This window comes from Manis pentadactyla, chromosome 1 (assembly GCF_030020395.1).
Source record: "Manis pentadactyla isolate mManPen7 chromosome 1, mManPen7.hap1, whole genome shotgun sequence".
Taxonomy (NCBI): domain Eukaryota; kingdom Metazoa; phylum Chordata; class Mammalia; order Pholidota; family Manidae; genus Manis; species Manis pentadactyla.
In genome coordinates this window covers 202,472,039-202,587,121 of record NC_080019.1, presented here as the reverse complement: position 1 = coordinate 202,587,121, position 115,083 = coordinate 202,472,039, and the positions used below count along the sequence as shown (strand labels likewise).

General features: G+C 41.7%; 1 protein-coding gene across 1 annotated transcript; it reads right to left on the bottom strand.

The window, feature by feature from the left end:
* Positions 1-16,627: 16,627 nt before the first annotated feature.
* Positions 16,628-114,338, bottom strand: C1H3orf20 (chromosome 1 C3orf20 homolog). The gene is given in 17 exon segments (XM_057488773.1): positions 16,628-16,684; positions 16,687-16,723; positions 17,259-17,390; positions 23,266-23,408; positions 23,657-23,764; positions 25,871-26,174; positions 50,647-50,896; positions 51,610-51,733; positions 56,515-56,646; positions 61,639-61,759; positions 62,526-62,678; positions 85,660-85,944; positions 86,898-87,033; positions 107,805-107,924; positions 109,163-109,282; positions 109,695-109,697; positions 109,985-114,338. Coding segments are annotated over 17 exon segments (2,691 nt in total). The 5' UTR covers positions 110,451-114,338.
* Between the last annotated feature and the right edge of the window lie 745 nt (positions 114,339-115,083).

Sequence of the window (115,083 nt, the reverse complement as noted above, 5' to 3'; positions counted from 1 at the left end):
GATTGCTTTGGGTAGTACTGACATATTAGCAATATCGCGACTTCCAATCCATGAATGTGAGATGTGTTTTCATGTGTTTATGTCTTCAATTTCTTTCTGCAATGTTTTGTACTTTTCATTGTAGAAGTCTTTCACTTCTTTGGTTATTTTAGTCTCTTTGATGCTCCTGTAATGAACTGCTTTTGTAATTTCCTTTTTAGGTTGTTCATTGGTAGTGTATAGACATACAACTGATTTTTGTATGTTGGCTATTGTCCTACTACTTTTTTTATTTTTTATTTTGGTACCATTAATGTACAATTACTTGAACATTATGGTTACTAGACTCCCCCTATTATCAAGTCCCCTCCACATACCCCATTACAGTCACTGTCCATCAGCGTAGTAAGATGCTACAGAATCACTACTTGTCTTCTCTGTGCTATACTGCCTTTCCCATGTACCCCCCCACTACATTATGTGTGCTAATCGTAATGCCCCTTTTTCTCCCTTATCCCTCCCTTCCCACCCATCCTCCCCAGTCCCTTTCCCTTTGGTAACTGTTAGTCCATTCTTGGGTTCTGTGAGTTGGCTGCTGTTTTGTTCCTTCAGTTTTTCCTTTGTTCTTATACTCCACAGATGACTGAAATCATCTGATACTTGTCTGTCTCTGCCTGGCTTATTTCACTGAGCATAATACCCTCTAGCTCCATCCATGTTGTTGCAAATGGTAGGATTTGTTTTCTTCTTGCGGCTGAATAATACTCCATTGTGTACATGTACCACATCTTCTTTATCCATTCATCACCTGATGCACATTTAGGTTGCTTCCATTTCTTGGCTATTGTAAATAGTGCTGCGATAAACATAGGGGTGCATATATCTTTTTCAAACTGGGCTCTTGCATTCTTTGGGTAAATTCCTAGGAGTGGAATTCCTGGGTCAAATGGTATTTCTATTTTGAGCTTTTTGAGGAACCTCCATACTGCTTTCCACAATGGTTGAACTAATTTACATTCCCACTAGCAGTGTAGGAGGGTTCCCCTTTCTCCACATCCTTGCCAACATTTGTTGTTGTTTGTCTTTTGGATGTTGGCCATCCTAACTGGTGTGAGGTGATGTCTCGTTGTGGTTTTAATTTACATTTCTCTGATGATTAGCGATGTGGAGCATCTTTTCATGTGCCTGTTGGCCATCTGAATTTCTTCTTTGGAGGAGTGTCTGTTTAGCTCTTTTGCCCATTTTTTAAATGGCAATTTGATGCAAATTGGCTTATTTGCTTTTTGTTTGTTGAGGCACATGCACTCTTTATATAATTTGGATGTCAACCCCTTATCAGATATGTCATTTATGAATATATTCTCTCATACTGTAGGATGTCTTTTTGTTCTGATGGTGTCCTTTGCTGTACAAAAGCTTTTTAATTTGATATAGTCCTGTTCGTTTTTGCTTTTGTTTCCCTTGCCAGGGAAGATATGTTCATGGAGAAGTTGCTCATGTTTATGTCCAAGAGATTTTTGCCTATATTTTTGTCTAAGAGTTTTATGGTTTCATGACTAGCATTCAGGCCTTCGATCCATTTTGAGGTTACTTTTGTGTATGGGGTTAGACAATGATCCAGTTTCCTTCTCTTGCATGTAGCTGTCCAGTTTTGCCAATACCAGCTGTTGAAGAGGCTTTCATTTCCCCATTGTATATCCATGGCTCCATTATCATATATTAATTGACCATATATGCTTGGGTTTATATCTGGGCTCTCTAGTCTGTTCCACTGATCTATAGATCTGTTCTTGTGCCAGTACCAAATTGTCTTGATAATGTGGCTTTGTAGTAGTGCTTGAAGTCAGGGAGCATAATCCCCCCTGCTTTATTCTTCCTTCTTAGGATTATGTTGGCTATTCAGGGTCTTTTGTGGTTCCATATGAATTTTAGAACTCTTTGCTCTAGTTCACTGAAGAATGCTATGGGTATTTTGATAGGGATTGCATTGAATCTGTAGACTGCTTTAGGCAGGATGGCCATTTTGACAATATTAATTCTTCCTACCCAAGAGCATGGAATGAATTTCCATTTGTTAGTGTCTTCTTTAATTTCTCTTAAGAGTATCCTGTAGTTTTCAGGGTATAGGTCTTTCACTTCCTTGGTTAGGTTTATTCCCAGGTATTTTGTTCTTTTTGATGCAATTGTGAATGGAATTGTTTTCCTAATTTCTCTTTCTGCCAGTTCATCATTAGCGTATAGGAATGCAACAGATTTCTGTGTATTTATTTTGTGTTCTGCAACTTTGCTGAATTCAGATATTAGATCTGGTAGTTTTGGAGTGGAGTCTTTATGGGTTTTTATGTACAATATAATGTCATCTGCAAACAGGGACAGTTTGACTTCTTCCTTGCCAGTCTGGATGCCTTGTATTTCTTTGTGTTGTCTGATTGCCATAGCTAGGACCTCCAGAACTATGTTGAATAAAAGTGGGGAGAGTGGGCATCCTTGTCTTGTTCCCGATCTTAAATGAAAAACTTTCAGCTTCTCACTGTTAAGTATAATGTTGGCTGTGGGTTTGTCATATACAGCCTTTATTATGTTGAAGTACTTGCCCTCTGTACCCATTTTGTTGAGAGTTTTTATCATGAATGGATGTTGAATTTTGTTGAATGCTTTTTCAGCATCTATGGAGATGATCATGTGGTTTTTGTGCTTCTTTTTGTTGATGTAGTGGATGATGTTGATGGATTTTCGAATGTTGTACCATCCTTGCATCCCTGGGATGAATCCCACTTGATCATGATGGATGATCTTTTTGATGTATGGCTGAATCAGTTTGCTAATATTTTGTTGAGTATTTTTGCATCTGTGTTCATCAGGGATATTGGTCTTTAATTTTCGTTTTTTGTGGTGTCTTTGCCTGGTTTTGGTATTAGGGTGATGTTGGCCTCATAGAACGAGTTTGGGAGTATTCCCTCCTCTTCTACTTTTTGGAAAACTTTAAAGAGGATGGGTATTAGGTCTTCACTAAATGTTTGATAAAATTCAGCAGTGAAACCATCTGGTCTAGGGGTTTTGTTCTTAGGTAGTTTTTTGATTACCAATTCAATTTCATTGCTGGTAATTGGTCTTTTCAGATTTTCTATTTCTTCTTGGGTCAGCCTTGGAAGGTTGCATTTTTCTAGAAAGTTGTCCATTTCTTCTAGGTTATCCAGTTTGTTACCATATAATTTTTCATAGTATTTCTGATTCTATTTATGCATGCAGACTCTTTTTTCTTGACAAGTCTGGCTCGGTGTTTATCTATTTTGCTTATTTTCTTGAAGAACCAGCTCTTGCTTTCATTGATTCTATTGTTTTATTCTTCTCAATTTTATTTATTTCTGCTCTAATCTTTATTATGTCCCTCCTTCTACTGACTTTGGGTCTCATTTGTTCTTCCTTTTCTAGTTTCATTAATTGTGAGTTTAGACTGTTCATATGGGATTGTTCTTCTTTCCTGATGTAGGCCTGTATTGCAATATATTTTCCTCTTAGCACAGCCTTTGCTGCATCCCACAGATTTTGTGTTGTTGAATTATTGTTGTCATTTGTCTCCATATATTGCTTGATCTCTGTTTTTATTTGGTCATTGATCCATTGATTATTTAGGAGCATGTTATTAAGCCTCCATGTGTTGTGGGCTTTTTCATTCTCCTTTGTATAATTTATTTGTAGTTTCATACCTTTGTGATCTGAGAAGCTGGTTGGTACAATTTCAATCTTTTTTAATTTACTGAGGTTCTTTTTGTAGTCTAGTATATGATCTATTCTTGAAAATGTTCCACGTGCACTTGAAAAGAATGTGCATCCTGTTGCTTTTGGATGGAGTGTTCTGTAGATGTCCATTAGGTCCATCTGTTCTAATACATTGTTCAGTGCCTCTGTGCCTTATTTATTTTCTGTCTGGTCGATCTGTCCTTTGGAGTGAGTGATGTGTTGAAGTCTCCTAAAATGAATGCATTGCATTCTATTTCCCCTTTAATTATGTTAGTATTTGTTTCACATATGTAGGTCATCCTGTGTTGGGTGCATAAATATTTATAATAGTTATATCCTCTTGTTGGACTGACCCTTTTATCATTATGTAATGTCCTTGTCTCTTGTTACTTTCTGTGTTTTGAAGTCTGTTTTGTCTGATACAAGTACTGCAACTCCTGCTTTTTTCTCCCTGTTATTTGTATGAAATATTTTTTCCATCCATTTACTTTCAGTCTGTGTATGTCCTTCAGTCTGAAGTGAGTCTCTTATAGGCAGCATGTAGATGGGTCATGTTTTTCTATCGATTCAGTAACTCTATGTATTTTGATTGGTATATTCAGACCGTTTACATTTAGGGTGATTATTGATAGGTATGTACTTATTGTCATTGCAGGCTTTAGATTTGTGGTTACCAAACGTTCAAGGGTAATTCCCTTACTATCTAACAGTCTAATTTAACTTACTTCATATGCTATTACAAACACAACCTAAAGGTTCTTTTTTTTTCCTCCTCCATTCTTTGTATGTTATGAATCATATTCTATACTCTTTGTCTATCCCTTGGATGACATCTATTTAGCCTTGGGAATACTTCCATCTATAGCAGTCTCTCCAAAATGGACTGTAGAGGTGGATTGTGGGCGGTAAATTCTCTCAGCTTTTGCTTATCTGAAAATTGTTTAATCCCTCCTTCAAATTTAAATGATAACCTTGCTGGGTAGGGCATTCTTGGTTCAAGGCCCTTCTGCTTCATTGCATTAAATACATCATTGCATTAAATACCTTCTGGCCTGTTTCTGTTGAGAAGTCTGATGACAGCCTGATGGATTTTCCTTTATATGTGATCTTTTTTCTCTCTCTAGCTGCTTTTAAAAGTCTGTCTTTATCCTTAATCTTTGCCATTTTAATTATTATATGTCTTGATGTTGTCTTCCTTGGGTCCCTTGTGTTGGGAGATCTGTGCACCTCCATGGCTTGAGAGACTATCTCCTTCCCCAGATTGGGGAAGTTTTTAGCAATTACCTCCTCAATAACACTTTCTATCCATTTTCTCTCTTCTTCTTCTTCTGGTACCCCTATAATGCAAATATTGTTCCATTTGGATTGGTCACACCGTTCTCTCAATATTCTTTCATTCTTATTCTTTTTTCTTTCTGTGTCTCAGCTTCTTTGTATTCCTCTTGTCTAATTTCTATTCTGTTTACTATCTCTTCTACTACATCTAAACTGCTTTTAAATCCCTCATTTATGTTTCATTTCAAATATGGAATTTCTTAATGATTGAATCTCTGACTTAAATTTGTTCCTGAGTTCTTGAATATTTTTCTGTACCTCCATAAGCCTGTTTATACTTTTTATTTTGAACTCTCTTTCAGGAAGATGGGTGAGTTCAGTTTCATTTTCTCCTTTTTCTGGGGTTTGTGAGATTTTGGTCTGAACCATGTTCTTTTGACATTTCATATTTCTGTGTGGTGCCCACTAGCACCCAGAAGCTCCAGTCTCTGGAGCTGCTCAGCCCCTAGAGTGAGGTTGGGGGTCATAGGGGAGTGGAGCTGGTGCCTGGGGGGAGGAAAGATCTGTTTCCTGATTCCCATCTGCGGTGCCTGTCTCCAGTGTCAGAGCCTGTGAGCCAAGCACACAGGTGTAGCTCTTGTAGGTGGGGCCACCCTGTGGCTGGTCTGATGCCCGCACAGTGACTGCCGGTTTGCGAACCTGTGCTGGCAGGCTAGGAGGAAGGCACAGCACACTGCGTGTCATAGTGGGGGTCCTTGGCACTGAGTAGGCTCCCATGGGGATGGAGCATCTGAAGCTCCTCAAAGTTCCCAACCAGCTGGGCCAAGTGGGCCCAGACTTGTTCAGCTCTCCCCTCCCCTGTGCAGCAAGCTCCGTGAAAACCCCGCCCCTTCAGCAGCCCTCTCGCTGCTAGGAAGCCTCTCAGACCACCTGCCTTTCCTCTGACACAGAGCAGTCGGATGTGGATCCCCTCCACCACAAATGGCGGGAATCTCAGTCTCTCAAGCACTCCGCCTGTTCGAGCTTCCCAACGTCCAGAGCACCACACAATATAGGTTTCTGCTCACAAAGGAGAGCTCCAGGGCTAGGTGTTCAGCAGTCCCAGGCTTCCACCCCCTCCCCCGCTCCATTTCTCTTTCTCCCGCTGGTGAGCTGGGGTGGTGGAAGGGCTTGGGTCCCACCAGATTAAGGTTTTCGTACGTTACCCTGTTTCATGAGGTCTGCTGTGTTTGTGAGGTCTGTATGCAGTCTGGTTCAGCCTTCTTTCTTGTTGGTGATTTATGATTAATTGTAGTAATTAATTATATTTCTGTACTATTTGTGGTTTTGGGAGGAGTTCTCCATCTCACCTTTCATGCTACCATCTTGAATCTCTGTCCTTCTTTTATGAATTCATTTACTCTAAAAGGTGTTTGGGTAGAATCTTTAGGGTTTTTGACATATAAAATCAGCTAATCTTCAGAGATAATTTTACTTCTTCCTTTCCAATTTAGATACTTTCTAGTTATTTTTCTTGCCTAATTGCTCTGGCTACACCTTCCAGTACAATGTTGAATAAAAGTGGTGAGAACAGACATCCTTGCCTTGTTCCTGATCTTAGAGGAAAAGCTTTCAGTCTTTCACTATTGAATATTATGCTAGCTGTGTGTTTCTCATATATGACTTTTATTATGTTGATGTGGTTTCCTTTTATTCCTAGTTTGTTGAGTGTTTTTATCATGAAAGGGTGTTGAGTTAATTACAGCATTATTTACAATAGCCAAGATATGGAAGCCAACCTAAATGTTTGTTAATAGATGAATGGATAAGGAAGATGTGGTCTATATATACTGGACTACTACTCAGCCAAAAAGGTAACAAATGCTTTTTTCTGCATCTAGATGATCATGTTTTTTTAAATTGAAGTATAATTGAGATATAACATTGTGTTAGTTTCAGGTGTACATCACAGTGATTCAATATTTTTATACATTATGAAATGATCCCCCTGATATTACTATTTGTCACACACAAGGTTATTACAATATTATTGTCTATATTCCCTATGCTGTATACATTACATCCCCATGACTTGTTTTATAACTGGAAATTTGTATCTCTTAATCCCCTTCACCTATTTTGCCTGCTTCCCAAACCCTCCCCTTCTAGTAACCAACTGTTTGTTTCCTATATCTGCATCTGTTTCTGTTTTGTATTTTAGATTCCACATGTAAGTGAAATTACGTGGATTTGTCCTTGACTTATTTCACTTAGCAAAATATGCCTTAGGTTCATCTGTGTTGTCACAAAAGGCAAGATTTCATTCCTTTTTTATGGCTGAGTAGTAGTCCAGTATATATAGACCACATCTTCTTTATCCATCCATCTATTAACAAACAGGTTGCTTCCATATCTTGGCTATTGTAAATAATGCTGCAATTAACATAGGGGTGCATATACCTCTTAAGATTAGTGTTTTGGTTTTCTTTGAATAAAATACCCAGAAGTTGAACTGTATGTTAGTTCTATTTTTAATTTTTTGAGAAACCTCTATACTGCTTTCCATAGTGGCTGCACCAATTTATATTCCCACCAACAGTGTATGAGAGTTCCCTTTACTCTATATCCTTACCAACACTTATTTTCTGTCTTTTTAATAATAGCCAATCTGACAGGTATGAGGTGGTACCTCATTGTGATTTTGATTTGCATTTCCTTGATGATTAGTGACGTTGAGCATCTTTTCATGTCTGTTGGCCACCTGTACGTCTTCTTTAGAAAAATGTCTGTTGAATTCTGCCCATTTTTTGTTTTTCTTTGATACTATGTAAGTTCCTTATAGTTTGGATATTATACCCTTATCTGATGTATGATTTCCAAGTATCTTCTCCTATATGGTAGTTTGCCTTTTTGTTTTGTTGATGATTTCATTTGCTGTGCAAAAGCTTTTTAGTTTGATGTAGTCCCATTTGGTTATTTTGGCTTTTATTGTCCTTGCTGATCATGTTTTCCTCCCCTTCACTCTGTGGTGTATCACACTGATTACATTTTGTATGTTGAACCATCCTTGCATTACAGGAGTTAAGTCTCACTTGGTGTCATGATAAATAATCCTTTTAATATGCTGCTGAATTCTTTTTGCTAGTATTTTCATGAGGATTTGCATGAATGCTCATAAGGAATATTGGTCTGCAGTCTTCTTTTCTTCTAGTGTCTTTGCCTGGCTTTGGTATTAGGGTTATGTTGGCCTCATAGCATAAATGGAAGTTCCCACTCCTCAATTTAGGGGGAAAAGTTTAAGAACAATTGGTATTAGTTCTTTAACTGTTTGAAATAATTAACCACTGAAGCCATCTAGACCGGAGCAATTATCATGTAGGTGGGGAGACAGATTCATGGTGCTTCCTACTCTGCATTTTTCCTCCTGTCTCTCCTATGGATTCTTACACTTACCAATATCTACCTTACCTTGTAACAAGCTGAGTACTTTATCATGTTGTCATGTCCCTTTAGTTTCTCTATCCTTACCCTTATGGTACTTCACTTCCAATCTTTTAAAAAATATTACTTCCTCCTTCTTGCATCTAGTGTTATTGTGAAAAATCTGATGTCAGTCTGATTCTTGTTTCTTTGTCTGCTCTGCTATCTTTCAGAATTTTGATTTTCTCTAGATTTCACTGTGTGTGTGAGTTCTTCCTTCTCTCTTCTGTTTGGCACTCTGATTCCTTTCATTCTAAAGTCTTTTCTTTAATTATGGTGTATTCATCTCCATTATTTCTTCAAATAGTACCTCCTCAGCATTTTTATTTTTTGTCCTTTCTGGGAATATTATAGTCTGATTTTGGCATTTTTATTTCTGTCCTCCGCATCCTTAGGGTTTCTTTTCTATTTATGCATTGTTAGCCTCTCTAGATGCTTTCTCGAAGAGTTTTGCAGTCTAGTCTTCCAATCCATTAACTGGTTCTCCAGCTTTTATCTTACATATGATGTTCTTTAACTATTATATTTTTTAAACTTAAAACTTCCACTGTTTTGTGGTTTCTTTTGAATCATATTGCTAATATATCCTTTGATATATTGACTGTGCTTAGTCAATTTTTTTCTTACCAACAGTTCAGCTTCAAATGGAATTTCTTGTCCAGAGTCTCATCTTTCTTTTACAGTAGTGATTCCTCTTTTATTTAGTTATTTTGGCCTTTGAGCTCATATTTCCTTGATCATGTCAGCTACCCCAGTTACATGCTTTGGGGAAGAATGAAAGGCCAAGTCCTACTTTATATCAGAGTTGTGAAAGGATAAGCCCCAAATACCACTTCTGTTCATCAGTCCCACCCCCCATCCCCAGCAATTCCTATAGACAGGGTATGACCTTAAACCTCTAGGTAAAGGAGAGCCACCATCTACAGGGGCCTCTCCTTGCCTTGTAATCAGTAGCCCCTGAAGTCTGGAGTGGAACAGATGAAGGTGTGACTGGTCAAAGGCACCTGGTTGGTCAGCATCTGGCACCTGGTCAGTTAGCATCTGCTTGTGTCAACACCCTAATGGACAAGGCCTTTACACTCCTTCAGTATTACCACCTGTATTCTGTATCAGCAGCCTAGTCTGTTGCTGTAGTTGCTAAAGTAAAGAGGTAGGTGAAAATTCCAAAAGCTATGCCGAGAGGAGGCGGGACAGAGGAGAAAGGGATTTCACGCAGCTGTCTTCCAGTGTCACCTCCCTCTTCTGTCCTCCTCAGGCTGCAGCCACCCACATTTTTCACATGAACTGCTTCAAAACAAGTTTAGCCTTTCAGGGTTTTCCCAAAGGATTTAGTTCTTGGGAGCCATGCTTTTCTCTTGCTTCACAGTTTCTCCAGGGCTGACTGGTAGACAAGGAACCAGCAGTCTATGCCAATTTGCCATATTGGCGGAAATCAGAATCTTTCAGCAGATGTTTGTCACTTGCGGAGTGAACATCTTGTCAGCTCTAGTTCTGGCACAATCGGTCTTTAGACAAAGGGGTCCTTGGGGAGATTTTTCACTATGGCCTTTGGGTTTCAGCCTAAGACACTCCATCTTATTTCACTGGAAAGGTGCTGAAACCTACAATGGCTTCTGTTTTACAATTCCAGGCCCTGGGATAGCCCTGCAGACATGGAGAACAGTGACTGAAACTCCTGAAGCTTTGGGTTCAGGGTAAACTATCCCAGTCCCTCCTGCCACTCCTCACAGAATGGGATCTGCAGTCCGCTCCTCAACTTGGGTCCTTCCTCTAGTCATACGATTTTACGAGAAATTTCAGTAAGAAATCACTAATCTGTATTCCAAAGTACTTCCATTTTACATCCCCACCATCAATGAATGAGAGTTCTAGTTGCTTCTTATATTTGCCAAAGCCTTCTATAGTCAGTGAAAAAAAACTTTTCGTCATTCTAATTGGTGTCTAATAGTATCCCATTTGTGCTTTTAATTTGAACTTCTTTAAAGACTAATGGTATTAGGCATCTTGTCATGTGCTTTTTTGCTAACTATGTATCTTCTTTTGCAAAACATCTGTTCAAATACTTGGCCATTTAAAAAGGTTGTTTGTCTTCTGAGTTGTAGGAGTTCTTTAGCAATTCTAAAAATTTGTATTTTTCCCCCAGTTTGTGGTACACAGCTTTTTTCTTGAAGTTTTTTTGTTTGTTTTTAACTTAGGTGAAGTGTAGTCCATTATTTTTTATTTTAGCAAAATTTTGTTGACCTTAAAATCACAAATATCTTGTTTTTCCTTCTAGAAGTTTTATAATTTTAGTTCTTAAGATCTATGATCCATTTTGAGCTATTATGAATGATGCGAGGTAAGGATCAATTCTAACTTTTTTCCATATGGATATTCAGTTGGTCTGGTATCATTTGTTGAAAAGACTACTTTTCCCAATTGAATTATCTTGTCCTTTGTTGAACATCAATTGACCACATGCACATGATTCTGATCATGGACTCTTCTGTTCCATTTTTCTATATGTCTGTCCTTCTACCAATACCACACTATCTTAATTACTGTAACTTTATAGTAAATCTTGAAATCGAGTAGTATAATTCTACAATTTTGTTCTTTTTCAAAAAAATTTTAGCCACACTATGTCTTCTGCATTTCCATATACATTTTATAATCAGCCAATTTCTAATAAAAGAGCCTACTGAAATTTGGATTAGGATTGCATCAAAACCATACATCAATCTGAAAATAATTGACATTTAATAATATTGAGTCTTGCAGCACATGAAATGGAGTATCTATTTATTTAAATCTTTAATTTTTCTCAGTAATGATTTGTTTTTAAAAACAAATAAAGTTCCCAATTTTAACCATTTTAAAGTGTACAATTCAGTGGCTTTCAGTATATTCACAATGTTATTATGCAACTGTTATCATTATCTAATTCCAGAGCATTTCTTCAACCCCCAAAAATAAGCCCCATGCCCATAAGTAATTATTTCCACTGTAAGTCCCCTCTTCCTCATTCCCTAGCAACCACTCTTTTTATCTCTAGAGATCTGTGTATTGTGGACACTTAATATATGTCAAATCATACCTTATGTAGCTATTGTATCTGGCTCCTCTCACCAAGCATATTCAAGGTTCATTCTACATTGTAGCATGTGTTCGTATTTTATTTTTCATGGCAAAATAATATTCCACTTATTTGTATGTGAGTCTCTGTTTTTTATTGCTAAATTAACCATTTGCATTTATTGTATTATGATGATTAATTAGTGTTTTCATTCTTGAAGGATTTTTTGCAGGATTTAAAAATTGTAGATGGCCTCGTTTTAGTACTTGCATTGTTCTAGATGAGCAATCAGCATTCATTTTTTTCTTCAGTGTATAATGAGTCTTTGTGATTCTTTTTAAGACTTTTCTCTTTATCATCAATTTTCATAATCTATATCCATGGTGTACCTTAGCAGTATTTTCTTTGTGTTTACCCTGCTTGGGATTAAGGTTCTCATTGTTAAAAAAAATAAGGAAAATATTTGGTCTTGGTTACAACAAATAGTTTTTTCTAACCATCATTTCACTTCTTCCTTTTGGTAGCCCAATTATACATAAAGTACTCAATGTTGTCTCACTGGTTACTATGGTTCTGTTCATTTATTCAGACTTTTTCCCCATCAGCCTTATCTTGCTTATTATCTATCACCCTATCTTCAAGTTCAGTGATCTTTTCTTCTATAGTGTCTCAGCTGGTGTTACTGTTACCCAGCACATTTTTCAGATTTTTCATCCAGTTGTTTGTACAGTTTCCATTTCTCTCATTCTGTTCCATTAAGACATTTGAAACATTTATAATGGCTGCTGTAAAGATCTTGCCTGCAATTGTCATCACTTCTATATTTTCTACATCTGTTTCTATTGCCTCTTTTTGTTTTGTTTTGTTTTTTGGTCACAGCTTACTTTTTTTCTTTTTCTTCATATCCAGAGATCTTTTTAAATGCTTGCCAGGCACTGTGAATGACATGTTGTTATATTGTATCCATACTGCATTGTTTCCTCTAAAGAGGGTTGGCTTTTTTCAGGCAGTTCAATTTACTTGAAGATCAGCTTGATCCCTTCAGGGCTTGTTTTCTTATAATTTCTAAATTAAGGTGTAGTTTCCATATAGTAAAAATTCATTCTTTTAGGTGTACTGTTCTATGAGTTTTGATAAATGCATACAATCAGGTAACCACTGTCATAATCAAGATAGAAGGTACCATCATCTCCTCCCCCACAAATTCTCTTATGCCCTTTGTAGTTATTCTCTCTCCCACCCCCAGGCAACCAACTTGTCTATTTTTTCTGTCCCTGTATTTTTGTCAAGGATTGTTCTTAAATTTTACTAGAGAGAGTCTAGATTAGCCTTTACTCCAACACTAGTTTATCCCTACTTCTATGCCTTGGTTTTCCTGGGGTCTCCACTGAAAGGCCCAGGCCTCTACTTCTAATTGGTTGGAACTGTCTCCCAACCACCTGTGAGCTGTGAGTTCACAGCTCCCCTGTAGTTCTTTACCTGATCTCATGAAACCATCCTTTAAACATGTAAAGTTTAGCATTCAGCGGAAGACTCAAGGACACCCCTATGCAGATTAGAGTTCTCTCTGCATACCTCCCTCTTCTCTGATGCCGGGGCCCATAAATTCTATTCACCATTGTCTCCCCTAACTGTTGATTTCTCTACTCAGTTCAACAATACTGTTACATGCTGCTTGATTTCTCCTTCCCTACACCAAGATCCAGAAAACACCTTTCGCAGAAAATTGGGGGGATTGCTGAACTTAACGTAGTTTTCCTTGTCCTGGCTGGTTGTGTCAGGAGGACTCCAGTACCAGTTACTCCAACATGTCTGGTGGCAAAATTCAGTCCATCTCTTTTTTGTTTGATCATATCTTGTTCCTTGCTTATGTTCTTAGTTCCTTCATTTAATAGTTGAAAACACATTCATCTGACAATTCCAATATCCAAAGTCTTGAATGTCTAATGTCTGGTATTTCTGTTTTCATTTGCTTTGGCTTGTATCTTTAAACTTTATATTGTGAGCTCATGTTCAACTGTACCTCTCCATGGGAATCCTATGAAATCAAGATTGAGAGTGAACATCTTCAGAGAGGATTTGTGTTTACTTCTGCCAGACATCCTGAAGCTTTCCAGACCTGACAGCACACACACAATGCAAACCTAAAACCTCTATGAATGCAGACCTGGGTTATAATTCTCAGGATCCTCAACCAAAACATTTTTTTCTCTGAGACTGAGACATTCAACTTCTCTTATCATTTTGTTTTTATCAAGGGTCCCAGATATGTATTTGGGAATCTCATTCAAGGCTTGGCATCTTGTTCAGGACCAAAGCTTTGTCTCATGTCTCCCTACAACCACTGAAGCCCAGGTTCTGGGTCATTGGGATCAAAAAAACAGCCTCAGGGCAGCTGTGATCTTAGTGCTTGCTTACCACTTGGTTTCCTGAGTCTTATTTTCAGACCCTGATGATTTTCCTTACTACCTTGAGGGCTCCAATATGCAATTAAAGGCGTATTTGACCTATGTTATTCAGTATTTCTATTTATTTTGTAGTGGTATTTTTTTTTCAGGCCATTTTAACCCATAATATTACTAGAAATGGAAGTCTAAACATTGTCTTGCTGCCCTCGTGGTTCCCCTTCTTTGGCCCTGGGTCCATTCCCACACAGGGGAATAGAGTGGAGAAAAGAAAGTGGACTTGCTATCAGAGACCTTGCTAAATTCTGCCGTGCACTGACTGTGTGGTCTCTGGAAATCCCTTCCTTCCTCAGGGCTTCAGTCTCCCTCTTTATGAAGCTAAGAGATTAGATACCTTGATGGCTGGGTTTCCTTCTGGCTTCAATTTTCTTTGACTCAGAGCATATTCATGGTCTTCCCCTCTCCTGGGCCTTCTACTGGGGGAACCTGAAGAACCGGGGTGATGAGAACTGAGTGCTCAGTGGTAAGGGGAGATTCTGCTCCCGTTTCCCAGAGGCCCTGGGACCATTATACATTTCCCTGACCAGCTGGGTACCTGGGAGTAATCAGATCATCCCTTCCCTGCTGGCATAGACAACACACAGCAAGGCCATCTAAGAAAACCTCCCCTCTAGACTCTAGCTTTAAGTCCACCATCACTTCCTCTTGAGAAGTCTTCCTTTAAACTTACCAGGCAGAGGAGAGGGCTAACTCCATGGATGGCCAAGACTGGCCAAGTTAACTACCATTGGTAGTGGCTGCCTGGTCCATTGTGCTGAAGATGGATTCTGAGGCATCACCTGGGTGCAGAGCACTGTGATTGATTAATGATGCCTGCAAGCAGCCTATGTGTAATATGTTTGCCATCTTAGGAGCATCCACTTGAGTCATGCCACCCCTTTGTACTTTAGAAAGCCTTGGACTTCCCTATATCCAAGGACTCTGACAGGAGAGAGCTTGAAGGAAAAATCCAGCTACTCTAGTCAGACAAGAGTTTATGACTTTGTCAGATAATCTCACACTTTCCCCTCGTGCCTGGTTCATTGGGCATTGTTGGGGGGTAAAGCTTCATCCCCTTTTCCTGTTGTTTCCCTCTTCTCCCTTCTCTGCAGGGGACAATTTGATTACATAGCATTGGATATCTGCTGGGCCTGGTTCCACCAGCAGGAGGCATCCCTGCCTGTGTTAAGCTCACTGTGGGCCCCATTTCAGCGTGGTGAGCACCCTCGGTTGGGCACAGGCCTACCCTGCGCTCCCTGTGGATGTGGCTGCTGAAGTGCAGAGTTGAGCAGACAGATCCAAAGGTCGGATTCGGGGTGGAAGGTCCAAGAGTGAGTGGCTGTCTCCACTCCGACCTCTACCAGAGTCCTGCCCGAGGAGCCAGAGCATGCCTGCACACCAGGACAGAGGCGGAACTTGCTTCTCCTTGCCTTCCGATTCTTTGCGTCCTCATGCTCAGGAGGGGTAGAGGGAAAAGTGGCTACGCTTCCAGGTCCCTAATAAATACCAGGCCCTTAGGTATCAAAGGATGCAGCTTTAAGAATACAGCATATCATTTCAAGTACATTTCTAGGGGGACAAATGTCTAACTTTTAAAAAAGCCTTTCAATAAGACAAAGGATGAAAATTAAATCTAAAAAACTCAGATTTAAAAAGTTAAATGTAGAGCACATCACTGAACACCACACATAGATCAGGGCCTGAAGTCTTCTAGATTTGGAGAACAAGGCAGACCCTCTGGGATCCTCACCACACTCCCGGGAAGTGTCTCTTGGGAACCTCACACAAACGGGCCCGAGCTGGTGTCCTGTCTGGCCCTCAGGTGCCGCCGAGGAGGAGACAACATACCAGAGGGGGCTGACATCTCTGGGCTATGAAAATGGGGAGGACTCTTTGGGTCTGCCAGCTCAGAGAAGGGGTGCCCAGTCCACCAAAGGGCACTGAGGCTGGGCTAGGTGGGGATGTTAGCACATGGGGGCTACAAGGACCCTGCCTTTCCAGGAGCCACCAAAGGTCCTTGCCTGTGGCCTGTCATTGCCTTTTCCACCTTACTCCATGCCCCCTCCCTCTCCCTCCACCTGCCCTGTATTCTCCCTCCTCTTTTGTTCTTCCTCCCTACCCTCTTCGCACCTCCCTTCCTCCCCTGCTCTCTTCCTCCTCACCCTCTCCTTTGACTCCTCCCCCATCTGTGCTCTCTCTCTCTCTCTCTCTCTCTCTCTCTCTCTCTCTCTGTCTCCTCCTCTCTGTCACCCTGTGTTCCACCTGGACCAGAATCTAAGCCCTTCCCCACCCAAAGAAAGGTAGGAGGACACAGTTTAGTCCCATCCTAGACCTCCCAGGATCAATGTGTCATTTAGAGTGGCCCCTGGGGCGAGACATTAGTTTGCGTGGCAGTGGGAGATTCTCCAGCTGACTTAAACGGCCACAGAGGAAGCTCTGTACTGGGGGAACCGCGTTCCTGAGGCTCAGCCTGGAACTGCCCTGTTGAAGGCCTCTGGCCTTTGGGCACCAGCCTATCCCATGGCCTCACCCAGACACCGGAGGCATGTCTGTTTATTACACAGAGGCTCAGAAAAAGAGGGTGGGAGACTGGGAAGCCAGGGCCTGGGGGGCCAGGGTGGGTGCGGGAGGAGAGTGTCCAGGCCTGGTGTTCCGGGTGGCTGCAGGGGTGGCATCACTCCTTGGAGGCCTGTTTCTTCCAAGTGGCTATCTTTTTACTGTCCCTCGGGCTTTGCTGAGATGATGCAAATCCACTGCAAGCTGTTTCACTCTAAAATTCAAAATAGAGAGAAGCAAATGCTGGGAAAGGGGTGGAGATGGCTGGTCTGGACGGCGCCCAGAGCCCTGCCCTGGCCCTGGCCAAGGTGGGCATGGCCCTCGCCTCTATACAGTTGAGGCCCTATGGGCAGTGCTCCAACCTGGGGGTCCCCGCAGCACCTGTGACCTTTCCAGGTGCTCAAAATCTTGGTTTTCTATCTTCATGAGAAGTGTGATTTTCACACTCTTGCGGAACACACGAGCTGCACAAAGATGGGTCTGGGTTGTGGGGTTTCGCTGAGAAGTCTACAACAGGCTTCAGGCTCCACCACCTAGACTGCTGCCAACAGCTCCAGCAAGCAGCCTTGATGCCCAACTGGACATTGTGTTGGAAAACAGGCCAGGCATCAGGGATTGTTGGAGATGACCCACTCCCAGAGGGGAAGTGATGCCTAAGGCCACTTAGCCCTGCATGTGGCCTGAGGGGGGCCAGAGGCCCTGCTGTGAGCCAGAACAGCCCCTCAGCCCCAGGCTGGGTGGCCACTTACTTCTCAGCCTCAGGGGAGGACTTCTCCATCTTCTCCCCCATGGCCAGCGAGGAGAAGCTTCCTTGGATGTCTTCTGATACTGCTCTCTTGGCTGAGTCAGGGTCTTCCAGGCCCGGACTGGAGGCTGAAATGCTGCAGGGGGAAGCAGGGAAGGGAGGGCAGTGCTCAGCAGAGGCGCAGTTAGAGGGGGCCCAGAGCTGGGGGCGCCCAGGCAAGCAGCACTCTCTTGGCGCTGCCCCTTCAGTGTTCTGGCTCCTGGAGGAGAAGGGAGCAGGTGCTTCTCCATGGTCAAGTGAGGAAAGAACATACCCCCCAGGGGCCCAGGGGCTCACAGAAGGTCAGCACCCCTGGCTTCTGTTTAAAGCTAGAGCTGCCCTAACTCTGTGCCAGTGATGCCTCCAGACTCAGCACTGACCCCTGGAACAGCCTGCGGTGGGGGGTGGAAGGGTGCCATAAACCACACAAAGGACAGGAGGCCAAGAAAATAAGCTGTCAGGTGCAGTGTTAAGGGTTGACTGTGTGACCCCCCAAAATTCACATGCCAGAGTCCCAACCCCCAGTAACCCAGAAATGTGGTCATATTTGGAAACTGGGTCATTGTAGATAATGAGTTAGAATGAAGCCATCCATTGTTTGGGTGGACCTCTGATCTAATATAGCTGGTGTCCTATGAAAAGGGGGAAATGTGGACACACACATACGGGGATGCCATGTGGAGTCTTGAGAAATGCTGCCACAGGCCAAGCTGCTGCCATAAGCAAGGAGAGAGGCCTGGAATGAGCCTTCCCATGCACCCTCAGCAGGAGCACGATCTCCCCATACCTTGATCTCAGACTTCTAGACTCTAAAACCATGAGACAATAAATTTGTTTAAGACAATCAGTTCGCAGAATTGCTGTTAAGGCCACCCTGGGAAACTAATGAATATGCAATGACCACACTCCACCTTTGCAACACACCCCATGCAGCCACTCAGTGTACGCGCACTTCCTGGGCCATAAGGTGGTTTTGAGCATCCCAGCAGCCCCAGGAAACAGAAAGCACAGGGCTGTTGTCAAGGGCAGAGAGGAGAATGAGCTCACTGAAGGGCACACAGTGGGGTCATGGCAGACAGGCCCGGTCCTTTCATTTGCTGTCTCTTCCTATTTATTGCAACGTGCTTCAGGGCAGGACATTTCAGAGACAAGAGACAAGCAGGGAGCAGAGAGGAGAGCCTCTTCCATTATTGGGACCCTAGTAAAAGTAAAAATGGGAGAAATACCAAAGCAGGCTCACAGAATCCAGGTACACCTGCAAAGTCTGCATTTAGCAAACTAAAGCCTCCCTCCACCCCTTACTCTGCGGTCCCCCACCCTGCCCCATGGGGAGCAGGCACACAGAGTCCAAGTGACCCTCTGCAGCACCACCTTTGGAGACAAGAACAAAGGCCTATCTGAGGCCCTCTGAGAAGCCAGGTCCTCGGCAGCCTGCAGAGGAGTCTGGGCAAAGCCCAGGGGTGGAGGTCTCCATCCCTGCCAGTGCCAAAGGGCATGAGTGGGGTGCAGGGGGAGGGCTGGGCTGACGGGGAGAAGATCCCCAGGCTCTCTGGGTGGCATAGGATACTTGGGGAATGTAGAGGAAAAGGCCCAGAAAGAAGCACAGTCCCTGAAATGTCTTCTTTCTTCCCTCCCTCAGTCACTCACAAAGTATTTACTGGGCACCTACCCCAAGCCAGGTTCTAGGAATAAACACACATATTTATTCCTGAGCTCACAGCCAGCTTCCCAGTCCCACCAGGCCTGAAGCAGCCCGTCGAGGGCGCTGGCCTTGCCTCTGGCCTCCCTGCTTCCAGCCTCAACCTCTCCCATCCAGCATCCACTGCTGACGAGGGCTCATCCTCCAGGACCTGGCTTTGTCTTTCCTGCTTAAGAGCAGTCTGCGGCTCCCCAACTTCTGCTGTGGCGAGCCCCAACTCCTTGGAGCAATGCCCTGCTCAAGGCCAATCAGAATCCGACCCCAAACCACCGTCACATTTTTCTAAGAGCTCCTGGCAGCCAGTACTGAATCCACAGCTACACTGCTCCCTGGCCCTCAAAGCGCACTGTGGCTTTGCTGGCCCGGGTCCCTGCCGGGAGTGCCTTTTCCTTCCCCTTGTCTGCTGGGCCTTCCACCCCTCCTTCAAGGCCAGGTTCCCATGTCACCAACTCTGGAAAGCCCTCCCTGAACTCACAGGAGTGATTTCCTCTACTGCTTATGATGGAGCAGGGTTCACAGTTCTACGGATCAGCCTCCGATCACCTGAGGGGAGGATCTGATCTTAGCAACTTGGCGTGGCTCTCAGTACGCATGAGAGCGGAGAAGAGATGAACTAAATGATGGGGACATCAGAAAAATGTGAGTGACCACACCTGTAGGCCACAAGGCCACCCTGCTGGGGCGACAGCCGGCCAGGTGCCTCCAGGGAGGATGATACAGAGATGGATGGTAAGACCACTTCTGGTCAGGGACAACTAGAAAAGGCCATCTGGGGGGTTGTAACAGGCCAGGCCCCCAGCAATTAAAACAAAAACTTCGTACTTGCTTCAGTGAGAAGGAAAGCGTAAGAACTGAATCTATCAGACATGAAATCCACCTCTTCACGGCTCGGAGGCCAGCCCCCTCTTTCTGAGCCCCTGGTCTGCTTCAAGAAGGTAACCTTTCCCCACTCAGCCCTTTCAGGTCCCCAGTCCATGTCCCTGACATGCCCTTCCCCTGCCTATCCAGTGCCTGGGGTTCCTGTGCCAACCGGTCTTCCGAGGACTCCTCCAGGAATGGATCCGCAGTGACCCATCACACAGAGAGCCCAGGCATGGCTTCTACTTTCTCCTCTCTGAGTTCGTTAGTCTTACCTCACCAAGGAGACCTGGCCCACGCCTCACCCATCTCTGGGTTCCCTAACTGAGTGGCCTGACCCAGAGCAGGTCAGCAACTGGCCCATAGTGCCACCAACCCTGGAGGCTGAACCAGAGCCTTGCTGGGAACTGCCACGCTGTAAGGAAAGCTGCCTGCCTGCGGAGGTCGGGAGGCAACCAGGAAAGTCATGGAGGTTCAGGGCTAGCTCTGGCATGCCCCGTCCCTGCCCTGCAGGGCTTGCACCCTCCTCCCTGGGCTTGGCTTGACTGCCTTTCCCCAAGAGCTGTTGCAGAGCCTCCAGACAGAGTGAGCGAGGCCTTGGAGGCAGGCCCCAGGGCAGCTGCGCTGGGCGGAGGGAGGAAGCCAGCACTGCGTGAGCAGCTGCAGAAGGCGGGTCACCCTCCCTCAGAGCAGCGCTGCGGAGCAGGGCCTGGCAGTGGCTGGCTCTCCCGAGTGCTGGGCCCACTCTCCACAGTGCCATCCTCACAGGGGTCCTGGTGAGCACAGCCGGCCCAGGAGACCCGCATCTCCTGACACTGCCCTGGTCACCCCTGCCTCTCTTCCTCCTGCCACAGCATGGCTGCCTGCCTATCCTAAGGTGGGCGAGAGGCGTGAGTGTCACGAAGTGGCACCACTGTGGAGAGCCTTCCCCACGAAGATGGATGGCTCCAGTGTACAAAACCTTTGCTTTGTAGTTTGTAAGGAACATTACAGTGTACAAAGTCTAGCAAGGATTACATGGGCATTTACACAGCCTTCCCAGTTTGTAATGTACTCTGCACTTCCAGAGCACTTGACAGTTTATAGACTGCTTTGTCATTTATAGAGTGTTTTGCAGTTTACAAAGTGCTTTGTATGATACAGGGTGCATTCCAGTTTAAGAAGCACTTTACAGGGCTCGCAGCTCACAAAGTGCTTTGGAGCAGGTCCATCTTCCAGTCTGGGTAGAGGACATGCAGCAGTTTACAGGACACTTCACAGTAGTTTACAGGGCATGTCACTGCTTCCAAAGCCCTTTGGAATTTATTGGGCTTGTGGCACTTTACAAAGAACTTCATCTTTTACAGACATCACAGCAGTTTGGCAAATGCTCAGTGGTTTGCCAGGCATGCTCCAGCTCACACCGGGCTCTGCAGGTCACAGGGCCCACAACAGTCTACAAACCACTTGGTCACTACAAAGTGCATTGTCCCTTGTAGCTTTTGACTCTCTTAACTCACTCCTGCAAGAATGATGGGTCCTCCCAGCCACAAAGAGGTAACTGAGGCCCAGGGAGGGCAAGTGACCCAGCCCTGCCCTCGCAGGCAACCTGCTCCAAAGCGGGAGGGTTGCAGTAGGGCTTCCTGGCCTAGGTCAGCCTCTCTGTAGACAGCTCATTTTGTAGCCCACGGCTTCACTCTCCTCAACACCACCCCATGCTGGCCCCAGGCTGGGCCCTTGGCAGTAGGGCAAGGGCAGGCGAGTCTGCACAGATGCAGGGTGAATCCATGCTCTGTGGCCCCCAGGTGCAGACTGGGCTGTCTCCCATGTCCCCGGGGAGGCATGAAGGCTCTATGGTTCCCCTCACTCCCCATTCAACCTGCTCCTGCTCCTAGCATGGATCACGACTCAGCACTTCTTAGGAACTCAAAGCTTAGCTACATGAGAAATGGAGTCAAGCCAAACGGGGCGCAGGTGGAGGATCCCAGGAGAAAACTGCTGAAAACAGATTACACAACGTGAGTCGGATGACCAGGATGGGGCAGGCATCCTCAGGGGCCCCCACGTGGGGCCCTCCGCCAGGTCCCACCCGGGCTGTGATGGCACACGAGGCATTTCGCACGTGGGAGGTTGACAGACTGACGGGGAAGATGGCCTCACCTGCCCTCAGATGAACTCTGGCCCTGGGCTGATGGAGACTGTCTCTCTGGAGGTTCCAGCCCTGGGGCTGTGTCAAAGAATCCAGTGCCCTCCAGTCTCATCCCCTCTCCTCCTGGGGCATCTTCCAGCATCAGCCAGGGCACCTTCCCCACAAAGCAACCCCAGCCACCATCCTAGTCAAAGGCCCTCTCAGCAACAAGTCATACCCTAGTGAGAATCAGGCAGCCCTATCTCGCCTCTTGCCAACGTTGGCACCCACCTCCATCATTACCCTTGGGGGCTCCTGGCACCCTGAGCTGCATGGTGTTCCCAGGAGGGTCTCATGGCTCTGCCTGGCCACCCTTCCTGCCCTGTCTTTGACCCTACTGCAGTGCAGCACAGATCGCAGGGCCTGAAAAGAACCTGTGACTTCTCTTGGCCACTATTAAGGACAACATGAGCAGATGAGGGAGGCGGGGAAGAGCAGCGACAGAGCATCCAGGCGGACACAGCCCACCCTCCCTAGGCAGCCGCCTCTTCCAGGTGCTGCCCTGTGTGTGCTGGGCCTGCGCTTCCCGCACGGTTGATGCCCACTGCACAGGGAGCTTTCCTAACTGCTCCAGGCTGCTGAGCCCTCCCTCGCTCGGGGCTCTCTCTGTCCCTCCATCGGAGGGCCCAGAGGCTTGGCTGGGTAAGGATGAGCATTCCCATCCTTAGGTGCCACCGCCTGAACCCCACCAGAGCTGCAGAACGTTGGAGAACCTGAGAGGGCAAGGAGGGGCTGAGCTGGCGCGGACCCAGTGCCCAGCACAGGGCTGCCCCTGGGGTGAGGCAGAGGGTCACCACCTGCTGAATAAATGAAGAGGGGAAAGAAGGCATGGGGCCGCCGGTGGGGGCCAGTGGTCTCCAAGACAGCTCTGTCCCCAGGGTGGTCCTGCCTCGACCGTGGCTCTGTTTTCTGGGCCAGGAGCCTTTGTTGAGCTTTACCTGGGTGCAGCCCCTCTCAGCCCAGTCCTGGGAGACAAAGGCGAGGGCCACAGCAGCTCCCCCAAAGCCATGCCACCCCACAGGCTCCCTCTTCTCGCCCATGCTCAGCTCAGCCTGGCTGGCTGCTCATTGAGGCTCTTTCCTTTGCAAAGGAGCTGCACCACAGGGCACCCCAAGAGCCCGCCTCACAGAGCAGGCGCTGTGCTCACACTGGACTTTCAGGCTGTGGGACAAACTGTGAGGGACAGATGTGGACTGGTGGCCAAAGCAGGAATGGGACCTCGTGCTACCAGAGTTTTTCCTGTTTTACCTAAATTTGTAGTTCTCTGGCAGGAAGTAGCCCATCTTGTAGTTATGTCGAGCCTGGAAGATCTGTTTCAGCAGATTCTCCCTGCTGAAGCCATATCCATTCAAAACGCAGCCTCCGAAGAGGAGCCTCCCTCCAGCAAACATCTGCTGACACAGAGGAAGGGAGGAGCAGGAGAGGATCTCAGCGTACCAGCTCCGGATCTCAGGACAGGGCCACTGGCTCACAGAGCTTGTGCCGGCATCCAGGCCTTTCTCTGGTAGTTCCAGCGGAGGGGTGTTGCCCTCCCCAAGTTGCCCAGGGGTGTGTGGCTAAGCCTGGCTCCCTTTAAGGCCGCCCCCCAAGGCAGAGGGCGGCCCCACATCCCAGCCTTTGCTTCTAGGCCCCAGCTCACCAGAACCATCCCCTGCACCACAGCATACTTCTGCACCAGCAGGGGCGGCGTCTTCTGCAGGGGGCTGTGCAGGTCGTAGTGCAGCAGGCGGTAGGGGTCGTGCAGGCACTGCCAAGAGGAAAATGCCTGTCAGCCCTATGCCAGGCCAGTGCGCTTGGCTGCCTGCATCCTCAGCTAGGTCAGGTTCCCACGGAGTCCTGGAAGCCCCCATACAGCCGGCTCCCAACTCCTGCTCGACAGGGCATTCAGCCTGTGTGTGCACACCTCCCACGACCATCCCCAGAGGATGGACCCATTTAGGGCCCTCTGTTGGTGAAGGCCACCACGGAGATGGGCGCCCCCCACCACATGACATCCCCTACCCAGCCCTCTGGGGTCTGCAGAACTTGACTGCTCCCTCTGCCTGCGGAAGCCCTGCGGAGACGTAAAGTGTACTGTGTATGCAGGTGTACCAGTTTCCAGGATTCCCTCACCTCCTATGCCCCTGCTGGCTGCCCCCTGGACATGTCCCAGTCATTAAATCCAGTGCCAGTACCTGAATCGAACCTACACCTCAAGTTATGGCCTGGGCAATCCAGAGGAAAGCCAGTCTCTTTCCCTTCTCTCCTTCTGGATTCTAGACATCTATTAATATGACTAATGACATCTGTTAAAACAACGTGATGTTATCCGGTTTGATCTGCCTTTTAGTTGTCCCAGCCGTCCTGCCTGACCCTCCAGTTTAAAATGTGGAACCCAGAGCCGCACTGGGTGTTCTGGCTGTCAGAACAAGGGAACGCCAGGGGCCTTTCTGCTGTGACCAAGGACACAGGAATGGTGGGACCAGTCACCGTGAAATCCAACACCATCCTCCAGGTCTGTCCTTTGCCACCCTCGAGTCCTGCTGCCCATTCCTCCATCAGCTTCAACCACCTCAGGCCAGGCCTGTCCCCATTCATGCTGCTCACGGCAGGGATGGACCACCGTGCACTCCTATGCTTATGGACAATTACTGGTAAACAATTAATAGCCCCAAAATACACTAAAGTCAACTCTGAATTCCCACATGGGCAGGGATTATATCTGTCTAGTGTGCAGAGCAGTACTCAGTAAGTGTTCACTGTCTCTAAATAAATTGAAGTTGACCAGAAAACGTGTGATTTTAATGTGTGAGACTAATGAAAAGGCTTCTGGTGTCTGATCAGAAGGGTTCCAGCGTCATGCTGCAGTGCAGGCTGAGGGCTGGCGTGCGGGCGGGGTTCAGGGAGGTGGCATCACTGTAAGGGGAGCTGGAGATGGTCAGCCTGAGGCACACATGGACCCTTAGAACTTGGGGAGGAGCAAAGGGTGACAGGGCAAGCACAAGGGACTGGAGAGGGCACAAGGAAGACAGGATCTGAAGGGAGCTGCTATGAAGCTCCCAGGCTCACGCAGTGTCCTCTGTTCCAGCTGGTCTGGGCATGGGGCCTCCCCTTCAACTGTGTGAACCCTGCCAGGAATGGCCGCTGACATGGGATGATCATGACACTCAGGAATGACTCTGCAGCAAGGAGGTGGGGCGGGTTCCATGCCCCCTGACTGATCCACCCTTGGGACTTCAGCCACAATGAACTGGGCGTCCAGTGGCCCTCTGCCCCTGTCCACCTCTGCACAGGCCACTGTCAGGGTTGGGAACACTCCCCCACCTCCCAAAGCCCCTTCATCCCGGAGACTCTCCCTGAACCTCGAGGGGCAGCAGGCCCTGTGCTGTCCTTTCATGGCCCTCACTGGGGACTGCTCTAGTTGCTGCCCTACCACACCAGGAGACCCTCTGGGGCTGGGCCCAGGACCAGTGCACAGCAGGCACTCAGCCGCTGCCTACAAATATTCCTGAGAACTGAGGATGCAGCCATGAGCCTCTCTCTGCTCTACTCACACCAACAGACAATCACAAACTTATCTGGAAGAAAATGGCAGTGCCCTGACCTTGCCTCAAGGTCGGAAAAGGCAACCACCTCAATGTGGTAACATTCATCCTGGGACAGGAGGATGAGTGGGAGAGAGAAGAGAGGGTGGAACATGGTAGGTAGTAGGAAAAGTAGCAAAGTCCCTGAAGAGAAGAGACAGTGAGAGAAGGCCCACGTGCTGAGGCTGAGGGCAGCCTCTCAGACAGATGCTCAGCCAATCCTTGCCCTCTGTGGGGGTCTTTCCCAGTTCCCAGACCCTGGGGTCTCCTTGGCTGGGCCTGGGACCAACCTGGATGCAGGGTGAGGCACGGCCCTGTTGGCGGTGACTGTAGAGTGTGTCAAGCAGCCACTCAAGCTCTGCTGTGCTGGCAGGGTGCTGGCCTGAGACAATCCCGACCACTAGCACCTGGCTGGGATCTCGGGGCACCGACAGGAAGTGCTCGAGCTCCACATCGGATACCAGTGGTGCCTTCATCATGCACTTGCAGCCAGCCTGGATGTCTTCCTTGCAAATGAGCTTCCGCAGCAATAGCGGGCAGTCAGAGGGTGAGGCTGTCCACCTGGTGGGGCTGCGCACCTGCCGGGCCTTCCCTCTGCGAGGAGGATCAAGTGGGTGGATGCTCAGTGGGCAGAGCTCCGGCCCATGCCTTCTTAGCCCCTGCATCTGCACCTTGATGCAGCAGAGTCCCTGGGCTGCGGGCAGCTCTCGCCTGGCCTTTGCCACCAACATGCAGCACCACCCTGGATGGGTGCCCTAACCTCTCTGTGCCGGTTACTCAGGTGTGTAAAACAGGATTAACACGTGACTGCCTCATCCATTCAACAAAACCTCTGGAGTCATCCTAAACGCCTCTCTCTCTCCCCACATCCATCCAATCTATCAGCAAGCCTGTCCACCCTACATTAAGGAAAGGTCTAGAATCCCACTTTTCCTGTCCCCCCACTCCTACTAACATGGTCCAAGCCTCCATCACTTCTTGCCTGGATGCTAGCAAGTGCCTCCTAGCAGGGCTTTTGCTTTCTCTCCTGGGCCCCATTCAGTCTATTCCCCACCAGCCTTTAGTCTTTATGCAAATACCCACTTCTCAGTGAGACTTTCTCAGACCATCCTGTTCAGAACTGTGTCCCTCTGCTCCAATGCCCTTTGCCCTCCCTGCCTATTTTCTTTCTTACCACTGCTCACTATCTAACATACTATACATTTTACTTATTTATTGGGGCTATTGTACTTCTCCATCTCAATGGAATATAAGTTCCATGAGTTCATGAGTTTGGAGTATTTTGCTCAGTGGACTAAACAGTAGCCTTTGGCAAATAGTAAAGATTTAATAGAGATTCGATAAATATGCAAATAAATACCTATCAAACACATTCTGTATGCCAGACACTGCACTGGGCTGCTATATTTAGATGGGACAAAGCACCACCCAAATATAAGTGCTGCTATGATTTTGTTCTTATCGGTACCACTGCCTTACACTGAGCTTTTAGCATTCAAGAGCTTCCACAGCCCTTGGAATAGACAGCGTCTTGGTTAATTGTATAGTAACCAAGTGAGATAGGTTGGGCAGAAACTGTTATCACTGTTTACAGATCAAGGTTCTCACCAGATGAATGAACTGCCTACATTCATATGGTAATTAAGTGGCAAGAGCTACTAGGACTAGAAACCAGGTCATCCTAAAACAGGGGCATTTTTTTTTCAGAGGCTATTTGACATTAATAAATGCTTGCTAAAAGAAAACTTAAGAATATCTCTTCTTCAAGAATGTGAACATTTGGGCAAGGGGAAAAGGTTGGATCTATTAATCACAACTTATACTAAAATAAATCCAAAATGGATCAAGGATTTAAATGTGAGAATATTAAGCCATAGAAGTTCTAGTAGAATATACTGGAGAATCATTTTGTTATTTTGGAGCAGGGAAGGCCTTTTATAATTATGACTCCAAAGTCCAGAGGTCCTGACAGAAAAAGATTGATAAATTCAACTACACAAAAGAAAAAAATCAAAATCCCTGGGTGGTGAAACCATCACAAGAAAATGACAAATAAATAGGAAGCATAGGAAACTCCAATCACAAGTAGCCGGCTGCTTTCTTGCTATGTAAAGAACTATGAATGAATTGGAGAAACTTAATTACCCAATAAAATATGGTCAAGGAGGTGAACATATAATTCATAAAAATATATAGAAATAATTTTTTATTATAAAAAGATACGAGTGATATCACTAAAAATGGCAGAGTATAGAGAACTCCAAAACTAGGTGCCTCCATTAAAACAACAATTAAGCTGGCAAAGACTATCAGAGCTCTGAAAACTAACTTAAAAACTTACAACAACCAGGGGAATAATTAATAAAGAAACAAACTATTAAATTTTGGTAAGAGACTGCTGCGGTGTTTTAACTTACCCACCTACATCCCTGACTCCCAGCTTAGTGGCATCTATGGGGATGGCAGCTCACGTTCCTGAAGTGGCTTGCTGATACCAGAGAGGGAAATATGGACTGCTTTCAAGGAATTGTGGTAGGGTGGTTTGACATGGCTGGAGGTTCTCTGAAGGGACTGGCTAAGGGACCTGCCTTTGCTTTGCTCATCTTGAAACTTTCGTAGGGATGGAGCAGCTTCCTGGGCAGCATTTGTAAAGAGCATTTAAAAGGAAATATACCAGCTACAACCTCCTGATAACAGACCAAAAAGCCTGGGAAGAAAAATGCTGGGGGCAATAAAGCCTTGAAAGGTTCCATGTGTACCAGGAAATCTAAAGGGGCACATGTGTGTCCAGAGTCAGAACCATGTTTAGAAAAAGCCTGCGAAAACCCTAGGCTTTCACCCCCAGCTGACCTCTGGGCCTGCCTACATGGGAAGTGAAGGCTAAAGCAGAGCCCGAAGGCGCTCTCCAAACCCATCAATCTGCAAAGGCTAAGAGAGCCTTTTTTTCATTTTTGGCTCCAGGTATTTAAGGAAGCCTCTGTCAAATTTCACTAGCTGACCACAAAGCTAACCGGAAACTTCAGTTACCACACATGACAAAGAATATTCCCTTTGTAAAAGCAGTTTAGAAAAGTCACTAAATCACTACAAACTAAAAGTAGCAAAAACAAACCCTAGAGAGGGAGAATTTGATTTCTAGTTACCATGTTAAAATATTCAAAATGCCCAGTTTTCAACAAAAAGTTATGAGGCATGCAAAGAAGTAAGACAGTATGGCTCCCTTCACAGGAAAAAGTAAATGAAGAAAAACTTCTGAAGAAATCCAGAGATGAACCTTATTAGACAAAGATTTTAAATCAAATGTCTTAATTATACTCAAAGTGCTAAAGAAAACTACAGATAAAAAACTAAAGGAAACCAGGAGAACAAACAATGTCTCACCAAATAGAGAATATCGATTAAGAGACAGAGATTATAAAAAGTAGCCAACCAGAAATCCTAGAGTTGAAAAGTATGATAAGTGAAATGAAAAATTCAACCACAGATCTGGAGAGATGGAACAAAGAATCAGCAGACTTGGAGAGAGGCCAATAAGATTATTCAAGGAACAGAACGAAAAACCAATGAAGAAAAATTAGTACAGCCTAACATACTTTGGAACACCATCAGGAATGCCAGCATACACATATTGGGAGTTCCAGAAGGACAAGAAAGAAAGGAGCAGAAAGACTATTTGAAGAAATAATTGCCAAAAATACTCCAAATCTGAGATTTCTTCAAGAAGCTCAATAAGCTCCAAGTAGGATAAATTCAAAGACATCCATACTGAGACACAATAAAATTGTTCAAAGTCAAAGACAAAGAGAGAATCCTGAAAGCCAAAAGAGAAGAGTGCCTCATCACATATAAGGACTCTTCAGTAAGATTAACAATCAATTTCTCCTAAAAAATCATGGTGGGCAGAAGGCAGGGTGATGACATATTTAAAGTGCTCAAAGATAAAATAAACCCATCAACCAAGAATTCTATATTAAGCAAGTTTATCCTTCAAAAATGAAAGAGAAATAGAAACATTTCCAGCTAAAAGCTGAGGAAGTATGTCACTAGTAGGGCTATCTCACAAGAAATGCTAAGGAAAGTCCTTTATATTGAAAGGTAAGAATATTACAGAGTAACTTGAAACTACATGAAGAAATAAAGAACACTGATAAAGTTAACTACATAAGTAAACATAAAACCAGTGTTATTGTATTTCCAGTTTTTAACTACTCTGTTTTTTCCTATATGATTTAAAAGACAAATACACAAAACAATAATTATACAGCCATGCTAATTGGGCATACAATGCATACAGATGTAATTTGTCACATCAACAACATAGCAGGGGATAGAGGGGATGGAGTTATACAGGAGCAGAGATTTTATATAGTACTCAAGTTAAATTGGTATTAATTCAAACTGGATTGTTATTATAATCCCCAGAGTAACCACTATGAAAATAACTAATATACAGGAAATAAAGAAATACACAGAAAAGGAAATGAGAAAGGAATCCAAACCATGTGTATTAGGGTTCTTAGAAAAAACTGAACCAGTGTGTAGATATAGATAGAGGAGATAACTAGGAGATACAAATACAGATGTACATATTTTTTATAGGAATTGGTATGTGTATATGTGTGTGTGGGTGTGTATACATATACATATATGAACTTAGAGGAAGGTTCATGTGGTTATGGAGGCACAAAGTCCCGTATCTGCTGTCCTCAACCTGGAGAACTAGGAACCAGTGGTGTAATTCAAACTGAGTCCAAAGACCAAAGAACCAGGGAACCTGACGGTGTAATTCCCTGCCCAAGGCCAAAGGCCTTAGAAATGGGAGGCTGCTGGACTCCAAAGGCCCAAGAATCAGAAGCTCCAATTTCTGAAGGCAGGAAAATATGGAGTTTCCAGCTCAAGAGACAGAAGAAATTTACCCTTTCTTTGCTTTTTAAAAAAAATTCATGCCCTCAGTGGACTTGATGATACCTATCCACATTGGTGAGGACAGATCTCTTTACTCAGTCTCCTGAATAAAGTGCTAATATCCCAGAAAGACCTTCACAGACACACCCAGAAATGTTTTATCCTTAGCCCAATTATCCCTTAGCCTACTCAGAAAGTTGACACATAAAATTAACCACCACATCATACACTAAAAAAGAAACAAAAACAGAAGTCAACAATGGAGGAACTGAGGAATAAAAAAACATAAGATTTATAGAAAACCAATAGCAAAATGGCAGAAGTCCTTCCTTAAAAGTAATTACTTTTAAATGTAAATGGATTAAAACATTGAACAAAAGTCAGAGATTGGCAGAACAGGAGAAAAAAAAAGCAACCCACGATCCAACTATATGCTTTGTATAGGAGGCTTATTTTAGATCCAAAGACACAACTAAGCTGCAGGTGAAAGCATGGTAACAAATTCCAAGTAAACAGAAACCAAAAATGAGCAGGGATGGCTAAACTAGTATCAGACAAAAATATACTCAAGTCAAAAATTATTTCAGAGACAAATAAGGCATTATATATTGAGAAAAGGGTCATTTTCTCTAGAAATATAGCAATTATAAACATATATGCATGTAACAACAGAGCCTGTAATTACATGAAGCAAAAACTAACAGAAATGAAAGGAGAAACAGACAATTCTATAGTAATAGTTGGGAGATTTCAACACCCTGCTTTAAATAAGGGACAAAACAGCTATGTGAAAAATAAACAAGGAAACAGACAATATGAAGAAAACTATAAACCAACTAATCTAACAGACATAATACAGATCATTTAACCCAACTACAGAAGAATAAACATTCTTCTCAAGTATACTGGGATAGACAATAAATATATTCATGAAAAAGTCTCAGTACATTAAAAAAAGAATGAAACCATACAAAATATCTTCTCTAACAACAATGGAATGAAATTAGAAGTCAATAACAGAAGGAAATTTGGAAAATTCATAAACATGTGAAAATTAAGTAGCATACTTTTAAATAGTAAATGGATCAAAAAAATCACAGGGGAAATTGAAAAACACTTCATGAAAATAAAAACACAACACACCAAAACTTATAGGCTACACTGAAAGAGGTACCCAGAAGGAGATGCACAGCATTAAGAAAGAAGAAAGATCTCAAATCAATAACTAACCTAAACTTACTAGAAAAAACAGGAGCAAACCAAAGGTAGCAGAGGGAAGGAAATAATAATAATTAGAGCCAAATAAAAAAAAATAGAGTAGGAAAGCAATATAGAGAAACAACTAAACAAATGTTGGTTCTCTGAAAAGATCAACAAAATTGACTAATCTTTGGCCAAACTGATTAAGAAAAAAGAGAGAAGACTCAAATTAATAAAATAATGAAAGTGGGACATGACTACTGACTTTACAGGAATAAGGACTTTAACAGGATATTGTGAACTGTACACCAACAATTTAGATTACCTAAATGAAATGGACAAATTCCTAGAAACACACAAACTACCAAGATTGACTCAAGAAGAAATATAAAATCTGAATAAGACTGTAAGAAGTAAAAAGAATCAGTAATAAAAAACCTCCCAACAAAGAAAATCCCAGGACCAGATGGTTTTACTTGTTAATTCCTCCAAACATTTGAAGAACTAAGACTAACTGTCCTCAAACTCGTCTAAAAAATAGAACAGGAGGGAATACCTCCTAACTCATTCTATGAAGCCAACATTACCCTGATAGCAAAGCCAGACAAAGACACTGTAACAAAAGAAAAATACACATGAATATCCACAATGGATATAAATACAAAATTTCTCAATGAAATAAATACTAGCAAGCCAAATCCAGCAGCATATTAAAAGGATTATACATCATGACTAAGAGGGTTTTGTCCACAGAGTGTTAAGGTGGGTCAACATATGAAAGTCAATCAGTGTAATATAGCACATTAATAAAATGAAGAGAAAACATGATCCTCTCAAGTAATGTAGAAAAAAAACATCTGACAATTCCAACATTTGCATGATAAAAACACTCAACAAACTAGGATCAGAAGGGAACTTCCTCAACATGATAAAGGGAGCTTATGAAATAACAGTTAAAATCATTCTCAATGGTGAAAGATGGAAAGTTTTACCCTTTAGAGATTAGGAACAAGACAAGAATGCCCACTTTCACCATTTCTATTCAGCAGTGTACTGGAAATTCTAGCTAGAGCAATTAGGCAAGGAAAAGAAATAAAAAACATCTAAATTGGAAAGGTGGGAGTAAAACTACTTCTATTAACAGATTATATGATTTAAATATAGAAAATCCTAAAGCACACACACACACACACACACACACACACACACACACACACACAATTAGACTAATAAATTCAGCAAAATTCCAGGATAAAAGATCAATAGGCAAAAATCAGTTATACTTTTATTCATTAGCAATGAACAATCTGAAAAGGAATTTAATAAAATAATACCATTTATAATAGCATCAAAAAGAACAAAATAGTAAGGAATAAATGTAACCAAGAAAGTAAAATCTCACACATGACTACTACAAAACTTTGTTGAAAAAATTCTAAAGAACCTGAATAAATGGAAGACATTCTAGGTTCTTGTACTGAAAGACTTAATGTTGTTAAGATGGCAATACTACCCAAAGCAATCTACAGATTTGATGTACTTTGTATCAAAATTTTACCAGCCTTTTTTGAAAAACTGGAAAAGCCAACCCTCAAATTCATACAGAATTGTTACAGGCCATGAATAGCCAAAACAACCTTGGAAAATAACAAAGTTGGAGGACTCAAACGTCCTGAATTCAAAACTTACTGCAAAGCTACAGTATTGAAAACAGTGTGGCAATGACATAATGACAGATATACAGACCAATGGAAACAGACCCCAGAAATAAATTCTCATACATAAAGATGATTTTTGACAACAGTGCCAAAACCACTCAGTGGAGAAAGGACAGGTTTCTCAACAAATGCTGCTGGGAAAACTGGACATCAACATGCAGAAGAAGGAAGAGGAACATTACCTAAAACCTCACATATAAATAAACTCAAATATCAATCAAGGACTTAAATGTGAGACCTGAAATAATAAAACTGTTATAAGAAAACACTGGAGAAAAGCTTCTTGACATTGGATTTGGCAATGATTTCATGGATATGACACTAAAGGCAAAGGTAACAAAAGAAAAAAAGACAAATTGGACTTAATGAAAATAAAAATTTGTGCATCAAAAGACACCATCCATAGAGTAAAAAGAAACTATTTACAAATCATATATTTGATAAAGGATGACTATCTAGAATATATAGAGAAATCCTAAAACTCAGCAAAACAACTAACAACCTGTTTAAAAATGCGAAAAGGATTGGTATTTCTCAAAGGAAGATTTACAAAATGGCCAAAAAGCATATGAAAAGATGATCAACATCACTAATCACCAGGGAAATGGAAATCCAAACTACAATGAGACACCACTTCACATTCATTAGGATCAATACCAAAACAAAAAACAAAAAAACAAGTATTGGCAGGATATGGAGAAATTGGAACCCTTGCACACTGTTGGTGGGAATGTAAAATGGTGCAGCCACTGTGGAAACCATACAGCATTTGTCTTTTTGTGACTAGCTTATTCAAGGTGGTCAAATTAGAGAAGTCAAATTCATAAAGACAAAGTAAAAGGGAGTTGACAGCGGCTGGGGGAGGGGCAAGTGGGGAGTTATTGTTTAATGGGTTTATGGGTACTGAGTTTTAGTTTTACATGATGAAAAGAATTACGGAGATGATGGTAGTAATGGTTGTACATTATGAATGTATTTCATACCACTGAAATGTGTATTTAAATATGATTAGGATGATACATTTTATCTATGTTATGTATACTTTAGCACAATAAAAAATTGAAAAGGAAACTATGAAAAGATGCTTAACTTCACTTCTAATAAGATAAATATGAATAAAAACTATACTAAAGTAACATTCTGCTGAGAATGTAAATTAGTATAACCCTTTTGGAGATTAATTTGGCACTCTCCTTTAAAATTATAAATACACATGACCCTTGTCCACCAATTCCATTTTTAGGAATTTATTTTTACAAATGTGAAATGATGTGTGAAATAACTGTATATATATATATATATATATATATATATATATATAGTTATTGCCTTCAGCAGGGCTTAGATAGGAATAAAAGATTAGGCAAAGCAATAATGGAACATCTTTACAGTAGATATTCTGTAGCAAAGAGATAAAAGGTCTAATGATTCGAAGAGCAATCTTTAAGATATATTGTTAAAAGGAAAAAAGCAAAGTTCAAAACAATATTTCTAATGTGATACTTTTTAAGCAAAAACCAAAAGAAGAAAAAGAAGTAATCTGCACTGGCTTGCACAGGCACCGAGAAGCTCAGTTGGGTTTTGCCAGTGGAGGGAACAACAGATCAGAAGGAAGTAAGAATATAAAGTTGGATATTTACTTCTCTAATTCCCTCCCTGTGGGGTATGTACAGGTGTCCTGAGTCATTGCTCCTGTCAAGGTCCTCTCTCCATTGCTTTGTCCAGGTCTTGGTCATTTCTCCTACATATCAAATCCAACCTCTTTAGCCTGCTTTCATCATCTGATCCCCTTCCCACTCTAACCTAACTTTTTTTTTTTTTTTTTTTTATTGAAGGGTAGTTGACAACAGCATTGCATTACATTAGTTTCAGGTGTACAACACAGCGACTCAACATTTATATACATGATATTTCTAGGTACCAGGTATCACCATACCAAGTTGTTACAATATTTTGACTATATTCCTTATGCTATACATTACATCCCGGTTACTTATTTATTTTACAATTGGAAGTGTGTTTATATATATATATATATATACATATATATATATATATATTGTGAGGGCATCTCTCATATTTATTGATCAAATAGTTGTTAACCTAACTTTTCTTTACTCTTCAGACAGGCCCATGCATTTGGAAGAGCCCCTACCCTCCACCTCTGCAATGCTGAAAGCCTGGTGTCTCGGTTCCTATGCCTAGCGGCAGCCCCCACAACTCCCACACAGACTTGGGTTGTCTGTCTTTCCTGATAGGACAGCTGTCAGAGCAGCTGGAAACTGTCTCTGCCTCTCCTACTCAGTGCTCTGCTGTTCAGCATCCTCTCCAAGGCTCCTAGAACTAGAATAATGGTCAGGAAAGGGGGCTTTTACAGGTTCTGCTCACCCTTGCTCACTGTTACCTCTGGAGAGGAAGTTCTGTCTTTTAGCTTCCCACAGACAACCTTCCCTGTTCCTCCTGCTGTCCTGTTGCCTGCTGCCCAAGGAAAACCTAATCCAAGTATATGGTAAGGCAGCTCTGGTATGATAGACAAACAGATTTGTCATTTCCTTCCCCACCAATGTTTCTGAAGATATCTAGAAATACATAAGCTCACTACTCTAGGTTTTAGCAGCATTACATCTTAAATAGCACTTATGCAAATCTAATAGTCTTTGCTCTTCACAGGAGCCTGGAAATGCTTGTGGGGAGAGGGGAGACAGGGCAGGAATTATTATGCCCATTTAATAGACAAGGAAATTTAGGTTTTGAGAATTCGAGTTACTTAGACAAGAAGGTCTGATCCTCAAGAGCTATGTAAATTTGATGAATTTCTGTAACCACAGGGCTTAAGGGATGTGTTCTATGATGTGAGGAGAATGAGCTTTAGGATCAAAGGAGAAAAGAGCTCAGGAGCCCATTGAACAGCCCTATGAAAATTTCTAACAATGGCTCTGAGGGAGTCTTGAGTTCTCTCCACCTAGGCCAGGATCCCTGCTCCAAAGGTACAGATACTGAAGGGAGTATATTTGTAATATGGACAGTTATTCTTACCTAAACCCTCCCAAATCTACTCTGCCCTCACTGTTCCCCATTCAAGTTATGACACCATCATCATTAAGTTATTTAAGCAAAAAGCATAAAAGTCATCCATGATACCTGTTTTTTCTTTACCCGACATCTATCAGTCACTTCTGTTAATTGCACTTCCAAAATTTGTTACAAATATGTCTAATTTTTTCATTTCTGCTACTCCCCTTGACAGCACAATATTGATGCCACTTGGATTATTAAAATCATTTCCTAACTACTTTGATTCTACTCTTTCCACCCTAAAGTCATTTTCCAACAGAGCAATCTAAAATATTCCCACTTTCAACACTGGCCTGACTAGGGTGTTTTACACCAACCCCTCCTCTGAGAAAAATGAGAAAAGATAAAAGATAACTTGTATGGGGAACAATGAGGGCAAAGTAGATTTGGGTGGGGTGGGGTAAAAATAAATTTGCAAATTAAAGATATACTCCCTTCAGAATACATTTGTACCTATGTGATTAGGGACCCTGGCCCAGGTGGAAAGAACTCAGGACTCACTCAGAGCCACTGTTAGGAATTTTCATAGGGCTGTTTAACAGGCCCGAGCTCTTTTCTCCTTTGATCCTAAAGCTCAGTCTCCTCACATCATAAAACACATTTTTTTATTAAACTGCTTAAATGCATTAGAGATTTCATAAGTCAGAATTTGCAGGGTCAGGATCTGGAAGAAAATAAATCAGGAAAGATTAGGGGTGACATATATGATAGCTCTACCCCTCAAAGCCAATACTGATTCTTAAAGTAAAACCTGGGGATGACAGACTAAGAAGCTTAGAAGACCTCTTGACATATTCATAGGTTGGAGGGGAGGAAATGGGAGTTCAGGGTCCACCAAGGAAGATGGCCCTGATCAGCAACGCTGGCTTCTGACTGAGAAACCAAAGAGCTATACCTGAAGAGTAAAAGTGAAACATAAATAGACAAGCCCTCACAAAGAATGAAGTACAGCTTCAGTCCCCTCTGGATGAGGGTGATCTAGCCCTAGCTAAGCTGACAGTTGAAAGCAAAAGTAAATCCTCTCTAATGAAACAGTACATTAACCAGAAATGTTAAGAAAAAAATCTTGACAGCAGCCAGGAAAAAAACTAACAAATAAAGGAGAAATGATTCTAATGACCAGATTTCTCATCAGAAACCATGGAGATCATGAAACAGGGAAACAACATCTTTAAGGTGCCAAAAGAAGGAAAAAAACTGTCAAACCGGAATTCTATAGCCAGTGAAAATATTCTTCAGGAATTATGGCAAAATAAGGACACTGTCAGAAGAGAAATAGAGAGGATTGATCACCATCAGATCTGCCGTAAAAGAAATGCTAAAAGAAATTATTCAGATTGAAGAGGAGTGGTCCTAGGGGGAAATATAGAACTTCAGAAATTAAGGAGCAGCAAGTATCTACTATCAAGTATCAAGAGAAACATTACATAATGATAAAAGAGTCAAATGTGCTATACCTAAGAACATAGCTCCAAGAGGTATGAAGCAAAAATATGATAGAATTTTAAGATATTGGACATATATATTGAAACTCCTCAAAAATGCTATAATTTTTGCTTTCAACAGTCATATATATTTTTAAACATTTAAGTAAAATAGAAAAATCCACAATCATACTTGGAGACATCAACACTCCATTCTCAGTAGCCAAGAGAATAAGACAGAAAATCAGCAAAAATACAGAAGACCTTAACAACACTACCACCAAAACTTGAGCTCACTGACATTTATTGGAGACTCCACCCATCGTGGGCAGATACACTTTTTTCAAGTGCACATGTAACATTCATCAGGATACATCTTTTTCTGGGGTAATAAAACAAACCTTAACAAATTTAAAAGAATGGAAATTATACAAAACATGCTCTCATACTATACCAGAAATAAACTAAAAATCATAACAGAAGGGTACCTGGAAAATCCTCAAATATTTGGAAATTAAACACCAGACTTCTAAATAACCCATGATCAAAGGTGAAATCAGAGGGAAATTAGAAAATATTTTAAACTGAATAAAAATGAAAACCTAGTCTATCAAAAATTGTGTGATTTAAGTGAAGCAGTGCTTAGAGGGAAATTTACAGAATTAAATACTTACATATGAGAAAATAAGGCTTCAGCCCAAAATCCAAGATTAAAACGTAAGAAACCAGTAAAAGAGCAAAATCAACATAAAACAAGCAAAAGGGAGGTAAAAATAAAAAGCAGAAATCAATGCAATTGAAAACAGAAAAATAATAGAAAAATCAATGAAACCAAAAGCTGATTCCCTGAAAAGATTAATGAAATTGATAAAATTACAGCTAGACTGACCAAGATAAAAAACAAGAACACACAAATCACCAATATCAGAAATAAAAGAGGGGATATTAATAAAGACCCTCAGACATTAAAAAGATGTTAAGGGAGAAGGCTTAAAGATGGCAGCACGAGAAGTGAGATAGAAACCTCCACCCAAAACCACATATCAAATGAAAATACAGTGAATACAACTAATCCTGAAACAATGACAGGAAAGAAGACTGTGACAGACTACATCTGGACAGAAGAGAAGACCTCATGGAAAAGGGTAAAGTATCAAAGCCCCAATCTGGAGGGACCCAAGCTCTCTCCCAACACCAGCTCACCAGAGGGAGGAAGAAAAATGGAGTGGGGAGGAAGTAGAAGCCCAGGACTGCTGAACACCCACCCCTGGAGATCTGCTCCAGGTGCATGAACCCACATTACATGGTGTTCTGGAGATTAGTGGGGTTGGAAAGCAAAGACAGGCAGAATATTTGCAGAGACTGAGATTATAGCCACTTGTGGAGAGCTGGTACCCACAACCGGCTTCTCTGGGCCAAAAGAAAGACTTCTCAACAGTGAGAGGGCTGCTAAATGGGCAAGGATTACACAGAGTTTGCTGCTCGGGAGAAAGGACAGGAGGGAAAAATTGCCCTAGTACACAGAGCCCAGCAGGTTGGGAACTTTCAGAAGCTTCACACGATCCATCCCTCTAGCTGGCAATGCAGCCGAGGCCCCCCCACTGTGATACACAGCTGGCTGCTCTTTCCTCCTGGCAGGCACTGGTCTGCATGCCTGCTGCCCCAACCATTGTGCCAGGCCAGACAGACGGCGGCTGTGCCTAAGGCAGCTACAACGGCATAGCATAGAGGCTCCTCCCTGCATGCTTGGCCCACTGACCCTGGCAGTGGAGGCCAGCACTGTACCCAGAGCACAAAAAAGAGCTCTTTCCTCCCAGCAGGCACCAGCACCACATGTCTGTGATCCCTGTTGTCACTCCAGGTTCTGGGCAGCTCTGGAGAGTACAGCTTCTGGGCACAAGAAGGCACTGCCTACACAAAGTTATTATTCTATAGCAATCATAAGAAATAGGAAATGGAAAAAGAATCTGGTACAAACCAAAATCCCTCAAACACCAGAAAGAGGGCTAAGTGAAACTGAGATCACCAATCTTCCTGATAAAAGATTTCAAAATAAAAATCATAAACATGTTCAAGAAGTTACAGAAAAATATTCAAGATCTTAGGGAGGATGTCAAGAAAGAGACAGACACTTTGAAAAATACAATATCTGAAATGAAACATACAATGGAGTGATTTAAAAACAGATTAGATGAGGCAGAGGAGACAGTAAAGAAATAGGAATTAGAGAACAGGAATACAAAGAAGCTAAGGCAGAAAGAGAGAAAAGGATCTGTAGGAATGAAAAAATAAGAGATCTATGCAATCAATCCAAACGAAACAATAATCGCATTATGGGGTACCAGAAGAAGAAGAAAAAGAGAAAAGGGGATAGAAAGTCTCTTTGATGAGGTAATTGCTGAAAACTGCCCCAATCTGGGGAAGAAAATAGTCTTTCAGACTATGGAGGTGCACAAACCTCCCAACACAAGGGACCCAAGGAAGACAACACCAAGACATATAACAATTAAAGTGGCAAAGATCAAGGACAAGGACAGAGTATTAAAAGCAGCCAGAGAGAGAAAAAAGATCACCTACAAAGGAAAACCCATTAGGCTATGATCAGACTTCTCAGCAGAAACCTTCCAGGCCAGAACAGAGTGGCATGATATATTTCATGCAATGAAACAGAATGGCCTCAAACCAAGAATACTCTACCTGGCAAGATTATTACTTAAATTTGAAGCATGGATTAAACAATTTCCAGATAAGCAAAAGTGAGAGAATTTACCTCCCACACACCATCTCTACAGTATATTTTGGAGGGATTGCTATAGATGGAAGTATTCCTAAGGCTAATTAGCTGCCACCAGAGAAAATAAAACCACAGTAAAGGAAGTAGACCAATTATTAAGCAAACACAAAATAAAATCGACTACCCACAAAGTCAGTTAAGGGATAAATAAAGAGTACAGAATGTGACAATATATAAAGAGTTGAGAAGAAAGAAAAAGAGGGGGGAAAAAAAGAACCTTCAGAGTGTTTGAAATAGAGTACTAAACAAGTTAGGTTAGACTCTTAGTCAAGAAGCTGCCCTTGAACCTTTGGTAACCACAAATCTAAAGCCTGCAATCACAGTAAGTACATATCTATCGATAATCACCATAAATGTAAATGGATTGAATGAACTAATCAAAAGCCATACAGTTACAGAATGGATTAAAAAATAAGACCCATCTATATGCTGTCTACAAGAGACTCACTTCAAAGCCAAAGACATATACAGACTAAAAGTGAAGGGATGGAAAAAGATATTTCATGCAACTAACAGGGAGAAAAAGCAGGGGTTGCAGTACTTGTATCAGACTTCAAAACAAAGAAAGTCACAAGAGACAAAAAAGGACATTACATAATGAAAAAGGGGTTAGTTCAACAAGAGGATATAACCATTATAAATATCTATGCACCCAACACATGAGCAACTACATATGTGAAACAAATACTAACAGAATTAAAGGGGGAAATAGAAGACAATGCATTCATTTTAGGAGACTTCTACACACCACTCACTCTGAAGGACAGATCAACCAGACAGAAAATAAGTAAGGAGACAGAGACACTGAACAATACATCAGAACAGATGGATCTAACAGACATCTACAGAACACTCCATCCAAAAGCAGCAGGATACACATTCTTCTCAAGTGCACATGGAACATTTTCCAGTCTCGATTGCATACTAGGCCACAAAAGGAGCCTCAGTAAATTCAAAAAGACTGAAACTTTACCAACCAGCTTCTCAGATCACAAACGTATCAAACTAGACATAAACTATGCAAAGAAAATTAAAAAGCCCACAAACACATGGAGGCTTAACAACATGCTCCTAAATATTCAATGGATCAATTACCAAATAAAAACAGAGATCAAGCAATATATGGAGACAAATGACAACAACAACTTAATAGTGCAAAACCTGTTGGATGCAGCGAAGGCTGTTCTAAGAGGGAAGAATATTGCAATACAGTCCTACCTCAAGAAAGAACAACAATCCCAAAAGAACAGTCTAAACTCACAATTAATGAAACTTGAAAAGAACAAATGAGGCTCAAAGTCAGTAGAAGGGGGGACACAATAAAGATCAGAGAAGAAATAAAACTCAGAAGAATAAAACACTAGAAAGAATCAATGAAACTAGGGGTTGGTTCTTTGAGAAAATAAACAAAATAGATAAACCCATAGCCAGACTTATCAAGAAAAAAAGAGTCTACACACATATACAGAATCAGAAATGAGAAAGGAAAAATCACTACAGACACCACAGAAATACAAAGAATTATGAGAGAATACTATGAAAAATTATATGCTAACAAACTGGATAACCTAGAAGAAATAGACAACTTTCTAGAAAAACACAACCTTCCAAGGCTGACCCAGGAAGAAACAGAAAATCTGAACAGACCAATTACCAGCAATGAAATTGAACTAGTAATCAAAAAACTACCTAAGAACAAAACCCCTAGGCCAGATGGCTTCACTGCTGAATTTTATCAAACATTTAGAGAAGACCTAATACCCATTCTCCTTAACATTTTCCAAAAAGTAGAAGAGGAGGGAATACTTCCCAACCCATTCTATGAGGCCAACATCAATCTAGTACAAAACCAGGCAAAGACACCAAAAAAAAGAAAATTACAGACCAGTATCCCTGATGCAAAAATACTCAACAAAATATTAGCAAACCGAATTCAAAAATACATTAAAAAATCATCCATCATGATCAAGTAGGACTTATTCCAGGGATTCATGGATGGTACAATATTCAAAAATTCACTAACATCATACACCACATCAACAAAAAGAAGGACAAAAACCATATGATCATCTCCATATATGCTGAAAAAGCATTCAACAAAATTCAACATCCATTTATGATAAAAACTCTCAACAAAATGGGCATAGAGGACAAGTACCTCAACATAATAAAGGCCATATATGACAAACCCAAAGCCAACATCATACTTAATGGCAAAAAGCTGAAAGCTTTTTCTCTAAGATCAGGAACCAGACAAGAATGCCCACTCTCCCAACTTTTATACAACATAGTACTGGAGATCCTAGCCATGGCTATCAGACAACACAAAGAAATAAAAGGCATCCAGATTGGTAAGGAAGAAGTTGAAATTGTCACTGTTTGCAGATGACATGATATTGTACATAAAAAACCTAAAGAATCCACCCCAAAACTACTAGAACTAAACCTGAATTCAGCAAAGTTGCAGGATACAAAATTAATACACAGAAATCTGTTGCATTCCTAAATACTAATGATTAACTAACAGAAAGAGAAATCAGGAAAACAATTCCATTTACAACTGCATAAAAAAAGAATAAAATACCTAGGACTAAGTAGGTGAAATCCCTATACCCTGAAAACTACAAGACATTCATGAGAGAAATTAAAGAAGATACCAATAAATGGAAATACATCCCATGCTCATGGATAGGAAGACTTAATATTGTCAAAATGGCCATCCTGCCTAAAGCAATATACAGATTCAATGCAACCCCTACCAGAATACCAACAACATTCTTCAACAAACTGGAACAAAGAGTTCTAAAGTTCATATGGAACCACTAAAGACCCCGAGTAGGCAACGCAACCCTGAGAAGGAAGAATAAAGCTGGGTGGAATATGCCCCCCAACTTCAAGCTCTACTACAAAGCCACAGTAATCAAGACAATTTGGTACTGGCACAAGAACAGACCCATAGATCAATGGAAAGAATAGAGAGCCCAGATATAAACCCAAGCATATATGGTCAATTAACATATGATAAAGGAGCCATGGATATACAATGGGGAAATGACAGCCTCTTCAACAACTGGTGTTGGCAAAACTGGACAGCTACATGCAATAGAATGAAACTGGATCATTGTTTAACTCCATACACAAAAGTAAACTCAAAATGGATCAAAGACCTGAACGTTAAGTCATGAAACCATAAAACTCTTAGAAAAAAATACAGGCAAAAATCTCTTGGACATAAACATGAGCAACTTCTTCATGAACATGTCTCTCCAGGCAAGGGAAACAAAAGTAAAAATGAACAAGTGGGACTATATCAAACTAAAAACTCCTGTACAGCAAAGGATACCATTAGGAGAACAAAAAGACATCCTGCAGTATGGGAGAATATATTCATAAATGACATAACCAATAAGGGGTTGACATCCAAATTACATAAAGAGCTCAGACACATCAACAAACAAAAAGCAAATAAGCCAATTAAAAAATGGGCAGAGGAGCTGAACAGAAACTTCTCCAAAGAAGAAATTCAGATGTCCAACAGGCACATGAAAAGATGCTCCACATCACTAATCATCAGAGAAATGCAAATTAAAACCACAATGAGATATCACCTCACACCAGTTAGGATGGCCAACATACAAAAGACAAACAACAACAAATGTTGGCGAGGATGTGGAGAAAGGGGAACCCTCCTACACCGCTGGTGGGAATGTAAATTAGTTCAACCATTGTGGAAAGCAGTATGGAGGTTCCTCAAAAAAACTCAGAATAGAAATACCACTTGACCCAGGAATTCCACTTCTAGAAATTTACCCAAAAAATGCAGGAGCCAGTTTGAAAAGACATATGCACCCCTATGCTTATCGCAGCACTATTTACAATAGCCAAGAACGTAAGCAACCCAAGTGTCCATCAGTTGATGAATGGATAAAGAAGATGTGGTACATATACATAATGGAATATTATTCAGCTATAAGAAGAAAACAAACCCTACCATTTGCAACAACATGGATGGAGCTAGAGGATAGTATGCTCAGTGAAATAAGCCAGGTGGAGAAAGACAAGTACCAAATGATTTCACTCATCTGTGGAGTATAAGAGCAAAGAAAAAACTGAAGGAAGAAAACAGCAGCAGACTCGCAGAACCCAAGAATGGATTAACAGTAACCAAAGGGAAAGGGACTGGGGAGGATGGATGGGAAGGGAGGGATAAGGGGAAAAAGGGATATTATGATTAGCACACATAATGTGAGTGGGGGCACGGGGAAAGCAGTATTGCACAGAGGTCAAGTAGTGATTCTATAGCATCTTATTATGCTGATGGATAGTGACTGTAATGGGGTATGTGGTGGGGACTTGATAATGGGGGGAGTCTAGTAACCACAATGCTGCTCATGTAAGTGTATATTAATGATACCAAAATGAAAAAAAAGAAAAGAAGATGTGGTACATATACACAGTGGAATATTATTCAGTCATAAGAAAGGCTATTATGCTTAGTGAAATAAGCCAGGTGGAGAAAAACATTTACCAAGTGATTTTACTCATTTGTGGAGTGTAATATCAAAGCAAAACTGAAGGGACAAAACAGCAGCAGACTCATAGACTCCAAGAAGGGACTAGCCATTACCAAAGGGGAGGGGTGCGGAGGGTGGGTGGGGAGAGAGGGAGAAGGGGATTAAGGGGCATTATGATTGGCACACTTAATGTAGGGGGGTCACAGGGAAGACAGTGTAGCACAGAGAAGACAAGTAGGGACTCTGTGGCAACTTACTACACTGATGGACAGTGACTGCAGTGGGTGCAGCAGGGGACTCGATAACATGGGTGAATGTAGTAACCACATTGTTGCTCATGTGAAACCTTCATAAGATTGTATATCAATGATACCTTAATAAAAAAAAAAGATGGTAAAGGAATACTACGAACAATTCTATGCATATAAATTCAATAACTAAAATAAAATGGGTCAATTCCTTTAAACACACAAGCTACCAAAATTCACTCAAAAAAAAAAAAAAAAGAAAACCAGATTATCTGAATAGGTATTTCAGTTTGTTTTTAAAAGCTTTCCAAGAAAATAAACTCCAGGCAAAATGGTTTTACTGGCAAATTCTATATATACATTAAAAAATAAATCAACCCAAAATAGAAAAGGAAGGAATACATCCCAACTTATCTAATTAGGCCAACAATTACCCTGATAAAACTAGGCAAAAAATTACAATAAAGAAAACTATAAACCAATAACCCTCATGACACAGGTTTGAAAATTCTCAACAAACTGAATCCAGCAACAGAGAAGAACAATACCATGTGACCAAATGGAGTTTATCCTACAAATACGAGGCTGGTTCAACATTTGAAGTCAATGTAACTCACCACACTAAAAAAAATGGAGAGTCCAGAAAAAAACATACATATAGGGCCAATGGATTTTTTACAAACGTGTAAAGGCAACTTAATAGAGAAAAGGGTATCTTTCTAAAAACTGCTGCTAGAACAAATGGATATCCATATGCAAAACAAATAAACTTCAACCCATACTTTGTACCTTATATAAAAAGTAACTCAAAATGGATCATTGGCCTCAACATAACACATAAAACTAAAACTTTTAGAAGAAAATATTTGTGATATTGGGTTAGACCAGGGTTTCTCAATTAGCACTACTGATATTTTAGACTGTATAATTCTTTCTTGTGGGAGCATGTGGCGGGGGTGGGGGTTGTTTTGTGTATGTTTAGCAGTATCTCTGACCTCCACCCACTAGACAGCAGTAGCGCCCTCACCCCAGTCAAAACAATTAAAAAAAAGTCTCCAAACACTGCCATTGTCCCCTGGAGATCAAAAATCCTCTCTGATTAAGAACCACTGGGTTAAGCAAAGAGTTTTTAGACATGACACCAAAAGCACTACCCAGAAAAGAAAATATATATATAAATTGGACTGCATCAAAGTAAACTTTGCTCTAGGCAAAAAAAAAAAAAAAACACAAAACACTGTCAAGAGAATGAAAAATCAAGCCACAGACTACAAGAAAATATTTCAAATTACATTTCTGATAAAGGCCTTATATCTAAATAAAGAATTATTTCAATTCAAAATAAATACAAATAAACTAATTTCAATATGTGCAAAAGATTTGAGGAGACCCTCCACCAAAGAAAATCTTTGAATGGTAAATAAGCCTATGAAAGATGCTCATTAGTTATTAGACATCATTAATTATTAATGAAAAATTAAATTGATAATGAAAAATCACTACACATACATTACAATGAAATTTTTTTAAATCTGCTTTTAAAATACCAATTACTGACAAAGATTTGGAGCAACTGGAACCCTCATACATTGTTGACAGGAATGTATAATGGTACAGCCACTAGGGAAGATAGTCTGGCAATTTCTTATAAAGTTAATAAGCATATATTTACATACAACCCAGCAATCCAACTCTAAAGTATTTACCCAAGTGAAATAAAAGCCTATGTGCACATACAAACCTGTTCTTGAGTATTTATAGCAGATTATTCATAATCACTGTAACTGAAAAACAATCCAAATGTCTTTTGCTTAGATGAATGGAAAAATACATATTGGCCCATCCAAGCCATGTAATTTATTGCAGAGAAGAGTTAACTAGAAGTCCTGAGGCTGCTATCTTTTACAGGGGCCGGCCTCCAAGGTTGGCTCTTGGCTGGCATCTAGGAACTGGGCACTTGAACCATTTCTTACAAACAACCAGACTGTGTAAACAATTGATTTATGCTGAACGTCTGCTTTCTCCCAGTCTGGAACTTTGATATTTGCTAGGCAGAGAATGCCTACATGATCAGCACACAAAAAGAACTTAGGGCTCTGAGTCTCTAATGGGCATCCCTGGGCAGAAACACTGCACATGTTATAGCAGCTTTCCCTGCTAGAGAAAGGAGCATGTTTGGTGTGTCCCCTCACAGGAGGAAGGGAGCATAAAGAAGTCTGTGTATGGATTTCTCCAGATTCTACCCGCGTCTTGCCCTTGCTGATCCTATCACATATTCCTTTCACTGATGCATGAGTTCAACTATATGCTGCACCCATGAGCTCTAGTAAATCTTAGACTGTGGGAGTAGCATTAGGGATCCTGAAACAGAATATCACTCGGCAATAAAAAGAAATGAATTACTGTACTGATATACGCAACAACATGGATGAATCTTGTGTGCATTATGCTAAGTGAAAGAAGCAAGCCTCAAAAGGCTATATACAGTATAATTTCATTTATATGACATTCTAGAAAATATAAAACTGTACCTACAAAGGACAGACTAGTGGTTGCCAGGCATTAAGGAAGAGGGAAGAGTCTGACTACAAGGGGGTAGCATGAGGGAATTTTTTTTTTGTTGTTGTTGGGGGCAGTGATCAAACTGTTCTGCACTGTGGGTATGGTGGTGGTTAGACAACTCCATGCATATGTCAAAACTTAGAGACTTTTATACCAAAAAGAATAAAGTTTAGTACAAGTAAATTAAAAATAAATTTGAGATATAATCAACTGTCTTTCTATAACCAGCAACAGGAAGATTAAATTAAAAACAGTGTTTAACAACAAAAACTTTTAAATACCCTAGAACAAATCTAATGAAAGACATAAAACACCTCTATGCTGAAAACTACAAAATACTATTGGGAGATTACAGAAGACATAAATAAATAGATACACCATGTTCATGGATTGAAATATTCCAATATCACAAAGATGTTAACAATGTAGTTGAAATTCCAGGATTGTTTTTTAACTGACAGGTTGATTCTAAAATTATATAGAAATGTAAAGGGCAAAGAACAGCAAAACAACTTAAAAGAAAGAAGTTTGAGTACTTACTCTGCTGTATATCAATACTTACTATAAAGCTATAATAATTAAGACAGTTTGGTATTTTTAAGACTGAACAAATAGGGAGAAAAATAGGGAGTCCAGAAAATGTACCTTGATTTATAGTTATAAAGCCCCTTGATTTGTGATAGAGTTTGCACCAAAGAGCTGTGGGAAAATTATAATCTTTTCAACAGATGATGCTTGGTCAGTTAGGTATTTATCTGGAAACATTAAAATTTGGCTCCTCCTTCGCATTACCATACACAGAAATCATTTCCATGTAGAGGATAGATAGAAATGTAAAAGTTAAAGCAAAAAAGTTACTAGAGGCAACTCTGGAGACTATCATGTTGCTTGAGTCTGGAAAGTTCTTAAAAAGGATATAAAAAGCTAATTATAATGAAAAAGATTGAAAAATGGACATTAAATTGATCAACTTCTGTTCATCTATAGATACTGTTACCAGAGTAAAAGTGGGATCATTTGCAACATGTATAACTGACAAAAGTCTTGTATCCACAACACATAAAAATCTCCAAAACATAAATGAAGAAAAGACAACCAACCAGTAGAAAGTGGCCAAGAGAAAAGAGCAAAAGAGAATACCCAAAATGGTCAATGAACAATTGAAAAGGTACTCAACCTCTGAAGTCACCAGGGAAATGCAAGTGGAAAACCATTTCACTATTACAGAATGGCTGTAATTAAAATGACTAACAGCATCAAGTATTGGTGAGGATGTGGAGCAACTGGAACTCTCACAAGCTTGCTGGTGGGAGTGGGACTTGACATCACTACTTTGGAAAATGGACAGTCTCTACCAGAAGCAGAACATAGACATACTCTATAAAGGCAATTCCACATTCAGGCATATAGCAACCAGAAACGAGGACATATGCTAACACCAGCATAGTCTGCCTTTAATAAAACTATATAAACAACCCAAATATCCATCAACATTAGAATATATAATTTTTACTGTGTTCATAAAATAGACCATTATATAGCAATGAAAACGAGCAAACTACTGCTACATACAACATGGATAAATTTCACATTATAATGTGCAAAAGAGGCCAGACACCAAAGAATGTATACTGAATAGTTCCATTTAAATAAAGTTTAAGAAGAAACTAACCTATTACCCTAGAAACCCTCCCTTTGGAGAGGAGGGATTAGAAGGGACAAGAGGTAACACTTTTAAGGAGCTAGTAATGTTCTCTCTCTTGATTTGGTTATAGGGTATGTTCACTTTGTGACATGCAAGGGGCTGTACACTTATGATTTCATTTTTCTATATTTTATATATATATGTTAAAATATAAAAAACATATATTTTGTCTGTTAAGTTTAAAACAAAAATCAGATGCTGTCACTTCCTGCCTTAAAGTCATGGAACGCTGCCTACAATACTAATGAGGTTACTTGAGCTGGCTCCTGCCTGCCACTCTATTCTCAGTTTACATCACCCTCCTTCTTTACCCCAGCCCTACGCTGGTCATCTTACCTTCCCTCACATGTAACTAAACCTGTTCTTGTCTCGGGGTCTTTGTACTTGCTACCTCTGTCTGATGTTCCCTCCACATCCTTCTCTGTGGCTGCATACTTCCCATTCTTGGGAAGGGCCTTCCCTGCCTCACCTAACTAACATGGCACATTCACTCCATTTCCCAATCACTCTCCACCCTCAGGGTCAGTCACCGTTTTCTGTAAAGGGCCAGATAGTAAACATTCTAGTCCTTGCAGGCCAGAGGGTCTTGGTTACAATTATTCAACACTTGCATTCTATGGAGAAAGTAGCTATAGACAATATGTAAATGAGCAGGTGTGGCCATGTTCCAAGAAAAACTTACTTATGGATCAAAAAAACATTTGAATTTTATATCATTTCACAATCTCTGTTCTGTCCCATTACCCCAATTTTTTCCCTAATGAGCCCATTCATTCATGTTTATCCTCTATCTTTTCCCACCTGTAAAATTTTAGCTCCAAAGGGGGAGGGACCTCATCTGTTTTGTTCACCACTGTGTATCCACCATCCATCACAATGCCTGACACATGGAAGCCGGAAGAAATGAACGCTCATGCTCACCTGGATGTGACTGAGGCTTTGGCTTGGATCTTGGTCTTCTTCCGAGTGGGGCTCACAGGAGCAGACCCCGGCTCTTCTTTCGAAGAGTCTCCCACTGAGGATTCCGGTCGGGCTGACTGAGATCGTAATAAAGGGGCTTCTCCAGGGTGTAAACTTGGCTTAGTGCTCCGCTCAATATGGAGACCAGATTTTACCCTGGTTCGATTGACTTCTCGCTGTTCCTTAAGCGGATACTTTAATGTGAACAGGCCTGTTAACAGAAGACACTGCTGTGACTCCCTCATGGCTTGGCCTTCCCTGCCCTTCAACTCACTCCCTGGTGGACGGGCACAGTTGAACTGAGTCCTTAAGTATGAGGATAAACCCCCTGGGAGAACACAGCCCCTGTGCCCAGATGGGGGGTAACACGGAATGGGGGTCAATGTGCCTTTGTCCCTAAGCCCATCAGCAGTGAGGAGGAGAGCACAGGCGTAGGAGGGGTCCCAAGGTCACACAGGAAGGCCCTGGGGGAGTTCCGTGACCTAACAGGGACGGCCGGGTGTGGTAGCAGCTTCCTTCTCTTCTAGTGAAATCTTCCATGACAAGGAGAGAGGAATGTAGGCTGCAAACGGAGAATGGATGATACGGGAGATGGAGCTGAAAGGTGATGAGATGTGGTGGGGGGGACAGAGATACAGAAACATAATGAGAGGCCCAGAAAAATAAAGACAACCGCATGGGGACATGGGCCACACGGGAGAGCACTCAGGACTGAAGGTGGGGACATCACCATTATTAGTTGTGTGGCCACAGGCAAGTCCTTTCAGCAGCCTGAGCCTAGTCATCCATCTACAAATAGGGAAACCACCCTGCCATGCCTACCTCCCTGGGGTGGGGAGGAGCTGTCCTTGGAGGCAAACTTGCAGGTGACCCAGGATTTGGGGAGCCATCAGATAGGCTGTCACTTACCCTTATGGCCCTTACCTGCTGCCAGCAAGACAGAATTCACGAACAGGGACACTGTCTTTCGAAACCGCTTCTTGATCTCTGCGAGGGCTCGGCTCATCTTAGACATCTTGTCGTCCAAGTTGCCGATCCTGTGGGCCAGCTGGGGAGAGGCCAGGCAGAGAGCACTGCTGCCTGCCCCACTGGGAGCCGTCTGCCTGGCCCAGTGACAACTAGGCTTTGCTCAGGCTTGTAGGGTGTGCTGTCCCCTCTGCCTGGGACACGCCTCTCTCCCCCTCAGCCCAGTGAATTCCTGCACACTGGCCCAACCTGACTCAAACATCACTGGACGTTTTTGGAGGGTTTTCCCTGATGCCCTTGGGTAAAATTCTTCCTTCCTCAGACCCCCATCATGCTCTCTATGCAGTCTGAAGCCGAAAGTCAGCCTTTTATGAAGTAACTGGATCCTGTGTCCAAGACTGGACCGTAAGCTCCTAGAGGACATGCCTGAGTCTTGGTCTCCTTTGTGTCTGAGCGCCTGTCATGCAGAAGGTGCTCAATTACTGCCTGTTGCATTGTGAACAACTAGATGGACAAAGGCCTCCCTGGAGCCTTTGCTCCCTGTCCCCCACTGAATGCATGCCCAGGACCCCCTTCTTGCCTCCAGCATCCAGAGCATCTCAGCTGAGAAACTGCCCTTGGCCAAGGTTACATAGATTGACTGGTCCCTGGAGGGCACAAAGACTAGTCTCCTCCTCAGCTTGGGGTTACCCTGATGGGCCAGTCCGGCTCTGGGGCCCCCTGTGGGATGGCAAGGTCTTTGCTGGGGCTGCCCTGCAGTTCAGCCTCTCCCTCTGCCAGAGCACCTCAATGGCACCACAGAACAAGGCTCAGACCTCAGAGTTAATGGAGGTCAGGGTCTGATTTTTTCTCCAGGAAGCCTTGCCAGTTCACCCAGCAGCAGTTCCCTCCATACTAAACCTGCACGTCGGCCCTGTCCTTCCTGCCCTGGGTCCTGGCCATTTTTTACTTTCTTTATCCCTGAGCTTGGTCAGCCCCTTGAAGGCAGGACCCATGCTTTCTACCACTCCCACTTAAAACAGAGAAGGTGTGAAACAAGGTTTTCTTCTGTGGAACTGAAGCCTTGGGTAGAGAGTGTGGGGCAGACTGTGGACAGATTTCCTGAAGAATGACAATGTCAGCCCACATGTCCTTCTTTATTTTGCAGACAGGGCTTCTGGAAAGGATGCCCCATTTCATAGCAAAGCTTCAACCATCCTTCTGATTGTGAGGTACAGCTACCGCTTCTGGGCTAATTTTATTTATTTATTTGTAATTTATACCCAGACTGCCTCCAAAAAGGATTTGAGGCAGCACTCTGGCTTATAAAGCATTTAAATTGAGGTACTGCCTCACTTCCAAAGTGCTGTCTTGATAGAAATATTTAGTGAGGAGCCTGGCCACAGGGCTGTAAAAGCTGGGATTGCCATTCTGCCTGTCGCTCTGATGGGTGGCTCCTCCCAGGGTGATGGGTGTCTGGGGAAGCCATTTAACAAGCTTCCCAGTGACAGGGACTTTGAGGCAGAAGGCAACTGTACCCCTTAGCTTTTCTAGACTGCTGTGAATTTTGTTGATGAATGATAACCAGCCCCAAACACATACACAGAGGACAGAGTTAAACGGATTGTAGAAGTCCCAGAATGGGAGGGTGTAAAAGCTGGGCTGGTCCTTACATCACTATGCAGATTGGAAACTGAGGCCCAGGAGGAGAAGAGACTGGCCCAAGGCCCTATGGCGTCTTCCTAGCCTAGACCTGCCCCACACTCAAGTGTTCTTGGGGACTCTGAAGCTCTCATGGTCCAAGTTCTAAGATGAGCCAATTTCTGCAACTTGCGATTTCATGTAAAAAGATTCTGAGATGCTTAACCTGGCAGATAAAGTCAATACTTAGAAATCCTGTTACCTACAACAAATCTGATATTTCTTCCTTTGCTGTTGTTTGTCTAGTTAAGAGAGCTATAATATATAATAACACCTCCCTGAATTTGAAACAGAAGGGGTTACAACCTTGATGCTTTCTAGGCAAGTCAGACTTCTCATCAACATCAGCAACTATTGACTAGAATGCAGCACTGTTCACAGAAGCTATTTTAATGTACTGGTCTGCTTACCTATACACTAGATTCCCCAATACAGCTATGCTTTTTGAGTTATGATGTCCTTTTAAATAACTTTCCAGCTTTCTACTACACTGTCGATCTGCCTCTGTGAGCTTCCCTTATAGAGACACCACCTTCTAGACTGAAACGGTGCGGTAGGAATATAATACAAGCCAAATGTGTAATTTTAAATGTTCCTGTAGCCATATTAAAAACATTCTTAGATGGTGAAATGACTTCTAGTAACATATTTATCTAGCCCAATATATAAAAAATATGATTATTTCAACATAGAATCAAAATAAATCATTAATGAGAAATTTCACATTCTCTTTCATACTAAGTCTTTGCAATGCAGTGTGCATTTCCCTCATATCCCAACCCCATTTGGACTTGTCACTGCAAGGACTCTATAGCCATTTGTGACTGGCGGCTGTCACACTGGACAACAGAGCTCTGGACTTCTAGTTTTAGCTTGCTAAGGCTGAATTCAGGGGAAAAAAAGTCAGACCTCAATTACCGAGTGGCTTTCCTAGACCTAGAAGGCATGTTTGGACATAGATTGATGTCTTTTGGCCACTCATGGGGTCTTTAACTACTTATGTTTTCAGCTGTGATCCAAACTTCAAGAGTTACCAGAAAAGAGGTTATCATCAAAATGAAGCATTCTGTGTTTTAAGGGAAAGAAGGGTTCTCTAATATCTGTTGCCTTTGATAAGAAAAGTAAACTAAAAGTTTTTACACAATCTAAAAAAATTTTCAAGAAATATGGACATGAGACCTCGGACATCATGTACTTAATCACTAACAATGAGTTTGAGAGTAATAGCACAGTACCAAACTGACAGGACAGGCACATGCATAAACACAATCGCCACCTCAGATAGACTCAAAATCCTGGGGTTATTTCCCTCCTTGAAGGAACAAGTAAGTGCAAGTCACGGGCACCTGCATCTCCTGGGAATCCTGTGAAACACCTTTAACAAGCATTCTCTCTCCTGGGACCCCACAGCTCCCCCTGTGCCCTGCTCTCTGACACACCATACTGATCTGGCTGGATCACAACTGCTACTGATGTTTCTGCCCCTCCCATTAGGCAGGAAATATTCCAGAGACTAGAGAGAGACTTCTTCCATTTCTACATCCTCAGTAGCCAACTTGACACACTGCAGGTGCTAATAGATGTTTATTTAATTAGTTAATGAATTAATTAAGTTGAAATGCTGCTGAAATGAAAATGCAAGGGAGAAAACAGGTGCAACACTTTCTTCCAGGAGAAACACAGGTGTTCTCCATGTCTTATTAAAAAAACATGGGTGCCTAACATCCCCTGCCTACTGTGTCCCCATGCAAAGTGGGGACATTAGGCTGGCTGCTCCTTTATGGACTCTGTCAGCTCTGTGAGTCCACGAGCCTCTGGCAGGCAGCAGCTAATGCCCCCGCAGCCCAAGAGCCTTGCTCAGTCCCAGACAGGAACACAGAGGTGCACTGCCCTTTGGATGACCGTGTAATTGATCATCCAAACCGGGACACCTTTGGGAGTGAAAGGGGTGCTATTAATAAACCCTCCAGGCTGACAGGTATAAACTGGGACTGGCCCCAGGAAAACTGGGAGGTGTGGTCCTCCTACTCCAAGGAGCCTTTCCAGTGAGCCAATCCCAGCGAAGTGTCCTGTGTGCAATGCAAGTGGCCTGCTCCATCAGTGAGCCCTCAGCTATCCCAGGTTCATGGTGTCTGTCTACTGTTTTCTTCTAGACTACAAACTCCTCAGGGATAGGGGACTGCGTCCCCCTCACCCTCTCCATCTCTCTCCATGATGCTGACTTGGGAGCAGGCACAGAGTAGGATCAATAAAGACCCAGTAAATGGAAGAACTGGGCTTCCAGTCTGGCACTTTTCTCACCCACCCAGAAAATATTTACTAAGTGCTTGATTTGAAGCAGGCCTTGTGTTGGGCCCTGGGGGAACAGACATTGGTAGGGAATTCCCAATTTGGTGGAGAAGACTGGCTTGTAAATAAAGGAATGCTAGAATAGAGGTGAGTCACAGATGGTCAAGCGGAGGGAGAGGCACACTCCCATCGCAGGGAGAGGGGGTGGTGGAAAGAGTCAACACATTGGTAGCTATTCTCTGGTATTATCTTTCCCTCTTCTGCTAACAACACTGTGGTTTTCCTGCCTCATTCTTTGCCCAGATGGTATATGCGGGGCTGACTGTGACCCCTGGCTCCCAGGATGGACACGGCACTCAAGCCTGGCCCAGGAAAGCAACATGCACTCCTGGCCATAGGGAACATTTCCGGCACAGGCAGCCACTAAAGCCAGAGGTGGCCCTTCTGCTGGACCACAAGGAAGAAGAAGCCTTCCTCCTCCTGGGGAGGCCAAAGCTGCATGAATAGTGAGCCCAGAGATGCCACCATAAGGAGAGAAACTCACTGAGAATAAAGCCAAAGAGAAAAGCAGAGCCAAGAGATAGGAGGATCTGATGGAATCACTTGAGGGCCAGGACCCCGCCATGTCTGAAACTGCCGACTGATAGACTTTTCAGTTTCCTAGTCAGTACAGGATCTTTTCTGCCATCAGCTAGTTTGCACTGGATTCCATCAAACTGAGACTCCTGACGGACATTTTAGAGATGGAGGAACTCAGGCCAGATGGTGAAGGAGGAGGAGTCCCTCGGCAGAGAAAGAGGCAGGGCCTTGCGCGGGCTGTGCATGGTGGTGGGCACGGCGATGCAGCGGGCAGCCCCCATCAAGACGACCTGGGCCCGGCCTCCCCTGCCTTACCCGTTTGCCGTGTGCTGCCCCGTGGGGACAGTTGCTGGCTGAGACGGTGAGCGTTACTGTCTCGCCCAGGGAGGTGAAGGTGGCCGTGATGGAGTCCTGCCCCAGGACCGTCAGCTTCATTTGCTCATTCACCTGAAGATGGAGAAACCAACGCTCAGCAGCTTGAGCTTCCTTTGTCCCCCAGACCCCACCCCTTCCTGACCCACCACAAGCACAAAACCCCTCTTGCTTGGGGCAGAGTGAAACTGAAGCTCTTTCCAGTTCCAGTTCATTTAGATTTCATGAAAGAGATAAAAGAATTCCAGTCTCTTTGGGGAATTAGCAGAAAAGTAACTGACCCCTTTTTACCCCTTTTCTTTCCTTTTCAACCCAAGCTTGAAATCAACTGAGAATGAGACAGAGTCAACAGGCGAATCAGCTTTGGTTCTGGTAGAGCTGGACGGGGTGCAACCTGGGTCAGAAGCCAGCACTCTCCCTGAGTCAAGATGATTGTCCACCCAGGCACCAGGTCTGGCCATGAGCCTGCCCTACAGCATGCAGAGCTGCCCTGGAAGCAAACCACGTGGCAGGGGGCACCAGAATGCACCCCTCTGCAGGGGGGTGAGCAAGCGGCAAAAGGGAACCTAGCAGGGGCTGACCCACACATGCTCAGTTCACTCCCTTACAGTCACCAAAGCATGTTGCTACTCTTCCTCCGAGGAGAAGCCAAAGGAGCCAGCCTTTTGCACCACTCCAAAAGGGTGAGATTTCCTGTGTCACAGTCCCTGAGACTGGAGAAGGCGGGCTGCCATATAGCAACTCATGCCTCACTGACAACTCTGTGGTTGAGGTGAGCCCCAGTTCTGCCTCCTGTTAGCAAGCCCCTGAGCCTCTCTGAAGCTCAAATTCTTTAATAGGAAATAGTTAAATGGCCAGAATTAGGTTCAAATGCAATAAAGATGATGGAAGTGGCTTCCTAAGCCACAAAGACCCACACCACACATAAGCAGACACTGGCAGAGCAACTCACACATATGGGCCCTGGACACTTCACATCCAGGGAGTTATTTATGCACATGGCCCTACCCAAGGGTCTAGGAGTCTACAGCCCTATAATGCTGTGTGGTGATGCTTCCTTCCATCTTTAACGTCTCCGACCTACACATACCCCAGAACTCCTTGGAACTAAGAAAACATTCTCTATTTCCCCCTTTCCATTTCCTTCTACTATTCCACTCAGTCTACACTCTATTTCCTCACCACTGAGTCCCTTCCTTATACTCTGTAAGGTGGATGCTAGTGCCCTCCAGCATCCTGAAAACATCTAATCTATGACTGTCTTCTTGCCAAGTCTTTCGACATCATCGAACTTGTCAGTCACTCTCCCTGAAGATAAAACCCTACCCTCTGCTGTCCTCCTTCAGAATGTAGCACAGAGCTGCAGTTGAGAACTCACACCCTACAGATGGACAGGGTTCAAATCTCAGTATCACCACTCACCATTTGGGCAGTTATAGGATGGTTAGCTTCTCTGAGCTGGGGGACAACAGGATCCTCCTTCTAGGGCACGAGCAGATTTCATGCACAGGGCTTAGCACATTATAGCTGTTTTATATTATCCCTGTTGCCTGGGTAGTTTCTCTTCCTCTCCCCAAAGACCCAGATACGGGTGCTCTACAAACTCAGTCACTGCTTATCTCCTCAGGAGTTCATGAGCCCGCCCAGTCACATATATCCGCCTCCTGGAACTCTCACTGCAGGTGAGGATTATGTCACAACAGCCCAGAGAGATATGGCCACTCGGTCCAATCAGCTCAACCACACTGATCTATGACCCTCTCAGAAACTTCTCTGTTTCCACCCAGACCCGTTGTCCCCACTGTGAAGTCATCTGTAATTCCCTCCTCCTCTCATTTACCCTCTAGAGCCCATGCCTGAGTGCCACTGAATTATTTTATTGAAGTGGCCCCTTAAAAAATATTGCTACAACCCTTCATCATGTCAGGTCTGACTGGTAACTCCCTAACTAGTCTTTCTACCAGCCCATCCACTGATCTTGCCCTCTCTAGTTACCTTCCACACAAATGCTGGACCAAGCATCCAGCCCTCAGCTTAAACACTAACCAACTGGTTACACTTCTGATACAGTCAACGGCTAACCCTCCAACAGAACTTGAAAACAAAAATACCAAAAAGAACTACCCAAGGCTCTGAAGAATAAACAAAAGCAGGAAGATTTTGAAGAATCAAAACTTAAAACAAAGAACCACTATGGATAAGCCTCCATTTTACAGCTTGAGCATGAAGGCAGACCAGCCACAGCCAGACAACACCATCTTTCTGACCCGAAGAACCAAAGGACAGAACCTGGGACAACTACAGTCACAGAAAAGCAAGGAGAGAATTCCAGAAGGGACAGAGCCAGAGCCCCAAGTTCTTTGAGTAAACTGCCCACATCTCTGGCTAATCCTCAAACCACGCATGAGCAGGGCATTGTCAAGACAGCTCACTGCTAGGGAAACAAAAACCTGAGCTGGGATTTGAGCTGCTGCCCACTGCAGGTGAGACATAGTTTGTGGTCTGAGTCTAACCAGGTTCATTGCCTGTTCAAACAAAAATATCAACAGTCTTCAGAGAAATACATCAGAATTCAGAGACTCCACGATACAATATTCACAATGTCAGCAATTCAAAATTACTCAATATGTGAAGAACCAGTGAAGTGAGTCAATCCTGTCTGGGATGCCCAGATGTTGAGATTATCAGACAAGGTCTTTAAAGCTGTTAATTAATTTAACTATACTCAATGAAGTAAAGAAAATTGTAATGACTTAAAGAAATAGGAAATCTCAGCAGAGAGAGAGAAAATATTTTTAAAGAGAATGGAAATTCCAAAAATAAAAATGCATTATTTGAAATTTTAAAAATTCACAGGTTAGCATAACAGCAGAATGGAGAATAATGGAGATGACAGAATAAAGTCAGCAAATTTGGAGACAGATCCACAGAAATTATCCAATCTGAGAAGAGAAGATATTTGAACAAAAAAGAACAGAGCCTTGGTGACCCTTGGAACAATATTAAAAGCTCTAAAATACATGTAAGTGGATTATCAGAAGAAGAAGAGAGAGACTGGAGCACAATTTTTTTCCCTAAAATAATGGCAGAAGACTTCCCAAATTTGGTTAAAGGCATGAATTTAGATTCAAGAAACTCAGCAAACCTCCAACAAAATAAATATGAAGACAACCACATCCAGACACATCATAGTCAAACTCAGAAAACCAAAGAATAGAGAAAATCTTGAAAGCAACTAGAGCAAATGAACAATGATTTACTAAATAGGTGAATAACTCATCATAAACTATGGAGGACACAGTGGAACAGAATCTTTAAAAAGATGGAAGGAAAAGAACCATCAACCCAGAATCCCATATCCAGCAAAAATGTCCTTTCATAAAGACATTTTTCACATGAAAGAAAACAGAGAATTTGTTGCCAGGAGATGTGCACTTCAAGAAATGCTAAAGGAAGTTCTTCAAGGCTTAAGAGAAATGATACCAGAGGAAAACTTGGATTTTCAGAGATGAATGAAGAACGCTAGAAAAGGCAAATACCTGGTAAAAAGAAACTGGCTGCTGAAGCCTCCAACAGCAAGCAAACTCCTCAGCCTGACATCCAACACCTCTCACCTCCATCCCACAACATATTCATCTCTTGCTCCCCTTTCTTTTATGAGAAGCACTTGTGAACTTTTCAAGCTGCCACTTGAGCTCCAACTCCAAGCCTTCACACATGCTGCCCCCTCTATCCAGAATGCCCTCCCTTCCATCTTCTATCTACATGAATCATGCACACAATCATGTTACAACTCAAGGGCCACCTTGCCTTCCAGGCCACGTCTGACTGCACCAGCCTCTACTGTGCATTTCTGTGTGGTAATTCTCCAGGGTAGAGAGCAATGAACTGAAATACACTGCTGAAAATCTTAAATGATGCCAAAGCACCTTCCCCACTATATTTCATTTAGTTCTCACAAAAGCAGTGTGAGACAGGAGGGCAGTCTGATGGCCCTGTGTTATAATTGTGGATTGAAGGATATTTAGAAGCAATGTGGAGGATGAACAGAAAGGGCTCAAGACAGAAGATTAGGGGCAGTGAGCCTGAACCCTGCCATCCACCCCAAGAGTGCTTCTGTATAACCCTTACCTTGGGGACCTTAACCTCAGACCACCTTGAGCGGACTCTATGTTCTGTGACCGTTCCCTGAATCCCAACACTATGAGCTTGTCCCTTTCTCATGACCCTTATCCTTCTCTACCCTGTACTTTTACTATGCATTACTTATCTTTCTATCCCCTAGATCAGTAATTGTCAATCAGGGATGATTTTGTCTCCTAGGGAACATTTGGCAATGTCTGAAGATATTTTTGGTTGTCACGACTCGGTGGGGGGGATACTACTGGCATCCAGCAGAATGCTGTTAAATATCCTACAATTCACAGTTGTAATAAAGAATTACCCACTCCAAAATGTGAGGAGTACCAAGGATGAGAAACCCTGTCTTAGATAAAGTGACAAGTATACTTAATTACATTATTAATAAATCAAATTTATCATTATTAATATTAGCAATTCAACATTAATTTGTCATTTAATAAGTCTTTGATGAATGCCTGCCTGAACACCCAAATGAATGGGAAAAAATAGTTTATGTCTATCATCCACCTTTGACTTTCAGATTTTATTTCACAGATAGTTATAAAAACAAAACCTGGGCAGACCAATATAGAATTGCTAACTTTTCTTAGTACCACATATAGGCACTGGAAATAAAATTATCAACTATTCTAATGGTTACTTTGTAATATAAAGGACATCTTAGTCATCAAAATGTAATAACAGAAATAAGATAGGAAAGATATTACCAAGATGTTTCAGTACAGCAGCCAGTAGTTACTGCAGGCTGGTTAAAAGTTACTTCAGCCAGCACTGGACCACTACTCACCACCTGGAAACCTCTGATCGTGACTACAACCTCCCTGAGGGCAGGGCACCTGCCTTACAGGGAGCTCTCTGGCTCTTCATTCTGGGCAGCCTGGGGAAGGCGGCAGAGGCCACCCCACCTATGCTGTCCACACCTACCTTATATTCCAGGGACACCAAAGTCTCCATCTTGGAAGTCCAGCTCCACTTGTGGACTACAAAGCCCTTGTAGTCATTGGTGGTCCCACCTTCCTCATCCAAGATCAGGACATACGGGCACCTAGGAGACACGGAGATGAGGAGCTGCTGCCAGGCCCTGAGGGAAGCCCTCACCACTACACTCTCTAGGCAGGCAAGGCTCGAGACTGTCCCAGGCTGGAGGAGTCCCAAAGTCGCAGAGGCAGCCACACTTCCCCCACCTCGTATGGTCTGAGGCCCCTTCACCTGTTGATGCTGCTGGGGAGTCTGTCGAGAAGGCCAGGTCTGAGGGAGACGATGGAGGCTCGGGCCAAACCCAAGAGGGAAAGAAATGGAATGTGTGCTTGTTTCCCAGGATACTGAGCATACAAGGGGGGCACCAAAATGGGAATTGGGGCATTTATAACATGACAGTTCAGTCATTCCTTCCCAGAATAGTTCTTTATGAAAGGCTAGATAAAATCAACTTTTGGCTGACAAGCATATGTGCTTCTCTTAAAGGATGCCAATGAAGGGGTGCCCATGGTCTCTCCATTCTCTCCTGGTATAAAACAGTAAAGAATTCTTCCATCAGTCCAGCCAACAATGAAGATCTCAGTGCTCTGGGGATACAAGTGGAGAAGAACCTGAGGAGTGGCTCATTCCATTTGCTGTGATGTGGATCCAGTAAGTGAGCACCAGTCCTCAAAGTGCCTACATCCCTCCAGAACCTACCTCAGCCCTGCCTCACTGCTTTCTGAGACCTCTGGACACTGATGGCTCCTCCTTTTCCCAAGGACTACTTCCATTCCCCTCTTTGCTACCCCAGAGATACTTCCATGGGGACAGGATTCCCCCAACCTACTCACCGGGCCTTCATGTTGTAGTGAACACAGCCCTGGCCTTCTGCATTGAACAGAGCCAGAAAGGAGAAGCTGGGTGTGTCATTGAAGAGGCAAGTGATGGCTCTCCCTTTGCAGCATGTGGGGATCTGACACATGGCGATGTTTCCAGAAGGATAGCTGGCAGAAATGGTCAAGCAGAACTAACAGAAAACCCTCCAGGTTCTCTCAGGTGCCCTGTGGCAAGTAAGTCTAAATGTTAAAGTGTTAGCTATTTGGTACATCATTCCTAGTCTTCAAAGACCCCCCTGCACTTTGCATAAGTAACAACTAAATGACCATGCCCTAGGTGCTTTCCTGTATCTTCTTTCTGTTCCTTACAACCACCCTGTGTGTATAATACTATCTCCATCTCACCAATCAGTAGGTTTTCCCTGTGTCTGAGGGGTTTTGTGGAATCTGGGACTTTTGATGCTAAAACCAGGAAAGTCCCAAGCAAACCAAGATGGGTTGACTACCCTACAGATGAGGAACACAAGGTGAGAGAAATTATCTCCTCCAAATCACACCACAAGGATGTGGCAGAGCCAGTATCTGAACTCTGAAACCAGTGATACTTCTAATGCTGTCAGGAGGCCTCCCCTTCTGAGCAATCTGGAAGAATGGGTAGTGTCTCCCTGATCATTTCCTAGTAAAGAGACCAAAAAATAAAAATAAAAAACCACTGCTCTTGACTAAGGGGGACATGGTATAGACAGCTACTACCCTGCATGCAGGAATTTCAGTTACACCCCAGACAGAATTTCAGTGACTGGCACTGGAGTCAGCCTCTTGATCCTTTCCCACCAATGGAGAAAAAGAAGGAATCAACAAATATGAATGATAAAAAGTAACCAAACAGAAATTCTGGAGTTGAATAGTAAAATAATTGAAATGAAAAAACCACGTGGTGGGTTTAGCAGCACACCAGAGCAGTAGAAGAAAGAATTAGTGAACTTGAAAATAGATCAGTTGAAATTATCTAGTCTGAGGAGCAGAAAGAAAACAGAATGAAGAAAAATAATAACAGAGCCTAAGAGACCTGTGGGAGGCCATCAAGCACACCAATATATACATAATAGGAGTCCAGAAGGAAAGGACAGAAAGAATATTTGAAGAAATAATGGTCAAAACTCCCCAAATGTGATTACATACACAAATCTACACACTCAAGAAACTTAACACATTCCAAGTAGAATACATTCAAAGACAGCCATACTGAAACACATTATCAAACTGCCAAAAGACAAAGAGAGAATCTCAAAAATGGCAAAAGAAAAGTGACTCATCATATCCAAGGGATCCTTAATAAGATTGATGCCAATTTCTCATCAGAAACCATGGAGTCCAGTAGGCAAAGGGATGAAATAGTTAAATAGTTAAAAAGCTGTCAACCAAGAATTCTATCTGGAACAATTATTAAGATTTTCCAGACAAACAAAAGGTGAGGGAGTTTACCACTAGTAGATCTTTGCTGCAAGAAATGCTAAAGGAAGTCCTTCAGGCTGAAATGAAAGGATACTAGACAGTAACTTAATTGCATACAAAAAAGAAAAAGAATACCAGTAAAGGTTAACTATATAAGTAAATATTAAAGCCAGTATTATTGTATTTGTGATTTCTAATTCCTCTTTTTCGCCCATGAGTTGAAAGAAAAATGCATACAACAATAATTGTAAATCTGTGTTAATGGCACACAATGTGTATATAAATCTATAATTTCTGGTAACAAGATAAAGGAGGGATGGAGCTGTATAAAACCAAAGTTTTATATACTACTGAGGCTAAGCTTTCTATCAATTATAATATTCAAGTGTAATTGTTTCTTGGGGCTGCCATATCTAAGTACCACAGACAGTTACTTGAATAACAGAAATTTATTCTCACAGTTCTGAAGGCTAGAACTTTGAAATGAAGGTGCTGAGAGGGTCACAATTGTGGAAGCTCTAAGAAAGAATCCTTCCTCACCTCTCCCTAGTTTCTGGTGCTTGCCAGAAAATATTTGGCATTCCTTAGTTTAAAGATGCATCATTCTATTCTCTGCCTCAGTCATCACATGACCTTCCTCCCTCTGTGTGTCTGTTTTCTCTTCTTGTAAGGACACCAATCATTGGTTTAATGTCCACTCTAACCCAATAGGACTGCATCTTAATAATTACATCTGTAAAGATCTTATTTTCAAATATGGCCACATTCTGAGGTTCCAGGTGAACATGAAGTTCTGGAAGACACTCTTCAACCCTTTATATCAGGATGACCACTAAGAAAATAATTTAAAAATATGGAGCAAAGGCAATGAGAAGGGAATCAAAATGTCATGCTACAAATAAAATCAAACACAAAAGAAGGCAGTAATGGAGGGGATAAAAGATGGTGGCGCGAGAGGAGAGACAGAGGCTTCCTCCTAAAACTGGATACAATTAGAAAATTTAATTGGCGCAACTAATCCTGAGAGAGCAACAGGAAAGAGTCAGACTGCACACACCAGGAGAAAAGAGCAGACCTCAGCGAACGGGGTAACGTACCAGAGCTGTGGCTCCGCAGGACCCGAGCCCCTCCCCCACCCCAGCTCACCCGCGGGAGGAAGACAAACAGAGCAGGGAGGGAGTGGAAGGCTTGGGACTGCTAAATACCTGGCTCCAGAGATCTGCTCTGGGAGCACAAACCTACATTTCACGGTGCTTTCATGAGACTCGCATGACTACCGGGTTGGAAAGTTAATACAGGCAGAGTTCCTGGGGAGACTGGGATTCCAGCTGCTTGTGGAAAGCAGGGATCCATATCCAGCTGCTCTGGGACAAAAACATACCTGTGTGACTGGCCCACTGGCTCAGGCAGTGGAGACAGGCATAGCAGCCGGGTGGCAGGGAACAGCTCTTTCCTCCCCCCAGGCACCAATACCGCTCCCCTGTGAAACCCAACATTGCTTCAGGGGCTGAGCAGCTCCAGAATAGAGGTCCTGGACACTAGAGGGAGCCATATACAAACATGAAATGCCAAAGGAACCTTGTCCAGAGTAAAATTATTAATACAACTCCGGAGAAAGATTTAAATGATATGGACCTCGTGACTCTTCCTGAAAGGGAGTTCAAAATAAAAATCATCAACATGCTAATGGAGGTACGGAAAGACATCCAAGAACTCAGGAATGAATTCAGGTCAGAGATCCAATTGTTGAAGACCACGATGGAGGGTATTAAAAGGAGGTTGGATACGGTGGAGGAGACAATAAATGAAATAGAAACTAGAGAAGAGGAATACAAAGAAGCTGAGGCACAGAGAGAAAAAAGGATCTCTAAAAATGAAAGAATATTGAGAGAATTCTGTGACCAATCCAAGCGGAACAATATCCGCATTATAGGGATACCAGAAGAAGAAGAGAGAGAGAAAGGGATAGAAGTGTCTTTGAGGAGGTAGTTGCTGAAAACTTCCCCAATCTGGGGAAGGAGATGGTCTCTCAGGCCATGGAGATCCACAGATCTCCCAACACAAGGGACCCAAGGAAGACAACACCAAGACACATAGTAATTAAAATGGGAAAGATCAAGGATAAGGACAGACTGTTAAAAGCAGCCAGAGGCAGAAATAAGATCACATACAAAGGAAAACCCATCAGATTAACATCAGACTTCTCAGCAGAAACCTTACAGGCCAGAAGAGAGTGGCATGATGTATTTAATGCCAAGAAGCAGAAGGGCCTGGAACCAAGATTACATTATTCCGGCAAGATTATCGTTTAAATTTGAAGGAGAGATTAAACAATTTCCAGATGAGCAAAAGCTGAGAGAGTTTACCTCCCACAAACCATCTCTGCAGTCTATTTTGGAGGGGCTGGTATAGATGGAAGTGTTCCTAGGGTTGGATAGCTGTCACCAGAGGTAGTAAAACCATGGTAGGGAGGGTGGAGCAGCTGATTGCGAGGCAAATGCAAAATTAAATTGGCTATCCCCAAAGACAATCAGTACAGAATTTGACACCTAATATATAAAGAATGAAGGAGGAAGAAAAAGGAGAAGAAATAGAAAAGAACCTTTAGATTGTGTTTGTAACAGCATACTAAGTGAGTTAAGTTAGACTCTAAGATAGTAAGGAAAGTAACCTGGAAACCTTTGGTAAACACGAATCTAAAGCCTGAAATGGCAATAAGTACATAGCTATCAATAATCACCCTGAATGTAAATGGACTGAATACACCAATCAAAAGACAGAGAGTCACTGAATGGATAAAAAAACAAGACCCATCTATATGCTGCTACAAGAGACTCACCTCAAACCCAAAGACATGCACAGACTAAAAGTCAAGGGATGGAAAAACATATTTCATGCAAAAAATAGGGAGAAACAAGCAGGTGTTGCAGTGCTAGTATCAGACAAAATAGACTTCAAAACAAAGAAAGTAACAAGAGATAAAGAAGGACATTACATAATGATAAAGGGTTCAGTCCAACAAGAGGATATAACCATTCTAAATATATATGCACCCAACACAGGAGCACCAGCATATGTGAAACAAATACTAACAGAACTAAAGGGGGAAATAGACTGCAATGCATTCATTCTAGGAGACTTCAACACACCACTCACCCCAAAGGATATATCCACTGGGCAGAAAATAAGTAAGGACACAGAGGCACTGAACAACACACTAGAGCAGATGGACCTAATAGACATCTATAGAACTCTACACCCAAAGCAACAGGATACATGTTCTTCTCAAGTGCACATGGAACATTCTCCAGAATAGACACATACTAGGTCACAAAAAAGCCTCAGTAAATTCAAAAAGATTGAAATTCTACCAAACAACTTTTCAGACCACAAAGGTATAGAACTAGAAATAAATTGTACAAAGAAAGCAAAAAGGCTCACAAACACATAGAGGCTTAACAACATGTTTCTAAATAGTCAATGGATCAATGACCAAATTAAAATGGAGATCCAGCAATATATGGAAATAAATGAGAACAACAACACAAAGCCCCAACTTCTGTGGGACGCAGTGAAAGCAGTCTTAAGAGGAAAGTATATTTAAAGAAGGAAGAACAAACCCAAATGAATAGTCTAATGTCACAATTGTCAAAATTGGAAACAGAAGAAAAAATGAGGCCTAAAGTCAGCAGAAGGAGGGACATAATAAAGATCAGAGAAGAAATAAACAAAATTGAGAGAATAAAACAATAGAAAAAAATCAATGAAACCAAGAGCTGGTTCTTTGAGAAAACAAATGAAATAGATAAGCCTCTAGCCAGACTTATTAAGAGAAAAAGAGAATCAACACACATCAACAGAATCAGAAATGAGAAAGGAAACATCACGACGGACCCAACAGAAATACAAAGAATTATTAGAGACTACTATGAAAACCTATATGCTAAGAAGCTGGAAAACCTAGAAGAAATGGACAACTTCCTAGAAAAATACAACCTTCCAAAACTGACCAAGGAGGAAACACAAAATCTAAACAAACCAATTACCAGCAAAGAAATTGAAGGGGTAAACAAAAAAACTAACCAAGAAAAAAAACCCCGGGCCAGATGGACTTACCTCGGAATTTTATCAGACATACAGAGAAGATATAATACCCATTCTCCTTAAAGTTTTCCAAAAAATAGAAGAGGAGGGAATACTCCCAAACTCATTCTATGAAGCCAACATCAACCTAATACCAAAACCAGGCAAAGACCCCACCAAAAAAGAAAATTACAGACCAATATCTCTGGATGAATGTAGATGCAAAACTACTCAATTAAATATTAGCAAACTGAATTCAAAAATATATAAAAAGGATCATACACCACAAGCAAGTGGGATTCATCCCAGGGATGCAAGGATGGTACAACATTCGAAAATCCATCAACATCATCCACCACATCAACAAAATGAAAGACAAAAACCACATGACCATCTCCATAGATGCTGAAAAAGCATTTGACCAAATTCAACATCCATTCATGATAAAACCTCTCAGCAAAATGGATATAGAGGGCAAGTACCTCAACATAATAAAGGCCACATATGATAAACCCACAGCCAACATCATACTGAACAGCAAAAAGCTGAAAGCTTTTCCTCTGAGATCGGGAACAAGACAGGGATGCCCACTCTCCCCACTGTTATTTAACATAGTACTGGAGGTCCTAACCATGGCAATTAGACAAAACAAAGAAATACAAGGAATCCAGATTGGTAAAGAAGAAGTCAAACTGTCACTATTTGCAGATGACATGATACTATACATAAAAAACCCTAAAGAGAGGGACGGAAGATGGCGGCATGAGTAGAGCAGCAGAAATCTCCTCCCAAAACCACATATATCTATGAAAATATAACAAAGACAACCCTTCCTAGAATAAAGACCAGAGGACACAGGACAATATCCAGACCACATCCGCACCTGAGAGAACCCAGCGCATCGCGAAGGGGGTAAGATACAAGCCCCGGCCCGGCGGGAGCCGAGCGCCCATCCCCCCAGCTCCCGGCGGGAGAAGAATAGGCAGAGTGGGAGGGAGACGGAGCCCAGGACTGCCGAACGCCCAGACCCAGCCATCCGGGCCAGAGTGCAGACACAGTACCTGCCCAGGGGGCCCTGGATGCTAGGGAAACAGGGCAGCAAGAACAGTGAGCGGGCACCAGAGGTCGGGTGCCAGAGGACGTAAGAAAAGCGCGCGACCATATATATATATATATTTTTGCTGTTTTGTTTTGGCGAGCGCTTTTTGGAAGTCTTAAAGGGATAGGGCCCCCAATACTAGGGAAACAGGGCAGCAAGATCGGTGAGCAGATGCCTGAGGCTGGCGCTGGAGAATAAAGAAAAACGAGAGGCCACTTTTTTTTTTTTTTTAATTTAAATTTTTTTGTTGTTGTTGTCGTTGTTTTGTTTTGGCAGGTGCTTTTTGGAAGTCTTAAAGGGGCAGGGTGGGACACTTAATCCAGAGGTAGGGAATCCGGGGATCTCTGGGCACCCTAACCCTTGGGCTGCAGGGAGCAGGGAGGACCCTTACGGAGATAAATAGCCTCCAGGCCGCTCCCCCTCCAACGCGACTCCACCACTTTGGAGCAGCCGCCTGAGCCAGGCCACACCCACAGCAACAGCGGAGATTAACTCCACAGCAGCCCAGCAGGAAGCAGAAACCCTGTCTGCGCACAGCTGCCCAACACAAGCCACTAGAGGTCGCTGTTCTCCCAGGAGAAGAGGGCCACAAACCAACAAGAAGGGAAGTTCTTCCAGCCGTCACTCGTCCCAGCTCTGCACACTATTCCTATCACGATGAAAAGGCAAAGCTACAGGCAGACAAAGATCACAGAGACAACACCAGAGAAGGAGACAGATCTAACCAGTCTTCCTGACAAAGAATTCAAAATAAGAATCATAAACATGCTGACAGAGATGCAGAGAAATACACAAGAGAAATGGGATGAAGTCCGGAGGGAGATCACAGATGCCAGAAAGGAGATTGCAGAAATGAAACAAACTCTGGACGGGTTTATAAGCAGAATGGATAGGATGCAAGAGGCCATTGATAGAATTGAAATCAGAGAACAGGAACACATAGAAGCTGACATAGAGAGAGATAAAAGGATCTCCAGGAATGAAACAATGTTAAGAGAACTGTGTGACCAATCCAAAAGGAACAATATCCGTATTATAGGGGTTCCAGAAGAAGAAGAGAGAGGAAAAGAGATGGAAAGTATCTTAGAAGAAATAATTGCTGAAAACTTCCCCAAACTGGGGGAGGAAATAATCGAATAGACCACGGAAATACACAGAACCCCCAACAGAAAGGATCCAAGGAGGACAACACCAAGACACATAATAATTAAAATGGCAAAGATCAAGGACAAGGAAAGAGTGTTAAAGGCAGCTAGAGAGAAAAAGGTCACCTATAAAGGAAAACCCATCAGGCTAACATCAGACTTCTTGACAGAAACCCTACAGGCCAGAAGGGAATGGCATGATATATTTAATACAATGAAACAGAAGGGCCTTGAACCAAGGATACTGTATCCAGCACGACTATCATTCAAATATGATGGTGGGATTAAACAATTCCCAGACAAACAAAAGCTGAGGGAATTTGCTTCCCACAAACCACCTCTACAGAACATCTTACAGGGACTGCTCTAGATGGGAGCACTCCTAGAAAGAGCACAGCACAAAACACCCAACATATGAAGAATCGAGGAGGAGGAATAAGAAGGGAGAGAAGAAAAGAATCTCCAGACAGTGTATATAACAGTTCAATAAGCGAGCTAAGTTAGGCAGTAAGACACTAAAGAGGCTAACCTTGAACGTTTGATAACCACAGATTTAAAGCCTGCAATGGCAGTAAGTACATATCCTTCAATAGTCACCCTAAATGTTAATGGGCTGAAAGCACCAATCAAAAGACATAGAGTAACAGAATGGATAAAAAAGCAAGACCCATCTATATGCTGCTTACAAGAAACTCACCTCAAACCCAAAGACATGTACAGACTAAAAGTCAAGGGATGGAAAAACATATTTCAAGCAAACAAAAGTGAGAAGAAAGCAGGGGTTGCAGTACTAATATCAGACAAAACAGACTTCAAAACAAAGAAAGTAACAAGAGATAAAGAAGGACATTACATAATGATAAAGGGCTCAGTCCAACAAGAGGATATAACCATTCTAAATATATATGCACCCAACACAGGAGCACCAGCATATGTGAAACAAATACTAACGGAACTAAAGGGGGAAATAGACTGCAATGCATTCATTCTAGGAGACTTCAACACACCACTCACCCCAAAGGATAGATCCACTGGGCAGAAAATAAGTAAGGACACGGAAGCACTGAACAACACAGTAGAGAAGATGGACCTAATAGACATCTATAGAACTCTACATCCAAAAGCAGCGGGATATACATTCTTCTCAAGTGCACATGGAACATTCTCCAGAATAGACCACATACTAGGCCACAAAAAGAGCCTCAGAAAATTCCAAAAGATTGAAATCCTACCAACCAACTTTTCAGACCACAAAGGCATAAAACTAGAAATAAACTGTACAAAGAAAGCAAAGAGGCCCACAAACACATGGAGGCTTAACAACACGCTCCTAAATAATCAATGGATCAATGACCAAATCAAAATGGAGATCCAGCAATATATGGAAACAAATGACAACAACAACACTAAGCCCCAACTTCTGTGGGACGCAGCACAAGCAGTCTTAAGAGGAAAGTATATAGCAATCCAAGCATATTTTAAAAGGGGGGAACAATCCCAAATGAATGATCTAATGTCACAATTATCGAAATTGGAAAAAGAACAACAAATGAGGCCTAAGGTCAGCAGAAGGAGGGACATAATAAAGATCAGAGAAGAAATAAATAAAATTGAGAAGAATAAAACAATAGCAAAAATCAATGAAACCAAGAGCTGGTTCTTCGAGAAAATAAACAAAATAGATAAGCCTCTAGCCAGACTTATTAAGAAGAAAAGAGAGTCAACACAAATCAACAGGATCAGAAACGAGAAAGGAAAAATCACGATGGACCCCACAGAAATACAAAGAATTATTAGAGAATACTATGAAAACCTATATGCTAACAAGTTGGGAAACCTAGGAGAAATGGACAACTTCCTAGAAAAATACAACCTTCCACGACTGACCCAGAAAGAAACAGAAAATCTAAACAGACCAATTACCAGCAACGAAATTGAAGCGGTAATCAAAAAACTACCAAAGAACAAAACCCCCGGTCCAGATGGATTTACCTCGGAATTTTATCAGACATACAGGGAAGACATAATACCCATTCTCCTTAGAGTTTTCCAAAAAATAGAGGAGGAGGGGATACTCCCAAACTCATTCTATGAAGCTAACATCACCCTAATACCAAAACCAGGCAAAGACCCCACCAAAAAAGAAAACTACAGACCAATATCCCTGATGAATGTAGATGCAAAAACATGCAACAAAATATTAGCAAACCGAATTCAAAAATACATCAAAAGGATCATACACCATGACCAAGTGGGATTCATCCCAGCAATGCAAGGATGGTACAACATTCGAAAGTCCATCAACATCATCCACCACATCAACAAAAAGAAAGACAAAAACCACATGATCATCTCCATAGATGCTGAAAAAGCATTTGAAAAAGTTCAACATCCATTCATGATAAAAACTCTCAGCAAAATGGGAATAGAGGGCAAGTACCTCAACATAATAAAGGCCATCTATGATAAACCCACAGCCAACATTATATTGAACAGTGAGAAGCTGAAAGCATTTCCTCTGAGATCGGGAACTAGACAGGGATGCCCACTCTCTCCACTGTTATTTAACATAGTACTGGAGGTCCTAGCCACGGCAATCAGACAAAACAAAGAAATACAAGGAATCCAGATTGGTAAAGAAGAAGTTAAACTGTCACTATTTGCAGATGACATGATACTGTACATAAAAAACCCTAAAGACTCCACCCCAAAACTACTAGAACTGATATCGGAATACAGCAAAGTTGCAGGATACAAAATCAACACACAGAAATCTGTGGCTTTCCTATATACTAACAATGAACCAACAGAAAGAGAAATCAGGAAAACAACTCCATTCACAATAGCATCAAAAAAAATAAAATACCTAGGAATAAACCTAACCAAGGAAGTGAAAGACTTATACTCTGAAAACTACAAGTCACTCTTAAGAGAAATTAAAGGGGACACTAACAGATGGAAACTCATCCCATGCTCATGGCTAGGAAGAATTAATATCATCAAAATGGCCATTCTGCCCAAAGCAATATACAGATTTGATGCAATCCCTATGAAACTACCAGCAACATTCTTCAATGAACTGGAACAAATAGTTCAAAAATTCATATGGAAACACCAAAGACCCCGAATAGCCAAAGCAATCCTGAGAAAGAAGAATAAAGTAGGGGGGATCTCACTCCCCAACTTTAAGCTCTACTATAAAGCCATAGTAATCAAGACAATTTGGTACTGGCACAAGAGCAGAGCCACAGACCAATGGAACAGACTAGAGAATCCAGACATTAACCCAGACATATATGGTCAATTAATATTTGATAAAGGAGCCATGGACATACAATGGCGAAATGACAGTCTCTTCAACAGATGGTGCTGGCAAAACTGGACAGCTACATGTAGGAGAATGAAACTGGACCATTGTCTAACCCCATATACAAAAGTAAACTCAAAATAGATGAAAGACCTGAATGTAAGTCATGAAACCATTAAACTCTTGGAAGAAAACATAGGCAAAAACCTCTTAGACATAAACATGAGTGACCTCTTCTTGAACATATCTCCCCGGGCAAGAAAAACAACAGCAAAAATGAACAAGTGGGACTATATTAAGCTGAAAAGCTTCTGTACAGCAAAAGACACCATCAATAGAACAAAAAGGAACACTACAGTATGGAAGAATATATTTGAAAATGACACATCCGATAAAGGCTTGATGTCCAGAATATATAAAGAGCTCACACGCCTCAACAAACAAAAAACAAATAACCCAATTAAAAAACGGGCAGAGGAACTGAACAGACAGTTCTCCAAAAAAGAAATACAGATGGCCAACAGACACATGAAAAGATGCTCCACATCGCTAATTATCAGAGAAATGCAAATTAAAACTACAATGAGGTATCACCTCACACCAGTAAGGATGGCTGCCATCCAAAAGACAAACAACAACAAATGTTGGCGAGGCTGTGGAGAAAGGGGAACCCTCCTACACTGCTGGTGGGAATGTAAGTTAGTTCAACCATTGTGGAAAGCAGTATGGAGGTACATCAGAATGCTCAAAACAGACTTACCATTTGACCCAGGAATTGCACTCCTAGGAATTTACCCTAAGAATGCAGCAGTCAAGTATGAGAAAGATCAGTGCACCCCTATGTTTATCGCAGCACTATTTACAATAGCCAAGAATTGGAAGCAACCTAAATGTCCATCGATAGATGAATGGATAAAGAAGATGTGGTACATATACACAATGGAATACTACTCAGTCACAAGAAAAGGGCAAATCCAACCATCTGCAGCAACATGGATGGAGCTGGAGGGTATTATGCTCAGTGAAACAAGCCAAGCGGAAAAGAGAAATACCAAATGATTTCACTTATCTGTGGAATATAAGAACAATGGAAAAACTGAAGGAACAAAACAGCAGCAGAATCACAGAACTCAAGAATGGACTAACAGGTACCAAAGGGAAAGGGACTGGGGAGGATGGGTGGGTAGGGAGGGATAAGGGGGGGTAATAAGAAGTGGGGTGTTAAGGTTAGCATGCATGGGGGGGTAGGAGAAAAGGGAGGGCTGTACAACACAGAGAAGGCAAGTAGGGATTCTACAACATTTTGCTATGCTGATGGACAGTGACTGTAAAGGGGTTTATAGGGGGGACCTGGTATAGGGGGGAGCCTAGTAAACATAATATTCATCATGTAAGTGTAGATTAGTGATACCAAAAAAAAAAAAGGGCAGTTCCTGTGTGGTAACCTCCAATGAGTTCTACACAAGAGTATAAAGGGCATATAAAAGTGTAGGCAAAGGGTCTGTTTGTGTTTATACAGAGGATCAAAGCCTAATTTGGCTACCTCGAAAATGAACTAAGATACGATATGAAAAAGAACTTCCAACATCAGCACTCTCCAGAACACTCATGACAGAAGATGATCAGCAAAAAAAAAAAACCCCAACAAAGATCCACGCACTGCCACAGGTGTAGATGCACTCATCCCACCAGTTCCTGGACTTGCCATGGGAATGATGAAGGAGATATCTAATCTGGCCTGTGCACACAGTAAAACAACAAATTTGACTGGATCTATACTGCTAGAACTCAACCAAGAATTAGGAGAAGTGCAAATTGTAGCACTCCAAAATCTTACAACCACAGACTATTTACTGTTAAAAGAACACATGGGATGTGAACAGTCCCCAGGAATGGGTTGTTCTAATTTATCTGAATTCTCTCAGACTGTTCAAGTTCAGTTGGACAATATCCACCATATCATAGATAAGTTTTCACAAATGCCTAAGGTGCCTAACTGGTTTTCTTGGTTTCACTGGAGATGGCTGGTAATTACAGGTATGCTTTGGTTATGTAACTATATTCCTATTATGTTAATGTGTGCGCACAATTTAATTAGTAGTTTAAAACCTATCCATGCTGAAGTTACTCTACAAGAAGATATGTCAAAGAAATAATCAATCTTCCCAGGTTTTCTTCTGCCTGCTACTTCTATAGCTTTTCTTCTTCCTACCTAATTACAACCTTTAAATAGAACTCGTGCCACATGTCGAATTTACCGAGTATCATAATTCTTCCAAGTGGTAAAGACACCTCAAGACAAATGCTGGGCATAGAAGCCACAGGGCATAAATATGCAAAGAAGTAAAAAGCTAACCATTTCAAACAATAAGGCTTCTCTCTCATTTACCAACTTAACATTTCCCTGTATGGCCCCGGTAGATGACTGGTTACCCAGAGACGGGTAAGATTCCTCAAGGGAGGAACAACCTAAGACAGGCACATTCGCAGGGGGCCATCTGGTGAGAAAATGGGGAGCAGCAGAGGTGAGGCTTAGAACCTCCCCCCTCATGTTCTGAGAGAAATCTTCTGCATACGTGGATGTTTTATTGCCCTTGTCTAGCTTGGATTAACACATAGTCTACAGGCACACACCTGATCATCTACATTTGCTCTCTTACAACACTAAACTCTGTTTTCTACCTTTATCTCATATCTACCTACCACTTCAGCATTTTATTAAAAATAATAATAATAAAGAGAGAAATGTGGTATCCACATATAAATCAAGTTTAAAAATCAAATGAATATTCATATTTGAACTGACTGTTTATAGTTCATAATGCATGAACAAAACCGAAAGCTTCTGTGATGACTGCCCTTGCACTGTTCACCATGTAACTTATTCACTATGTAGGAGTTTGTACTCCATGTAAGAACTTGTTCGTTATGCATCAGAAGATTGGAGACTGACGAAAGTTGGGCTTGGGGTGGATTAATGATTGTGCATTGAGTATTGACCCACCTATACAGAATTTTATTGTTGTTAACAACTATTTGATCAATAAATATGAGAGATGCCCTCACACACACACACACACAAATATATATATATATATATATATATATAAACACACTTCCAATTGTAAAATAAATAAGTAACCGGGATGTAATGTATAGCATAAGGAATATAGTCAAAATATTGTAACAACTTGGTATGGTGATAGCTGGTACCTAGAATTATCATGTATATAAATGTTGAATCACTGTGTTGTACACCTGAAACTAATGTAATGTAATACTGTGTGTCAACTACCCTTCAATAAAAAATAAAAAAATAAAAAAATAAAAAGAATTAGGAGAAGTGCAAATTGTAGCGCTCCAAAATCTTACAACTACAGACTCTTTATTGCTAAAAGAACATAAGGGATGTGAACAGTCCCCAGGAATGGGTTGTTTTAATTTGTCTGATTTCTCTCAGACTGTTCAAGTTCAGTTGGACAATATCCACCATATCATAGATAAGTTTTCACAAATGCCTAAGGTGCCTAACTGGTTTTCTTGGTTTCACTGGAGATGGCTGGTAATTACAGATATGCTTTGGTTATGTAACTATACTCCTATTATGTTAATGTGTGTGTGCAATTTAAGTAGTAGCTTAAAACCTATACATGCTGAAGTTACTCTACAAGAAGATATGTCAAAGAAATAATCAATCTTCCCATGTTTTCTGCCGCCTGCTACTTCTATAGCTTTTCTTCTTCCTTCCTAATTACAACCCTTAAATAGAATTCGTGCCTCATATCAAATTTACCGAGTATCATAATTCTTCCAAGTGGTAAAGACACCTCAAGACAAATGCTGGGCATAGAAGCCACAGGGCATAAATATGCAAAGAAATAAAAAGCTAACCATTTCAAACAATAAGGCTTCTCTTTCACTTACCAACTTTACATTTCCCTGTATGGCCCCGGAAGATGACTGGTTAGCCAGAGACGGGTAAGATTCCTCACGGGAGGAACAACCTAAGAAAGGCACAGTCGCAGGGGGGTCATCAGGTGAGAAAATGGGGATCAACAGAGGTGAGGCTTAGAACCTCACCCCCCCGTTCTGAGAGAAATCTTCTGCATATGTGGATGTTTTATTGCCCTTGTCTAGCTTGGATTAACACATAGTCTACAGGCACACACTTGATCATCTACATTTGCTCTCTTACAACACTAAACTATGTTTTCTACCTTTATCTTGTATCTACCTACCACTTCAGCATTTTATTAAAAATAATAATAATAAAGAGAGAAATGTGGTATCCACATATAAATCAAGTATAAAAATCAAATGAGTATTCAAATTTGAACTGACTGTTTATAGTTCATAATGTATGAGCAAAACCGAAGGTTTCTGGGATGGCTGCCCTTGTACTGTTCACCATGTAAGAACTTATTCACTATGTAAGAATTTGTTCTCCATGTAAGAACTTGTTTGTTATGCCTCAGAAGATTGAAGACTGACGAAAATTAGGCTTGGGGTGGATTAATGATTGTGCATTGAGCATTGACTCCCCTGTACAGAACTTTATTGTTGTTAACAACCATTTGATCAATAAATATGAGAGATGCCCTCACAAAAAAATAATAATAAAATAAAAAAGTATACACTTCCAATGGTAAAATAATAAGTAACCGGGATGTAATGAATATAGTCAAGATATTGTAACAGCTTGGTATGGTGATAGCTGGTACCTAGAATTGTCATGTATATAAATGTTGAATCACTATGTTGTACACCTGAAACTAATGTAATGTAATACTGTGTGTCAACTACCCTTCAATAAAAAAATAATTATCTACAAAAAAAAAAAACCCTAAAGACTCCACTCCAAAACTACTAGAACTGATATCGGAATACAGCAAAGTTGCAGGATACAAAATTAACACACAGAAATCTGTGGCTTTCCTATACACTAACAATGAACCAATAGAAAGAGAAATCAGGAAAACAACTCTATTCACAATTGGATCAAGAAGAATAAAATACCTAGGAATAAACCTAACCAAAGAAGTGAAAGACCTATACTCTGAAAACTATAAGACACTCTTAAGAGAAATCAAAGAGGACACTAACAAATGGAAACTCATCCCATGCTCTTGGCTACGAAGAATTAATATCGTCAAAATGGCCATCCTGCCCAAAGCAATATACAGATTTGATGCAATCCCTATCAAATTACCAACAACATTCTTCAAAGAACTGGAACAAATAGTTCAAAAATTCATATGGAAACACCAAAGAACCCAAATAGCCAAAGCAATCCTGAGAAAGAAGAATAAAGTGGGGAGGGGATCTCACTCCCCAACTTCAAGCTCTACTACAAAGCCATAGTAATCAAGACAATTTGGTACTGGCACAAGAACAGAGCCACAGACCAGTGGAACAGATTAGAGACTTCAGACATTAACCCAAACATATATGGTCAATTAATATTTGATAAAGGAGCCATGGACATACAATGGAGAAATGACAGTCTCTTCAACAGATGGTGCTGGCAAAACTGGACAGCTACATGTGAGAGAATGAAACTGGATCACTGTCTAACCCCATACACGAAAGTAAATTCAAAATGGATCAAAAACCTGAATGTAAGTCATGAAACCATAAAACTCTTAGAAAAAAACATAGGCAAAAATCTCTTAGACATAAACATGAGTGACCTCTTCTTGAACATATCTCCCCGGGCAAGGAAAACAAAAGCAAAAATGAACAAGTGGGACTACATCAAGCTGAAAAGCTTCTGTACAGCAAAAGACACCATCAATAGAACAAAAGGTACCCTACAGTATGGGAGAATATATTCATAAATGACAGATCCGATAAAGGCTTGACATCCAAAATACATAAAGAGCTCACCCACCTCAACAAACAAAAAGCAAATAATCCAATTAAAAAATGGGCAGAGGAGCTGAATAGACACTTCTCCAAAGAAGAAATTCAGATGGCCAACAGACACATGAAAAGATGCTCCACATCGCTAATCATCAGAGAAATGCAAATTAAAACCACAATGAGATATCACCTCACACCAGTTAGGATGGCCACCATCCAAAAGACAAACAACAACAAATGTTGGTGAGGTTGTGGAGAAAGGGGAACCCTCCTACAATGCTGGTGGGAATGTAAATGAGTTCACCCACTGTGGAAAGCAGTATGGACGTTCTTCAAAATGCTGAAGTAGACTTACCATTTGACCCAGGAATTCCACTTCTAGGAATTTACCCTAAGAATGCAGCACTCCAGTTTGAAAAAGACAGATGTACCCCTATGTTTTTCGCAGCACTATTTACAATAGCCAAGAAATGGAAGCAACCTAAGTGTCCATCAGTAGATGAATGGATATAGAAGATGTGGTAAATATACACAATGGAATATTATTCAGCCATAAGAAGAAAACAAATCCTACAATTTGAAACAACATGGATGGAGTTAGAGGGTATTATGCTCAGTGAAATAAGCCAAGCGGAGAAAGAGAAATACCAAATGATTTCACTCATCTGTGGAGTATAAGAACAAAGGAAAAACTGAAGGAACAAAACAGCAGCAGAATCACAGAACTCAAGAATGGACTAACAGTTACCAAAGAGAAAGAGACTGGGGAGAATGGGAGGGTAGGGAGGGATAAGGGTGGGGAAGAAGAAAGGGGGTTTTATGATTAGCATGTATAATGTAGGGGGTGGGGGAAAGGGGATGGCTGTGCAACACAGAGAAGACAAGTAGTGATTCTACAACATCTTACTATGCTGTTGGCAGTGACTGTAATGGGGTTTGTTGGGGGGACGGGGTAGGGGAGAGCCTAGTAAACATAATGGTCTTCATGTAATTATAGATTAATGATAACAAAATTAAAAAAAAGAAGGCAGTAATGGAGGACCTAAGGAACAAAAAAAAAGATATGACATATATAAAATAAATGGCAAAATAGCAGAATTAAGTCCTCCATATCAGCAATTACTTTAAATATAAGTGGATTAAACTCTCCAACCAAAGGGAAGATATTGACAGAATGGATTTTAAAAGAAAGGATCCAATTATATGTTGTTTACAAGAGCCTCACTTTAAATCCAAAGACACAACTAGATTTTAGGTGAAATGATGGGAAAAGTTACTCCATGTAAATAGTAACCAAAAGAGAGCAGAGGTGGCTATATTGCTATCAGACAAAATAGACTTTAAAAAGTTTTTTAAGAGACAAAGATATTATGTATTGAGGAGAGGATCAATACCTCAACAAAATATAACAATTATAGACACATACATACCTAACAATAGAACCCCAAAACATAGAAAGCAAAAACTGGCAGAGTTAAAGGAAGTAGTAGTTATACAATAAAAGTTGGAGACTTCACTACCTCACTTTCAGCAATGAATAGAACTAGACAGAAGATCAATAAAGAAAATAAAGAGAACTTGAGCACCACTGTAAATCAACTAGACCCAAGAGGCATATACAGAACACTCTATCCAACAATAGCAGAACACAAATTCTCAAGTTCACAGGCTCATTATCTGGTATAGACAATGTGTTAGGCCACAAAACAAGTCTCAATAAATTTTAAAAGACTGAAACTTAGGAAGTATCTCCTCTGACAGCAGAATGAAACTAGAAATTACTGACAAAAGGAAATCTGGAAAATTTCCAAATAGGTGGAAATTAAACAATACACTCTTAAGCAACCAATGGATAAGCAAGAAATCACACAGGAAATCAGAAAACCCTTGGAGATGAATGAAAAAAATACAACATATCAAAATGTATGGGATAAAGTGAAGGCAGTGGTCAGGGAGGAATTTATAGCTGTAAATACCCACAGTACAAGAGAAGAAAGATCTGAAATCAATAATCCAACTTTCCACCTTAAGAAACTAGAGAAAGAAGAGCACACTAAAGCTGAAGATAGTAGAAGGAAGCAACTAATAAAGATTAGAGAAGAGAAATATAAAACAGAGACTAGAAAACAAATGGAGAGAACCAACAAAACCAAAAGTTGGTTCTTTGAAAGGATCAACAAAATTGACAAACATTTAGCTAGAGTGACTCAGAAAAAAATGATTCAAATTACTAAAATCAGAAAGTGAAGACAATACTAGACCTGACAGAAGCAAAAAAGATCATTAGGGAATTATATGAACAATTGTACATCTACAAGTTGGATAACCTAGTTAAGAAGGACAAGTTCCTAGAAATATGTAAAGCGAAGTTGCCAGGTACAGGATCAACACACAAAAACCAGTTGCCCCTCTTGAACACAGATGTCTTTCTATTCATTTCAGTCTTCATAGTTGAACAATATTTTGTAGTTTTCAGTGTACAAGTCTCACACCTCATTGATTAAATTTATTCCAAAGTATTTTATTCTTTGTGATGCTATTTTAAATGGCATCATTTCCTTTTGTGCATTTCTTTTTTGTTGTTGTTAGTATTCATGGATTGAAAGACTTAATATTGTTGATGGCAATATCCTCACAATGATCTACAGATTCAAAGCAATTCCTATCAAAATCCCATCAACCTTTTTTCCAACAATGGAAAACTATTTCTAAAATCCATATAGAATTGCAAGGGACCCAAAATAAGCAAAATAATCTTTAAAAAGGAACAAAGCTGAAATATTTATACTTCCTGATATCAACACTACAATGCTACAATAATCAAAACAGTATGGTACTGGCATAATAAAAGACATATAGATCAGTGGAACAGAATTGATAGTCTAAAAATAAACTCATACATCTATGGCCAATTGATTTTCAATAAGGGTGCCAAGAACATTCAGTGGGAAAAGAATAGTCGCTTCAACAAAAAGTGCTGAGACAAGGGGGTATAACATGCAAAAGAATGAAGTTGGACCCTTATCTCACACCATATGAAAAAATCAATTCAAAATGGATCAAAGCCCTAAATGTGGGAGCTAGAACTATAAAACTCTTAGAAGGCAAGATGGGGGTAAGCAGTGGTTTCTTAGATTTGAAACTCAAAGCACAAGGAAAAACAAAAAAACTGGGTTTCATAAAAATTAAACACTTTTGTATATAAAAAGTCAAGAGAGTTAAAAGATATCCCAAAGTACAGGAAAAAAATTTTTGCAAATCACATTATCTGTTAAGGATCTAGTATCCACAATACATAAAGAACTCTTGCAACTCAACAAGAAATGGACAAAGAATTTAAAAAATGGGCAAAGGACTCGAATACACATTTCTACAAAGAAAACATACAAGGAAGGCACATGAAGATGCTCAAAATCATTAGTTATTATAGAAATCCAAGTCAAAATCACAATGAGATGTTACTTCACACCCACCAGAATGGCTGAAATTTCAAAATTGAAAAATATCAAGTGTAGTCAGGGATGTGAAGAAATTGGAACCCTCAAACATTGTGGGTGGGAATATAGAATGGTGCAGCCACTTTGGAAAACATTTTGGAGGTTCCTTAATAAGTAAAACAGAATTGCTGTATGACCCAGTAATTCTACTCCTAGCTATAAACCCAAAATAAATGAAAAAGGTGTGCAAATAAAAACTTTTAAAAGAACGTTCACAGCAGCATTATTCAGAATAGCCAAATGGTGGAAACAACCTAATGTACATAAACAATGAATAATTTTTTTAAAGTGGCATATCCATACAATAGAATATTATTCAGCCACAAAAAAATTAGGAAATTCTGACATGTTACAACACGTACAAACCTTGAAAACATTATGCTAAGTGAAAGAAACCAGATACAAAACACCAGTTATAGGATTCCATTTACATGGGATGTCCAGAACAGGCAAATCCACAGAAACAGAAAATAGATTGGTGTTTGCCAGGGCTGTGGATAGAGGGAAATGGAGAGTGACTGCTTAGAGGGTGTTGGGTTTATTCTGAAATGATGAAAAGGTTCTGGAACTTGGTGGTGGCTGCACAACACTGCAAGTGTTCTAAAGGCCACTGAACTGTCCACATTAAAACAGTCAACTTTATTATGTGAATTTCACCCCAACTTAAGGAATGAAGTACTGATGCATACTACAACATAGATGAACCTCAAAAGCCAAGGCTCATGCTAAGTGATAAAAGCCAGATACAAAAGGGCACATATTGTATGATTCCATTTAAATGAAATTATCTGGAATAGGCAAATGCATGGAGGCCAAAGGCAGATTACCAGCTGCAAGGCACTGTAGGAGAGGGGGTGTGAGGAGTGACTGCTCAGTGGACAGGGGGTTTCCTTTGAGGGTGATGAAGTTCTAGAACCAGATAGTGGTTATGGGTATACAACACTGAATGTACTTAATGCCAGTGAATGATAACACTTCAGAATAATTAAAATGGCAAATTATATGCTAAATGTTTTGTATCATATATTTTTTAATGGGTACCTCATAGAGTGGTTGAGTGCTCAAAAAACCCCTAAAGGAACAGTGCTGTGCACAGTGCCAGGCACATGGTGATTAAGGTTCGTTTTTAGTGTTCTGAGTTTGTATCTTCATGAAAAAGGCTTTCAGGGAAGTTTGATGGGAGAATCAGCAATTGAGGGAAGATATCCAGGAGATGCTAACAATCCAAACAAAATGAATACTGGGATTGTTCTGGAATCTGATGCTGGTAAGTGCAAAGCAATCAGGGCTGGAGCTTTTTGGCATCCCACAGGAAGATGTATCATTTCTACCTGAACTCTGCCCAGCAATCTGTGAAAACAGAACTAACTGCTGAGGCAGGGTTTTGTGCAAGCCATGAGATAAGGGAAGTGTCTTCCAAACATTTCTCCACTTAAGAGGGCTCCAACAGCTGTGCACGTGTTTTGGTCACTTAAACACACGAACAGAATTTGTGTTCCAAGATCGCTGGGCCCAACTCTACTAAGAACTGGGCCTAGAACCTGGCCTCTTGAGACTCCCAAAGAGGAAATGCGTTAATTGCCAAGATGGGATCACTGGGGTAGGAGTCAAGCAAACCAGTAGCACAGCCTGCAGGCTTGGGGAGGTCCCACCCAGGGGGACCTCGGGATTCTGACAGGTGAGAGAACAAAGACCAGACACTAGCCCACCTCCTCTCTCTCCGATCCTGCTGATAGCAGACTAATTCACAAACACAGCTTCATGAGGAGCTCAGGGAGATGATGGTGTTAATGCAGTAAAGGGTCAGGAAACGAGGGAGGAGAGCCCCATGACCCAGAGTGAGCAGCAGCGACCCTGGAAGGAGTTTGCTGCGTTCAGTATCACAGGGTGCACTGGAAGCAGGGCTGGGCCGAGTGTGATGAATGGATTCATTTACCATCAGAAAAACAAAAGAACTCCTTTGACAGGACACTTAAATTCTGAATTCCCACTTCAGTGGCGAGGAGGTCAAATGAAGTGAGGGGGCCTGTTGCCAGGCAGGCCTGATTGGGCAGCCTGTTTTGACAGCTCAGAGAGCCGCCCTCTCCTCGAAAGGTAGGGGAGGGGATGCTGGAGTGACCAGTGGTTTTATTATTAAATGGGGTCCCCTTCTATGCCACCACCCCATCCTGTTCTCTGCTACAGGAAACAGTCCTGAAAGGCATAAATTCGGTACCAGAAAGAGGGCCCTAAATGGAGGTGAGGCAGCCCTGAACCCAGGCTTGGCCACCAAATTCCTTTTGTGACACTGAATGAGTCACTCTACCCAATCCTACAATGAAGCAACAGGGATGAATAGCTTGGTGTCTTCCCTCTTCGACATCTCATCCAACTCAGACTGTAGGACCTAGAATAAGTGCTTTTCCCTCTCTAGCCTCAGAGCCTGGCTGCCAAATGGCTTGGGCATCTGGGGTCTGAGCCAGCTCCAGCACATATCGGGTAGGGGGCGACAGGACCCCTGCAAGGAACACGGGCCCGAGGTGACTTTCTGATCCACTGCTTCCCACTGGGACATGCTCCAACATGGAAAAACCTGTAGTACTCCAGGGGACCCATCACCAGGCTTCCCTGATCAATTAAAAAACCAGAGTTAATACTCAGGCTTTTGCAAACCTGGGATGGAGTTGCTGGGGAGAAAGGGTAGCTCCAAATAAAAGGATACTAAACGAAGGAGGACCCATCACAGAAGGCATAATGCAACTTGATGGTCTTCTTGGATGCCTTCCAGTCCTGAGAACGCCGGCCAAGGTGCAGATGGTGGGCGGCAGGCTGGTGAGGGGTGGGAGTGGGAGTCTGCATGCCCGGAAGGAGAGGGTGATAGGAGCTCGGGGTTTGAGCGTCCCCTTTTGGGGCCAACACTGGATGAAAGGGCATCTTTGCCCTGTAGTTGCGTAAGATCATGGGGTAGAAGATATTCCTCCCCTTCCACAAGGCCTTTTCAGCTTCTCTGCAGGGAAGGAGAGCAACATACCTTCTAGCCACTTGGCTCTCACTCCCAGAGAGGCTCTCCACAGCCCTCCCCAGCTCCCGAGACCCCTGTCCCAAAAATACTGCCCCCCCAATTCCCCTGATCCTTAATGGCAGTATTTTTAGGAAGAACTGGGAAGGCCCCAGCACCAGTCCTTGCCTGCTTTCCACCATTTGCACTGGGGTGAGTAGCCATGGAGTCAGACTGTGTGCAGAACAGGTTCCTGGGGGGGCTGGAAGCTTTGCTCAGTCCTGAGGTTACATGGAAACCCAGCTTCCTTTCATATTGTTACAGTAAAGGACAAACTGGGTGGCTGCCCTCTACCCATGTTCTGTAGCTACAGTAATAATGGCCCAGGGAGCCTGAGATATGTATGGCTTAGATGTGACAAGGTTTTAAATCCTTTATGGCCCAATGTCTGGGCCCTTGGACAAATGTAGACTGACTTGCTAGGACTTGTAGAACCCATAATATCATAAATACCATTAATCACCAATGTCAATGTTTTTTGTTTCTTTTCAGAGGTGTTTCTTTTTGATAAGAGGGCCTCTGACAAATTATGTTAAGAAATAAACCATCAAGCACCAAGACTAAAAACTCTAAGAAGCCCCTATGTTAAGAAAGGGGTATCACTAGTGAGGAGACAAAGTACCCTGGTGCCCCACCCACCTGTGGGCCTCAAGCTCAGTTTCCTCATCTGCAAAACAGGCATAAGTCCTCTCTTCCTCTTACGGTCACAGTGAGAGGGGAAGGACTGGGAACGTGTATGGGTGTGAGGGACGGCCATCACCCCATCACTGTCACTGAGAGCACTGGGTAACCAACCATCCCTGGCACAGTGCAGACACTTCCATGATTTTCCCCTTCATGCACACAGGTGACTGTTGGCCATACTCTCCTCTCGCATCCATCCCCAACCACTGAGCGCTCACATGTGGTGACACATCTCCTGCAGCTTCTCCCGGGCCTCAGAGCAGGGGTCACTGGACTCGATCACGTCAGAGGCAGAGGTCCCAGCTCGTCGTTGTTGGGAAAACATGACTGCATCTTCTAGATTTTTTGCTTTGGCTGTAGTTGGAGTTGAAGAGGTTAGGGAGGGGTTTTAGAAAATGGTTTCCAAGATACCATGTTCACCTGGGGATGAGAGAGCAGGGAGAACAGGATAACAGCATCCCCTGAGAGTCAAAGTAACTGGGGGAATCCATTTATGCTTCCTGAGCACAGCAATCTCCAGCAGGTCACATAAAACAGAGACATCACTCCACAAGTCAACTAAGTGTGTGCCAGGAACAAATTTTTGCAGTGATGAATTCAGCTGTGTTTCCCCAGCAGCCTGGTTCTAAGTGGGGAGAGCACAGATGTGGCTGTCATGATGCTGAAGTGTATGACTCCCTTTTTCCAATAAAGACAAAATCTCAATTCCATCTCCATCAGTTTCAATACTTCTCCGATGGTGGCTAATCTCAGGCCTTTTTCAGAGGGCAGTATGTTTTAATTGAGACTTGGACTGCAATTCCTATTGCGGTGAAATATACATAAAAATCTACCATAACCAAGCAGAGGCAGAGCCAAGATGGTGGTGTGAGTACAACAGCGGAAATCTCCTCCCAAAAACACATATATTTTTGAAAATACAACAAAGAAAACTCTTCCTAAAAGAAAGACCAGAAGACACAGGACAACAGCCAGACCACATCCACACCTGCGAGAAACCAGCACCTCGCGAAGAGGGTAAGATACAAGCCGCAGCCCGGTGGGACCTGAGCACCCCACACCCCAGCTCCAGGCAGGAGGAGAGGAGTCGGAGGGGGGAGGGAGAGGGAGCCCAGGACTGCTAAACACCCAGCCCTAGCCATCCGCACCAGAGCGCAGACACAGTGCATGCATGGGGTGCTGGAAACTAGGGAAACAGGACAGTAAGACCTGTGAGCAGGTCCCTGCAGAAAGCGCACCCAGGACAAAGAAAAGCGAGTGCTTTTTGGAAGTCTTAAAGGGACAGGGACCCCACCGCCGGACGGAAGCGTCCTGGGACACTTAGTCCAGCAGCAGGGAAACTGGGGAACTCTGGGCACTCTAACTCCCTGGGCAGCAGGGAGCACGGAGGCCCTTCACGGAGATAAATAGCCTCCCAGCCATTCCCCCTCCAATGGGGCTCCACCATATCGGAGCAGCGGCCTGAGGCAGGCCACGCCCACAGCAACAGCGGAGATGAACTCCATAGCAGCCGGGCAAGAATCAGAAGCCCTTTCTGCATGCAGCTACCCAGCACAAGCCACTAGAGGTCGCTGTTCTCCCAGGAGAGGAAGGCCACAAACCAACAAGAAGGGAAGTTCTTCCAGCCGTCACTCATGCCAGCTCTGCAAACTATCTCTATCACCATGAAAAGGCAAAATTACAGGCAGACGAAGATAACAGAGACAACACCAGAGAAGGAGACAGACCTAACCAGTCTTCCTGAAAAAGAATTCAAAATAAAAATCATAAACATGCTGACGGAGATGCAGAGAAATATACAAGAGCTAAGGGATAAAGTCTGGAGGGAGATTACAGATGCCAGAAAGGAGATTACAGAAGTGAAACAAACTCTGGAAGGATTTATAAGCAGAATGGATAAGATGCAAGAGGCCATTGATGGAATAGAAACCAGAGAACAGGAACGCATAGAAGCTGACACAGAGAGAGATAAAAGGATCTCCAGGAATGAAACAACATTAAGAGAACTGTGTGACCAATCCAAAAGGAACAATATCCGTATTACAGGGGTACCAGAAGAAGAGAGAGAAAAAGGGATAGAAAGTGTCTTTGAAGAAATAATTGCTGAAAACTTCCCCAAACTGGGGGAGGAAATAATCAAACAGACCACAGAAATACACAGAACTCCCAACAGAAAGGACCCAAGGAGGACAACACCAAGACACATAATAATTAAAATGGCAAAGATCAAGGACAAGGAAAAAGTTTTAAAGGCAGCTTGAGAGAAAAAGGTCACCTATAAAGGAAAACCCATCAGGCTATCATCAGACTTCTCAACAGAAACCTTACAGGCCAGAAGAGAATGGCATGATATATTTAATGCAATGAAACAGAAGGGCCTTGAACCAAGGATACTGTATCCAGCCCGACTATCATTCAAATATGATGGTGGGATTAAACAATTCCAAGACAAGCAAAAGTTGAGGGAATTTGCTTCCCACAAACCACCTCTACAGGGTATTTCAGAGGGACTGTTCTAGACGGGAGCACTCCGAAGACTAAACAGATGTCACCAGAGAAAATAAAGTCACAGCAAAGAAAGCAGACCAACCAAATACTAACTAAAGGCAAAAAATAAAATCAACTACCCACTAAAAGCAGTTAAAGGAAACACGAAAGAGCACAGAATAAAACCACCAACATATAAAGAATGGAGGAGGAGGAATAAGAAGGGAGAGAAGAAAAGACTCTCCAGACAGTGTATATAACAGCTCAATAAGCGAGCTAACTTAGGCAGTAAGATACTAAAGAAGCTAACCTTGAACCTTTGGTAACCATGAATCTAAAGCCTGCAACGGCAATAAGTACATATCTTTCAATAGTCACCCTAAATGTAAATGGACTGAATGCACCGATCAAAAGACATAGAGTAACAGAATGGATAAAAAAGCAAGACCCATCTATATGCTGCTTACAAGAACCTCACCTCAAAACCAAACACATGCACAGACTAAAAGTCAAGGGATGGAAAAACATATTTCAGGCAAACAACAGAGAGAAGAAAGCAGGGGTTGCAGTACTAGTATCAGACAAAATAGACTTCAAAACAAAGAAAGTAACAAGAGATAAAGAAGGACATTACATAATGATAAAGGGCTCAGTCCAACAAGAGGATATAACCATTCTAAATATATATGCACCCAACACAGGAGCACCAGCATATGTGAAACAAATACTAACAGACCTAAAGGAGGAAATAGAATGCAATGCATTCATTTTAGGAGACTTCAACACGTCACTCACCCCAAAGGATATATCCACTGGGCAGAAAATAAGTAAGGACACAGAGGCACTGAACAACACACTAGAGCAGATGGACCTAATAGACATCTATAGAACTCTACATCCAAAAGAAACAGGATATACATTCTTCTCAAGTGCACATGGAACATTCTGCAGAATAGACCACATACTACGCCACAAAAAGAGCCTCAGTAAATTCCAAAAGATTGAAATTCTACCAACCAACTTTTCAGACCACAAAGGTATAAAACTAGAAATAAATTCTACAAAGAAAACAAAAAGGCTCACAAACACATGGAGGCTTAACAACATGCTCCTAAATAATCAATGGATCAATGAACAAATTAAAATAGAGATCAAGGAATATATTGAAACAAATGACAACAACAACACAAAGCCCCAACTTCTGTGGGACGCAGCGAAAGCAGTCATAAGAGGAAAGTATATAGCGATCCAGGCACACTTAAAGAAGGAAGAACAATCCCAAATGAATAGTCTAACATCACAATTATCTAAACTGGAAAAAGAAGAACAAATGAGGCCTAAAGTCAGCAGAAGGAGGGACATAATAAAGATTAGAGAAGAAATAAACAAAACTGAGAAGAATAAAACAATAGAAAAAATCAATGAAACCAAGAGCTGGTTCTTTGAGAAAATAAACAAAATAGATAAGCCTCTAGCCAAACTTATTAAGAGAAAAAGAGAATCAACACACATCAACAGAATCAGAAATGAGAATGGAAAAATCACGATAGACTCCACAGAAATACAAAGAATTATTAAAGACTACTATGAAAACCTACATGCCAACAAGCTGGAAAACCTAGAAGAAATGGACAACTTCCTAGAAAAATACAACCTTCCAAGACTGACTAAGGAAGCAACACAAAAGTTAAACAAACCAATTACGAGCAAAGAAATTGAAACAGTAATTAAAAACTACGCAGGAACAAAACCCCCGGGCCAGATGAATTTACCTCGGAATTTTATGAGACATACAGAGAAGACATAATACCTATTCTCCTTAAAGTTTTCCAAAAAATAGAAGAGGAGGGAATACTCCCAAACTCATTCTATGAAGCCAACATCAACCTAATACCAAAACCAGGCAAAGACCCCACCAAAAAAGAAAATTACAGACCAATATCCCTGATGAATGTAGATGCAAAAATACTCAATTAAATTTTAGCAAACTAAATTCAAAAATACATCAAAAGGATCATACACCATGACCAAGTGGGATTCATCCCAGGGATGCAAGGATGGTACAACATTCAAAAATCCATCAACATCATCCACCACATCAACAAAAAGAAGGACAAAAACCACATGATCATCTCCATAGATGCTGAAAAAGCATTTGACCAAATTCAACATCCATTCATGATAAAAACTCGCAGCAAAATGGGTATAGAGGGCAAGTACCTCAACATAATAAAGGCCATATATGATAAACCCACACCCAACATCATACTGAATAGCGAGAAGCTGAAAGCTTTTCCTCTGAGATCGGGAACAAGACAGGGATGCCCACTCTCCCCACTGTTACTTAACATAGTACTGGAGGTCCTAGCCACAGTAATTAGACAAAACAAAGAAATACAAGGAATCCAGATTGGTAAAGAAGAAGTTAAACTGTCACTATTTGCAGATGACATGATATTGTACATAAAAAACCCTAAAGACTCCAGTCCAAAACTACCAGAACTGATATCAGAATACAGCAAAGTTGCAGGATACAAAATTAACACACAGAAATCTGTGGCTTTCCTATACACTAACAATGAACCGATAGAAAGAGAAATCAGGAAAACAACTCCATTCACAATTGCATCATAAAGAATAAAATACCTAGGAATAAACCTAACCAAAGAAGTGAAAGACCTATACCTGAAAACTACAAGACATTCTTAAGAGAAATTAAAGAGGACACTAACAAATGGAAACTCATCCCATGCTCTTGGTTAGGAAGAATTAATATCGTCAAAATGGCCATCCTGCCCAAAGCAATATACAGATTTGATGCAATCCCTATCAAATTACCAACAACATTCTTCAAAGAACTGGAACAAATAGTTCAAAAATTCATATGGAAACACCAAAGACCCCGAATAGCCAAAGCAATCCTGAGAAAGAAGAAGAAAGTGGGGAGGGGATCTCACTCCCCAACTTCAAGCTCTACTACAAAGCTATAGTAATCAAGACAACTTGGTACTGGCACAAGAACAGAGCCACAGACCAGTGGAACAGATTAGAGACTTCAGACATTAACCCAAACATATATGGTCAATTAATATTTGATAAAGGAGCCATGGACATACAATGGAGAAATGACAGTCTCTTCAACAGATGGTGCTGGCAAAACTGGACAGCTACATGTGAGAGAATGAAACTGGATCACTGTCTAACCCCATACACAAAAGTAAATTCAAAATGGATCAAAAACCTGAATGTAAGTCATGAAACCATAAAACTCTTAGAAAAAAACATAGGCAAAAATCTCTTAGACATAAACATGAGTGACCTCTTCTTGAACATATCTCCCCAGGCAAGGAAAACAAAAGCAAAAATGAACAAGTGGGACTACATCAAGCTGAAAAGCTTCTGTACAGCAAAAGACACCATCAATAGAACAAAAGGTACCCTACAGTATGGGAGAATATATTCATAAATGACAGATCCGATAAAGGCTTGACATCCAAAATATATAAATAGCTCACCCACCTCAACAAACAAAAAAACAAACAATCCAATTTAAAAATGGGCAGAGGAACTGAACAGACAGTTCTCCAAAAAAGAAATTCAGATGGCCAACAGACACATGAAAAGATGCTCCACATCGGTAATCATCAGAGAAATGCAAATTAAAACCACAATGAGATATCACCTCACACCAGTAAGGATGGCTACCATCCAAAAGACAAACAACAACAAATGTTGGCAAGGTTGTGGAGAAAGGGGAACCCTCCTACAATGCTGGTGGGAATGTAAATTAGTTCAGCCTTTGTGGAAAGCAGTATGGAGGTTCCTCAAAATGCTCAAAATAGACTTACCATTTGACCCAGGAATTCCACTTCTAGGAATTTACCCTAAGAATGCAGCACTCCAGTTTGAAAAAGACAGATGCACCCCTATGTTTATCGCAGCACTATTTACAATAGCCAAGAATTGGAAGCAACCTAAGTGTCCATCGGTAGATGAATGGATAAAGAAGATGTGGTACATATACGTGATGGAATATTAATCAGCCATAAGAAGAAAACAAATCCTACCATTTGCAACAACATGGATGGAGCTAGAGGGTATTATGCTCAGTGAAATAAGCCAAGTGGAGAAAGAGAAATACCAAATGATTTCACTCATCTGTGGAGTATAAGAACAAAGGAAAAACTGAAGGAACAAAACAGCAGAAGAATCACAGAACCCAAGAATGGACTAACAGTTACCAAAGGGAAAGGGACTGGGGATGATGGGTGGGTAGTGAGGGATAAGGGGGGGGTATTATGATTAGCATGCATAATGTGGGGGGTGGGAGAAAGGGGAGGGCTGTGCAACACAGAGGAGACAAGTAGGGATTCTATAACATTTTGCTATGCTGATGGACAGTGACTGTAATGGGGTTTGTGGGGGGACTTGTTATAGGGGAGAGCCTAGTAAACATAATATTCTTCATGTAATTGTAGATTAATGATAAAAAAAAAGAGAAAGAAAAGGGGGATTACTCCCTGATGGGATAAAACTAACTGCAAATCAACGATTAATGCTACGATTAATGCTTTACATATCCTTAATTTTGATCTTTTAAAGGGTGTCAGATGATCAGCTATGGAAGTACATTTTTCTGATAATATTCCTTTCTCTTAAAAAAAAAAAAAAAAAAAAAGAAAGCAACATATATCTATGAAAATATAACAAAGACAACCCTTCCTAGAATAAAGACCAGAGGACACAGGACAATATCCAGACCACATCCGCACCTGAGAGAACCCAGCGCCTCGCGAAGGGGGTAAGATACAAGCCCCGACCCCGCGGGAACTGAGCGCCCCTCCCCCCAGCTCCCGGCGGGAGAAGAGCAGGCAGAGCGGGAGGGAGACGGAGCCCAGGACTGCCGAACACCCAGCCCCAGCCATCCGGGCCAGAGTGCAGGGCGCTCGATACTAGGAAAACAGGGCAGCAAGAACAGTGAGCGGGCACTGGAGGCTGGGCGACAGAGGACATAAGAAAAGCGCGTGACCATTTTTTTTGCTTTTTTGCTGTTTCGTTTTGGCTAGCGCTTTTTGGAAGTCTTAAAGGGATAGGGACCCCAATACTAGGGAAACAGGGCAGAAAGACCGGTGAGCAGAGGCCTGAGGCTGGCACCAGAGAATAAAGAAAAACGAACGACCACCTTTTTTTTTTTTAATTAAAAACTTTTTTTTTTTTTTTTTTAATTAAAAAAATTTTTTTTTCTTTTTTTTTTTGGTGGTCGTTGTTTTGTTTTGGCGGGTGCTTTTTGGAAGTCTTAAAGGGGCAGGGCGGGTCACTTAATCCAGAGGTAGGGAATCCGGGATCTCTGGGCACCCTAACCCCTGGGCTGCAGGGAGCAGGGAGGCCCCTTAAGGAGATAAATAGCCTCCCAGCAGCTCCTGCTCCAACGCGACTCCACCATTTTGGAGTAGCTGCCCGAGCCAGGCCACGCCCACAGCAACAGCGGAGATTAACTCCATAGCAGCCGGGCAGGAAGCAGGAACCCTGTCTGCGCGCAGCTGCGCAGCACAAGCCACTAGAGGCCGCTGTTCTCCCAGGAGAGGAGGGCCACAAACCAACAAGAAAGGAAGTCCTTCCAGCCGTCACTTGTCCCAGTTCTGCAGACTATTCCTATCACCATGAAAAGGCAAAGCTACAGGCAGACAAAGATCACAGAGACAACACCAGAGAAGGAGACAGACCTAACCAGTCTCCCTGAAAAAGAATTCAAAATAAGAATCATAAACATGCTGAAAGAGATGCAGAGAAATACGCAAGAGAAATGGGATGAAGTCCGGAGGGAGGTCACAGACGCCAGAAAGGAGATCACAGAAATGAAACAAACTCTGGAAGGGTTTATAAGCAGAATGGATAGGACGCAAGAGGCCATTGATGGAATTGAAATCAAAGACCGGAACGCATAGAAGCTGACATAGAGAGAGACAAAAGGATCTCCAGGAATGAAACAATATTAAGAGAACTGTGTGACCAATCCAAAAGGAATAATATCCGTATTATAGGGGTCCCAGAAGAAGAGAGAGGAAAAGAGATGGAAAGTATCTTACAAAAAATAATTGCTGAAAACTGCCCCAAACTGGGGGAGGAAATAATCGAACAGACCACGGAAATACACAGAACCCCCAACAGAAAGGATCCAAGAAGGGCAACACCAAGACACATAATAATTAAAATGGCAAAGATCAAGGACAAGGAAAGAGTGTTAAAGGCAGCTAGAGAGAAAAAGGTCACCTATAAAGGGAAACCCATCAGGCTAACGTCAGATTTCTCAACAGAAACCCTACAGGCCAGAAGAGAATGGCATGATATATTTAATACAATGAAACAGAAGGGCCTTGAACCAAGGATACTGTATCCAGCACGACTATCATTCAAATATGACGGTGGGATTAAACAATTCCCAGACAAACAAAAGCTGAGGGAATTTGCTTTCCACAAACCACCTCTACAGAACATCTTACAGGGACTGCTCTAGATGGGAGCACTCCTAGAAAGAGCACAGCACAAAACACCCAACATATGAAGAATCGAGGAGGAGGAACAAGAAGGGAGAGAAGAAAAGACTCTCCAGACAGTGTATATAAAAGCTCAATAAGCGAGCTAAGTTAGGCAGTAAGATACTAAAGAGGCTAACCTTGAACCTTTGGTAACCACGAATTTAAAGCCTGCAATGGCAATAAGTACATATCTTTCAATAGTCACCCTAAATGTTAATGGGTTGAATGCACCAATCAAAAGGCACAGAGTAACAGAATGGATAAAAAAGCAAGACCCATCTATATGCTGCTTACAAGAAACTCACCTCAAACCCAAAGACATGTACAGACTAAAAGTCAAGGGATGGAAAAACATATTTCAAGCAAACAACAGTGAGAAGAAAGCAGGGGTTGCAGTACTAATATCAGACAAAATAGACTTCAAAACAAAGAAAGTAACAAGAGATAAAGAAGGACACTACATCATGATAAAGGGCTCAGTCAAACAAGAGGATATAACCATTCTAAATATATATGCACCCAACACAGGAGCACCAGCATATGTGAAACAAATACTAACAGAACTAAAGGGGGATATAGACTGCAATGCATTCATTCTAGGAGACTTCAACACACCACTCACCCCAAAGGATAGATCCACTGGGCAGAAAATAAGTAAGGACACGGAAGCACTGAACAACACAGTAGAGCAGATGGACCTAATAGACATCTATAGAACTCTACATCCAAAAGCAGCGGGCTATACATTCTTCTCAAGTGCACATGGAACATTCTCCAGAATAGACCACATACTAGGCCACAAAAAGAGCCTCAGAAAATTCCAAAAGATTGAAATCCTACCAACCAACTTTTCAGACCACAAAGGCATAAAACTAGAAATAAACTGTACAAAGAAAGCAAAGAGGCCCACAAACACATGGAGGCTTAACAACACGCTCCTAAATAATCAATGGATCAATGACCAAATCAAAATGGAGATCCAGCAATATATGGAAACAAATGACAACAACAACACTAAGCCCCAACTTCTGTGGGACGCAGCACAAGCAGTCTTAAGAGGAAAGTATATAGCAATCCAAGCATATTTTAAAAGGGGGGAACAATCCCAAATGAATGATCTAATGTCACAATTATCGAAATTGGAAAAAGAACAACAAATGAGGCCTAAGGTCAGCAGAAGGAGGGACATAATAAAGATCAGAGAAGAAATAAATAAAATTGAGAAGAATAAAACAATAGCAAAAATCAATGAAACCAAGAGCTGGTTCTTCGAGAAAATAAACAAAATAGATAAGCCTCTAGCCAGACTTATTAAGAAGAAAAGAGAGTCAACACAAATCAACAGTATCAGAAACGAGAAAGGAAAAATCACGACGGACCCCACGGAAATGCAAAGAATTATTGGAGAATACTATGAAAACCTATATGCTAACAAGCTGGGAAACCTAGGAGAAATGGACAACTTCCTAGAAAAATATAACCTTCCAAGATTGACCCAGGAAGAAACAGAAAATCTAAACAGACCAATTACCAGCAACGAAATTGAAGCAGTAATCAAAAAACTACCAAAGAACAAAACTCCCGGGCCAGATGGATTTACCTCGGAATTTTATCACACATACAGGGAAGACATAATACCCATTCTCCTTAAAGTTTTCCAAAAAATAGAGGAGGAGGGGATACTCCCAAACTCATTCTATGAAGCTAACATCACCCTAATACCAAAACCAGGCAAAGACCCCACCAAAAAAGAAAACTACAGACCAATATCCCTGATGAACGTAGATGCAAAAATACTCAACAAAATATTAGCAAACCGAATTCAAAAATACATCAAAAGGATCATACACCATGACCAAGTGGGATTCATCCCAGGGATGCAAGGATGGTACAACATTCGAAAGTCCATCAACATCATCCACCACATCAACAAAAAGAAAGACAAAAACCACATGATCATCTCCATAGATGCTGAAAAAGCATTTGACAAAGTTCAACATCCATTCATGTTAAAAACTCTCAGCAAAATGGGAATAGAGGGCAAGTACCTCAACATAATAAAGGCCATCTATGATAAACCCACAGCCAACATTATATTGAACAGCGAGAAGCTGAAAGCATTTCCGCTGAGATCGGGAACTAGACAGGGATGCCCACTCTCTCCACTGTTATTTAACATAGTACTGGAGGTCCTAGCCACGGCAATCAGACAAAATAAAGAAATACAAGGAATCCAGATTGGTAAAGAAGAAGTTAAACTGTCACTATTTGCAGATGACATGATACTGTACATAAAAAACCCTAAAGACTCCACCCCAAAACTACTAGAACTGATATCGGAATACAGCAAAGTTGCAGGATACAAAATCAACACACAGAAATCTGTGGCTTTCCTATATACTAACAATGAACCAACAGAAAGAGAAATCAGGAAAACAACTCCATTCACAATTGCATCAAAAAAAATAAAATACCTAGGAATAAACCTAACCAAGGAAGTGAAAGACTTATACTCTGAAAACTACAAGTCACTCTTAAGAGAAATTAAAGGGGACACTAACAGATGGAAACTCATCCCATGCTCATGGCTAGGAAGAATTAATATCGTCAAAATGGCCATCCTGCCCAAAGCAATATACAGATTTGATGCAATCCCTATGAAACTACCAGCAACATTCTTCAATGAACTGGAACAAATAATTCAAAAATTCATATGGAAACACCAAAGACCCCGAATAGCCAAAGCAATCCTGAGAAAGAAGAATAAAGTAGGGGGGATCTCACTCCCCAACTTCAAGCTCTACTATAAAGCCATAGTAATCAAGACAATTTGGTACTGGCACAAGAGCAGAGCCACAGACCAATGGAACAGACTAGAGAATCCAGACATTAACCCAGACATATATGGTCAATTAATATTTGATAAAGGAGCCATGGACATACAATGGCGAAATGACAGTCTCTTCAACAGATGGTGCTGGCAAAACTGGACAGCTACATGTAGGAGAATGAAACTGGACCATTGTCTAACCCCATATACAAAAGTAAACTCAAAATGGATCAAAGACCTGAATGTAAGCCATGAAACCATTAAACTCTTGGAAGAAAACATAGGCGAAAACCTCTTAGACATAAACATGAGTGACCTCTTCTTGAACATATCTCCCCGGGCAAGGAAAACAACAGCAAAAATGAGTAAGTGGGACTATATTAAGCTGAAAAGCTTCTGTACAGCAAAAGACACCATCAATAGAACAAGAAGGATCCCTACAGTATGGGAGAATATCTTTGAAAATGACACATCCGATAAAGGCTTGACGTCCAGAATATATAAGGAGCTCACACGCCTCAACAAACAAAAAACAAATAACCCAATTAAAAAATGGGCAGAGGAACTGAACAGACAGTTCTCCAAAAAAGAAATACAGATGGCCAACAGACACATGAAAAGATGCTCCACATCGCTAATTATCAGAGAGATGCAAATTAAAACTACAATGAGGTATCACCTCACACCAGTAAGGATGGCTGCCATCCAAAAGACAAACAACAACAAATGTTGGCGAGGCTGTGGAGAAAGGGGAACCCTCCTACACTGCTGGTGGGAATGTAAGTTAGTTCAACCATTGTGGAAAGCAGTATGGAGGTATATCAAAATGCTCAAAACAGACTTACCATTTGACCCAGGAATTCCACTCCTAGGAATTTACCCTAAGAACGCAGCAATCAAGTTTGAGAAAGACAGATGCACCCCTATGTTTATCGCAGCACTATTTACAATAGCCAAGAATTGGAAGCAACCTAAATGTCTATCGATAGATGAATGGATAAAGAAGATGTGGTACATATACACAATGGAATACTACTCAGCCATAAGAAAAGGGCAAATCCAATCATTTGCAGCAACATGGATGGAGCTGGAGGGTATTATGCTCAGTGAAACAAGCCAAGCGGAGAAAGAGAAATACCAAATGATTTCACTTATCTGTGGAATATAAGAACAAAGGAAAAACTGAAGGAACAAAACAGCAGCAGAATCACAGAACTCAAGAATGGACTAACAGGTACCAAAGGGAAAGGGACTGGGGAGGATGGGTGGGTAGGGAGGGATAAGGGGGGGGAGAAGTAGGGGGGTATTAAGATTAACTTGCATGGGGGGGTAGGAGAAAAGGGAGGGCTGTACAACACAGAAGGCAAGTAGTGATTCTACAACATTTTGCTATGCTGATGGACAGTGACTGTAAAGGGGTTTATAGGGGAGACCTGGTATAGGGGAGAGCCTAGTTAACATAATATTCGTCATGTAAGTGTAGATTAGTGATACCAAAAACAAAGCAAAAAAAAAAAAAAAGGGCAGTTCCTGTGTGGTAACCTCCAGCGAGTTCTACACAAGGGTATAAAGGGCATATAAAAGTGTAGGCAAAGGGTCTGTTTGTGTTTATACAAAGGATCAAAGCCTAATTGGGCTACCCCGAAAATGAACTAAGATACGATATGAAAAAGAACTTCCAACATCTGCACTCTCTGGAAGACTCATGCCAGAAGATGATCATCAAAAAACCTCAACAAAGATCCACGCACTGCTACAGCTGTAGATGCACCCATCCCACCAGTTCCTGGACTTGCCATGGGAATGAGGAAGGAGATATCTAAGCTGGCCTGTGCATACAGTAAAACAACAAATTTGACTGGATCTATACTGTTGGAACTCAACCAAGAATTTGGAGAAGTGCAAATTGTAGCGCTCCAAAATCTTACAACTACAGACTATTTACTGTTAAAAGAACATATGGCATGTGAACAGTCCCCAGGAATGGGTTGTTTTAATTTGTCTGATTTCTCTCAGACTGTTCAAGTTCAGTTGGACAATATCCACCATATCATAGATAAGTTTTCACAAATGCCTAAGGTGCCTAACTGGTTTTCTTGGTTTCACTGGAGATGGCTGGTAATTACAGGTAGGCTTTGGTTATGTAACTATACTCCTATTATGTTAATGTGTGTGCGCAATTTAAGTAGTAGCTTAAAACCTATTCATGGTGAAGTTACTCTACAAGAAGATATGTCAGAGAAATAATCAATCTTCCCATGTTTTCTTCCGCCTGCTACTTCTATAGCTTTTCTTCTTCCTTCCTAATTACAACCCTTAAATAGAATTCGTGCCTCATATCAAATTTACCGAGTATCATAACTCCTCCAAGTGGTAAAGATACCTCAAGACAAATGCTGGGCATAGAAGCCACAGGGCATAAATATGCAAAGAAGTAAAAAGCTAACCTTTTCAAACAATAAGGCTTCCCTCTCACTTACCAACTTAACATTTCCCTGTATGGCCCCGGAAGATGACTGGTTAGCCAGAGACGGGTAAGATTCCTCAAGGGAGGAACAACCTAAGACAGGCACAGTCGCAGGGGGGCCATCAGGTGAGAAATTGGGGATCAACAGAGGTGAGGCTTAGAACCTCACCCCCCCTGTTCTGAGAGAAATCTTCTGCATACGTGGATGTTTTATTGCCCTGGTCTAGCTTGGATTAACACATAGTCTACAGGCACACACCTGATCATCTACATTTGCTCTCTTACAACACTAAACTATGTTTTCTACCTTTATCTTGTATCTACCTACCACTTCAGCATTTTATTAAAAATAATAATAATAAAGAGAGAAATGTGGTATCCACATATAAATCAAGTATAAAAACCAAATGAGTATTCATATTTGAACTGACTGTTTAGAGTTCATAATGCATGAGCAAAACCAAAAGTTTCTGTGATGACTGCCCTTGTACTGTTCACTATGTAACTTATTCATTATGTAAGAATTTGTTCTACATGTAAGAACTTGTTTGTTATGCCTCAGAAGATTGGAGACTGACGAAAATTAGGCTTGGGGTGGATTAATGATTGTGCATTGAGCATTGACTCCCCTATACAGAATTTTATTGTCGTTAACAACCATTTGATCAATAAATATGAGAGATGCCCTCAAAAAAAAAAAAAAAAAAAAAAAGGACAGACTTCCAATGATAAAATAAATAAGTAACCGGGATGTAATGTATAGCATAAGGAATATAGTCAAGATATTGTAACAGCTTGGTAGGGTGATAGCTGGAACCTAGAATTAGGTATATAAATGTTCTACCACTGTGTTGCACACTTGAAACTAATGTAATGTAATACTGTGCGTCAACTACCCTTCAATAAAAAATAATTATTAAAAAAAAAAAAAAAACATACCTGCTTATTAACTCAAATAATTTCTCATTTCTTTGATCTTTTGCTTAGTCTGCAAAGCTCATTCTCAACCCAGGAAAGAAGCTTTTTGTTATTCTATTGTGATTTCTGAGGAAAGTCACAAAACCGTGATGACCAAGTTCACAATAAATTTGGACTACTGAACTTTAGCTGGATTTCACACTTCACTTGCTAGTTCTTTTGTCCCTTCTTGACTTTATCTGATCATTCCCTATGGTAGACGCCATACAGGCTTTATATAGGCTCTAGTATTTCAGCTTGAATATAGTTACCATCTAAGTCCTTGGGTAAGATTGAGGCCATTTGATACGGCTCCCTGGCCTTTCCTGATTTCCTGATTTCCTTCTAAGTAGATTTTTATTGCCAAACTCTCCTCTCCATTAATATCTAATCACCTAACATCTGTCTTTATCCTGTAAGAGATACTTTTTCAAGGCAGGTACCTCTCGTTCCCATCCTTTTCACACTTCTCTGGCACCTTGCTGCATCAATGATCTCCTCTCTCCAATGCCACTCTTTCTTCTCTTCCCACGAATAAGATCAGTTTCTCCCAGAGTCATTTACAATCTTCCTTGAAATTGGATATCTCCTAAAACTGCCATTTCATTTCCCTCACACACCCCTTTACTGTCAGTATTTTTAAATGAGTAGGCTGTACTTCCAGTTTCATTCCTTACTGCTTCTTTGTACTCCTTGAAAATTTGATTTATATTTTCACAATTGTATTGAAATTATTTTTTCCAAAGTTCTGATAATAGTTTTGTATAATGACTTTTCCAGTTGTCATCCTCTTAGTCCTACTCTAAGGCATATGTACTTGAGGCTTAGATGTTGACTACCATATCCTTCTTAAAATTCTTTTATCTCTGTAAGGAGGACCTTCTCTACTATGGACTTCCTCCTACATTTAGGTGTTCTACATTACTTTCTGCTGTTTATTGTAAACTTTTGCATAGAGAATTGAAAGCATGTATCCATACAAAAATCTTTACTTGAATGTTCATTGGCATTTATTCACAATAGTCAAAACCTAGATTCAACCCAAGTGTCCTTCAGTAGGTGAATGGGTAAACAAATTGTAGTACATTCATCAAGCGGAAAACTAATCAGGAATACAGATGAACAAACTACTGGTGTACACAACATGGATGATTTTCAAAAAAGTATTATGCTAAGTGAAAGAAGCCAGACACTGAAGTCTGCATACTGTGTAGTTCAATTTATATGACATTAAAAAAAAAGGCAAAAACTACAGTGACAGAAAACAAATTAGTGGTTGCCAGAGTTGGAGGTAGAGAAGAGGATGCTGAGTACCAAGAGCCAATAGGGAACACTCTGGGGTAGTGGAAATATTCTATATAATGATTGTAGTGGTGGTGGTTACATAACTGGAAACACTTGACATTGACAGTTTAGAGTTTTATTGTATATAAATTATACCTCAACAAAGCTCACAAAAAGTTAAAATACAAGAATCTAGAACTAGTACAATGACTTTCAAAACCTCATATATTTCCCAAAGAAATCAGTTGGTTTTTTTAATGGTCATTCTCTTATTCAAAGTTTTCTGTTATTTGCCCAAATAGGTGGCAAACTTATTTTTTGATCTACCAGTGAATCTAGTAGTATTAGTTACATGGAATGTGTTCTGCAAGTATTTGATTTGCTGATGGAATTGTTGAGAATTGATGTAATGTAATATTTCAAATGTTTTTGTTAGAGAAACCTAAATTCAAATCATTGCTTTGCTACTCGCTGTGTGAGTTTGGGTAAATTTATTGCTGTATGTATGCTTCTTTTTCTTCTTATGTAAAAGGGGGAAAAGACTAGTACCTATTTTATATGTTTATTGTAAGAATTGAAAGTCATAATGCTTGTAAGTAGTTGACAGAAAACAATAAATGCAAAAACATCGGAAAGAAAAAAAAAAAAAGCAATTCCTGTGTGGTGATCTCCAATAGGTTCTTCACAATGGTATAAAGGTCATATCAAAGTGTGGGCAAAGGGTTTGTTTGTGTTTATACAGAGGATCAAAGCCTAATTTGGCTACACAGAAAACGAATTAAGATACAATATGAAGAAGAACTTCCAACATCACCATCCTCTGGAAGAGTCATTCTAGAAGATGAACATCAAAAAACTTCAACAAAGATCCTGGCGCTGCTGCAGTTGTAGCTGCAGTCATCCCACCGGTTCCTGGACTTGCCATTGGAATGAAGAAGGAGATATATAAGCTGGCCTGTGCATACAGTAAAACAACAAATTTGACTGGATCTATACTGTCGGAACTCAACCAAGAATTAGGAGAAGTGCAAGTTGCAGTGCTCCAAAATCGTGTGACTATAGACTATCTACTGTTAAAAGAACATATGGGATGTGAACAGTTCCCAGGAATGTGTTTTAATTTGTCTGATTTTTCTCAAACTATTCAAATTCAGTTAGACAATATCCATCATATCATTGATGTTTTCACAAATGCCTAGGGTACCTAACTGGTTTTCTTGGTTTCACTGGATATGGCTGGTAATTGTAGGTCTGCTTTTGTTATGTAGCTGTATTCCTATTATGTTAACGTACGTGCGCAATTTAATTAGTAGTTTAAAACCTATACATGCTTATGTTACTCTACAAGAAGATATGTCAAAGAAATAATCAATCTTCCCATGTTTTCTTCCATCTGCTACTTCTATAGCTTTTCTTCTTCCTTCCTAATTACAACCCTTTAGTAGAATTAGTGCCTCATATCGAAAATTACCGAGTATCATAATTCTTCCAAGTGGTAAAGATACCTCAAGACAAATGCTGGGCATAGAAGCCACAGGGCATAAATATGCAAAGAAGTAAAAAGCTAACCTTTTCAAACAATATTGCTTCTCTCTCACTTACCAACTTTACATTTCCCTGTATGGCCCCGGAAGATGACTGGTTAGCCAGAGACGGGTAAGATTCCTCAAGGGAGGAACAACCTAAGACAGGCACAGTCCCAGGGGGGCCATCAGGTGAGAAATTGGGGATCAACAGAGGGGAGGCTTAGAACCTCACCCCCCCTGTTTTGAGAGAAATCTTCTGCATCCGTGGATGTTTTGTTGCCCTTGGCTAGCTTGGATTAATACTTAGTCTATAGGCACACACCTGATCATCTACATTTGCCCTCTTACAGCACTAAATTATGTTTTCTACCTTTATCTTGCATCCACCTACCACTTTAGCATTTTATTAAAAACATAATAATAATAATAATAATAAGGGAGAAATGTGGGATTCACATATAAATCAAGTATAAAAATCAAAAAAATAATCATATCTGACTTGATTGTTTATAGTTCATGATGCGGGATCAAAAACGAAAGTTTCTGTGATATGACTGCCCTTGCACTGTTCACCATGTAAGAACTTATTCACTATGTAAGAACTTGTTCGTTATGCTTCAGAAGATTGGAGACTGTTGAGAAATAGGCTTGGGGTTGATTAATGACTGTGTATTGAGTCCCCTATACAGAATTTTATTGTTGTTAACAACCATTTGATCCTTAAATATGAGAGATGCCCTCTCAAAAAAAAAAAATCTACCATAACCATTTTTAAGCATACAGTTCAGTGGTTAATTAAATGCATTATTTAATTATTGATTAATTAAAATGCAATAATGTTGTGCAACCATCATCACCATCCATCCATATAGCTCTTCTCATCTTGTAAAATTAAAACTCTGTCCCCATTAAACACTAACTCCCACTGCCCCCCAGCCCCTGAAAACAACTATTCTACTTTGTCTTTATGATTTGGACTACTCTAAGTACCACACATAAGTGGAATCATGCAGTATTTGTCTTTTTCTGACTAGCTTTTCACATAGCATAATGTCCTCAAGGTTCATCCATATTGTATCATATGTCAGAATTTCCTTCTTTTTTAAGGTTGAGCGATATTCCAATATATCCACTTTGTGAATAGTGTCTTTCGATGAAAAAAATTTTGGAATTTTCATGAAGTCCAATTTGTCTATTTTTTCTTTTTTTGCCTGTGCATCTGGTGTCTTATCCAAGAAATCACTGCCAAATCCAATGGTATGAGGTTTTTGTTCTGTTTTCTTCTAAGAGTTGTATTGTTTTAGGTCTTATATTTAGGCCCTTTATTCATTTCAATTTTTCAATATAGAGTTAGGTAAGGGTCCAACTTCACACTTTTGCATGTGCCAATCCAGTTCTCCCAGCACCACTTGTTGAAAAGACAACAAAAAGATACTCCCCATTGAATGGTCTTGGCACTCTTGTCAAAAATAATTTGACCACATGTGAAGATTTACTTCTGGGTTTCTATTCTATTCCACTGGCCTATATATTTGTCATTATGCCAATAACACACTATTTTGATTACTGTGGCTTTGTAGTTAAGTTCTAAATCAGGAAGTATGAGGCCTCCAGTTTCGTTGTTCTTTTTCAAGATTGTTTTGGCTATCCAGAGGTCCCTTGAGATTTCATATGAATATTAGGATGAGTTTTTCTATTCCTGCAAAAAACATCTTTGGAATTTTGAAAGACATTGCCCTGAATCTGTAGAGCACTCTGGGTATTACATTTTAACAATATTAAGTCTTCCTATCTATGAACATGGTATGTTTCCATTTATTTATGTATTCTTATTTCTTTAAGCAATGTATTGTAGTTGTCATTATATAAGTTTTTCACCTCCTTGGTTAATTCCCCAGTATTTTATTCTTATTGATGCTATGTAAATGGAATTGTTTTTGTAATTCTCCTTTCAGATTGTTCACTGTTTATGTATGAAAAGGCAGCTGATTTTTCTGTTGACTTTGTATACTGCTGCTTTGCTGAATTCATTTATTAATTTAATGATTTTGGGGGGAATCTTTGGGCTTTTCTACATGTAAGATCAAGTCATCTGCAAACAGATCATTTTTTATACATTTTTTTAAAATTAAGGTATCATTGATATACACTCTTATGAAGGTTTCACAAGGAAAACAATGTGGTTACTACATTCACCCTTATTATCAAGTTTCCTCCCATGCCCCACTTCAGTCACTGTCCGTCAGTGTAGTAAGATGCTACCGAGTCCCTACTTGTCTTCTCTGTGCTACACTGTCTTCCCCATGACCCCACACACACCACATGCACTGATCATGATACCCCACAATCCCTTCTCCCTCCCTTCCCACCCGCCCTCCCCAATCCCTCCCCTTTGGTAACCGCTAGTCCATTCTTGGAGTCTGTGAGTCTGCTATTTTGTTCCTTCAGATTTCTTTCGTTATACTCCACAAATAAGGGAATTCATTTGATATTTGTCTTTCTCTGCCTGACTTATTTCACTAAGCATAGTATCCTCTAGCTCTATCCATGTTATTGCAAATGGTAGGATTTGTTTCTTTCTTATGGCAGAATAGTATTCCATCGTGTATATGTACCACCTCTTCTTTATCTGTTCATCTACTGATGGACACTTAGGTTGCTTCCATATCTTAGCTACTGTAAGTAGTGGTGTGATAAACAGAGGTGCATATCTCTTTTTGAATCTGGGACCTTGTTTTCTTTGGGTAAATTCCTAGGAGTGGAATTCCTAGGTCGAATGGTACTTCTAATTTTAGTTTTTTGAGGAACCTCCGTACTGCTTCCCACAATGGTTGAACTAATTTACATTCTCACCAGCAGCGTAGGATCTCCTTTCTCCACATCCTCACTAGCATTTGTTGTTGTTCCTTGTCTTTTGGATGTTGGCCATCAGAAAACTAAACCAAGCCATCCCATGAACCTACACAGGGAATCTTCCATTGCCCTCCCTATCCCAATCCCCAAAGATGGGCTAAGAGGTCTTACTGGGAATCTGCTACCTGCTTTCTTCTTGATTTCCCTTCCAGTTGAGAGAGAAAAGCTCAGACAGCCAGTAGAGGACTCGTAGATAAGCTGGTAAGGCAAGTTCACTCCCATGGCTGAGATGATCATAAAGAACTCTGGAGCAGAAGAGAAAAACATTCTTCAATATGGACTTTCTGGTCTGGCAGAATGGTAGACCAGATATTCTAAGTGCCCTGTTGTTACAAAACAACCATATCTTGGAAGAAAGACTTTTTAATGCACAAGTAAACTCAGAGCAATTAAGGGAAATTTTAAGGTCCAATCAAGGTGCCGCTCTACAGCACCAGCTCCCCATCTCTGCACATCTCAAGAGTGAAATGACACCAGAGCAGGAAGCAGAAAGCCAGCACGAAAGGTGACATCATTGTGAGGGCACATGCAGATAGGACTGCTGCACTAGGTGAAGAGAATAAACACTGGACCAGCCAGATGAATTTTAGAGTCAACCATCTACTATCCAAGCCTTAGAAATCAGATGCTTCTTCAACAACAGATCAGTCTCTTACAGAATCACAATCTTGTGTAGAATCATCTGATATCTGACCATTCAAGAATGAAAATTTACTATCCCCATTGCTAGTGGAAAATCTTGATCATCCTACAAAAACCCCATCAGATTATTTCCTTATTCTTCCCCCAGATATGGTCCCTTCACTAGTTAGGTGTGAAACTGTTAGGCAGTGTTAAGCAGTTCTTCATGGCTCATTCAAAAATTGTATGAGACCTTGGATGTAGACAAAGACTATAACCATAGACTGCACACTGGGTGATGCAAACATGCAATCATCTTCACCAGTGATCCAAAAGTTGAAATTAGGACAATTTTCAGTACCTTCGAACTCAGTAGAAATGAACTAACAATAGCCAATGCTGGTGAAGATGGGATAAAACTGGTCAATCCTGCTAGTATAGAGAAAATTCATCTAGAAAACAATATTTAGCAAGAGCTATACACATACTGAGACTCTCTGCCCCAATAATCCCTCTCCTGGGAAATTAATCTTAGTAACCTTATGAGGTGGAATGCTAATGGTGACAGCCGTTTCCTTTTCAGTGAGGGAACGTAACATTGGGTGGGAGAGCACCAGGCAGAGTTGAGGACGCGTAGTTGGGCTACCAGGTCAGCTCCTACCCATACAGCAAACCAGCAGGCTGCGGAACCCTCAGGTGAGATGCATCTCTAAGCCCCATGTGGAACTCAAGGTGCCGAACTCCGTATATGCTAGTGACCATCTGCGTGGTCAAAAATTTAAACTGGGGATCTGACCTTTCCATTGCACTCTTGTTGGTACTGTTTGAACTTTCATCTAAGGGCTGAAGCTCAGGCACCCACCTTTTCCCAACTGTCCAACACCACAGCTACTTCTCCCGACAGTACCAATCAGATAGTTGAAAGCCATTTCCTTGGCTCTGAGGTGGAGGAGCTGGCTGGTGATGTCCAGGAGGTTGGCACCTATTAAAGGAATCATTGAAGTAACTCATTTTCCTCCCAGCACAGGACTAATGCTTTCAGAAAAGGGCCTCAGAAAATGGCCCAGAAAATAAAGTGTGAGGGGGCTCCTAATGGAAGGGTCTCAAGTTCTCAAGACCTGTCAGGTGGCATTTTGTTCCCCGCCCTTCACCCTTTCCACCCATAGGCCTGGGTACTGATGCTATTGGGATTTAAAATAACACAGCATTGAGAAGGCTCAGTTACTGATACAGATCTTGACCTTGGGATGACACTCTTGCCACGGACGGACCCCGGTTCCCCTAACTCTCCCTGATTCTGGCTCCACTGGCCTCTGTCTAGCTAACAAACGGTTGGCCCTCCCAATTTGCCCCCTCCTTGGTGCTGCCTCTCTCCACCTCTGTGTCATTTCCACCCACTCCACCCTCTGACCTCACACTGTTCTCCACAGTCAACCTTCCCATCTGGACTCAGCAAAGATCTGAGAATGGGAGGAAAAAGTGGAGAGTAGAGAAGAGTAAGAGGATGATTCTTGGAGATGGTTGTGGGAAGGAGTTCAATATCTACAGCAGACACACAGCTGCCACTTAGTCCCAGCATCCTTACATACTTGTCTGGGGTGGGTGCGGTGGACACACACACTGGTCCGCGCAGACCCGCCCAGATCCAGAATAAATGGAGAAGAATCTGGCATGGCAGGCTTACCAGACACGGACTCCACCATGGCCTTCAACTTCAGGGTGAGCAGCTCTGTCAGCAGGTGAATGGACTGCCGATGGAACCTGTGCAGGGTCTCCAGGCTGGAGGGCACTGGTGGGGTGGGAGAGTGGGCGAACTTGGCTGGCCCCACAGATGTGGGCAGCACTGGCGGAGGTGGTGCTGGGGGTGGTGGCTTCTTCTCGATGGGGGCCTGCACAGACGCTGAATCCACAGGCACCACAGCTGGGGTGCCAATGCTGACCTCTAGGCCCAGGATGTCAGATGGGGCAGGCACCATGGGGTCACTGATGAGCTCCTCCCAAGTGAACTCAAAGATGTTTCGGATGCCCTTAGGTACAGAAATACCTGCATTCCGGCAAACAATGAGCAGTTTGGAGATGCGGGCCAGCAGCCCGGGGGCCATGACAGTGTACTGCTGGTACACCTCTCGGTTACTCTTGCTGTCGTTCATGGTTCTGGAACGTGTGTGCTTCTAGGTAATATTCCATCCCAGACAAGAAGGATCTTCAGCGGTAAAGAGTCAAACCACCCTGAGAGGTGGAGACAGTACGAGTTCTTACTAAGGTGAAGCCTTGGAGACAGACAGAATGAAAGTGCTAAAATGGCCCTTATAGGTCATTGAGCCAGCAGGTCCTATGTAGGAAGGATAAGGAAACAACTGGCCACTCTCTACAAAGAGGGCAAGGGGATGTCCATCCTCCCTTCTCATTCCAGAGACACCATCAGGCAGACCTGTATTATTAGTCAGTCACTTAGGGAAGGGCCTGGGCATGAGCACGTCTCAAAAATGGTTCCAGGGACAGTCAGACAAACTGAGCACCCAGGGAGGGACCCCAAAGGCTAGATGAATGGAAAGGATGGGGAAGGAAGAAAGGGCCCACCACACCTTTTGTCGTTAGAGATCTGAGGATGGAAGATCCACCTGTAGTCTGTTAATAAAAACCTGCAAAAACAAAAAGATGCTTCACTGACTCTCTGTGGAGGAAGGTGAGGTGGAAGCTCCTGGTTGCAAAGCAAGACAGGCATGGAATTATTCAACATGTACAAGCAAGGCCAGACAGGAAAGAACATGAAGAGAATGAATTTTCTTAATTCAATGACTAATATCATTTGCCACATTTCATTAAATCTAAGATGTGATGTAACTGATTGAGATGCACCATCTCACAAGAAAAAAATCAATGTAAGATGACAAAGGCTGTGAGATATATTAAAATTTCAGAGCTGTTTAAATGGGAAATACGTACACCTTAAAATCGATGAACTATGACAATTATCTTCCCACTTTAACAGAACTTCTTGAGGGTTGGCATCAAGTGGACATATATGGCAGTGAGGTTGGCAGATAAGCATACTTGTGTTAGGGTCAGCTGAACACAATTAAATGCTGCAGTGGTTTTTACCCTGACATACTTCTAAATTGTGTTCTATTCGTATCTTAATTTATACCAAAAATAGACCATTGATTGAAGAGGGAGTGTGAAGAACAATTTGATGAGCACAAAAATGGCTAGAAAAATCCATAAATAGACTTCTAAAGTTTTGTAATCAAATCTGAAAGTTTCACTCATCTGATCTGAATCCCATTGGGACATTCTTTAGTAACATTACAATCTAAAATACATGGACAAAAATGTAAAGTCACTTCTTGATCTTGAGCTACACAAAAATGATGATTTATTTCTTTTCATTCCTGAGGGGCTTTCGGAGAATATGAGCCTCTGTAAAAGATGCTTAAGAATCCAGAACACATAGGAAAGGCTGGTCTAAGGAAAGCTTAGAGCAGAGGACAGACTGGGTCCCCCCTCTGACCATATGTCAGCATTCCCATGCAGTGCCGGCCAGCTGCCCCTGTATCTGACTTAAATGGCCCCAAGTAAGCACTGATAATGTGAGACTTGGCCTGGCAGCACCGGACTTTAGAGCGGAGGAAGGGTTGCTGGCTGGCATCTTCTAACAATTTTTGTTACCACAGCCTTCCAACCCCATGAACCTCTTCTTCCACCAGACAATTCTCAACCTTTCACTTTCCAAACCATGTCCTCTGGAGCCACCCCAAATTTGACATTCCTGGACTGCACCCCTGGTACACACCCTGTGTTTATGCAACAGGTTCATGTCCATGATCTGGTGTGACCACCCTGGGGTGAAAAAGCTATTTTCTCTCTGGTTTTCACTGTTAAGGAATCAGAGGCTGAGGAAGACTGCAGACTCCTGGCAGAGCCCTTTCCAAATACGATGACGACTTCCCCACAGGCTCTGAACTGCCTCCTCCCATGTAGCAGCAACAAAATCTCCAAGAACAAGAGACCCATAGAGCAAACCCTTGTGACATCCTGCGGCTTTGCAGATAAAGTGGCTTCGTACATCTATTTGCTGACCCCCTGGCATCACCATTCTTCAGCTTTGGAAACTCAGAAAAGTAGATTCATTTTTTAAATGATAAGTCTACAGAACAAAGAAATGACTCAGAATCTCAGTCATCTGGGCAACCAGCCAGAGGGATCTGACCCTGGCCACGCAGGGCAGATTTTTTAAGCCAGGACTTAAATGAAGAGAACACAAATACGATCCCTGAAATGTTAACTAGTTTGAGGAACTTCTCCCCACCCTATGCGCCACCAGTTCCTTCCTTTTGAGTTAACTTCGAAGATATGTCTCACGATCGAATAAAAGCTGATTTTTAAAACAGGCTTGTTGGGATATAACTCACATCCCATATAATTCACCCTTTGGAAAGTGTACAACGGTTTTTAGTATACTCAAGCATCCAACACGATGACCTCATTTTAGAACATTTTTATCACCCTCAGAAGAAACCCATTAGCAGTTACTCTCCATTCCCCCTTACCCCTAAGCCACTACTCATCAAGTTCAGTCTCTACAGATTTGCCAGTTCTGAACACTTCACATTAATAAAATCAGTGTCTGGTCTGTCATGACTGGCTTCTTTCACTTAGCATGTTTTAGAGGTTCATCCATGTTACAGCATTTATGAGTTATTTCATTCATTTTTATAGCTGAATAATATTCCATTATATGGATAAGCCACAATTAGTTGATCCATTCATTGTTTGATGGACCCTCTGGTTGTTTCCACTTTGTGGCTATTATGAATAGTACCGCTATGAACATTCATGTACAGGTTTTTATGTGGACAGGTGTTTTCATTCTCTTGGGAATGTACCTAGGAATGGAAATGCTGGGTCACATGGTAACTCAATGTTCAACATTGTGAGGATCTGCCAGGCTGGTTTCTGAAGCGGCTGCACCATGTTACAGTCCCAGCAGCAGGGCATGAAGGTTCTAATTTTTCCATGCATTTGCTGACACCTGTTACTATGTCCTTTTGATTTCAGTGCCATCCTGTCTCACTGGTTTTGATTTGTGTTTCCATGACGACTAAAGATGCTGAGCATCTTTTCATGTGCTTACTGGTCAACTGCTATCTTTTTTGAAGAAAAGTATATTCACAGGTAAAAGCTATTGGTTTTTTTTAAAAAAATGTCATTTTAAATTAAATGTACAAATAACCCATATTTATTACCATATAAATCTCTCTTCAAAATACAGATGAGATGAAGGTGGAACTGTTGGGTAGGGCCTGAGAGATCTTTTTAAAGGAGGCTGCCTTCATGGAGAGAAGAAATTTTCTTCACTCACTGACCTACTCTTAGTTCATGTCTAGAATGGATGAAATGGCTGTAGCTACAGCAGCCATTCAGGGCCATGAAGCTACCATGAAGGAAGCCATGCATTAAAGGTGGCTGAGCAGAGTGAGAGCCTGGGCTTCTGATGACATGGGAGCACCTTCCCACACCAGCACTTAAGCACTTACACCTCCAAATTTGCTTCACATGAGAGAATGAGCCCCTAATCTCTTTAAGCCGCTTTATGCAGATCTCTATTCTTGCAGTCAAATGTGATCCCTGACTGACAACCAGCCATGGTGGAATATCACTGTCCCCTCTTCTCCAGGTATCCAATTCTTATTCTGTCACTCATTCATTTTTCCATCACTGAGACACAGGCCTTGCCTTCAAGTAGCTCACCATTTAACAGGTGGAACAGACATACAAAACTGACTTATAAACTATATGGTGAGAGTTGCACTACAGAAAAATGAACAAAGGCCAAAGAAGCAGCGGGGAAGGTTGCTGTAAAAGAGAAGTATAAGCTGCCAAGCAGATAGGAAGGAGAAGGCATTCCAGGCTGCAGAACAGTATGCACAAAGGAACAGAGACATTTAAAGCATAGTGAGTTCAGAGAACTGCAAAACATATCAGAATTGTTGGGGTCTATGGAAGAGGAACACATGAAGTTAGAAAAGTGGTCTTGAATCAGATAGTGAAGGGCCTTGTATGTCATGAAAAGAATTTGCATTTGTTGTATAATCAAATACTCAAATGTATTGTCTTTAATTGTTAGTTGCATCCCACGTGGTAAATCTCATCTCTGCAAATGCAGAGAGGGAGCCACGCCTTCTCTCCCTCTAACAGGCTACAGTGTGCTGAGTACAGTGCTGCTACATGCCAGAAACTGAACATTTGAGGCATCAAAGGCCACGGAGAGCCTAAGCAATCCATGTAGACAGCTATAAACAAAGTTTCAAGAAACAACTCCCTCAAAAAAATGAAAAGATCGTGTAAGTTTATAAATTACATAAAAGATAACCACAAGCCCAGCAGATTCTTCATTCAACAAACTGCTGCCCGTCTCCTTTGGGGAGAAGGAAGAGGTATGCGCACAAAGCTACAGTGACAAGTCAGACTACTTGCTGCAAGGATGGAAGCCCACAGGAAGCAGTGTCACTGGGTGGCCAACAGTTCAGGCTACGTGACCTTTTATGTGACCTGGAGTCTGGTACTTGCTCTGTGTGATGTTCTCAAGGGCCCCATGTGGACACTAGTCTCTACCACTCAGGACTGTGAAGATTAAGCGAGGTGATGCACATAGAGAGTTGGCACAAGGTCTAGAACAGAGTTAAGTATTCAATGAATGTTAAGTAGAAAAAGGAAATTATTTGCAGTGGGCTGAAGAAGGCTGCACAACAGAAATGACAGAAACTGGTCAGGAAATAGAAG